This window comes from Lycium barbarum, chromosome 12 (genome assembly GCF_019175385.1).
Source record: "Lycium barbarum isolate Lr01 chromosome 12, ASM1917538v2, whole genome shotgun sequence".
In the NCBI taxonomy this organism is placed as follows: Eukaryota; Viridiplantae; Streptophyta; class Magnoliopsida; order Solanales; family Solanaceae; genus Lycium; species Lycium barbarum.
This window is the reverse complement of record NC_083348.1, coordinates 84,742,233-84,859,983: the sequence shown is the minus strand read 5'-3', so window position 1 is coordinate 84,859,983 and position 117,751 is coordinate 84,742,233. Positions and strand designations below refer to the sequence as shown.

At 34.9% G+C, this 117,751-nt stretch overlaps 8 protein-coding genes and 2 non-coding genes across 17 annotated transcripts; 3 read left to right on the top strand and 7 right to left on the bottom strand.

Annotated features, from left to right (window-relative positions):
• The first annotated feature begins 8,318 nt into the window (after positions 1–8,318).
• Positions 8,319–9,891, top strand: LOC132622912 (CASP-like protein 1C2). Its single transcript, XM_060337598.1, has 3 exons — positions 8,319–8,872; positions 9,316–9,418; positions 9,522–9,891. The coding sequence occupies exons 1-3, from the start codon at positions 8,718–8,720 to the stop codon at positions 9,750–9,752; spliced, it is 489 nt and encodes a 162-aa protein (XP_060193581.1). The 5' UTR covers positions 8,319–8,717; the 3' UTR covers positions 9,753–9,891.
• A 786-nt stretch (positions 9,892–10,677) lies between these two features.
• Positions 10,678–15,079, bottom strand: LOC132622392 (probable 2-carboxy-D-arabinitol-1-phosphatase). The gene is made up of 7 exons (XM_060337000.1): positions 14,730–15,079; positions 13,634–13,785; positions 12,093–12,212; positions 11,913–12,012; positions 11,607–11,746; positions 11,457–11,536; positions 10,678–11,136 (listed from the first exon to the last, which is right to left on the bottom strand). The coding sequence occupies exons 1-7, from the start codon at positions 14,881–14,883 to the stop codon at positions 11,010–11,012; spliced, it is 873 nt and encodes a 290-aa protein (XP_060192983.1). The 5' UTR covers positions 14,884–15,079; the 3' UTR covers positions 10,678–11,009.
• Positions 15,080–31,801: 16,722 nt separating this feature from the next.
• On the top strand, positions 31,802–47,744 carry LOC132621274 (callose synthase 11-like). Of its 8 annotated transcripts, none has more exons than XM_060335481.1 (6): positions 31,802–37,576; positions 37,966–38,075; positions 45,237–45,410; positions 46,382–47,037; positions 47,248–47,329; positions 47,453–47,744. In XM_060335481.1, exon 1 carries the CDS (start codon positions 32,272–32,274, stop codon positions 37,573–37,575), a length of 5,304 nt encoding a protein of 1,767 aa, XP_060191464.1. In that variant the 5' UTR covers positions 31,802–32,271; the 3' UTR covers position 37,576; positions 37,966–38,075; positions 45,237–45,410; positions 46,382–47,037; positions 47,248–47,329; positions 47,453–47,744. The 8 variants fall into 8 exon arrangements, with proteins under 8 accessions (XP_060191464.1, XP_060191460.1, XP_060191463.1 ...); XM_060335477.1 differs by lacking the exon at positions 37,966–38,075 and adding an exon at positions 46,100–46,286 and having other exon boundaries at positions 31,802–37,581; XM_060335480.1 differs by having other exon boundaries at positions 31,802–37,581.
• Positions 35,219–35,298, top strand: LOC132625370 (small nucleolar RNA J33). Its single transcript, XR_009576805.1, has one exon. It is a non-coding gene; the product is annotated as a small nucleolar RNA J33 (small nucleolar RNA).
• A 443-nt stretch (positions 47,745–48,187) lies between the features above and the next one.
• Positions 48,188–51,894, bottom strand: LOC132624571 (uncharacterized). Its single transcript, XM_060339332.1, has 5 exons — positions 51,696–51,894; positions 50,144–51,588; positions 48,893–50,071; positions 48,663–48,827; positions 48,188–48,586 (listed from the first exon to the last, which is right to left on the bottom strand). Exons 1-5 carry the CDS (start codon positions 51,892–51,894, stop codon positions 48,359–48,361), a joined length of 3,216 nt encoding a protein of 1,071 aa, XP_060195315.1. The 3' UTR covers positions 48,188–48,358.
• A 2,178-nt stretch (positions 51,895–54,072) lies between these two features.
• On the bottom strand, positions 54,073–57,334 carry LOC132621068 (uncharacterized). The gene has a single exon (XM_060335200.1). The coding sequence runs from the start codon at positions 57,069–57,071 to the stop codon at positions 54,258–54,260; it is 2,814 nt and encodes a 937-aa protein (XP_060191183.1). The 5' UTR covers positions 57,072–57,334; the 3' UTR covers positions 54,073–54,257.
• A 2,431-nt stretch (positions 57,335–59,765) lies between these two features.
• Positions 59,766–68,783, bottom strand: LOC132621261 (probable ubiquitin-conjugating enzyme E2 24). Its single transcript, XM_060335451.1, has 9 exons — positions 68,323–68,783; positions 64,945–65,827; positions 63,075–64,555; positions 62,514–62,651; positions 61,903–62,337; positions 61,738–61,801; positions 61,028–61,167; positions 60,480–60,791; positions 59,766–60,270 (listed from the first exon to the last, which is right to left on the bottom strand). The coding sequence occupies exons 3-9, from the start codon at positions 64,521–64,523 to the stop codon at positions 60,034–60,036; spliced, it is 2,775 nt and encodes a 924-aa protein (XP_060191434.1). The 5' UTR covers positions 64,524–64,555; positions 64,945–65,827; positions 68,323–68,783; the 3' UTR covers positions 59,766–60,033.
• Positions 68,784–91,645: 22,862 nt separating this feature from the next.
• Positions 91,646–96,836, bottom strand: LOC132622796 (large ribosomal subunit protein bL21m). The gene is made up of 5 exons (XM_060337470.1): positions 96,237–96,836; positions 95,944–96,024; positions 93,596–93,697; positions 92,306–92,380; positions 91,646–92,222 (listed from the first exon to the last, which is right to left on the bottom strand). The coding sequence occupies exons 1-5, from the start codon at positions 96,630–96,632 to the stop codon at positions 92,112–92,114; spliced, it is 765 nt and encodes a 254-aa protein (XP_060193453.1). The 5' UTR covers positions 96,633–96,836; the 3' UTR covers positions 91,646–92,111.
• Positions 92,791–92,898, bottom strand: LOC132625299 (U6 spliceosomal RNA). Its single transcript, XR_009576734.1, has one exon. It is a non-coding gene; the product is annotated as a U6 spliceosomal RNA (small nuclear RNA).
• A 6,407-nt stretch (positions 96,837–103,243) lies between the features above and the next one.
• Positions 103,244–110,069, bottom strand: LOC132621664 (probable hexosyltransferase MUCI70). Its single transcript, XM_060336003.1, has 9 exons — positions 109,052–110,069; positions 108,286–108,525; positions 107,974–108,184; positions 107,555–107,664; positions 107,272–107,471; positions 105,355–105,458; positions 104,369–104,556; positions 104,083–104,282; positions 103,244–103,707 (listed from the first exon to the last, which is right to left on the bottom strand). Exons 1-9 carry the CDS (start codon positions 109,284–109,286, stop codon positions 103,471–103,473), a joined length of 1,725 nt encoding a protein of 574 aa, XP_060191986.1. The 5' UTR covers positions 109,287–110,069; the 3' UTR covers positions 103,244–103,470.
• Between the last annotated feature and the right edge of the window lie 7,682 nt (positions 110,070–117,751).

Below are 117,751 nucleotides of genomic sequence, written 5' to 3'. Positions count from 1 at the left end.
GATGAGATGAGGGGGGGCAAGAAGCAGTTATTCAATCGCAAAATTAGTGGGTGCGAAGTTGGGATTTCAAAATTTAGTTGCTATTGTTCATTAATTAGTTAGTCAAATTAGTTCACAAGTATAGGATTGGTGGTTCATTCTAGTTCAAAACACTCATTTGAATTGTGTATAATAATAAGTATAGATTGTAATTGTATATTTGAGCTAATTTAATGAAATAAAAAATTCTTTCCCTCTTTTTTCTTACTCAACTAACATCTCAGCTTTAGTTAGTTCTCCTCTTCCTCGAGATTTTCCTCTCCTGGGTTAACTTAGCGAGTTAGCCCACTTAATATCTTTTTGTTGCATTAATTGATATCAGAGTCATTGAATCTTGACTTAGTTATCGTGACACTTGATAAGAATCAAGATAAACCCTCTGACGAAATGGAAGGCAAACTCTCACAGATCCAAGAGCAGTTGTAGAGGCCGACAAAAGGGATAGTCCTTACGAATGACAAAAATGTTCAAGTAGATAAAGAATTAATCAAGATTAGAAGCGATTGGATGTATAATGCGGAAGTAAAAGTACATTGAACAATGCAAAATTTAATCGTATGTAGATGGTGTTTGTTCTAGGGATTCAAGGCAGATGAATCAAACAAAACAATTCCAAACGGGGTTTTATATGTACTTTTAGGTCTTAAAGGAGAAATAGGTCAAATCGTCACACGAGAAACTGTTCTTTTTTTTTTTTTTTTTTTTTTTGTAAAACCAAAATCTTATAGAACTATAATCAATCGGGAAAGGAAGCAAGAATTACCCATTTCGCAACTAATTGGGGAGAAAATAAGGCTTTGTAGATTTCATAAAGAAATATTCTTGGCCTTTGGACAACTTTTAAAAAAGAAATTTTGAAGATAGATAATTTATTGTAAAAATTGTATTACAGACCACTTTTCAGTCATATTCTTTTAAAATAGTCATTGTAATGGAGTTTCAAATTCAACAACATGTTAAAGTTTTCATCTGTGAAATTTGACAATGATGATTTTTCAATTAAAAAGACTTAAAGTAACTGTTTGTGTTTTTTTACTCGATATCTTCATCTAAATTTAATCCGATTAAAAACGTATGTGGATACTTGTATTATTTTTATTTTATATTGTTTATGGAGTAAGGATTAAGAAATTTCTATATAACAAATGAAAGCAATAATAGGATGCACAATATATTTAATCTTGTCTACATAATGTGCATGCTTATATCATATTAATTTTACTATATATACCTAAAGGTTAATGGCAATTTTGACCTTGAGAAAAAAAAAACCTATATTAGAAGTTGTGTTTATCTCTTTTCAATTCCCAAACAATAATAAAATCATATCCACAAGTAATGTGTAGCAACCCCCGGGGAGGATGCCACTAATCAAAATTATCCATACTAACTAATTTAAATATTCGTCCCGACAGTTTTTTTTTTTTTTTTTTTTTTTGCAAAATAGACTAATAACTAAATTTAAGGATAAGATTTATTTGACAACATGTTCACGAGCAGAACAAAATAATAAACACATATGTATTCGAGCGTACCACAAAATGTAGAAGAAACAAATTTAAAATAATGACTTTATCATGTGATAGCAGAAATAGGCCCATATGAACAAGTTTTCAAATACGACATCCCAACATAGTAGGACCTAAAAGAAACCTCCTAAAAAATAGAAATATCCAATCATAAAAATGGACAACGCCTATTTTGAGTTAAATCAACACTTTAGAATTCATCAAACACGTAGTAGATAAATATTTTTCATGCTGCAACATCCAAGGCTCATACCAAGCATGAAATTCAACTCTCAATCTCAAATACAAACTAGTTAAGTTTTCCAAGGTCAACACAAGTACTAAATTTAAAATATTACAAGACTTGGGCATGGACACTCCCAAAATAGTCAAGTCATTCATCAAAACCAAGTTCCAAAATATTAGCACATGACCAAATTTCATTCTAAAGTGCATATCTAAGTGTATCACATGGATCACGTACAAGTCCCCAAAAGTATACCAAATGAACATGCTCATGCAAATGTGATCTTCATCTAAGCATCCAAAGAGTCTACTTCAAATGGCCATCCTCAAGTTTCTTTCGGAACATCACCTACGATAGTAACAAACTATCACTAACATAAAGCTTAGTGGCACATAAACTTAACTAACACTTAGTATAAAAAATAAGGAGTACAAAAATAAATTCTGGGAATAAGTTTGTCAAAATCACCATCAAGAACTAAATGAAGGTACAATCCTTTCAAGAAAATAAAATATCAAATATTAAAATAGTTCAAAATATCAATATTCAAAATCTCAAATATCAAGAAGCTTTCCAAAGCAAATCCAAGAAAGTTCACCATTTGGTTAATTTCGCCCAACACATACATCATGCAATCACATCAAAGCATAATCGAATAACAAGAAGGACTGGAGTCCCAAAATCAAGTAGGGTCGTCACCCAACGATCAAGAGAATCAAGAACCATGTTGAAAGTGGCTTCCCCATTCATACTTAAGATGGACCAAGATCCATAATTAAGATGAAATGTGAATCCAAAGTCAAGATGGGACAAAATCCGAATAATCTCAAGAGGCATGCCAATATAAGTGACAAAGTCACTATCACAAGAAGGACAAAGTCCCAACGAGAATGCAATAATGCTCAAGCAATCCGTATATGTGGGCGAGTTAGTTTGTCTTACAAAAACATTCCACATGATACCAAATGATATTCAAAGTTGTCGAGTGACTCAAAGTATTCATACTCAATTAAACATAGCGAAATAAGAATTTAACTAGCAACAACCGAATAGGATAGCAAATTAAAGTAAATACAAGTTTTACCCAAGCTTAAGATATTCAAAATACTTCAACTAAATAAAATGTGAAATTCAAGAATATGTGCAAACCTTGGAGTTTTAGTGCCTCTAAAGCTCAAAGAAAAACACCAAGAAGTTATAAATCCCCAAAGCAACGATCAAGCAATTATATCGACTTCCTTAGCTTTTACAAGAGCCTCTTATACCTTAAATACACAATGGAATACTCACTTAAGGTCTAGAGTTTAACGATATAGAAGCTAAATCATGATGAACAAAACGGGGCTAAATGGTTCGCTATTATTGCAAATTTTTAAGTCAAAAAATTTCTAGACAACAGCTATGTGCTTCCTTGCAGCCCATTGTTGACATAGTAAATAGAGGAATTAGAATTTTTACAAAACACAAAAGTTGTGGGTAATTTTCTTATCTTTTCACATCATTTTGAATCACCTAATTCCGACTTCTACGTAAAAAATTATGATCAAAATACTAACTGCTGCCAGTTTAGAAACGAGATTTAATTTCCTTATTTCAAGGTTTCAAAATCTCTAACAAAAACTTGAATATTTCACCCAAAATATGTGGAATAACAAGCTTACCACAAGATTGATTGAACTTCTTCACAAACCCAAAATCTAGGATTTTCTAAACAAGGCTTAACCCATCTTAATTCTCGGTGGCAACTTTCCAAAATATATTCAAAGCATGACAACTAGAAAGATCTTAATGATAGGTGGAGAGTAACTTAGGTGGATTGGAATTTCTAATGGAGGGTTAGGACTTAGGAGAAGAACAAATAGAGAGTGGGGGTGAAAGAAATGGTCTTTTCAGGTAGAAGGGTAGTACCCCTTTTTATCAAATGGATCCAACTAATAGGCTTCAAGATCCAATAAAATATGACAAGTCTAAATTTTTATTTTTTTTCAAACAAAAACTAAAATTTTAAACTCAAGCAAAATAATAAAAAATATTTACTACACGAACAAGATTATTTAAATGCCAATAATAAATTTAGGGTGTTACATAATGACTCATAATTAATAGTTTCTTGATATTGGGTTTGTAAGTTAGGCATAAAAAATAAAAAAAAACGACTTCTCTTACCTAAGAAATAAAATTAAAGTTCATTCTTTCTCATTTGCTAGCTGAATGTCTTTTGAGTTAGATACAAAGAATAATAATAAGTAACCGTTTGAATTCTTGTCCAAGAAATATTACACGTAGAATTATCTTATCGAGTGCGTTAATTTTGGAATAGATTTGAAAAACAAAGTCCAATTTCAAATGGGTACGGGATTGGTTCACTTAACTAGAAAAAAATAGCTTAAAACTATAATAATTTTAAAATACTTTTTCCATTTAAATGATATCTCACTACAAATTTAAAAAATAGTATGAATCCAAAACGAATCATCAAGGGTTGATGGATGGTTGGAACTCACAATTCTAGCCAAAGACATCCACTTCGAGCTTTGAGAATAGAGAATTTCTTGATAAATAATGATCTACTCTCGTAGGAAACCTTTTTCAATGCGAATATCGCATGATTAAACAAAACGAGAAGGCCTCATGGGCAAATTGAAAATATTAAAACAATAGTGAAATACTAGTCCTTGCCAGAGACTTGACCAATGCTTGATTGAGATAAGCTCCTGGAACTCGCTGTAGCTTTAGCAACTGGGAAGACGGGCTTGATGGGCCTTGCCAGCTTACATTTGTTTCCAGTTGGGCTTTTTGCCTACATCAAATTGGGCTAAGGGTCCAAATTCAATCAAATGTCATGCAAGAAATGTGATGTTCCCAAAAGTGTTTGGTCCTGAAGTTTTGTCACTGCTTTAACATTTTTTTTTAAGAGGACCTTAATCAGAAAAAATTTGGTGGGAAGAACTTTTGTTGTCCATCCGAAATAAATTCTAACTTTTGTGTATAAGACAGAACTTGTGGTCAATTAAGTAGGTTTAATGTCTTGAAATATCCTGAATTTCTGTGTTATAAGCAAAACTAATTTATGTCCACAACTTGTGATCGATCTGTTGCCCATCAGGCATAAGTTCTAGCTTTTGCATATAAGGCAAAGCTTGTGATCAATTGAACAGGTTCGTTGTCTTGAAATATCCTAACCTTCTACTTATAGGCAAAATTAATTTATGTCCGATGAGAAACAAAAGCTTTACCTATCTAATTTTCTGAAGTGAAGGCTATTTTTTAAAACTTTTATTAAGCGGGGCCAAACAAATTTAAGACTCCGCCTTATAGAGGCTATTTGTAAACTTAACACAATATGTCCATGTAATAAAAATGTACAATATCTTCTCAAACACATGGAGTCGCTGCCGGGGCGGACGTAGCATAATAAATACGGTTCAGTTGAACCCATAACTTTTGACGCCGAACATAAATTTATCTGTAAAAATTTACTAAAATGCATATATATATATATATATATATGAGTTAAATGCTAAAAGTCTTAAAAGATAGAACCCATAGGTAGGGGTGCTTATTGGTCAGTTCAGTTTGGTTTTGTGAATTACTGGTTCGGTTTATCGATTTTCGGTTTGTAAATATGCTAAAACAAAATCAAACCGATAAGATATTCGTTATCGATTTTTGGTCCTTAACGGTTAGGTTTTCGGTTTAACTAATAAGAAAATGCTCCGCTAATTTTTTTGCTGTCACTTGTTTTAATTTGCCTTCATGCATAAAGTCTACACAAATTACAAGACAAAAACTATAAAATGCACTTTAGCAATCTTTTAAAAACAAAATAAGGGCAGTTCCAGTTCATTTGTTCATAAAACAAGGCCAACGCCAACTTCTTCAGAAAGAAAACACCAACAACAAGTCAAAAACTATAAAACGTGAAACAAAAACTATAAAATGCAAAAGAAAGCAGAGTTAATTCCTTGGATGGTCATCCAAGTTTAGGGAATTTCCTACAAAAGTCACTTTTGTTTCATTTAGGACAATAAAGTCACTCAAGTATCACTATTTTCCTCAAAAATACCTAAACACCTCAAATGTCTTCTTCTCTCCCAGTTAGCATGCCATGTCATTAAAGCCCCATTTTTTATTTTAATAATAGACATATTTAACTCAGCAAAATTATTTAACCAAATTCATATTTTATACACAATTAAATATCACATGGTTAAAAGACGGCAAAAGAATCAAACCATACTTTTTATTAAGCCACTGTTTCAAATCTAAATTCTTTTATCTCGATTCAAATATATTATCTTTCAATTTAAATTAATGTTCAAGTAATTTAATCTTTCTATTCAAATTCATGTTTTTTTAAACAACATATTTTTTACCACATTAAACAACATATTCTTTCCACATTAAAATATGATTACACATATAACACAAAAATTACATTCGTATTGGTTTAACTTTTAAAAAATCTAACAACAACAACAACATACCCAGTGAATCCCACAACGTGGGGTCTGGGGAGGGTAGAGTGTACGCAGACCTTACCCCTACCTTAGGTAGGGAGGCTGTTTCCGGAAGACCCCCGGCTCAAGAAAAAGCAAAGGAAAGGTCAGATACGGGCAAACAAATCAAAGCAATTATGAAAATGAAAACAATGAAAGTAAATAAGTCATTATAAACCAGCAGATACTCGCAAAAATCAAGAGACAAGAAGCTATAGAGTAATACAACTACTCATAAGAAAGGATAAACACGACTACCTTCTAGCGATTTAAAAAATCTAATTAAATCGTATATTTAAAAAATAAAGTTAGTGTAATTTTTTTTCTCTCTATTTTTAGTTATCTATTCTTATATATGTAGTGTGCAATTTTTGGCATTTCCATTTTCATACCATCGAGGTCTTTTTATTTCTCATGCAAAAGGTATAGAATTTTCATTACTATAATACTTATTTTAAAATATTATATTATAACTCTTATTTTTTATTTTAAAATATTATATTATTAGTCTTAGATGAAATATAATATATTCTTAATTTATTTCATGTTATGATATAGATATTTCAACTTGTCATGTTAATCATGTTAATACCTAGCAATATATTAAACTAAAGCTCTATTTTTTTATATATATTTTAATTTTAGATTTTAATACTTATCTATAAATTTAAAAAAATTCTCTCTTTTAATTCTAATTCATTTAGATTACATGCTAGGTTGTTCCTTTGATGCTTTTTAACCAGGTCATATTTGATTAGATATAAAATATGAATTTTATTAAATGATTTTGATGAGTTAAATAAGTCTATTATTAAAAAATATGGGGCTCTAATGACGTGGCATGCCAATCAGGAGAGAATGAAGCTTTTGAGGTGTTTAATATTTTTTGAGGAAAATAGTGATATTTGAATGACTTTATTATCTTAAATAAAACAAAAGTGACTTTTGTAGAAAATTCTCTAAACTTGGGTGACCATCCAAGGAATTAACTCAAAGAAAGCAGTAATCAACAGCACCACCAAGCCAGCAACTTCAAAGATCCAAAAGGTTAGTATTTAAAAATTAAAATTTAAAGCCACCAATATATAATTAGGGATAAAAAGGTAATTATAATATAAGTTTATTGGGTTAACAGTTTAACCATTAACTAAATCTTTAAAACCGAAAACCGAACTAATAACACAATAAAAAGTTTTACAAAACCGTTTATAAACCGTTAACCCAATAATCCGATATCGATAAACCAATAGTGTTTTTATTGATTCGGTTTATCGGTTAAATCGATTTTTGCACACCCCTACTCATAGGAGTAAATCTTGGATCCGCCTCTGGAAATCAGTCTGATGAGCTGGAAAATCAGGGAATATATGAAACATTTGAGTATTGACAAGGTCGTTTCTAAGCAAATTTTACCGAAGGGTATGACTAATTTATTTTGGAAAGTTTAGCAACATATTTGAAATATTTTACGTACATATATTCTAGTTCTCATAGTTTGTAATGACGTAAAAACTTAATAACTTATTGTTGGTGATATTACGACATCGCATCATGAAGCGGCTATGGCCATTTCCTATATTGCAATGGGCATTTCATTGTTTTAAATAATTGTGGTGTTCGAATCAACTTGCACGCACCTTAATTAATTTTACAGTTTATCTGTTACTTTTCATCAGCGTAGACTGAAAGAAATCATCTAGTGTCTTTGCGTCTAAACTTGAGATCTCATGATTCTCAACTCACTTCATTAGCTATTAGATAACACCCTTAAATGCGATGGACATTTCAAATTTATAATGTCCACATTATAACTTTTTTTTTTCATAGGAAAAAGCCAAAGAAATGTTAAACTCAATTGTCCACGTTAGAGACAAATGTGGGAGGCGCCGTGCATATATAGAGTTAACTAATGGGTAGTTCAACCGACCATTACTCTCCAAGTTGTTACCTTTTTTATATGCTAAGACATGATACAAACTCATATCAAACTTTGCTTATTAAGATTTTAAATAGTCTTCTTCCTGCCTACAATGAACACTTATTGGTAGATTGAGTCAATGATTTTTTTGGCCAAGTGTGCCACTAGATGCACAAATCTTCGATGAAATTAAAGGGTCCGCTCTCAAGAGGTGTAATTCATTGGATCTTTGTTAATTACTGGCACTATAAATAAATGGCACAAGTTTATTTGTACACTCATTAGGTAACCAAGAACATGACCCTTTGTCCCTAAAGAAGACAAGTTTACCACCCACTTATCTGCCTTTTCCTAACACAACAAAATATCCCTCTTTATTATTCTATCTCTCTTGATCACTTCTTTAATTCCACACACAAATTTTATGCCCTTTCACTTGCATTTCTTTTGACATTAAAAACTAGTGTTAGATTTTGTTAATTGACCTCATCACTTTCCTATTCCTAATGACTTTGGCAAACAGGATCACCGTATTTCTGCTTAGGCTTTTAGCCTTGGGGGCTAGTGTTGCAGCCATCATTATCATGGTCACTAGCCATGACTCTGCTCAAGTCTTGGGCATGACCTTTGAAGCCAAATTTTCCAATACGCCAACGTTCAAGTAAGTTGATCATACATAATCTTCAATGTTTTTAACATGAGTACTCTTTCTACTTGCAACGGAACTAGAATTTTCACTAAAGAAATTCAAACAGAAGTAAACACACGAAGAAGTGATGCGGTATAATTTTCCAGCAAAGGGAATTCGAATGAACCCTCTTGCGCCCCGTAATGCCACCCCTGCTTTCTACGTTCTGTCGATCACATGCATGCAGTACACCTGTGGATAATAAGGACAACTGATCAGTAGCGAGTCCAACCATGAGTTCATCGGTTCGACAGAACCCAGTGCTTCAGAGTCGAACTACATTTATATGTGCAAATTATATATATATATATATATAACTTAGAACCAACTCCATTAACTTAATATTCATAACGTCTAAATTTTGAATCAGCCACCTCACATGACCGGCTGGCTAAACTAAGTTATTGATGTTTCAGGTACTTTGTTGGAGCGAATATACTAGCAAGTGCCTATTCCCTCATAGTTCTCTTTTTCCCTACCAAGAAATTGCTGGGACGCATTCTGCTTATTTCAGATATAGTATGTACTATCTTTTCTTGATGATAATTTTAGTTACATGGATTTTTTTGGCTTAGGCTGATTCAATTTTTTTTTTTTTTTTTTTTCATTGATGTCAAATTAGCTTATGACATTGCTTCTGGACTCAAGCATATCAGCATGTTTGGCAATAGCTCAAGTGGGGAAAAAGGGAAACAGTCATGCAGGTTGGCTACCAATTTGTGGGCAAGTTCCAAAGTTCTGTGACCGTGTTTCTGGATCTCTTATTGCTGGATTTGCAGCTGCTATACTATATTTCCTTCTTCTTCTTTTCTCTTTTCACAGTGTTCTTAATCTTTACACACTAAAAGCTTAGACTCCTCTTTCATGGAGATTTTACTTTTTGCTCTTCTCTTAAAAAACATCGTTTACCCTATTTTTGTACTAATTTATGTGTTTACAGATGAATGCTATATGTAGTTGAAATATTATAGTATGAAAAGAGGATTTGAAGACATCTTTTTCGTGTTTCGTATGCTTAATTATCTACACAAAATATAATTAATACCTCAATCTTTTGTTGGTCAATGAGTAGTTCAACGTCGTAATCTTTTCTGGTTGATAGCAGTAAGAATCTGTAATTGTAAGATACGAGTAGGTTATCTTATTCTCGTTGATATTGTCACTCTCACTATCAACAAAGATTTAACCAAACTATAAATAATATGATCTAACCATGATCTGGTTGGTACCCACTCCAACTTTTTGTTGTATAAGAGTTGATAAGTGGAAGATATCTTTTTGTTTTATATATGGTATCATTTATAGTTTTATAAATTTTTTACACCATCCGGTCGCATCAAAAGTAACTTTTTATACCAAGTCTAATATAATAACCTCGAAAAAGAAAAATAACAGAATGCTAGGCATATTTAATTTGCATTGGTAGATTAAATTTTTGACAATGTCAGTATAAGTAACTTAACCTCTTTGTTAATTCTGGATAGTTCAAATCAACGACCCTTCAAAAAAAAATTCCATGAATATTTTTCTTTTACAATAAACGAGATTTGTACTAAAAAGTTGTTACTTGGATTCATATTTTGTACGATGTACTTATACATCACATTAGCCCAAAAATCGTACCTGATGTTTACACCAAACCACTAAAAATAGCTGAAGCGCGAAGTTTCTACCTGAGATTCCTCCATTTTCATTATGTCTAAGAAAAACCTATTTGTCCATTTAATTTTTGCGAAAAACTTTATGCTTGCATGCATTATAGTATTTAAAGATTAAAATGAATTCAAATAAAAGAGTCTCAGTTTCATTGACTTTGATTTTCTGAGAACTGTTACCAGAGAACATAAATCTGTAACAGAGGCAAAAATTTCATTCTGGAAGAAATGCTGAACTCTGCATTTCAATCAACTTCGTAACGGTCACAAGAACATGCTACAACTTTTTCAGCTGTTCTTGAACTAATGAAGTTCTAACTAAACTAATATTCAAAAGTTCAATGATTCGTAACTCACATGCTACACAGACAACTATTCAGGTCTGATGCGGTTCTCTATTGTTTCAATTGCAAATGTAATCTTCATTGTCCGTCCAGTCCTTGTACCAGTTGATCTTAATAGTGGTAGATGTGGTCAGTGTACATATGTGCTGTCATGTTCAGGGAATGAAGCATGGCTTCTCCTTCTTTGTTGAATTTGAATACACATAATCCTCCATTATTTATATCCACTGAACGAAACCTGAATCGGTACAAAATTAGACCTGTCAAGAATAGTGGCTGAAGAACCCAAATTTTATATGTAGTAGTTGAAGTATAGGACTCGATAAAAGATTACATACATGTAATTTTCATAGTGATGAAAGAAAGTTGTATTAAATTTCATGGTGATGAAAGCAAGTTTACTATACCCCAGCAATGTTTAACATCCTTACATTTGTCTTAGTCAGCTGTCATATCTAAAGGGTTATTTTAATTTTATGTGCCTGAAATATCTTAGGTTTAACTTAATCTAATGAAAGATTTTGGAGACAAAGTATGCTGTGAAATATTATGACATACCGTTCTGGTCCTAGTCCAAGAGCTGTGCAGACCAATGCTCGTAAAATAGATTTGTGTGTCACAACCAAAAAGTGCTCTCCCTGATGAAGAACGAGCTAATCAGTATATTGTGTTGCAAAAAAGATCAATTGAGCAGTGTAAAGAACTTACTGGTGTCAATAAAATTTCTTTCCATGCTTCATGTGCTGTTCCCCATATTTCCTCAAGAGGGAATACACCATCTACACAAAAATTAGATGGATCTTCTCTCCAAGTTGTATACTCCTTTGGATATATGCGCTTGGCATCCTCTGCCTCCAAATACTAAACATCATTTAGAAAACTACTAATGCTGTTGAGTTATCTAAATGGATGCAAAATCTAAAACTGATTATGCCTTCCTGTTGTTACAATATTTAGGTTATAGTGACTCAGATGTAATAGTAAAATAATGATTTCAGAGTGAACGAGGCAGACCATTTTTCATGCCTTCAAGAAAATATAGATGGGCCTCCTTCAAGGAATTAAGAAAAACCAGAGGCTCTTCCTTTCCTTGCCATATGATTTCAGCGGTCGTCTGCAGAAGACATTGCCGTTATTACTTAATAACTGCATATTTAGTAAGCAAAAGATAATTACACAACACCATGATCCAACCTTGGCGCGTGATATTGGACTAGCGAAACATTGGTCAAAGTGCATATCAGCCAAGGCCATCTTACACCTTTCTGCTTGCATTGCTCCTTTTTCAGAAAGTATAGATAAGTTTGAGCTTCCCTACATGTACGACTAATTAGGTTAGTAGCCATAGAACAGCCAAGCCACATATGAAAAGGAGTAAGTTATAAGATGTGAGTTCCTTACTACAACAATTAGCATCAACTTGAGTCATGCTAGGACCCGACTCCATTGGGAGGAAAGAATGAAAATAAATTCTTGGGCAAGCAGTCATAATAAATGGTATTAGAGCTGGGAGAAACTAGCTGGAGTTATGGGAGTCAAGTCCCATGTAGGAGTTACCTCTAGAATCTTGGATCAGGTCTGAGAGGACGTCAAGGCCTCAAGGGGGAGAATGTTATACCCTGTCTCACCAGATAAGTGGACTTACTGGAATTATAAGCCTTAAAAAGCTCCACTCCTAGCACTTTGGTTCTAATTTCTAGATTAAGGGAGGAGCAGCTCCAAGTAGGTGTGTGAAGACAAAATTCAATCAATTGTTCCGCCGGTGATTGGATTTAGTCATTTAGATCATTACAAGGCTAATAATGAAAGTAACAGGGTCTTAAAGCATTAATTGAGTGTCAATTTATCAATCAGGATGGCACTCGACAAGTTTGAAACAGAATCTCATATTATAGATTATATCGTTTTTGATGTACCAAAAAGAGGAGGTTACTTGTGACAAGAATAAATGTTGAACTGACAACAGGATCTGAGATGAACTAGTGATAGGATACCATGCCGTGGCAGAGCTAAAGGTAAGGAAGGGGGTTAAATTGAATCCCCTTCGTCCGAAAATTACACTGCGCAAGTAGGTAAAATTTTATTTTTCTGTAATATATATACACGGTTGAACCCCTTTATATAAGGAAAACTTCTAGATAGTAGCATTTTTATATTTTTCTGAATCCCTTTGTTTAAGGATTTTTGGCTCCACCACTGATACCACAGTTTGCTCAAATGTAGTTTGAAGTTTGTCAGCCTGGAGGAAAGACTCTGTCAACTAACATATCTTATCATTTATCATGGAAGTTATGTTAGAGTTAGGGACGCAGAATTCAGATAACTCTTGTCTTTGCAACAAGAAAAATGTAACGCTCCATAAGACTCGCATCAGTAACAAAAGATGACTTTGAAGTCCTTAACAAGACAAGCGTTCTTAAGACAAAGCTAATTAAAACTTCACGTGTTTGTAGCTCAAACTAGCGACACCACTTGTATTCCAGAGCCTGGAGCTTTAGACATAACACCACTCTTTTTCAGTAATTCACTGACCTTTAATATCAAGGTCTCAAACAGAGACCTTGGCATGAATAACTTTTCTTGCAAGAACTCAGTAACTTAGAAGTAGGAAATTTAGCATTCTTTCTTGTACTTCCATTATAAACTTGGGTGTAAAGGGAAGTGACTGTCAAGGAATTAAACTCTCTCGTAATAACAGAACGTGGAGGAACATGAAAAGAGAAGGTGAAACGAACCTGAATTCTACCTTCTTCATTCCAAGAGCTGAGACCATGTCGTACAAGAGTAACTTTCTTCGGTGTAGCTAACACTTTTTTAGTTAGAGAGGTTGTGGCTCTTTCAAAATCAAATGCTCCACCAGTCAAAGGAGTATCATTCCTAAGTCTTTCTGTAAGATCCATGTTAAAACTCAATTGCAGCTAGCAATAGGATTCAATGTTAATGTCATAAACAATCACAAGACCATGTACATAATAAAGAGCATAGCCGGAAGTAAATAGAAAGGATCCAGCTCCTCTGTATTGAACATGCACTATTTAAATATCAAAGGTCCAGATTATATTAAGTAAATAAGCATGATAATCATTTTGACACCCAAAAAAGGAAGTCTCCAGCTATGATTAGAAATTATAATCTTTCTGACACCAATTAACAGATTAACTGGAGAATGTTTCTTTTTTTGGGTAGCAGAATGATGGTAAAAATTGTCATCTTAACTATTGCTAGAATGCTTTGAATCTTTCAGGTAACTTGGACCTCTAAAATTTGTATAGGACATATGTGACACATCCAAATAGGCAGGAAATAGAGAGAATGCCCAACCGGGAGAGGAGCCAGATACAACAATCATATGGAGTTCGTTAACTAGAACTTAAACTTTTCCACTCATGTATCTAACACAAATCAACAAATTATTCTTTTAGATAAATAATCAGTAAGATATCAAGGATACAAGCTAATCCAACATAACAACATGTGATCTTTACACAAATAGATGGCGGGATTCACTGTTAACTTTTCCTAGCCGGTATACATAAATTATACACTAATTATAGATGGTTATAGACATCATATACATGGATTATACATATACTGTATATCCGCCAGCTATTTTTAGTTTAAGCGGTGGGGTGAACGCCTATTTATGTAATTCTTTTAATAATAACTATAGCCTAATTAGCATAGATTATCAATGAGCAAGATGCAAACCCCTACAACACATTTCATTGTTATCAAGAACCTTCTATTTTTTTCCTTCAGAAAACTAGAGGATTCTTGTTTCCTAAGTAGTACACAATAACAAACCGAGTACAGTAGAACTTTAAAGACTACCTGTTGTATCTGGCAAACCAGGACTTGAAGTTGAGCAACGAATAGCATAGTTAATGCCAGAGCTAGTGCCAAGTTTAGGATATGTGAATTTCTTGGAATAGGAAATTGAAGTGAAAGATAAATAAGGGGTGGTAAGAATAGCTCCAGAACTCATTTTGTAAAGCTCTTTTTGCTATTTCAAGATTGTTTCCACTTCTGCTTTTTTTTGGCATGAATTTCAAGGGCCTTGTACAAAAGGAGAAAGAGCTAAATAAGAGGAAAATGACAGTTGTAACTTGTGGTGGGAATTCAATTGGATTTGGGCATTTGGCTTTTGCTACAATATATGGAATTGAGGATATACCACATAGAGTGAATTGAAGATTCTCCCTTCTTGTATGGTCCAGCCCAAAAGACTATTTGTTCCTTCTTCTTTTTTGGGCAACTTAGGTAAATGTATCCTTCTGCCAACTAGTTTAGATCAAAGCATACACCATCTACAGACTTCGATTGTATATAGTTATGTGTATTGTATGTATAATATTTGTATATTTTATATAAAGTACTATATTAGCTGTAAACTGGGTATATATTTTGTAGTTTAGTAAAAAAATGCGACTTTTTTTCATCCAAAAGTGGACATTTGGGCTTGTTGAACTAATCATAAGGCTTTTGTTCATATGTAATTCTTCTGTTGTTATTAGTTCATTTTTGGTACCGCTAATTTGGGTTTAATTCAATTCATAATGAAATTGCAAAATGCAAGGAAGAATTTGGCTACAAGTAGGGGTGGCAAACGGGCGGGTCGAGTCGGATATGGGTCGGGTCGAAAATGGGTTGACAAAAAACGAATCAATTACCCGACCCGCCCATATTTAACACGGTTAAAAAGTGGGTTACCCGACGGATAATATAGATATTCATATTATCCAAAGCTACTTCAAAGATGGACTTCATGTAGCCAATATGGAGAAGATTAGTTTACCATTTTGTCCACAAATCCAATCCCTAGTATATAGTTGCGCCTCAACATTTGTGGGAAGAGTAGAACTTCGAACCTTTCAATGATACGACCTCCAAGAAAATCTTTTTTGGAAACTATCCACCCAACCCCACCCCCTACCACCCACTCCCCAACCAAATCCCAGCCCCACCCAACGACCACCCTCAAACGCACTTCATCTTCACCTACCCATCCCAACTCCACCCCATCCCACACCACCGCTCCACCTAACCCTCACCCACGCCCCCCCCCCCCCTCCCAAAGCACCTGTTTCATATATGACTACTTTGCACTTTGAAGACAACCCCAAAAAGTGACTATGTTTGTAAACTAGCCATTTTTCAAAAGCGACACAAAATGGCTATTTTTGTAAATTGACCATTTTTGAAAAGTGACATAAAAATGGTTATTTTTCCAAAAAAATATTTCTTGCGAAACGACCGAAAATGCAAAAATAGCAACTTTTTTTTTGTCATTTTTCAAAAAATGGCCACTTTACAAAAGTAGCAATTTTTTTATCACTTTCAAAAATTAACTACTTTACAAAAGTGACCACTATCTTAGAAATGGCACATTGCAAAAATGGTTATTTTAATACTTTCACAAAGATGCTATTTTAAAAAATGGCTACTTTTGCAAAGTAGTTAGTTTTTAAAGTAACTACTTTCACAAAATGACTATTTATGAAATTGGCTACTTTCAAAAAGTGACTATTTTTAAAAAGTATCTACTTTCACAAAGTGGGTATTTTCTAAAAGTGACTACTTTTACAAAGTGATTATTTTCTTAAGTGACTACTTTTGCAAAATGACTACTTTTCGCAAGTAATATTTTGAAAAAGCGACTACTTTTGTAATATGATTACTTTTGTAAAGTTGCTATTTTTGAAAGTTCTACTTTCACAAATGTCTAGTTTTGCAAAGTTGAAAGATATAGGGTGGTGGTAGGGAGGTGAGAAGTAGGGGTTGGGGGTAGGTGGTTATAGGGGTGGGGAGGGAGGTAGTGGTGGGCGGTGGCCTGGGGGGGGGGGGGGTGGGGATGGTTAAGTGGTGGGGTCGGATGGGGGTAGTGAGGGTGTAGGGGTGGGGGGTGTAGGGGTGGGGGGTGTAGGAGGGGGTGCTTATTGAATTTGTTTTAGAGAAAATGTTTTCCAAAATATTTTGACCAACCAAACGTAGGAAAATTGAAAAACATTTCCTCCATACCAAACACACTCTATATGTTGTGGGTTTTATCCGTTTTACCCATATTTTAAGTGGATAGTATGGGTTGACTCATATTGGACCCATATTAAATGGGTTGGGTATCCAATCCATTTAAAATGGGTTAGATCGGGCGGATAACCATATTTTTTACCCATTTTGCCACCTCTAGTTACAAGTTTAGTTGAAATGGAAAAAAAAAAAAAAGGCTCAACTTATTTTAGAAAGAGAGGTTGGCACTTTCAGGAGTTCGTTTCATAAAGCAACCAACTATAGTAAAATATCTAAACGAAGGAACCTATCATTTGCCATTTCATCATTATTACAAAAATCCCTTTTGTTTAGAGTCCACCAAAGGTGATTAAAGATCTATATATAATATAAAACTAGACATAGACAATTTTACGTAATATCTCTTTATAATTTTCATTGACATTTATCTTTTTCTATTTTTCCTCATTTATGTGCTATGTTAGAAAAGCTCTAAAATTACTCCTTTAACTCTCTTAATTATATTAAATATGCAATATTAAAAGCTCATCTATGTAACTCTCTTAATTATGGTGAAAAACTTAAATGTCCCTAACCAACTAGAAAGGCACAGTGCAATAGCGGCATTGAATTCTGCTGCCCACGTTGTAAATGGAAATGAATAATTTTCTTTGTGGTTTCCCCAAAAAGCTTATAAAGATTCAAATTTACAAAGTTAATTTTTTCCCCTGAAAATGTAAAGAGTTGAAACTTTTAAAAATTTGATCTCCACGATCCATCCATCCCAGACAAAATAATACTTAGCTGCTCTAAACTCACCCATAAAATGGGGTACTTTAAAATTTCAGTTCTTTTACCTTTTGGTTACCGATAATGGTTACCTATAATTATTACCTACTTTTAAGACCTCCATTATCAATTATCAATATAATTACATACTTATGACAAATATATATGGACCCAATTTCTCTTCAAATTTTTTCTCATCCACCATGTGATACAGATTAATCCTACTTCCCCACAAACCGTGTTTGCCATTCTTATGATGAAAGGTGATTAGTTCATTTGAATTCTTTGTTTCTCTGTTCTTTTTCTTCTTGAAATATTTATATAATATTACATTGTTACTTTTGATAAATGTTTGTGATTTTGAAAATTAAAAATAGGTGACTAATGAGGTTATTATGGATGTAATTTCAACAATAATAAGTGAAGATATCATTTTAGAATAAGTTTAACCAAGTAATTTTACATATTTCCAGTAAAAAGGAATTAGTAAATGATAAATTTTTCACTTGTCCAAAGAAAGATTGTCAATGTAATTAAAGCTTGAAAATTCAGGTTTATTTTTTAAATTTTACGAATTTTCAATATAGCTTCAATAATTTTTAGAACGGAAAAAGAGTAGCTTTAGAGTGGAGTGGCTAAAAAAAAATAAAAAATTAGAGTGGAGTGGTCAATTATAAAATATATAATGTTCTAGCAAGAGAGAAGAAAATGAAAAAGAATGAATGAACAAGGAGGCAAGAGAAGAAGAAGAAGAAGAACGTTAAAGCAAAAATTAACCAAAGAGATTTCATTGGTTTGTTTTCGCCCTTTCATTACTGTTTATGTAGTAGATGTTGTTGTTGATGTATTTTCTAAGAATTTTGAAGGGGAAAAAAAAAACGAAGCACTAAAATGTAGCTCTTGAAAGGTAGAGAAGAAGAATTAAATAGATACTAATATATTAAATAAACAAAGAATACTTATGTGTAAATTGTATAGATTATTATTTAAAATATAAGCATTTGTGGATAATTAAAAATCCGTAATTTATAAAAAAATATAACAAAAAGAAAAATAAAGGAAAATAATAAAATATCTTAGAACTTGAAATCTAATTTATTTGAGTTTGAAGACTAAAGAAGAGTTAAATATTTTTAATATTTTGGCATTAAAAATTTATTTCAGAAATTGAATAAGATTTTTATGATCGCGTGAAGCGCGAACCAATTCACTAGTTTGTAAATATGGGAGGAACTTTTAACGTTCAAATTTACACATTTGTTTAGCATCTTTTATGTACCACTATATATAGGGAAACGGATGGAACCTTAATTATATCTAGTCCTACAGTAAGTAATTTAAAAAATTTGACACATTCATCAAAATCATATAATAACATTAATTGAGAGAATTATTTAACTATATTATCATTTATCCTCTTCAACATAAATTAAGGAGTAGTAAAAGACTTCTTAAAAACTGTTCAGAATATTTATTAGACTAAAAAATAAATAAATAAAATTAATACAGTTTTAGGTTTTTTTTTGGGGATAAAACCGCTTATTTTAAATCTTTGAAAGGTTAAAAATATCTCATTAATCAAAGGAGTATGCATTATCAACTTTTACAATATATATAAGTGCCATGGGGGGTACGAACACAGCTTCCAATAGCTGTACCATGAGCTTCACAATTTGTACACGCAATGAATATATATAAGTGCCATGGGGGTACGAACACAGCTTCCAATAGCTGTACCATGAGCTTCACAATTTGTACACGCAATGAATATATATAAGTGCCATGGGGGGTACGAACACAGCTTCCAATAGTTGTACCATGAGCTTCACAATTTGTACACGCAATGAATGCTTGTATTCTAAGCTATATAACTTGTACACTTTATCTAACTATTTTTATATCCCGCGTAGACATATATCATAGTACTTAATATTTATTTCTTTCTTGTGTATAGACGTATGCACTTAGATTTTAATTCTCCAACACATTTATTTTCTTTGTGCACTTTTACTTAGACGTATGCAGTTCAATTTTAATTCACCTACACAAATTTATTTTCTCCTTGCACTTTTACTTGTTTACTTTTGACTTTTCACATTCTTGCTGAATATTTATTCTCTTCTCAAGTATGAATGACCTCTTTCACATCTTGGCCCGAAGCATCTGGTGGAGGAGCTGGGGCTGAGGCTCCCTCATGCTCCTCTGAACCAGATAATGAGTGGGAGGATCTAGACGGAACCTCATTCTGGGATTCATCTCCCTCTATAACTGGTGGCGGTATTCTTTCAGCCTGCTTTTCCATCACTGTCTTGCCCTTTTGGGCTGCGGTAGCTTTCCTCCTCACAGGCATTTCTGACATACATAATACACGGTTAAGGAAAGAGAAATCCTTATATCATGGCTCTTGTCGCACGATCAAAGAAGAAAGAAGTTCACATTCTTTAAGAATTAATAAATGAAGTACTCCCTTCGTCCCATATTACGTGGTCACATTATTATACTTGACTTTTCACGTTCTTTAAGAATTAATAAAAATGAAGTACTCCCTTCGTTCCATATTACTTGGCCACATTACTAAAAATATATATTTTTCTATATTATATATAAGCGTGGAGCAGGGACGAACACCGCTCCTCCAGCTTGTACCATGAGCTTCACAAATTGTATACGCAATGAATGCTTGTACCATAAGCTATATAACTTGTACACTTTATCCAACTATTTTTATATCCCACGTAGACATATGTCATAGTACTTAATATTTATTCCCTTCTCATGTATAGACGTATGCACTTCAAATTTAATACTCCGACACATTTATTTCCTCCGTGCACTTTTACTTGTTCACTTTTGACTTTTCGTGTTCTAGCTGAATATTTATTCTCTTTTCATGTATAGATATATGCAGTTCAATTTTAATTTTCCTACGCAAATTTATTTCCTCCGTGCACTTTAATTTGTTCACTTTTGACTTTTCACATTCTTTAAGAATTAATAAATCTCACGTAGATATATGTTATAGTACTAAATATTTATTCTCTTTTCTATTTGACGAACACCGCTCCTCCAGCTTGTACCGTGAGCTTCACAAATTGTACACGCATGAATGCTTGTACCATAAGCTATATAACTTGTACACTTTATCCAACTATTTTTATATTCCACGTAGACATATGTCATAGTACTTAATATCTATTCCCTTCTCATGTATAGACGTATGCACTTCAAATTTAATTCTCCGACACATTTATTTCCTCCGTGTACTTTTATTTGTTCACTTTTGACTTTTCGCGTTCTAGCTGAATATTTATTCTTTTTCATGTATAGATATATGCAGTTCAATTTTAATTCTCCTACACAAATTTATTTCCTCCGGGCACTTTAATTTGTTCACTTTTGGCAGTACTGAATATTTATTTTCTTCTCATGTATACACGTATGCACTTCAATTTTAATTCTTCAACACATTTATTTCCTCCGTGCACTTTTACTTGTTTACTTTTGACTTTTACGTTTTTTGCTGAATATTTATTCTCTTCTCATGCATATATCCATAACTTTTGGTACAAATTTGCATTGCTATTGTTCGTTCTCTTTTCACGTTTAAAGTATTGAGAAAGAAGAAAAACGGGGATAAAAGTCACTCCCTCTTATCACATTCTTTAAGAATTAATAAATGAAATATATATTTTATCATAATATCCATATTTATTGGTGTAGAGTCTCGATAGCCTTAGAAAATGATTTGAAAATAAGTAATTAATGTAAAGAGTAAAATAAGCCGAAAATTCCTTTCTCTTGATATGTTAACGTAGGCAATTACTTTTATCTCAATTTTCCTTCTTTGTCAATACTTTACTTATCTCACTCTCCTTTGCATTCTCTGATTATTGTTCATTTACATTTATAAAATGTATTACTTTATATTTTCATTTCGGAATTAAAATTTGGTGATTTACGATATAACATATATCTTTCTAATTTTGATTTCTTTGTAACAGTTCTTTTTATCTATAATTTTTAATATAAAAAATTATAATATAACTAATTTACCCCTTATTAACATATTTTTTAGTTAATTTAATAAAAATATTTTATTGGTTTTGCTTTTAAAAAATCTAATATATACAACAATGGTTCTTATGTTTGAATCTGAATAGTTAATTGATTGAGATGGATATCAACTTGTCGGTATACATATAAGATATTAAACAATTCAAAAGAAAAAATCTAGAATCAAAATATTAATTTTCCCTCACGTTCTTATTAATTTTCTTTTTCACATTGATGAACACCTTTCATTGTCATGACTATGACAGATTTTTAAAAGTTATTTACAAAATACAAGTCTTAAAGACCGGCTAATTAAAATGAATAAACATGTTCGACCTAATAGGCATACTCCTAAACCTAGACACGTGATAATGTCTAAAGGTAAATGCTTACTCACATCCTATGTTTATACCAAACTAGTGAATTGATTCGCGTTTCGTGCGATCATAAATTGTTTTAATATCTTCTTCAGTCTTCAAATTCAAAATAGATTACATTTTAAGTTCTAAGCTAATTTATTATTGTCACTTATTTTCCCTTTTCTTTAATTTTTATCAATTACGAAATTTTACTTTTCAATCATTCAGAAATACTTAAATTTTATATAATAATAATAATAATAATAATAATAATCTATATAGATGAATTTTCTTTTTTATATAAAGTATTTATCTCACTCTTTTTATCTATCTTTGCATCAACAACAACATCAACTACAAAAATAATAAGGAAAGGGGGGTAAACACACAAATGAATTCTCTTTTGTTAATTCTTGCTTTAATATTTTCCTTTCTTTATCCTCCTCCTCCTCCTCCTCCTCCTCCTCCTTCTTCTTCTTCTTCTTTGCCCGTTCATTCTAAGAAAAAATCTCTATTTTTATGCTCTTTTCTCATTGGAAGATCACATTTTTGTAACTGACTACTCCACTCTAAAGCTACTCTTTTTTCGTCCTAAAAATATCGATGCTACACTAAAAATTATAAAATCTAAAAAGCTGATCATTTCTTTTTTAAAAAGTCCCTATGAATTCAATGCACGGCATCGTTAAAAGGGAGAGAGAAGTCAAAAAAAAAAAAACAATTGCATATTCAAGCTTCAATTTATTTGACAATCCTTCTTTCGACTACTGAGAAATTTTATCATTAACTGATTCTTTTTTTTATTGAAAATACGTAAAATTAATTGATAAAGATTATTCTAAAATAACATCTTCACTTACTATTGTTGATATCTTACTTAGCAGCTATCCAAAAAAGACATGCTTATATGATTTATAGAATAGAGGAATGAGAAGACAAATTGTTTTTAAAAAATAAATAGAAAACGATCGACACCAAAAACTGTAGTACCTGGAAAAACATACAAAATCATATTAATTTGCCAACAAAATCATACCGACAACTTACCAAATAAAAATAGGGTAAAATTACATCCACATATAAACCCCATTAGTCAATTGACACCAAAAGCTATATATGTACCTGAAAAAACCTACATTCGATTCAAGAAAGTTCATACACATTAGAGATCAAAATAGGAAGGAAAAGAGGAAAGTAGCATACGAAAATTACATCAATTCGTCAATAAAAACATATCGATAACCTACCAAACAAAAATAGGATAAAATTATATCCACATATAACCCCATTGGTCACCTATTTTCAACTTGCAAAAAATCACAAACATTTAAGAAGTAACAGTATGATATTATATAAATATTTCAAAAAGAAAAAAAAGAAAGCAGAAACACAAAATTAAAAAGAACTAATCAGCTAACATCAAAAGGAATGACTAACACGATTAGTGGGAAAGTAACGATAAAATGTGTTACTTATCACATGGTGGATAGAAAAAATTAATGAGAACTTTTGGGTGGTATATATATTTGATGCAAGTCTACAACTATTCTGATGATGGATAACAAATGTCTTAAAAAAAGGTTAATAATAATAGGTAACAGAAGGTTTAAAAACTGAAAATTTAAAGTGCCCATTTATGGGCTAGTATTTAAGAGCAACAATTAATTTTTATTCAATTGATGGATCGTGGGAGTAATATTAAGAGAGTTAAAGAGATTGTTCTTTTTAAAGTTTGAGATTGCATAATTAATTTAATTAAGAGGGTTAAAGGAATGACTTTGAGATTATTTAACATAGCACATAAATGATAAAAAAAAAAATAGAGAAAAGTCCAAAAAATGGAGAAAAAAGATAATTGTGTTTCTTGGCTAAAGAGAGGTGCCACATCACTTTTTCTATTTCTAGCTTTATTATATATATTGATTAATGTAACTTACCGTAGTTAAGCAATTTTATGGAGGAAATATATACATTAATTAATCATGATTAATTGATACTTGTTCATAGACATATCATGCATTTATTAGTCTGATATAAACATCGGATGCCGGACAAATTTTTACCATGTGGAAACTAATCAGGGGCAAATTTAGGTAGAAAATTTGGGACACGCGAACTCATGGTCTCTCCATAAGACTAGATATTTTATGTATATATTATTTAAAATTGGTATAATATTGCTTGTTGGAACCTATACTACAAAAAAATTAAATGGTGCACTTAGTTGATGGTTGAGTTATTTACCCATAGGACTAGAGATCAATTCTTTCTTAACACATTTTTCCTTCTTTTTTATGGTGAACCTATGTTCTAAAAATCCTAGATTCGCCTATGAAACTAGAGGGTGTCAGCAGGGCGGAGCCAAGAGGTTCCAAGGGGTTTCATCAGCGGAAAATTACATTGTATTTATAAGGTTAAAATTATTTTTAATGTGTATATAATAAGTGTTGAACCCCTAACTTCTTTTTGTGTTTACTTATTCATATTTTAAACCCCTTATTAAAAAGCCTAGCTCAGCCACCGGGTGTCTGGTCCTCGTGAGCCAAGCTCGGTTTTAACGGGAATAAAGCAACAAATCCGTCTGTTTCCCTCGTTAAGCCCAATTTTTTAAAACTTGTTAAAACTAATTGCGGTGGCCGTTACGTCGGAAAGAAACAAAAACAGATTCAACCAACGTACTTTCATGTTCCCCACGTTGCATGTTACTCCTACTATTCTTTTTATATTTATGTTTTCCTAAATAAATTATTCACCAACTGATATAGTAGTATTACATATTTTATTTGATCCATCTTCCCCTTGTTTTCAACAACTTTTAAGTTTACGTTGGGCAGTTGGCTGCCAACAATGAACTAAGATGAATCACAAGCAGAGGGGCAGCACTTCTTTTGTCCCTTTTAATTATCAAACTTGTACTTTAAAATAATTTAAGACAGGTGTCATTAGGAAATATATTTACTGACCCGAAAGTAGAACAATTAAGGTACCGCTGGAGTAAAAGTTCAAAATTACCAACGGATCTCTAGAAAATGGGAGTCTATGCTTTTCTGCTTATTTTCTTTTTTCGTGGAAGGCAATTTAAAACAAAGACAACGAGTTTATAACACAATTTTTTTTTATAAGTATTAGATTAATTCAAGATGGTTTTGGGTTTGGGGGAAAATCTTTTTATCTTGTAAAATCCTAGGCAGGTTAAATGTTGTTCTCAAACTAAATCATGGATTTGTTTGAAAGAATTTCATAGTTTTAGCTTGGACATGTTATTTTCACCTCAAATCTCAACTTCTAAAAATGAATTTTATTGTTACTTCTTAACCAATTTCTTGTGAGTACTACATAAATATTACTTCTAAACCAATTTCTGGCCATGCGTACGGGAAGTAAATCGAGTGACGGATATTCTAGCAAAGTACTACTATATTTTTTTACACCCCTTTTGTAAAAAATCACTCTTTCTGAATCATGTTCCTCGTAATAGTCTTGTTTTAGTCTCGTTTTATAATAGTGTAGGTCAAAACGTACTTTGGTGTAATGTACATTCCTCTATCTTGTTAAATCATTTACAAGACTTGCATTTGTTGTTCATGGGTGGTAAAATCTTTTGATGTGTCTTTTGAAAGGTTAAAGGCGATAGGAGGTTAAAAATTCTCGTACTGTAATTTATACCTTAAAAAATCATGTGAAAATACCACCTTATGTATATGTACTTATTTCGTCACTCTGTTGCGAAATGAAGCATATACAACACATTCATGTCATATTTTACATGAGATTGTTCTAGGCTTGAAAGTATTAGGTACTTCACCTTGCAGATCTCGTGTTTCATTTTGTCTATAGCTCATCCTGATATTCAAAGTTTGATCACATATATTTTCTTATTTAGATATTCATGTTCGCTCTAAAGTGCAATAATAAAGACATTGAAAGGAAATAGCTAGGGAAAATGAAGAGGAAAAAGTTTTGTCGCTTGACATATATTTGTAAAGATTTTAAAACTTAAGAATAAAAGTAAATTAGGCCCAGGGACACAACACAAACTCTTGGATTTACCCCTTTTATTACACAAGAGAACGACTAACGATATAAAATTTTCACACATGGGACTTTGTTACAACATAAAATGGTTAAATTTAATTTGCTTGAACTATGCAAAATAATCTAGATTTGTCTTGAACATAGCAAAGTAGAGTCCAAATACCATTTTCTTAGCCACAATTCTTCGTCCCTCTAAATCGATCACTACCATAACAATTGATTCTTTTCACACGCAAAAACGCTACTTAAAGACACTATTATTCCATCACTCCTTACTAGCACGACACTACAAAAATAACACAAAAATTTCTCAACCCCCCTCCTTCTCCTACTTGCATGATCTCTCTCGCACCTTCATATTTAAAATGTTCACTAATTACCATTTTACCTCCACCAAAATAATCGACCATCAATCACTATATGATCCCACCTTGATAGTGCAATTTATTACTGTTTGACCTTTGGATTGATGATGATTAGTATGAGCTTGGAAGATATAAAAGGGACATGACCGCTAGAGGTTCTAACTATTAAACAAGATGGCCAATGACGCCACAACTGGATAATAACCTTTTTGTTTAAAGTTCAGGTACATATTTGTGTATAACCTTGCTAGTTCAACGATAAATTTGACCTTTTCCATAGTAGAAAAAGCCCAAGCATTGGAAAGTTTATATAGAGCGTGTTTGGATTAGCTTATATTTTTAGTGATTTTTTGGCTTTTAAGCTCTTTTCTATTTTTGATGGTATTTGAGAAAGATAAAAAATATTTTTTAAACACTTATTTTAGGGTAAAAAGTACAAAAATAAGCTAAAAGTCAATCCAAACACCCTCATAGTAAGTTATTAAGGATAAATCTAAATTAATTTTATATATATATTTTTTTTACCCCTCCCTTGGGATTTTTTAGTTTTTCGCTACTTGCGCTACTTGGTGACTCAAATTCATTACCTTAACGTTGGAAGTGGGGGATTTTTATCACATGAGCAACCCGTCTTGTCAACTTAATTTCATAATGATATTGATAAGATACCAATTATTAACAAAAAACACAAATCTAAATTATTTTAAAAAGTTAAGAGCAAATTTGATCCTTTTCCGAAGTCTAAAGGGGAAAGGGAGGAGGAAGAGGAGAAAAGGTGCCTAAAAGCCTCTAACCTTATCATTAGATGTCTAGATTTATACCAACAGCTTTTCCAGCCTTCTTGTCTAATATTGATCACCATGATGCGTATAGTTTTAGATTCTTTTTCCAGTAGAAACACTTTATTCTTTGTAATTTGTTCCTTTCCTTTTGCGTTTTCAGATTCTCAATCGTTGATACGATGAGCTATAATTACTTGACGGAAAACACTACTCCACTAGTTCCTCACAAACAATATTTCACATCATAAAATATAGTAAAAAGTGCTACTGAAAGTTAATAATAGTAGAAATGGATTATGCAGGTGAAAAGGAAAAAGAAGTGGATTAATACCAAATTAATGATGTAAACATTCGGACTTATCGCCATAAAACATCACATACTTTTGATAGATACTGATGTTATCTACTAGGATCCACGTGGAAAGCAGCGACTTTCAACTTACGTACCACCCACGTCTCCCCCAGTCGCTGTTGCTGGCGCGTGGTGTACGTCACCCACATTCCCTGATTGTAACGTTCAACCAGGAAAACGCAAAGGACTGACACTTTACTCCAAGGTGATGGTTACCCTTTTAAAAGGAACAAAACTTATTTACACTCGAGGTCTGTATGAACATAGAGTGGTCGTTTAGTAAGTAGATAAAATTATCCCACAATTATAATTTTGGAATCAATTTATTCCATCTCTTGAGACTAATTTATTTCATCTAGGAGATGGAATAAAATAATTTCAGAATTAATGGGATAAGATGGGATATCTCATCTTTAAGTTTGGGATGCACTTTATACTTTGTTTGGTATAAGGTATAAATTTATTCCGGGATAAATTTATACTTTCTACTAAATATGGTATAAAATTAATCCACAATTAATGCTGGGATATCCCAGCTAATAATAGTTTAATAATGAGGTTAAAATAAAAATAACCGATTTCAGTTTGTTTGAAATTGAAAAATAGTTAGTATTATTTCATAGATATATTAATTCCAAGTTAACATATCACTTATGTATTTCACCTTTAACCATTTTTTTTTAAAATCCAATCAAACATCTAGAACATATATTCTTCATTCTCCACAATACCCATAGGTCATAATTTTCACTATTTTTTTTTGGCTGAAGTCATCGAAACTTGTCCGTGAAATTCACTTAGACCCCCCAACTGAACCTCGTAACGTCCGAACCTTTCGAAACCGCTTTTACCGTGCAGCTTGAACACAATTTGTTGGGGTGGCACAGTGCATGCATTACACTTGCACTTGAGTGTGTGAAACAATCTCAAATAATTTTTTTTCAGCTTGAAAATATGTAACTATAAATAAAATAATTAAGAAAGGAAAAAAATAACTTAAAAAATAATTCTACACCACCCACCCCACTCCTCAGCCATCCACCAACCCTTTCCCCTTTTTCTTCCTGTTCTGCATCCACCAACCAGCCACCGTCCTCGCAACCCCTAGACTTTCTTTTCCTAAGAACATCCACCAACCAGCCACCGTCCTCGCAACCCCTAGACTTTCTTTTCCTTCTTAACAATTGAGATTAGTTAATAAACAATGAACACATATGTAGATTAATTTAGTGATTGTCGTAATGTCAGTGAAAGTTAATCGACATCGACGAATCATCCGACATTGACAGCGAAAAGAGATATATGACACCCAGAGCGTACATTCATTTACAATTCTATCTATATTATTCCCTCTTCATTTTAATTAAGGTTAGTGGGTTTCTATTTTAGTTTGAGTTTAAGTGGAGCAATGTTGAGATGTAGGTGGTGGTGTTTGCTGCTTGGAAGTGGTCGGAAATGGTGGATGGACGGCCAGAGTTGAAAGAAAAATGAAGAGCTGAATGTCGACGTTGCCGACCAGACCCTCCTACGACGTCACTGATGTTGTGAGGGAAAGAAAAACGAGGGGAAGAAGGAATAGCTCCGATGAACGACATGATCAGAGCTTAGGTGTGGCGCAGTGAGAGAACTCCTTGAGAGCAAAAATGGGGGCGGCATTGATGAGCAAATGAAGAGGAGAAAACGTACGGTTCACTGGAGCTAGAAGCTTCTCGCCGGAGAAAGGGGGGGGGGGGTGTTTTGCTGGAGAAGGAGATTTTTAAGATCCATGTGTCATCGTATTATTTGTCATGTTGGCGTGTGAATTACACACACCTTTGTTGTTTGGTTGCATGTTACCTTTATGTTCAAGTGGCACAATAAAAGTAATTTTAGAGGGTTCAGATGTTACGGGACTCAATTTGAGGGTCTAAATGAATTTTACAAATAAATTCGAGAATCTGTCGATGACTTTAGCCTTTTTTTTTTTTTTCATAGCTGGTTTCTTCTTCTCTATGATGCCCTTTCTTATACTGTTATCATTTCATAGCACAAAGTAACAATCAAAACTGTCATACTCAATTATTATCTCTTATTCGATCCTTTGAGCTTATCTATTTACTTGCGTCCACCTTACACCGAACAGTAGTTTGGATTTCCATAGTTGTGTTGTTTGCTTTTGAACTTGTGTCGAATATAAATGAAATTAATAACATTTGCCTAAAATGTTAGAATATGTCGCACACAGGCATGCGTATATGCTTTAGGGATTTTAATTTTTAAGCATTGAAGACATACTAAATTAATTAAAAAAAAAAAAAGAGAGAGAGAGATGCTACAATTAAGACCCATTTCTAAGCCTCTTTTTTCTCCATCATAGACATGATAACCACTCGCTTTTTCCACCAAACACGAGTTCTTGCTAAAAAAAATTTCCCACCTTTCTGTCAAATTCAATATGTAGAATTTGTTAAATATTTGATAAGAATAAAAAAGTACTATGTATATTTGACAAATTTAAAGAACCAAAATTAATCAGGAGTAAAAGAGACTATTCTAAGTTCTAACCCAAACTATAAGATATTTTTTTCCCTCATTTATGGACATTCAAAATGGAAAGTGAAATTTCAATTCCTTCCAGTATGATAAAAAGTAGGTTAGCTTTATAAAGTGAATCGGTGATTTTCTATAAACAACAGTTCAATAGTATTATGAGAGTATCCTTTTGGACATGCCCTTTTACTTTTCAAAGAAATTATTCCCTAAATCATTTTTCTATGTCTTATTATTTGGCTAATTAAAAATCATCCAGGATCCGTTTGGCCATGAGAATTTTTCACTTTATTTGAAAATTAAAATTTGGCCATGAAGTTGTATTTAGAATTTTAAAAATACCTATAATATTATTTTCACTTTCAATACATTCAAACAATCAATTTTTTTTTTTTTTTTTTGCAAAAACTGTAACTAAACACAACTAATCTTCTATCTTAATTTAATATTCGGCAAAGGCTCAATATACCCCTAACCTTTGCGAAATTTTACACATTTTCCCGTCGTTAAAAGGTTTGTGCAAAAATGCCCCTAACGTTTTTTTTTTTGCCATACATGCCCTTGAGTTAACGAAAAATATTGGAGGGCATATTTGTTCAGTTTCGCAAACGTTAGGGGCATATTTGAGCCTTTAAAATTCCTGAATATTATGACACAAAATATCACTGCATTCCAAAACATAAAAAAACATTTGTAATTACAATCCATCCACCATTGTATTACATCAAAATTATACAACTAAAAGAGCAGATGCAATTACAAACATCTTTTAAAGACTGTTTTCACAACAAGAGCATCATTTTCCCTTTTCAAAAGATTTTTTTTACTAATGATAATACCATTTATTTTTCAATTTATTGTTCTTTCTGGATATTTTTTGTGTTCTCAGTCCCAATATCTACACAATAATGGATGCAACAATTACCGCAATAAAACATAAACATAAAAAAGGAGATAACTTATATTAGACTTATGACACATGAAAAAATGTCTCCCGCGGTGTTCAAAGTTTTGATAATAATAATAGAAAGAGTATCACATTTTAAGCATTTATACAGTTTCTTACATAACATTCAATGTGGTTTGGCTCTTTTGTGAATTTCACGCATAACCAAAATTTAGTAGAATTATTTGAAGTCCATAAGTGAGATGGAGTGCAGTAACTCCACGTCGACAAACCCTTCCACAACTCCACATCCATAAACCCTTCCACAGTTATTTGAAGAACTCGAAGCTTCCGACATTTCATAAACAAGTGAAAAAATAAAAGAGAAAAGTGAGGGGTTGTACGATAAGTGTGGAGTTTCAAAATGCAGTTGCAATAAATTATTGGCTAGCATAAAGTGCACTACAAAAAAATCTGAGAACTATTTGTGCCGTAATATTCAGGAATTTCAAAGGCTCAAATATGCCCCTAATGTTTGCGAAACTGAACAAATATGCCCTCCAATATTTTTCGTTAACTCAAAGGCATGTATGGCAAAAATAAAAAACGTTAGGGGCATTTTTGCACCAACCTTTTAATGACGGGCAAATGTGTATAATTTCGCAAAGGTTAAGGGCATATTTGGACTTTAAACCGTTTAATATTTAAGATGTGCCCGTATCCCAATAATGGACTTGTTTTGATTGGCCTTTCTCATGTTTTCTTGTAAGTTTCTCATAGGAAGCTGCAACTTTCACCTTGCATAATACAGACAACTTCCCCAGCCGCTGTTGTTGGCGCGTGGTTTACATCACTACATTCCTTGCTGTAATCCCCAAGAAATCCCATTATCTTTCCTCTCATTAAAATTCTCACCTTTTACTCCATTAAAGTTACACAGATTTTGCTGAGAAATAAAATAAAAATAAAATACAACGCAGTTGATTCCCATTAACCCCCGCACCCCCACGCCCACGCCACCCCATCCAAAAGTCGAATATACCCGTTACTTTATTTTATTGTAGTATAGTATAGTATATGCACACAGCACATACATGTGTCTGCTTATTTGCTATACTTGCTGCAAGTAACAACTTTGCTGTTTGAAATTTTTGAAGAGAAAAAAGATATTTGGAGAGTTACCCAATTAGTGTAAAGCTGCTGCAGAACTAAGTGCAATGAATCTCCGGCAACGGCCACCATTCACGCGCGGTCGTGGTGATCACGCGCGGCCCCGTATCGAGCCGTACAACATAATCCCCATCCATAACTTGCTGGCTGACCACCCTTCACTTCGTTACCCTGAAGTACGCGCCGCTTCAGCTGCTCTACGCGCCGTCGGGGATCTCCCGTTGCCACCATTCATGCCATGGGGTGACAACAAGGACTTAATGGACTGGCTTGGACAATTTTTCGGGTTTCAAGATGATAATGTAAAGAATCAAAGGGAAAACCTAGTTCTTCATTTGGCTAATGCTCAAATGCGCATTCATCCACCACTTGCCACACCTGACCGTCTTGATTATGGTGTTTTAAGGCAGTTCAGGCAGAAGTTGTTGAAGAATTACTCATCTTGGTGTTCATATCTTGGTAAAAAGTCACAAGTTAAGTTACCAAGAAGGCAAAGTCCAGAACTTTCAAGACGTGAGCTTTTGTATGTATGTCTTTATTTGTTGATTTGGGGTGAGGCTGCTAATCTACGTTTTGCTCCTGAGTGTTTATGTTATATATATCATCATATGGCTATGGAAATGAATTATATTGTTGATGGTCATATTGATGAGAATACTGGACAAGCTTATGTTCCTTTTACTTTTAAACAGTTTGGTTTCTTGGATAAAGTTGTAACTCCTATTTATAATACAATTAGAGATGAAGTCAAGAGGAGTAGAAATGGGACTGCCCCTCATTCAGCTTGGAGGAATTATGATGATATAAATGAGTATTTTTGGACTAGGAAGTGTTTTAGGAGGTTGAAATGGCCTCTTGACTTGTCGAGTGCTTTTCTGGATACTACTGTAGGTAGGAGAGTTGGTAAGACAGGGTTTGTTGAGCAGAGGACTTTCTGGAATATATTTAGGAGCTTTGATAGGTTGTGGGTGTTGTTGATATTGTTCTTTCAGGCTGCTGTTATTGTTGCTTGGCAAGGCACAGATTATCCGTGGCAGGCTTTGGAAAAGAGGGATGTGCAAGTGCAGTTGCTTACTATCTTCATAACTTGGGCTGGTTTGAGGTTTATACAGTCAATCCTTGATGCTGGAACTCAGTATAGTTTAGTTTCCAGGGATACGATGTGGATAGGTGTGAGAATGGTATTGAAAAGCATAGTTGCTGTGACATGGGCAGTTGTGTTTGGGGTGTTCTATGCCAGGATTTGGAGGCAGAGGAATTCTGATAGGAGGTGGTCATATGAGGCGAACCAAAGGATCTTCACATTTCTTGAGGCTGCTTTGGTGTTTGTCGCCCCAGAGTTGTTAGCTCTTGTCCTTTTCATTCTCCCATGGCTACGAAATGTGATTGAAAAAACAAACTGGCCAATTTTTTACTTACTAACATGGTGGTTCCACACCAGGATATTTGTGGGTCGTGGGCTCAGAGAAGGGCTTATTAATAACATAAAGTACACATTGTTCTGGATTGCAGTATTGGCTTCCAAATTTGTCTTCAGTTATGCCTTTCAAATAAGGCCACTGCTTGGTCCTACGCGAGCTCTTTTGAATATAAAAAATGCGAAGTACAAGTGGCGTGAATTTTTCGGTAGCACCAATGAGCTAGCGACTGTTTTGTTGTGGATTCCAGTTGTTCTAATTTATCTAGTTGACCTGCAGATTTGGTACACTATATATTCCGCTATTGTAGGAGGAACAGTTGGGTTGTTCTCACATATAGGTGAAATTAGGAACATTAAACAGCTCAGACTCAGATTCCAGTTCTTTGCAAGTGCAATGCAGTTCAATCTGATGCCCGAGATTCAGACTATAGATGATACGGCCACCCTGGTTCACAAGCTTCGGAATGCAATACATCGGATTAAGTTAAGATATGGACTTGGAAGCCCATACAAGAAGATTGAATCGAGCCAGGTGGATGCAACTAGGTTTGCCTTAATATGGAATGAGATCATCATAACTCTGAGGGAGGAAGACTTCGTGAGCGATCATGAGCTGGAGCTTATGGAGTTGCCACCAAACTGTTGGGATATTAAGGTTATTCGTTGGCCGTGTTTTCTCTTGTGCAACGAGTTGCTTCTTGCTCTCAGCCATGCAAGCGAGCTGGCAGATGCACCTGACGGATGGGTTTGGTTTAGGATATGCAAGAATGAGTATAGGAGGTGTGCAGTGATTGAGGCTTATGACAGCATCAAATACTTGCTACTAGAGATCATAAAATATGACACTGAAGAGCATTCAATAGTCACTGCACTTTTCCATGATATTGATGATTGCATTCACTTTGAAAAATTTACTAAAGCCTACAAGATGACCCTCTTGCCACGCATTCATGAAAAGTTGGTGTCTCTTATTGAGCTTTTGCTCAGGCCAGAGCCGGATTTGCGTGATATTGTCAATGTATTACAGGCCTTGTATGAGGTTTCCGTTAGGGAATTTCCAAGGGTGAAGAAGAGAACAGAACAACTGATGCAGGAAGGTCTTGCTCCTACAAATCCAGATACGGGGCTTCTTTTTGAAAACGTGATTGAGTTTCCTGATATTCAAGATGCTTTCTTCTACAGGCAGCTGCGCCGTTTGCAGACAATTCTTACTTCCAGAGATTCAATGCAGTATGTTCCAAGAAATAAGGAAGCAAGAAGGCGTATTGCTTTCTTCAGTAACTCTCTTTTTATGAATATGCCACGAGCTCCCCAGGTAGAGAAGATGATGGCCTTCAGCGTCTTGACCCCTTACTACGATGAGGAAGTTCTGTTTGGCAAAGAAAGTCTTAGGAGTCCTAATGAAGATGGAGTATCCACCATATTTTATCTGCAGAGGATTTATGATGATGAGTGGGAGAATTTCATGGAACGGATGCGTAAAGAAGGAATGCAGGATGAGGAGGAGATATGGAACACTAAATCAAGGGAGATCCGTCAATGGGCGTCGTACAGGGGCCAGACTCTGTCCCGTACTGTAAGAGGCATGATGTATTATTACAAGGCTCTCAAGATGCTTTCCTTCCTTGATTCTGCTTCAGAGGTCGATATAAGGCATGGCTCACAAGAAATTGCTTCACTAGGTTCATTGAACCAAAATAATCACCTGAACGGGTTAAGCTCTGGCATGTTACAAACTTCTCGAAATCTTCACAGATCAAGTAGCAGCGTCACCCTTCTTTTTAAAGGACACGAGCTTGGTGCTGCTCTTATGAAATTCACTTATGTGGTGACCTGCCAGGTGTATGGTTCTCAGAAGAAGAAGGGTGATCGACGTGCTGAGGAGATCCTAAATTTGATGAAGCATAATGAGGCCCTCCGAATTGCTTATGTAGATGAGGTTTACCTGGGAAGGAATGAAGTAGAGTACTATTCTGTTCTAGTGAAGTATGATCAACAACTGAAGGAAGAAGTGGAAATTTATCGCATAAAGTTGCCTGGTCCTCTGAAACTTGGGGAGGGTAAGCCGGAGAATCAGAACCATGCCATTATCTTCACCAGAGGTGAAGCAGTTCAGACCATAGACATGAATCAAGACAATTACTTTGAAGAGGCACTTAAGATGCGGAATCTATTGGAGGAATTCAAGGAGAATTATGGTATAAGGAAGCCCACCATTCTGGGAGTTCGTGAAAATATCTTTACTGGTTCTGTGTCATCTCTTGCTTGGTTCATGTCTGCCCAGGAGACAAGTTTTGTGACTCTGGGGCAACGCGTTCTTGCCGATCCTCTCAAGGTACGGATGCACTATGGTCATCCAGATGTCTTTGACAGGTTCTGGTTCTTGTCCAGGGGTGGCATCAGCAAGGCTTCCAAGGTGATTAATATAAGTGAGGATATATTTGCTGGATTCAATTGTACCTTGCGAGGTGGCAATGTTACCCACCATGAATACATACAAGTGGGTAAGGGAAGGGATGTTGGATTGAATCAGATCGCCATGTTTGAGGCTAAGGTTGCTAGTGGCAATGGTGAACAGGTTTTGAGCAGAGATGTATACAGGTTGGGTCATAGACTAGATTTCTTTCGCATGCTTTCATTCTTCTACACGACTGTTGGCTTCTTCTTCAACAACATGATAGTGGTAGTAATGGTCTTTACATTTTTGTGGGGGCGCCTTTATCTTGCACTCAGTGGTGTTGAGGAGTACGCCAGCAGAAATGCCAGCAACAACAAAGCACTTGGTTCAATTTTGAATCAGCAGTTTGTTATCCAGCTTGGTTTGTTCACTGCCCTCCCTATGATTGTGGAGAACTCTTTGGAGCATGGTTTCCTTCCGGCAGTCTGGGATTTTGTAACTATGCAACTGCAGCTTGCCTCACTATTTTTCACATACTCAATGGGAACCCGTGCACATTTCTTTGGTAGGACCATTCTGCATGGCGGAGCAAAGTACCGAGCAACTGGACGCGGTTTTGTTGTGGAGCGCAAGAGCTTTGGTGAGAACTATCGACTATATTCTCGCAGCCACTTTGTCAAAGCAATTGAACTTGGAGTTATCCTGGTTGTGTATGCGTCACATAGCCCCGTGACTAAAGATACCTTTGTGTATATAGCTATGACTATATCAAGTTGGTTCCTTGTCGTGTCATGGATAACATCTCCCTTTGTGTTCAATCCCTCTGGGTTTGACTGGTTAAAAACTGTGTATGACTTTGATGATTTCATGCATTGGATTTGGTACAATCGAGGAGTTTTTGAAAAAGCAGATCATAGTTGGGAGACATGGTGGTATGAAGAACAGGACCACTTGAGAACTACTGGCCTATGGGGAAAGTTGCTTGAGATTATTTTAGATCTTCGTTTCTTCTTCTTTCAATATGGAATTGTGTATCAATTACGCATTGCTGGTGGTAAAACCAGTATTGGTGTTTACTTGCTGTCTTGGATTATTATGGTTGCTGTTGTGGCAATTTACATTGCCATTGCTTATGCAAAGGACAAATATGCTATGAATAAGCACATATATTATCGAATGATGCAGTTGCTTGTCATTCTGCTCACGGTATTGGTGATTGCTATGTTGTTGAGGTTCACCCGGTTTACGTGGTTTGATTTGATCACAAGTTTGTTGGCATTTATTCCAACTGGATGGGGCTTAATCCAAATTGCCGTAGTGCTCCGGCCCTTTTTGCAGTCTACTTTGGTTTGGAGCACTGTTGTGTCCTTGGCTCGGCTATATGACATGATGCTTGGGCTAATTGTTATGGCTCCTCTGGCATTGTTATCATGGATGCCTGGTTTTCAATCCATGCAGACAAGGATATTATTTAATGAAGCTTTCAGCAGGGGCCTTCAGATATCTCGTATCCTCACGGGAAAAACTTCATAATGTGAGGTGATTCTCTAATTTCCATAGGTGGTTGTTTTTTCTACTTATCGTGTGATTGGAAGTGTAGGTTTTAATTCACATGCTACATATAGATGTTAGTACTTTTTAAGTAGTTAAATGACTTTTTTTGTTGTCCAAATTTATAGTGATCTGATTCAATTAACCTACCTTAAACTCAAAGTTGGCTAGAAAAAATCATAAAATCCAATTCAATTGACCATTTCTAAATTCAAAGGCGACAAAGCTTTGTTGCACTTTTGTTCATGCGCATGATGGAACTTAAAGAAAGAACCAACAAAAAAAAAAATGTGGACGTTCTTACTTTTGACATTTTGTCCATAGCTTCTTTGGCTGTTTTGGACCGATTAATCTGCGGTGCTTTCTTGGCAGAGATTTAATGGTTCTGGAAAGTGCTGTGTAGAAACAGATCAATTGAGAATATATTTGCAACCGGCTGAAATGCTTTTCTAGTGTAACTGACTAAGATGAATGCTAACGAGGTTAGCAAGTCTTTGCATGCAAGAGTGCAACATGTAGATAAAGTACTGCTTTGTTTCATCTTATGTGACACTATTTCCTTTTTAGTTTGTTCCAACTTCTAAAGAGAATGACCTATTTATATATTTGGAACCATTTAACTTTAAACTTTCAGTTTTATCCTTAATGACATGATTTATAGCTACTCAAATTTTAGACATGTTAAAGACCACAAGTTCCAAAAGTCTTTTTTTCTTTCTTTTTTAATTTCCTTGTCCAGTCAAACAGATTCACATAAATTGGAAAGGGTGGGGGAGGGAAAGAGGGGGGGGGGGTGTATATATGAGATACACTTTTCCACATTTTAGATTACCCTTCTTTTTCCCTCATTTTAATCACGTTTCTTTCTTAATGATTTGAATGACAAGGCCTGCCCTGACATGTTTTCTGCTGTAGATAGCAAAGCTAAATGTTGATGTGTATAACATCTATATCCTGTTACTGGAACTCCCCGCCTCCCTTCCCAACTCCCCAAACCACCCATCTTTCAAAGCTTTTGTGAGATGGCTTAAGATTATTACTTGCATTGAAAGGAGTGTTCAGTTGGAACATTTTTTTTTTGGATGAAGTAAGTGGTATTAATCAAAGGCATCAAGAAGATGCAATAATTACAAGATATAGCATTTGAGCTTACAAAAAGAAGACTGGCTGGCTGTACAACAAATATCTAAGCCAGAACTAATGAGCTAGTAAAATCCAAAAGTTGATCTGCATTACCTACAGGGACCAATTTGGCCCAACTAAACAAATTAGCAATACACCTTGCTTTCAAAAGACCTAAAGGTGTTGACACCCCCTGAAAACATCTCCTATTCCTTTCTAACCAGATACACCAAAATATACAAGCTGGTACCATGTTCCAGATTTTCTTGATGGCTTTGTCAACTTTCCATAGATTCCAGCTCTCATAAGCTTCCTTTATTGAGAGAGGAATGGTCCAATTAAGACCAAAGAGGCAAAAAAACAGATTCCAGATTTCTGAGGCCACTTCACAGTGGAGGAAAAGATGCCTGGTAGTTTCAACCTCCTTTCTGCACATATGGCATCTGCTTGGAAGCTGAGTGTTCCTTTTCATCAGGTTGTCTTGAGTAAGACAAGCCTCATATAGAGCTGTCCAAGTGAAACATATGACTTTAAGAGGTAGTTTTGTTCTCCAAATGAGTTTCCAGGGCCAATTGTCTATGAATGGATTTCTAGAGCACATTTGATGGTATCCTTCCTTGACTGTGTAGATTCCCCCCACTCTGTTGTCCCCATTTGAGATTGTCAGCTGCCTGGGGATTGATGAAACATTGTTGAAGTCTCGAGAAAAGATCTAGCAACTCATTCACTTCCCAATCGTACATGTTTCTTCTGAAAGACAGGTCCCAAATGTTCCCTTCTCTGTTAGCAGCAATTACAGAGTTGGGATCTTGAGCTATTCTGAACAAATTTGGAAAGTCATCCTGAAGGATGGTACTTCCAACCCATTTGTCCTTCCAGAATCTTAAGAGTGAGCCATTGCCCACTTCAAAATGAGTCTGTTGAACAAAGGTGTCCCACAATCTTCTAATACCCTTCCAGAGACCCACTCCATAAGGAAGAGTAGAGGCCTTTGTGCACCAGTGATCCAATATTCCATGTTTAGCTATCACAACATCTTTCCATAACCCTGCATCCTCCAGATTGAATCTCCAAAGCCACTTCATCATCATGCTTTTGTTATGAGCTGCAAGGTCCTTGATACCAAGACCTCCTTGAAATTTTGGTTGAGTCACCTTCTCCCACTTGACGAGATGGTATTTGTGGTCCTCACTGTTGCCTTCCCAGAGAAAATCTCTCCTTAACTTGTCAATTTGCTCTAGAACATCAGTTGGGATTTGAAACAGTGCCACATAGTAAGTAGGTAAGCTGTCGAGAACACTGTTGATTAGTGTCAGCCTGCCACCAAATGAAAGATATTGCATTTGCCATGTTGCCAATTTCTTTTCGAACTTTTCAATGATTCCTGTCCAGATTTCAGTAGATTTGTATTTAGCACCCAAAGGAAGACCCAAGTAAGTGGAAGGAAATGATCCAATCTTGCAACCCATGATATCTGCTAGCTCTTCCATATTTGGTACCTCATTGACAGGATAAATAGTGCTCTTAAGCATGTTCATATGCAGACCTGAAATAGCTTAAAAAATAAATAAGGTTCGGTTAAGCTTTGTCACTTGTGATCTCTCAGCACCACAAAAGATCAAAGTATCATCTGCATATAACAGGTGAGAGACATCAGTTTGAGGTCCTGGGTTCCTTCCTATCTTAAATGGCACAATCCATTGCAAATGGCTAGCTGTCTGCAACATTTTGCTAAGTCCTTCCATTGCCAAAATGAACAAAAAGGGTGAGATCGGATCACCTTGCCTGATGCCTCTCTGAGGGGAAAAGAACCCCACAGGTCCCCTGTTAATCAAAATGGAATATTTGACAGTAGAGATGCTATACTTTATCCACCTTATCCACCTGTTTCCAAAGCCCATATGACTCAGAATGTTAAGCACATATGACCAGGTCACTTTGTCGAAAGCCTTCTCTATGTCTAGCTTGAATAGCAACCCTGGTTCTCCACTCTTTAATCTCCAATCTAGAGCCTCATTGGCAATGAGTGATGCATCTGTGATTTGCCTTCCCCTAACAAAAGCATTCTGACTCCCCGACACCAATTTCCCGATCACTGTTTTGAGTCTTTCTGCAAGTAACTTTGAAGCAATTTTGTAGACACTACTAATTAGACTGATTGGTCTGTAATCCTTGAGTTCGATTGCCCCTTTCTTCTTAGGAATCAAGGAAATGAAGGAAGCATTGATGCATTTCACCATGTGACAGTGATGATGGAAGTGCTTCAAGGCATTGATAATCTCATTTTTGATGACCTCCCAAGCATGTTGAAAAAAGGCCATAGTAAAGCCATCCGGCCCTGGAGCCTTATCTGGAGCACAATTTTTAATGACTGAATGAATCTCATCTTCTTCAAACTCCCTTTCCAGCCAGATCTTTTCTTCTTGAGAGATTCTAGCTAGATTATCAAATCTAACCGATGGTCTCCAAGGTTCATTCTCTGTATACAACTGTTGATAGAAGCTCAAAATCTCCTCTTTGATTTCTTCTTTGTCTTCAGTAGTGGACCCCCTTACTTGCAGCTTATCAATACCTTCTATGTGCATTAGCCATGTTTTGGAAAAAAACTGTGTTTCTATCCCCATCCCTGAGCCATAGACATCTTGACTTTTGTCTCCAAGATATCTCTTCAATCCTTGCTACTTCTTCTATCTGAGCCTGCAAATTAAGCAATTGAATCTTTTCATCTTCCGTAAGGATTCTGCCTTTAGTAGATTGCTCCAGTCTTGAAAGTTCATTTAGAGCCTTGCTTCTTTGGTCTTCCAACTTCCCAAATACCTCTCTGTTCCAATTGGAGATATCCTTTTTCAAAAGTTTAAGCTTCTGTGTTAGAATGAAATCAGGACTACCCACAACCTCATAACTATTCCACCAAGCTTTTACACAATCAAGAAACCCCTCTGTCTGCAGCCACATATTTTCAAACTTGAAGTAAGATGTGCTAGAGTCCCAGTCCCCACACTCCAACATCAAAGGCTTATGATCAGATTCCACTCTAGGGAGAGCTATCTGTTTTATAGCCTTAAAACAATCATTCCAATCAGGAGAAATCAAGAATCTGTCTAATCGTGATGCCTGCAATTGTTCAGTTCCTCTAGACCAAGTGTATTGAGCTCCCAGAAGAGGCAAATCCATGAGACCCAAATCTAGTATAGTATCTGAGAAAGTTTTCATGGCACTTGTCCTTCTGTGACAATTAAATTTCTCATAATCAAATCTACACACATTAAAGTCTCCTCCCAACACCCAATAACCATCCCAGGTGCCCCTTATAGAAGCTAGTTCATACCAAAGATCCTCCCTTTCATTGTTGCTATGTGGACCATACACCCCAGTGAAACACCACCTGAATTGCTCTTGCAGACTCTCCAGAATTACGGAAACTGAATATGTTCCAGGCTCAATGATGATGCTTTTCCACAGCCTTTTGTCCCATATTATTATAATTCCCCCCCTCGTTCCACTAGCTTGTAAAACTGCCCAGCTAGCCCATCTATTACCCCAAAGAGAGCCTACAAGTTGATGTGACCAGTCCTCAATTTTAGTCTTTTGCAAACAAACTATATCAGCCTTCCAGTTCATCAATAGAGACTTAATGGTACTCCTTTTCTGACTTTCGTTCAAACCCCTGACATTCCAGCTTAAGATTTTTAATTTCATCTTGACTGAGCTTTGTGAGACCTACCCCTCAACCTTGATGGCTCGGCATCCTGAATTAAACTTGACGATAATCTTTTTAACTCAGTTGCCCCTTTCTTCTTTTTAGGCTTTGACCCACTCTCTGAAGATACCATCTGTTGCTGCTGCTGCCTCCTTTGTTCCATCCTTATGATCATGTCAAACAGTTCATGTTCGAATCCGGCGACATTAACCCCAAAAGCTTTGCAAGCCTTGACCATGATCAATTTAGTCCAATTAGAAGTAGAAATAACTGATGGGGTTTGGACCACCTGATGGTTATGTACATTGTCTTCATACCAAGGAAGTGATGGGAACCCGTTACATGCAATAGAAGACTGGTCAGAATCAGAAGCAATTGCAGGATTCAACTACGGAGGAATTCCAAGTGGTTGTTGAAATTCTCCGATTCCAGATGCAGTTGCAGGATTCATCATCTGCGAAGGGTTTCCAAGTGAACCAATTTGTTGAAATTCTCCAATTCCAGGGGGTACCAATTGTTGATACTCTTCTCCATCTTCTCCTTCATCATCAGCTTCACAAATGCTTGGACAAGCATCGTCCTCTTTCTCTGAAACCATGCGTTTAAGTTCGAGAGCCTGAAGTTCAGTAGAAAGAGGATCAAGAAAATCACGAGGGGGCGATAATCGAGTGTTAAAAATACATGGGTCTTGGGCCCTTGGCTTCCAGATACTTCTACCCTTATTTCTCCTCTGATATGGGCCTTTGTAGAGAGAGGCCTTGTTTGCTGATTTTAATTTCGTGGGCCCAACTATAGAGGAAGATCCAACCTCAAATGTTTTAGCATTAGGTTTAAGTGTTGGGCCCAATCTGATATTACGTGGCAAATTTGAATTAACGTCAGAGACCACATGCTGAACCAGTGGTCTGCCTGCAGTTCTGTCCTTTTCTTTTCTTGAAATCTCTGCATCGGCTTCTCCTACCAATTTTTTTCCTTTGCCACCATGCTCATCTCCGGCGACCCAAATTTTTGTGTGGCCATCTGGAATCACCCAAATTTCGTAACTCAAATCAGCCACTTTGAGTTCCAATTTGCAGGGGAGATCTCTAGAGGTCTCCTTGATGCATATTCTTGCCCATTGCAGATTAGATCTTTTCTTTGTGTCCTCGTCGATGTCCACAAAGCCTCCACATAAATCTCCGATCCTTTGGAATGAGTTGTTAGACCATGCATGAAGTGGAATACCAAAAGCTTTGATCCAAAGCTCAGCAGGCGAACTCAGATCAAAGACCGGCGACCACCATTCCAGGGTAAGTCTCCGGCCATTCCAGAACCAGTCACCGGCCTTAACTCTGACTGCTTCTTGTCGAGAAGGCATTTCGAAGAGAAAATGGAGAAACCTTCAACCCTGCTGTCATCTTCCACCTATTATAGAACCACTTTTGAATCGTATCATGGTCTGGGGAGGTGTTGAAGGTGTCGTTGAATCTTCCGACAACGCATTTGGCAAGGTAGCTGGAACTGTTGGGGATGCTACTGGTATGGACTGATCAGCATTGTTTGACTCTAGAGATGGCCAATTCTCTATCTTGGAAACATCACAGTAAGACCTTGCTTGGGAATGGGGGCTCCATCTCTCCGACTGAATAGGGGGTTTCCATAGAAATCTCAAAATTTTGTTGGCAATTTCTTCCCATCCACCATTATTGATAATCTCTGGGATGATAACTGAGGACTTCCTATTTCCCAACCAAGCTTCTATGCGAACAAATCTACCATAACTATTAAAATTCTGATGAACCCTGTAAGTATATGCTTCGATCTTTCTTCCCCACCTCCGGCAAAGCTTACCTTGGCCCTTTGAAGCCTCTTTCATAGCACCACAAACCCATCTTAAGTTGTTCTCATCAATCCAATCTTCCCTACGAACCTCCTGCTGCGTTCGTAGAGCATGAACCATCTGATCCGATCTTCGCTAATGTCTAACAGTTCGAAAGACTTTTCCCCAGCAACAAAAAAGGTTCTCCCCTCCATTGAAGAAGGGAGAAAGGAGAAAGAAAGAGGGAGAAAAGCTTTGGGGGCAGAAAGAAAAGTGACAGAGAAGAGATTTTCTGGAAAAGAGAGAGAGAGAGAAGAAAGGAAGAAGAGAAAAGATGAGTGTATTTCCGGCGATCAGAAGGATCACCGGAGTTGAAAGAGCTGACCAGAAGCCCTTTAGGTCATATTCTCGATAATTGTGCCTGGGAGCGTTTTCAACTTTTTCTTGCTGTTCTAAGACTGTCAGTTGGAACATTTACGATACGGTGTCGGTATACTCCTTTAGTAATTATCATCGCTTGTTCGAAAACAACTCTAGAATCTTTTTTAATACAACAACTTACTTCATCAAAAAAAAAAACAACTCTAGAATCTTCACCCTTCTCACCAAAAAAAAGAAAAAAAGACGTGAGATAGAGGAAATGGAGGGAAGGTCTGGGGATAATGGGGAATGGTTAGGGGCCTAAGAGATTTTATTCCATGAACATGATTTGAGGTCAAAGAATTATGCATATTAAGCTTTGTGGTGCCAAATAGATGATACACCCACCGGAGAAAAGGTTAGAATTTGTCAGATTCTTACAGTTTAGGAGCTATGTTTTTCCTTTTTGTAAATTTCCAGATGCAGCATAACCTCAGTGTTGGTGGCTAAGTACATCAATAAAATCTTTGGTACATCTGAATAGGTCATACTTTCAAAGATAATGCATGTGCTGTTTCTCTAATCAATATATTTTAATGCTTGAGATTATGATTTTCAATGATCATGCATGTTTTGGTTACTTAACCTTTCTGTTAATTACAGGAACGAGTTAATTAACTTCAGAGGCACGCGCTTCTCTTTTCTAGGTAGATTCTATAGGATGTGTTTCCTGATAAGCTCCTTCATTTTTCGTGGGCTCTTGGACGGGTAATTTGATTTTGTGCAATCTACTCAGCCTGGGTACCCTATCATCCTTCAGTCTACCAAGTCAACGAGGTTAATACTACTCTTTTGGTGTATTCTCGCTGCTACTTACAACCGTGTGGTTATTGCTTTATTTATTTTTGGGTTTTACATATATATATATATATTTTTTTTTTTTTTTTCTTGGTTGGCTGGGAGGGAGGATGTAAACATTTTTACATTAATGTTCAAGTCATTATTTGCTTGGTGATAATGTCATGACCAGTTAGCAACATTGACGTCATGATACTCAATAACCTCTCAGTTAGCTAGAAAGTTTGAGGATACTACTTGATAATTTATTGTTCTATCCTCTTTTCTAGGCTTGTAATCCAAACACATTTGTAAGAACATGATACATTTTTGTTTCAGAGAATATCTGCCCACCCTTAGTTCTGATTGCTAATCTTGCCATTCCTGAACCTATCTTTCATATTGTCTCCAATTCGATGGAGAATATCTCAGCTCTTACAAATTGCAATTCCAGGTTCCTTAGCTTATAATATGATTAAAAAGTTGAGTCTTGAATGTAGACAGTCTCACCCTGCACTATATTCTCTTAGGCAAAAAATCAGAATCAACATAGACTCAAAAGCTTCGAGTAGATGATTCAAAGTGTTGAAAGCTGACAATGAAACAGATGTCTTACCAATAGTTACACACTCATTGGTTGCTATAGGTTCTAGACAGTAACTCATTTAGTTTTCTGGTTTCCCTTGCAGTCCTGCGTAATTTTGGAAGTTGAGACATCTGCGGACCTAACTTTTCCCAATTTCTCTCTTAATAAACTCTGCTATACTACCTTCTTTCTTCTTCAACCAGCTGATCTACATGCAAAAAACACAGCACTTTCCTGAAAAATTTCGCTGCTGTTTCTTCTCAGCAACTGGACACCGATAACCGTGAATGGTCTCTCTTAGTGTGCACTATATTTACCATTTTGTTTAGGTAAATTGCAAGTAGTGAAGCCTGATGCAATTCAGTTACCACTTGTGACATTGCAGGTTTGTGCCAAGTTAAACTAAAGCGGACGTGGAGCAGTTGGGGCGTTTCTTCTTAATTTTAGTCTTAGTATGGATAGGTTCAGGAATCATCGCTAGATGGTACCATGTTTCCAATTTTGTAGTTCTGTACATATGGCCGCGTGTAAATGACATATTAGCTTCTGATAATAACACAATAATGCTTATTTTTGATGGGCTAGTCGACTACACTGGACCGTTCACCAACTATGGCTTGGCTACTGAGCTTGCAAATGGAAATTGCTCTCTTCTAACTCCTACTTGCTTTTTTTGTTCTTGAGGGTTGGGGGGTTAATTAACAAGGACTGATGTAATTCTATCCACTCAATGAGCCAGACTAGTTGCTTCGTCGTCTTAAATTGTAATGGAACTTAGCTCTCTGGAAAACATCAATTTTGAGATGTTACCTAGTTCAGCAGGAAAAGATAGATTTATTCAATCTTTTTAGGCTTAAGTAACTAAAACGCCTCCGAACTTGGCACAAATTGCAACTTTCGTCCCCAAACTATTGCTGCACTTCAAGACACCTCTGGACTTGGCAAAATGGGTTTTAATTAATCCCCGAGCTGCCACATGGCATAGTGAGTGTAGTCACACGCCAAGAGGCGCGTGAGAGGTGCCACATCAGCATAAAAACGGTAACAAATTCAATTTTCACATTTCCCTTTACTTTTCTTTCACTTCCAACAGCTAAACATCAGCCCCTTCTTCTTATTTAACCCCTCCCCCATTAAAATACACCACAACTTGAATTTCAAGCTTTTTGTTCTCCTTCTTTTCTAGTTGTTAAATTTTCTCTCTCAATTGTAAGTTTCTCTCTCAATTGTACTCATGACTAGAGTTTGTAGATGTGGATTTCCGGCGGTGGTAAGGGTTTCATGGTCCGATAACAATCCGGGAAGGAGATTTTGGGGTTGTCAAAATTACAAGGTATGTAATTTATGTTTTTAGTATCTCAATTTTAGTATGATTTTGTTGGGTTTGTTTAATTTAGTCACTGATTTACATCTAATTTTACCGGGTTTGTCATTAATTTTCATTCACTTTTTATAGGTGAAAGGTCGAAGTTCTTGCAAATTTTTCGATTGGTATGAACCACCATTTCCGGAGCAAGCTAATGTTGTTATTTGGGGTTCGTTGAAGAAGAAAAACAAATATGAGCAAGAGTTGAAGTGGTCAAAAACATTGAAGATTTGTCTATGTATTAGTGTCCTATGTAATTTGATGTTTTATCTTGGTTCTGGTAGCAGTACTAATTAGGTTGAAGTGAAGTTGTACTTAGATGATTAACAACGGTTGTAGTACTAATTAGGTTGAAGTGAAGTTCTATTTACATGATTAACAATGTAATCTAATTTTGGTTAGCATATTGAATATGATTATGATGACTTTGTGAAGCAATACATTATACCATCTGGTTAGTAATGGTTAGCCTATTCAACATGCTAACCAATAACATTTATACCATATGGACACTATCAAAATCTGGGATGAAAAATCTAGACAATTGACCATTTCAATGCAACCCTGGACAAAACACTAACTAACATTCAATGGAAAATCTAGACAGAAAATAGCAACTACCATTCAATGCAAATCTGGACAATAAGCATTGACCATTTCAATGCAAACCTGGACAAAACACTAACTAACATTCAATGGAAAATCTAGACAGAAAATAACAACTACCATTCAATGCAAATCTGGACAATAAGCATTGACCATTTCAATGCAAACCTGAACAAAACACCAACTAACATTCAATGCAAAATATGGACAATATAAACCAGTAACCAGTACCATTTCACATCAAAATCTGGTCAGAAATCAAGGTCATTATCATATGCAAAATAATTGGACAGTAGCACTAACTGTCAACAAAAACTACCAAGCTACATTGTTTGCTTACATATCCAAGTTTCACCAAAAAATAGCTAGCTTAAACATAGAAATATGAGACTACTTCATTGGAGATTTTCCTTTTCTTGATCTTGTTTGAACTCCAAGAGCCTTTGATCTTGTTTGGATTCTATGATTAGCACTTTGCACTTGGAGTTGTCTTTGTATAACTGCTTTTGTTCCTTTCCACTTAAATCCTTTGCTGGGTTTGTATCCAATATCACCTGTGACCAAGGCTGAATTCATTGCCTTAGGTGTGGACACCAACCTGCTGCTAGGCATTCCTTGCTGCAATTTAAATTGGTTAGTGTCATAAAGTGGCTAAAAATAATAACAATGACTTAGATGATTGAGAAACACTTACATTAACACATTTGTATCCAGACTCGGACACAAATACACCCTGTCCAACAACCCTTGGCCTCTTGTACTTAGTCCTGCCCCCTCCCATGCTTGTAGATGCATCTTGAGTGTCATGAACACTATTTTTTCTTGTACTTCCAGTTGATGACTGCTGGGAAGCATTAACCTAACAGATAATAAGTTAATATTTGACTAATTAATGGTAAGCAAAGTAATGTATATTACAGTTACCTTTGTAGTTGCTTTAGGCCTTGGAGGGACTGGTGGCTTTGTGTATTTCCTCTTGGAAGTTGCTGGTGTAGTTGGAGGAGCAGTTGCTCCTGCATTTGCTGCTCTTGTTGATCTTGCTGCTTTTGGTGGCCTTGAGTATTTCCTCTTGGAAGTTGCATCAACAGTTGGTGGCCTTGAGTATTTGCTCTTGGAAGTTGCTGATGCAGTTGGTGGCACTGAGTATTTCCTCCTAGAAGGGGCAAAAGTTGTTGCTGATGCAGTTGGAGGCCTTGAAGGACAACTTCTTATGTTATGTGTACTAGACTTGCAACCAGAGCATGTCATGGCTATCCCTCTTTTTGTCAACTTTCCAGCCCTTCTCACTTCTCCTATCTCCTTTCTTCTGCACTTTCTTGGCCTGCCAGGCATTTGTTTGACTTCCGGAGGCTCTATCTTTGGGTTTGTACTGTCTGGCCACATAATCATGCTTGGAACAGGCTGTATGAAGTGAGAATAAGCCCTTAAATAGGTCTCTTGTCTGTACCAATGTACAATATTCTCACTTGGATCAATTCTCCTATAGTGCATAGCTGTTATGGCATGTGCACAAGGGATACCTTTTAGTTGCCATGACCTGTAGCTGCAATATTCCCTTGCCAGTTGAACAATATGAGTACCTAACCCCTCTTTAATTTCAAAGCCACAGTCTCCATTCCAGTGAAGTGTACAGTTCATTGACTTCTCAACATTAACATTGAACACTTTCAATGCCATTGGTGATATCCCATCAACCCAAGTTTCAGAAAATGCCCTCATCTTAGCTATCTTATTCATCACCTTGATTCTAATTTCTTCTAACATTGACACAATTGTCTTGTGTCTAGCTGACAGTATCCAAGCATTAAAAGATTCTGACATATTGTTGTCCACACTATCACATTTTGAAAATTCTTTGAAATACACTTTGCACCACCTTTCTTTGTTGTATGAAATAAGGTCTTCAACAATACCCCTACCCAACTGATCTAACTCATTCAGCCTGGTTTTCAGTTCTGCCTCAAATGTTGACCTAACACACTTCCAGAATTTTTTCCTCCTCTTAATACCTCTCCAATTTTGGGCCCAGTTAGACAGAATGTGTCTAGCACACATTCTGTGCTCACAAGCAGGAAGTACTTCTTCAACAGCACTAACCAGACCCTGTAAAAACATAGCAGAATCAGAAAATAGAACATAATGCCTAAATAGAAAACAAATAATGAAAAAAGGTACCTTTTGCATGTCACTAATTATAGTGACCTCAGTCCCATCTCCAAGTTGCAAGTCATCCTGGAGGATTCTCATAAACCATCTCCATGTATCCTTTGTCTCAGTTCCAGTAACAGCCCATGCTATTGGAAACATTTGATTGTTTCCATCTTTAGCAACTGCTACAAGTAACTGGCCCTTGCAAATACCCTTCAGAAAACAACCATCTAGGCCTATACACCTCCTACAACCTCCCATGAACCCCAATTTCATTGCAGCGAAACAAATATAGAAATTTTTGAATTCTTTGTTACCATCTTCCTTGTCTATTACATTCACAACACATGTGCTGCCAGGATTAGTTTGTAGCAGCACATCCCTGTAGTCAAAGAGTCTACCAAACTCAGCAATATGATCTCCCATGACTTCTCTCAAAACAATCTTCCTTGTTTTCAAACAGACAGATTTCCCAACATATATACCAAAATCTTTCCTAACCAAGTCTTGTATTTCCCACCCTTTAATTGTAGGTTGGGAAGTGATTCTCTCCTTATAATGCTTGGACAGAAATTTAGAATTGCAAAGGAAGTTGATGTTGGTCCAATGGCATTTGTGTCTAGGATTGTAGGCCTTGACTGTGAAGTTTGTACTCCTACTTTCCTTGCTAGCATATATCATCCAAGGACAACCTTCTTTGCACTTCACCCTCACCCTTCTTGTGTCATTCTTCTTCTTATCCAGCTGGACACCTTTCTTTAGAGCATATTTGGTCAAAGCTTCTCTGAATTCTTTGACATTTTGAAATACTTGACCAACCTGCCAAATGACTTTCTCACAATCTGGATCATACACAACCCTATTTGTCTTCCTCCTTGCCCTCAATTCAGTCCCTCCTTCAACTTGTTCATCATCACTAACATCTTCACCCTCAGATTCAGAAGCAAAACTATCTACATCTGATGAGTCATAATATGGCTCATCATCATCACCTCCCAAATAACCCCTTAGATTTGTTCTCTCACTATCAATGTCTTCATAACCTTCATCCACTTCAGCCTCACCTAAAAACCCATCTGGTCTATCCTTAGCAGCCCTAGTAGCTTTGTTTTTTTTGTATTCTCTTAAATCTTCTCTCACCACCCTAAGTTCTTCATGAACATCACTCCCATAATCATCAGACAGTTCAGAATCAGACCCATTTACTGCATCTTCTTCCTCAGAATTGTCTACATCACCAGTGGGATTCTTAGCAGCAAAATCACTACTAGCAAAAGCACCACTGGTATTTGCTTCAGCCCCTTCAACACAGTTTGGAGAAGAAGGATTTTCTAGATCTAGACTTGTAGTTGGTGTTGTATTAACTAGTGGTGGATAGGGAATAAATAAACTGGCAGATTCCCTATCCCCATTTGGCTTTGATAAATTATCACCAGCCCCACCAATCACATGCTGGCTGACAGGCCCACATCCTCAAAAGAAGAGTCATTGCACACATAAATTTCAATTGTATCCCCATCATTCAACAGTACTCCTAGGTCTAATAAATCCCTGTCTGATGTTAATTTTACCAAAGCACCCCCCTTAGGTGCAATATAAGTGGTCCCTAAATTAATCACCCCAAATTCTTTAGCAAGATGTACTAGCTCAGGAATAGACAAATGATCAAAATCAATGTTAAAAGAATGTTCTGTCCTACCCCCAACAAAAGTAGGCCCCACTTCACTCACCAATATACCACCAATTTTCCATCTAAAATGAAAGTACTTAGTAGCCATTCCTCAACCTACAGAGGTTTTAACAATTCAAAAACTCAGCCAAACAATGAATTACATCTATAACTTATACTAATTACCATAAACATTAGGCTAGCCTAAACATTAACAATAAATCACAGAAAATGAAAAGTAACAGAAAACAGCAAATAACAAAAAAAAATAAAAAATGCTTGCATACAGAAAAAGACATCACCTTTACATAGAATAATCCTTCACCTAACTTCAGTATAACCAAAACACCCTAAAATTTTCAATTATTACAGAAAGACCTAAACATACCAATCAGAAAAGCCCTAAAAGATTTCAGTTTTTACAAGAATACATAAGCACGTGCTATCATAGGACAAATAAAATAAAAAGAAGAGCCCCTAATTTTTCAGGTAATTACAAAAATACCAAAAGACATGCATGCACAAAATCAAGTCTTTAACGATGAATTTCAATAGCCATAAACTCATGTTCTTTATAACTAGAAGCATTATCAAGCATTTCAGAAGACAAACATGTTTGAAGAAACCCTAATCGGAACCCTAATAGACTTTAAGAAACCTTAATCGGAAAACAGAGGTTGAAATCACTAACCTTTGAAGAAGACAACTGAAACCACGATCGATCGGAGCAGATAAAATGATTGACCAAAAGAAACCCACCAAAACAGCTGCAACGAACACTAATCAATGAACTTGAACCCACCCACCCACACTTAATACACCCAAGAATCGACAGAATGTGACCCTAACAACTAGTGTTTAGCGAGATTTGTAGACTAGAACCCTAAAATTTCCATAGAAATCAAAGGGAGACAGAGAGTTTTTTGGGGTGTTGGTTCAAATGGAGGCTTCTAGAGACTAAGAGGGGGTTTAATTAAACGTGGGTCGGGTCGGGTAGGGTCGGTTCGGGTTATTTACCCGGTTCTAATTGCCATTTATTATGTGGCATAAATATATTACACGTGGATGGCCACATAAGCGTTTTAATGCAGCTGGACCGGCGAGTGACTACACTCACTCCGGGTCATGAGCTCGGGGATTAATTAAAACCCATTTTGCCAAGTCCAGGGGTGTCTTGAAGTGCAGCAATAGTTTGGGGACGAAAGTTGCAATTTGTGCCAAGTTCGGGGGCGTTTTAGTTACTTCAGCCATCTTTTTACTACAATTGATCAAATTTATGTAGTAAGGAGACATTGAATGTACCATATAGACCATTCTGGAGCAAAACTTGTGACGGCAAGAGGTGGCTAGCAAAATCACAGGAGAATAAGAGCACTATACTCGGAGAAATATAAGAAAGCCAAGTGAGATGTTGAAACTCACATTTGGTGTCTTTATAGAAGTTAATGGTGACAAATTTTGTATGCTTAGCTTCTCAAATTTTAATAAAGTTTGGGCATTGGGCTACCGTATCCCACCTCAGCAAGGATCTCTTGAACTTTTATGGTACTTGGCACGGATTTGCAGTCCTAACCCCATTATGAGGTATCAACATGTTCACAACTTTCAGGAGTATGGACTCGCGCCTCTTCTCTCCTTCCAACTTAAATATCATGTTTATTTGTCCATGACAGGGTTCAAGCATGTGATGTGCGTCTAACTCATACTTCATGTGTAGTGTCTTTACCGTTGAACCAAAGCCCACGACAGCAAAGATCTCGTTTTCCAACTTAAAAAAGAAACTTCCCTTCCCTACACATCTGCATATCTATCTAGCCTTAACACAATCTTTGTGGCTTTGGCCTTTTTGTGGAGTATGGGATTTGTCTGTCCGCCATAACTTGACTCTTGCATATCTAGGCCCTTATTGCATGCTAAGAATTAAAAGCTAATATCTTACAAAAATGACTGACTCGTTCAGTTTATTCCTGTTTAGTGGGAACCTGTCTGGACAGTGTACTGCATAAACCTGTGGATGCATCTACAGGTGAAACAGCTACAAGGTTAGAGAATGCCATGATTATCTCAATAAGGCCTAGACAGCAAAACGAGCCCACTAGAGAAGGAAACTGATAATTTTGCTAGAGGGAAGAAGATATTAATGATAATATGGTGGCCAAATCCGAAAGGTGTAAAGAGATTCCACAGGATCAGTATTCTATATGAACAAGTCCCACTTAGATTCAAAATATTCATAGCAATAGGTACAGAATTCTTTGCATAGTGTCTGAAAGAAGAGTTAACTACCAATATATAGAAACTTTAGTCTTTACCAGACGTATCATTCTTTAGCAGGCTTGAAGTAACTACTTCATCTATACAATCTTGAATCTTTGACATATAAATGTAAGTGTTGGAAGCAAACGAAGCTAGTAACAGGAGAAATGAAAGTTTCTTCAAATTAAAAAAATAAAACAAAAATCTACTGACAGTTTATTCTTCTGTAATTGACTCAGTGCTGACTACAGGTACTTTCTCATACGTAGAGCTATCTCTATATATTCTGGGAAGAAAACAACGACCACCAAATCTCTGCTGCAAGAAAACGAGAACAGCAAGCAGCAGACCCCCGCAACAGATAATGATGTCCCAAGCAGTGGAATAGTAATCCATTTTTGGGTTTCCATAAATATAATCATACGACCACGCATTGCTGTGAGCTCTGTAAAGATCATATACATGTGGCATTAGGCGCACAAGGGTGGTTCCAATATAGAAACCAGGTGTGAGAGCCCTCTCAGTTGTATTACAGAATAAATTGAACAGAATCTGAGGAAGTAAAAAGCCATCCAAGATCAAACCGGCATATGATTTGATCTCCCCCCAGAAAGTTTGCTGTTGGTAATGAAAATGTGGCGACAATACAAGCTTCATCTGGTGAGGGTGATTTCTCGACAGATGGATAAAATAAGCAATCAATCCACCACAGATATACACTGGCAACGACAAATACAGAACCTTTTTATCAGATATCCAATAATTTTTGGGAGTCTGATCACCTGCTCTTGCAGACCATGTGAGCTGGAGAAGACGGAATTCCAACAAGAATGCTATCATTGTCATGATTCTAATTAAAACCTCATTAACTTCAAGCCATCCATCACTACCAAAGTAAACATTCTGCTTTTTCCGGTTGACCAAGAATAGAGCTTCAAAGTTCAGCAACAGAGGGATCATGTGTGCAAGTGTGAGTACAACTAGCATGACAACAGAGATAAACGGAAGCACACTTGGGTTCTTTTTCACATAAAAGAGCTGCAGACCCACAAAGATGCATGCAAGTGTATTGGTAATTAGAACCATGGTCATTTCCAGATCCATTCTCCACATGGAATATCTGGCTTGGTCAATGTAGACGGAATTTGATATAAGCTCCAAGGGTTCAAAGTAAAAAGAATCAGACTTTTTTCTCATGCTCTCAATGGTACCTCTAACACCACGGGCAACTTTAGTATTCAAAGGTGGATACTGAATATTAACTAGAATTTCACAGTCTAGCGAAGAATTTCTCTGTAAAATCCCATGACGTGATGAAAAATACATACAGCCAACCATGCAAAGATGTCCACTCTTCGAATCATATAAACCTTCAGCAGAGATTTCAATTGCCATAGGAGTATGTTCATCACTGTACAAGAACTGAGATGGAGCAACAAAGTGCAGCACATAGCTTATATTGACCACAGCACTTTGATTGTCATTTACTTGAACAGAAGAACCAGATGCACCCCGGTAAAACTTATCCCCTACAGACAATGGAGATGAATAACTGAAAATATCTATTTTTTTCCTGTTCCTCACTGTCATATCAAATCTCATATCAGATGAATGTACATCGGGATACTTCCCTCCCTTCCCTTTATAAGCCAGTGCCTTGGCACAAGACCTAGTCACATTATCAATCACAGTATACTCATATGTCAATCCATCAATCCTGTTAACCAGATTTCTTACACTGTGCAAAGCCACTTTACCATAATTACTTGACTCATTCGAGTCTTTTCTTTTCCAAATCTCCCCAACAACAACACTCCTCTCCTTCAAAGTCCATTGCTTAGGCAACCTCAAACTCAGCCTCACAACACAATCCCCAACAAAACCCTTTTCAGCTGCATCACTTCCATTAAAAATCCGGCAACCAATCATATCAACTGTTTTCGTCTTCTCATCCCACTTCCCTTCAGCAACCAATGTTTGATTAATCAAATAACTCGGTCTAGTCCGCACGCCATCACCAAAACTTAACAAGAACCTCCCTCTTCCATTATCTCCACACTCAATCTCATTAAACCACATCAACGTCGGCCTAAAACTCGACACATCACCACCAAGAAAATCACAATTCCCATCACCACAATCACCCAAATACATCATTTCCATAGTCCCAGCACGACTTATAACTTCACACAAACTCCTATCCGTTTCCATTCCCAACGAAACGTTAGACCAATCACCATATTCACTAAACCCATGATTCTCAACCTCTTTATCAATCAAAGTATAAACATAATTCCTCAAAGACAAACCAACTATCTCAACAGGCTTACTATACACATTCTTATCATTCACATCAATTCTTTCCAATGTACCATTAACTACACTATGCAAAATATCAGATGAATTCAAATAACTCAACTTAAGTACAACATCAATAGAACTTAACCTCTTTAAACCTGACCCCACCATACATACCTTTCCATTACCCGAATCCCAAAAACCCGAAACCCGAAACTCATTCGAATACCCGAAACCTCTTGTCGGAAACCTAGGTGGTCGGTTATAAACTAACCGGAGTTGTCTCCGGCGAATAAAATTACCAAAAAAGTCCTCACCAATTTTACCTGCAAACCTTAAACCACCTTCAAGTTTAAAGATTTTACCATTTTGGGTCGGATAAACATTCTCTGTATAGAAATTTAGGATTTTGGGCTTGAATTTACCGGCAGTATCAACCGGCGCGTGTATGTACGCGTTGCGAAGAGTGAGGAATTTTGATGTAGCGTTAAAAGGGGTTGAAATTTGGGCTAAAGGGGTGTTGGAAACGACGTCGTTACAGTATTGTGTGTATGAGATCTGAGAGAATTCAGGTGAGTATGATGAAGCTTTAATGGAAAAGATGAAAAGGAAGAGAATAATAGTAATAAGATTGGGATATTGGAATTTGAGAAATTGGGTATGTTTGAATGTTGTAGTAGTAGTAGTACTAGGGTTTTGTAATGAAGATGGAGCTGATGAATTCTTCTCCATTGTTATGGAGCATACTGTAGAGACTCTTAATGGTTAGATCAATGTATATATATTGCAGACAAGTACGTATTACACGTAATTTATTAGCCTTTTTGGATTCTTTCTATATACTTTAATTGTCGATTTGCTTCTTTTTTTTGTTTTCTGTTTCGGCATTAAATTCTAAAATTGTGACGTGAAAGTAATCTGTGTGGCGGACAAGACGAGAAAAGGGAGGCTCGATGGTTCGGACACGTGAAGACGAGGTGTGTGGATGCACCAGTAAGGAGGTGTGCGAGATTGGGTATAACAGATTTTAGGAGAGACAGAGGCAGGGCAAAGAAGAAATAGGGGAGGTAATCAGACAAAACACGACTCATATTCAGCTTAATGAAAACATGACCTCAAACAAGAAGGTTCGTAGGTCGAGGATTAGAATAGAAGGGTAGGAGGTAGGAGGTAGCTGTGTGTTAATAGCACTTTTATGAGGGAGAGGCCAAAGCTAATCCCCTCTTTTCATTTTTCCTTTTATTTAATAGTCTTACTTAGTATTCGCATAGTATCTTATTCTTCAATTTTACTACTATCTGCGTTGTTTATTTTGCTATTTTTTTTTTATCATAATTCTCATTTCTATCATTCTATCATGCTTTGATTATATTTCTTTTAACCCCACAAAGATTGGGGTGAGGTTATGCGTACATCTTCTATTCCCCAAACTTTACTTATCGGATTACGCTGGGTATGTTGTTCTTGTTGTTGGCACCTAACTGTGTCGTACAATGAAATCATGAGATACTAAGATTTGATTTGGGAGTAAATAAAAACCGATTTAGTTATTTTTTTCGTATATACTATAAGTACTCAAGTCGTCAAATTATTCAGTATTTACAATAGTGGAAGGATCCAGTTCCCAGTAAAATAGCCATGGAATTGGAACACTGTTGTCCCCAAAAAAGGGAAAAAAGAAAGAAAAAGAAAGACGGAAAGAGCTTACAATTTCATCGTCGTGCTTATATTAGGCATGTTATTTTGTCATAAGTCTTTTGTATTATTATAAGACACCTATACGTTTTTTTTTTAGAGAGAAGTGTGAGATCCAGAGAACTTCAATTCCTAATTTATTCAAAAAGATAAGTAATTTAATATTTGAATGAAATAGACCTGGACAAGACATAATAGATAGATAACGGATTTGTATTAGTGATCCAAACCAATTGTTATTGAGGCATAGTCTGTTAATAGATGAGGTAAATTATAAACAGTTTTTAGGGAAAAATATTTTGTGATTCCTCACCTCAATTGACGAGTATTTATTATGGTTAATTTCTAGTTATGATTTTATACTAGTGGAAATGGAAATAAGAAGGTTCAATATAGTTGAAAAATTAAAAGAGATGAAGAATAACTTGCTTTATTTGCATTTCAATGATAACGTAACATATTTGAAAGCTTTTCACCAAATTCTGAAGTCAATTAGCATGCAATAAACGTTCTTTACAGTTCCATTTATTTTTACTTTAATACCAACGGTTTCTTTGATTTGATTCATGGGAAACCCTCCTAACCTTAATTTACCTCTTATTTTTTTCAAGTGAAATATCTTTGTCAGATAAACACATGCAACATTTGTTAACATTTTCTTTTCTTTTTTAAAAAAAAATAGTATATCTGTGTTTTGAAGAATGATCTCAGCTATTCATTGGCGAGATTAGCGAAGATATCTAAGTCGATCAGGGGCGGATCTACTAAGGGCCGGGGGAGTGCCACGCCACCCGCAAGCTTCGGTGAAACCGTTATGTGTATATGTATATATCCATATGAAATTATATCAATAATTATATTGGCACCCTGAATAATAAGTGGTGAGATAGTGCCAGTGGCAAGGAGTGGGAGTTGCCTCCCAGGAGATGAGGGTTCGAGCCTTCATTCAAGGCACTATTGTTACTTTTTAGCTTGCTGCACCTAAGTCAAATACACACGCTTGATATTCTTTTCCTTAGTTCCTCCTCTTAACTTGCTTTTAGTTATTAGTATTATTATCTTTGTTTACTTAATATTGACTTTATTTATATATATATATATATGTAGAGAGAGACAGAGAGAGTATTTGCTAAAATATATAAAGTTAAATTATCATAAGTTTTCTAGTCTAAAAATCTTCTCTCTCCCATAGGAACAAAATCTCTATTATACTGAGTTATCATAGTTATATATTTTTCCGTTCAATCAATTTGTCTAATATAAATTGAAAGGCGAATAATCTGATTCAAAGTTCTACGTCGATCAAACCGATCAAGAATTTTCTTTATTTGGATTCAAAGACGGCACCCCGAACCTTCAAATCCTGGATCCGCCTCTGAAGTCGATGCATGTCACTATTGCCAACACGTATTTTAATTTAACAAGATGGAGAAGTATTTAAATATAACCATTTACTTACAAGTGGGAAAAAAAAAAAGAGAGTAGTGAGACAAATGCTTAGGAGTATCACTCTTGTAACAAGGAGTAAGAACATAAAATGAATCCACCTGTAGAAAAAAGTGATTTTTAGAAGAAAAAATCTACCTATTGATGGAGAATTGATATAACCTTTCCTTACAACACACAGTTGAACCAGCCATTGGAAAGTTGGTGTACTTTGCTATCTGCTATAGTGTACACCTTTATGCAATTTGGACACAAGCGGTAAACAAAACATGTTGAGACCAGAAGTTCCAAGACAACTGGATAACATAGTAAACATACAATCACAAGGTTCAACCATTTATTCAAGCTACAATATATTACAATTACAATGCATATATACACAAATATGGTTCAAATACTCATTACTCACAAACCCCTCCCCCTCCCCAAACAAGCCCACAACACACATCTGCACGCTTTAAATTAACATAGCAAAACCACATCAGGGCCAGTCCAAATACTGAAATTGTAAACATATTGGTAAGGTTTTTATTACACAGGTTCATAGCTGCTCTTAATCGGACAACTGAGTGCAATCGATACCTTTGTCAGAAAATGCCTCCACGAGTTTAGGGTGAAGCTTGCCAAGCATAATCTTGAACCCTGTAGAGCTTCCTTTTATTGGTTCTTCGTCCTCATTTTTGGGTTGAAACGCAGAACCAACGGGTGCACCATCCATGTACGCCTTACAAGCCAACAAAATGTGTTTCCATCTTTTACCGAAGTGCTCTCCCATGAGTGCCTCAAAATGCTGCAGCATAATTGACCAAGCAATTCAGAAACTTTCAGATTAAAAGGGAAGTGCCTCTATTGTTAGAATATAAATATTCTTGGTGGTAATTAGAGATTTATGTTGCCAGAGTCCAAATTCCAGTTCTTAACAAATATGCCTCTTCTGTACGTGCTTTTTATCTGAAATTTAAACATGCCATGACGAAAATCGGAATGTAAATCATTTACCTTTGGTGGCTTGTGGAGTAGGTATAACATGGACTTGCAGGTGACAAGGAAAGCATTCTCGTTATAGCTAGCTGAGTTCTTTTCACCATCAGCTTTTCCAATCTGCGCATCATATCCAGCCTCATTGAAATAAGGCTTTTCATTGAGCACAAGAGCTTGAAGAGAGAGGAGAACTTGTAGAATCGTGGAACTTTTGGGGTTCCACACTTCATTTCCAGAGCCCGTCCATGTATTTAAGAGACTAAGACAGACCTTTCCTGACTCATACAAGTTGGGATTGACACGAAGCCCGCCAGAGTGATAGTAGACCATCTGCACAATTTCATTTTTGCAAAATCTCATTAAGCTTTATCTAGAAAGTGTATGCTCGATCTTATAAATCACAAAACAGATGGATTTCACAATTGGATGGCGGAGTTAGATAACTGGACGCCTAACTATGTAAGATCTTATAATACATATAATATGGATTCAGCATATTGTGGAAATAAGCAACAACTTGTGCATCATGTTACAGATTATCATACAAGCTATAGAGATTTACTTACAGGTGGCTCATGAGGATAGTCCGGAGGTAGGTAAATATCAAAGAAGAACAGTCCATCATGATACGGAGTCCCAGGTGCACCAATAATGGCTGCTCGAATCAAATCAGTTCTGTCCTCATAGACGCGTACATAGATAGACTCTGTTTAAAGTTTTGATAAAGTCAGTGTGGATAAATAGACAAAGACATGCACTATAAACCATATATTCAATGATAAAGAGGCTTCTTGTTGATACAATCAGCTATTGTGCAGCTTAATCCCAGAAAAGAAAAAGATATAGTACGTCGAGTTATGGTAAACTTAGGTTCTATATCTCAGCCCCTCTCCCCCAAAAGCTACAGACAAAACACAAAACTTGAGGACTGCCCTATCAAAGGAATTAACATTTGCCTTTAGTACATGAACTACAGAACAACTGATATTTCTCATATTCCATAAGCTACAGAAGAACAATATTTCAGGTATTAAAATTCTAGTTGCACATTTTGTAAATTCTCATTGAACGACTGACTTATTGCTCTTCAAAATTTTCCCTCGTTTTAGTACATTTGAATAGCTTCACCAGTGTCAATGTTATGATATTCTATTCCCCATTCAACCATCTTTTAGCTCAACAAGCATGACTTATACTTGCCAAAAACATAGGTAGACAGAGTAAGCTATGTCATCATTCGACATACTTGAACAGAAAAATAGGTTGAAATCCTCACCAGGAAGATCATGTTCCAAAATGCTCCACTCTTGCTGGACCTTCTTCAGCCAACCTCTTCTCACCTGCGAAGTAATAGAAAGATTAAAGAACAGAAATGAGAACAGTAAAAAGAACACTAAGCAGACATGTTCACTTGGGAAAAAACTACAAAAATATATTGTACCTGGGATAACTGGGCCTTTCCAGCACCATCTGCAAAATGGTGGTCTGAGAAACCAGTGACCACATCAAACTGTTGAAAATGTTCAGGCAGCTTGCTGGAAGACGGCAAAGCATCATCTTTTTGGCCCTCAGTTGTTTCCTGTCCTTGCTTTAGCTCCATTTCAGGTGAAGCCTTCAAGCCTCCTACCTCAAATGCAGGAATTCCTGCGTTCACATTGCTAACTTCTATGACTTCCTCCTCATCAACAATCCTTGATTTCTGCCCTTCTTCTGATATAGTTTGGTATGTACCAAATAGTGATGTGCTCAAGAAGCCAAAAAGACTTGAGGTGATACTAGAGAAAAAGCCAACAGCAGTTCGAGAAAGCAAACAGGAACCAGAGTCCCACAAGCTCTCATTGCAACTTTCACTGTTGCCACCAAACTTCAACAAGTCCTGAATTTCAAAAATTTAATTCTGTCAAACTTTCACACGAGAAGTTGAAGATTATGAAGTAAGGATACTAATAACTAATGAAAATCCATGCAATATTAAGCTGCCTTTAATGTAGACGCCAAATGATCTTGCAATCACACCTAAGGCACAACACACGGTGAGGCAATTAGACTGACCTTTTCCTCATCCTTTGAAAGTTGACTTTCATTTGAATTCATCTCCACACCTGATGGCTCAGCATTTTCAGCATGGGGTGCAGTGATGGAAACAGAAGCCTCACATTTATCTATCCGGTAGATCTCAAAGGGTGCAACCTGATGAGTATATATGAATAAAGACAAGATTTGAGCCAGCTCAAGACATAAATAAAAAATTAGGAAGAGGTTTCTCAAAGCATTTTACCCCTTGGTACATTATTTGTTACTTTCAATACTTATCACATGAACAATATTCCTTCAAAAAACTAAACCCTTTTGGTTGCAAATTTCAAGCTCTTTCCTCTTATCAACTTTAAACCAAAAAAAGTCAAATTTGATAAACAACGTGAAAAGGAACAGTAGTGAAATGATTGTAGGAAATCAGCAAAACATAAGTGCTAATGTCAATAAATAGTAAGTATCCTTTTGAATTTCCAATCAAGTTAAATGGCATACTCACTTTTAGCTACGGGAAACAAAGAGACAGAAACAGGGTTTAACCCCCCAAAAATAAAAGAATAGAAAGAAGAGCACCCTTACCATGCTTGTAAAACCAGTAGCCCATTTTACTTCAATATCGCCATCTTTGAAGCCAACAATAATACCAATGCAAGATAAGTGATCATAACTAGGGATATCCAAATTATCTTTTCCAGTATCAACATTCTTAAGATCAGAGTTGCAGTCCATGCCAGTCTCAGAAAACATATGTGTACTTAAACTCTTTCCATCAAGACTGAAAAGCTGATCCTCACAAAACTTGCAAACCGCATCACCCAAACAGTATGAGTAGTCTGGATGGTCCATCAATTCATATGCACTCACAATTTCTTCACTTTGCTCTACCCTAAAGTTATTTGGTTCATTCAAGGAAAATGTTGTCCATTTTACCTTCACAGTTCGCTCCTTTGCGTCAACACATCTCACCACACCCCACCTTTTTGGACTGGGAACAGACGATTCATCACCCATTCCCTTCTCAAGCACAAACTGCTCTGGCCAAAACTCATGAGCGTCCACAATATTGACAGGAAAAACAGAATCTGAGTCCAATCCAATAGCCACGCTTCCATCCTGCCATAAAACATCAACTTTTGTCCTTGTCCTTGAAATTACAGCAACTTGCGGAACAGTTAAGCTCTTATTACTTTTCTGAGATGCCTTGTTTAGCTGCCTATCCTCTTCCATTGTTCCACAGGAAAGTGAGCTTTGAATACTTTGTCGCAAAGAGTCAGCAACTGGAAGTACACAGCAATCTCCAAGCTGCCACTTTGCATGGGAGAAGCAAGACAACAAGGTCAACTTTTCTGAGTCCTGCAAATTTGGAGGGCTGGGCATCTTTTCACAACCAAGACTGCCACAGCCAATCCAATCTACATGCACGACTCCGGCCTCCACAGTGTAAATGGTACCTTGCTCTCCTTTGCCACTTTTCACACCGCATAACCAGTTGGTTGACCTGGAGGCAGATACAGACTGAACTTGAACCCTTTGTCCCGGGTAGAAAGGATATTGTGGGTCTTCAACTAAATCAGGGGAAATAGGTGTGAGTCTTTCTGAACCTTCTGCTGAGAAATCAGACTTTGCACCATCATCAAAGAGAACTGTAATTTTATCGACAATCTTTTCCACTTTCCCAAGCCATGGGCCCATCACTACATAATCCCCAACTGAAATGGAACGTATTTTCAGAAGATCTTTTGAGTTAACATCTCGTATTTTGCTTCCATAAATATTTTCCAGGTCAACAGTCATCTCGACGTTGACCACTTTTCCCATCTGTCCAGATGGGTCTTTTTCTGAGCATACAATGTCCCCATACATGAACACTCTCTCAAAGGAGAGGAAATCATCGATTTTACCGATGCTTTCCTCAAGACTTGAAAGAATAGAACAGGCATGCCCACCATACAGATACTCAACATAATCCTGATCATCATAACTGCTGCTCTCGCTGAAACTATCGAAGTCACTTAGAGATGTATCCATAATGTGGAAACTAGGGAAATATATTCTGCAATCTGAGAAATAACAATTTATAAGTCAAGAAATGAGGGTTAAATAAACATAGTATTGGAATAAAAGTTGCAATCAATGATTCTTGGTGCTGAAGTAGCTCAATTAAATTGTAGAGATACAAACAACTGAGTGAAACTTTGATTTGAAGGATTAACACACACTTAACTAAATTATGATGCATTATATTTATTCAGTAGCTCATATACTGTACTGCACTATTCTTATCCAGAACTGAGTACAATTGATGGGATGACTTGAATAGGAACAAATGGAAACCATGATCAGCTTAACTAAATTAACTAAGCCGCCCAATCCCTATTGGTTTTAGTCTTTTAGATGATATAACTAAACATAAAATACATGGAAACATAAATGATGAGTAAAGACATACCACAAAAGTCACTTGCAAATCCTTGCTGCTTGATCCAAACTTACAAAATTATATGGATCCCTGCTGATGACGAGTGCCAATCTTCCTACTTCCTACGACGACTGATGTAATTCTAAAGATAATTAGATCTAGGTCAATCTGTTTTTTAAACAGAGACCAAGATAGTATCTCCAAAAGGAGATGAATGCCAAAGGAGATTTGCCCTAAAGACAAATTGTGTTGTTGGAGTCTACCAACTCCGAAATGCCAAAGGAGATTTGCCCAAAGAATTGAACGGAAGTTCAATAGAAGGGTTGTGCCGAGAAGAGAGTTCCAATCAATTGTGGTTGTAGTAGAAGTGCCGCTTCAGCTCTTCCTCACAGGTTGAAGATGAAGTCCAACTTGCCAGATATATGGAACAACCTTTTGCCAACAAAGGAAGATGACACCTAGATTATAACCACGGCAAAGAACCACCAAACCACGGAACTTTACGATTTGCCAAAGGAGATTTGCCCAGCAGAGCCAATGGAGAGACACATATAAATATATGCCCTTGCTTTAAAAGAATTTGCTCCTCTCAAAGGCCAAGGGAATTTTTCCAAAGAAGATTTGACCCTTAAGTGGAATCAGCTACACTATCAAGTCTACTTCCTGCCCAAAGAGACGTCTTCAATAGTTGAACCAACCAGAAATAGACAGATGTGTCAGATCAAGTGTTCAAAGTGCCAAAAAGATATCCTTTCTTAAGTAATGCTCAGAGGAAGCTGCTTAGAAAATGTAAGTTGATCTGACCCACTGAACAACATCAGGAAATTCTTGCAAGATATGTAGTAGCTTGACCATGGAACCAACTTTCTTCTGAATCAGATCAAACTTAGCTGTTTCAATATATTCGTGAAACCTGAGAGCAGAATAGATATTAATTTCAACACAATTGCTATGTAAGTAGCAAGAAGACCAGTTCTCCAGTTTCTTCTGGCCAACAGATACATAGTCTACATTGCAATAGAGACACGGCAAGAAATTATAAGATGACAAGTTCTTGAGACGACCTACAGGATAATGAATCAGCAATTCCTCACAACATGGTCACTTTCTGGAAGTTCTTTAGATTATGACTTCCGATTCTCCCAAAAAGAATTTCCAAAATAATTAATTTTCCGTGGTCAATCAGTGTTGTTAATTGGCAGCATGTGGATAGTTAGACAAAAGACCAATTTCTAAGTGAAACTTGATATTCAAAGATTAATCGAGTGATGGCCGAACTTGTATGTACAGATTTTCATTTAAGCTGTTGTTTAAACCTACAATAAAATCAATTAAAGCTCTATAGTTAATTGCTTAAGCATGCTTTTGTCCAACCACAAAATAATTATCTTTAGCTAATTTTAAAACCCAAATCCATGACCCTTCAACACCTTGAAATGAATTGAAGACCATATAAGGATCACATAGTTCTCCGGCTAACAACACTAGTAAAGTCAACCACTTTAATGAGCAGGACAGAAATGCCTCTAAACGTCATGGTATTGGGAAAATGATCATCTCATGTTTATACTCACAATGATTAAAAGATGTTCCACAGCAATTAACAAGAATAGACCTATTATTATTCCCATCAATAAAAGGCCTCAAAGTGATGAGTTCCAAGTTGAAATTCGTTGAGAAGTTTAAGTCTTCGAATTATTACATCAATGACATATATCTCTATACTAGGCTTTCATTTGAAATCTATTTATAAAACATTCATTTTTCTTTCTGAGTGAACACTTAGTTTGACACTTCCCAAAAGAGGAGACTCATACCGAATGTTTATACCCTGGAAAATAAAAAGACTTCTTAGAAAGTGATGACATTCACTATATTCTCATAGAAGATATTGGAGTTTTTCGTTATAAATTGAATCTCTTAAGACCTAAGATCTTAATAGTGGAATAAGACTCCAAGGGTTTTTTCAATCATCAGTCACTGTACTATCTGTGTTTGTGTCCAGAGTCAAACCTCTTTGACATTGAGTATCTACTCTAAGTGAGAGCAATAAGTTCCCTGTTAAGCTTTAACTTTGCTTTTTTCACAATTTAATTCAATGTATTAGCCTAACTTTTATTAACCTCATACCGCACCCTTACCCTTAAGTTTCTTATTATCGATGATTTTGCTTCCTTGGGATCAGGTGTTAAGCTTTCACATGTATTAATACATGAGAAGTGTCTAAAAATCTATTATCTTCTGATTCCAGTTCTCACTTCAGAAGTAGGCCGAGCTACACGATAATAAACAACATTTGCTCCTAGATAGAGAGTATATGGTGCATCTAGTTCCAACAGAGATTTTCACTGGTTTGACAATAGCTTGTATAGTTGTATTACACATATCCTTGAAGACCTCAACCTGAAGACCCTCTATTGTTTTTCTTTTTGACAATATCCACTATTATTTTTCTTATTTATCCTCTCTTGACTATATAGACAATATTCTAGATGTAATTCCATGTGAGCCAGTGTGTTCGGAAACCAAGTTAAAGGCTGCAGTCAAACTCTATCATGTGACTCCTTTTCCAGTTTTATCCCAAAGCATATCAAAACTCAAACCTAATCTTATCCTTGCATTTCCCTAAGCACAAACTAGAATTATCAGCCATCTAAAGAGGAAGAGAGAAGTAGGAAACTAGTAAAAAAGATTCTCCCAATAACTTATCAGGAAAAAAGAATCTCCCAACAAATACAGAAACACAGAATAACTAATAAGAGATATGTGTAATTACATTCTGTCTTTCTTCTTTTTGATAGCGATCGTGTGCACCTTGACTAAATCTGTTATTATTATTCTTGATTGTTATTATTATTCTTGATCAATCTTGAGGCAGTGACTAAAAAATTGCCAAATCTTGAAACAATATTTTCCCATTTTCTCTTTCGCTATCAATTTTCCTTTTCTGATGGTCATATAGAACTAGGCACAGTGAATAAAGCATTTTGCATCTTAGAATTTCATTTGGTGTTCTACTCATTTTTGTTTGTCCTAACATTTCAACAAAAACAACTTGTTAGACAAACTTTTTCATCTTTGAATCAAAGCTCCAAAAATTATCCTTTTGAATTGAATGAAGCTGCAAACATGCTTAAGAAGTTCAATAAAATTCAAGCACAAAACACACCTTCACATAAAGAACACAAACAAGAAGGAGAGTCCCTTTATTTTTTCACTGCAAATCATACACATACTTCCCACAAAGAGAAGACTCAGAAGCATTTTGATCAAGGTGAACAAATACAGATACTAGATAATTCAAACAACTAAAGGCTTAAAAGCAAAAAAAAAAAAAGAAAAAAAGTAGTAAGACAGTATTAGGAGGAAAAATGAAACAAGATTATAAGTAGAAGTTGAAAAAGTTACCATCTTTTACCCTCTTATGCTCATGTGAACCAAATTGAAGCAACCCCAGAAGAGAGCCTTTGACAAACACAGTAAGCCCACTTCAACCAATCTTTTTCTCTTCAAGTTCTTCACTTTCTAGCAGTTTCCTTCACTTTCCAGAGAAGAGTTCTTACTTTTCCTTCTAAACAAACAATGATCACCTCAACCAACACACCCCCCACAAGAAAAAGAACAATTAAGGGAATTCAGAGAGGCAAATCACCTCCCTAAATTCCCATAATCCACTCATATTCAAACATGGCAGCAAGAAAGTTGCAAAATAACCAACTCCTGTTTTTTTCCCAATCAACTCTCTTATTTCTCTTCCACTATGTGTGTGTGTGTGCGCTGTGTCTCTGTGAAATAAGTGAGTTCTTGAACGTTAAATGGAGGTTTTTAAGTAGTGTTTGTTGTACTATTTTTCATGGCCAAATAGGTACACGGGTATTAATAAAACCCATATTTACTTTCTAAGAAGAATATACCCATAGTATCTCCTGCTCTTTTGTATGTATTTGACTATTTTCTGCCGTATACAACCTGACAGTAAGCATTACAAATTTCCAACTGTGGCTGTAAATAGTTAATTGCCAGACTGATCCAACTTGAGTTCTATTAATTATTAATTAATTTATCACTTTTGTTCTTTTGAAAAAGATAGTGGTGTTTTAATATATTATAAGTTTAATTTCTATATGTGATGATTCCATTATTTCCTACTATATGTGAGTGTGCGTGTACTGGTATTTATTTAAAGTGTTCTCATAAATCTAAGATATCGATATTATAACACGTCCAAGTATATCTTTTTTGAAAAAGAAAAAAAGAAGAAGTTATACGGCCGATCAAATTAACATATATATTAAGCATATTGATGTTCGATTCAATCTCTAATCATATGTATATTTATAATTTATACGAATCTATATGGAGTATAATCTATATATTATTAAAAAGAGGATAGTTTTAGGACAAAAGTTAGTTAGTTAAGTAATAATTAGTTACTTTAGTTATTATTTTGAATTTGAATTTAAAAATAATTGGGAAGTAACCAAGTGAATAAAGTTAATAACTGCAAAAAGAAAATAAAAAATGACAAACGCAGGGAAAATTGGTTCCACCAGATCAGGATAATGGTCTGGAAATTCCAAACAGTTACTTAATTAGGATTTTATAAGTTTGCATTTTATTTTTATTTGTATTTGCTTTAAGAAAAGGAAGAAAAAAAGGTAAAGAAAAGAGAAAGGAAAAAAGACAAAAAAGCAAGGGAAAAAAAAAACTAACCTTAGTGCATGTCTTTCACAAACACACATGCACGGTTAAAAATTTTAAACTTTAAAATTTTTAACTAACGGACGTCTATAACTTCCCCATTTCCCTCATCAATATCTTTGTAAATAAATAAATAAATAATGAAATAATATTGTACAATTATCGTAGATAACTGTCCAGAACCTCCACTACCCAACCAATAGCCTTCCTCAAACAATGTGGAGCCTCCTCACTTTCATCACATACTAATAAACCAACGAATTAAACTTCCCTTCAATCTCATGTAATACAACCATCTACTTTTATCTACTCATCATGGCTTCTTCAACAATGTCTTTCACAGCAAATGTTATTTTCTATCCTCTCTTTCTCTTTTGTTTCCGAGTTTTCACGTCTTTATTTTATATCCTAGATCACTTTTATATACCTTAAGGATCTGCATGTTAAAATTTGCATAATTTTTCTCTTTCATATTGGTTTTCGTGGTGATCCTCCATCACCGTCCTCTTTGGTTTCAATTTTCATTGATGATTTAGAAGTTAATGAGAAAGGTATTACCACATCATATTAGTGAAACAAAAAAACCTGGGGAATTTAGTACAAGTTAATTTTAAAAGTAGTGGAAGAGGAGTACTGATCATTCACTCTGTGCTAGGTTTTTGTTTGTGGAGTATAGCACATATTGTATGCAACTACGTACTAATTGGAGAAAAAGGAGAATGCAAAAAGAGCCTTCAATTATGCGACCTTTGGTATTTAAAGTGCTGTTTTGTGTCTTTTTAAATGTGACAATTTAGTCCATTTATTTCCTTTGCAGGTAATCAAGAAAGAGTCTCTTTATTAGCAACACAAGTGAGCACATTTTTTGTCCCAATTTCTTCTTTTTCAATTTGTTATTAGTGTCTGAGATGTGAATCATTTCTATACAGAATGAGTTGTTTCAATCATTTCTACAATTCTTTTATGTATATTAGATATCACATAAAGTGTCTGTTATTTAAATCATGATTTTGGGAAAATTATTACCTAGAAAATAAATACTTATGAAGATATTGTCTATTATTTGCAAGATATAGAAGTATTTTGATTTGATTTGATTTAAATTCATCCAAATAATATCTTCAACATAATTTGCATAATTGAATAAATTGATTAATATTCATATATACTTCTAGAATTATGGTTTATTACTAGATGAATGTAGATAAAAAAAAAAGTAAGATATTATCTTAAGTCAAAATATATCAAGTGTTCTATGTATATAAATTGCGATAAATCCGGCAGCACTCCTTGGTTGTTAATAAATTTACAATTTGAATTTGAATAGTCAAGTATGAAATATTTATTAGTCTTATCATGTTTATTCTATTTGCTAAAACATATTTGCTATCTAAATTTGAGTTGTGAATCATTATTGTTTGTACTTAGCTGCAATTTGAATTTGATTTAAAAGTAAAACTTTCTTCTTTTTAAAATTGAAGATAAATGTATTTTCTTAATTCTTTATCGTACTAATTTGCAATTTAAATTTGAGTTGGAAAATGTATCTTTTATGAATTTAAATTCAAGATGATTATCTTTTAATTTTTTTTTATCATTATCGTACTTATTTGTAATTTGAATTTGAATTTGAATTTTGAATTGAAAAGTAAATCTTTTATGGATAAACCTACTCTTTCTTCAGTCCACTATTTAATATGGAATTACATCATCAATTTTGAATATTTTTTCCTTTTTGAAGACTTGCTGGAAATCTCATTTGGCCAAATTCATGCTTGCTTTTGTGATTGTACAGTATGTTTTGGCAAAATGAGTTTAACATGTCGTCATCCTCCATTCTTTTATTTGTTGACTTCTCAGGTGGTTACTCAACTAATACTTACTATCACAAAGAGTCACCTTTCTCTTTTATTTCAATTTTCTATAATAAAGAAAGTGACTTATTAAGAAATTAAGTATCAGTTGAGTGACCATCTGAGAAATCAACTCATTCTTTTGTTGATATTTGTCTATCATTTGATTTAGTTCAGTTCGTTTTGTGAATAGCCTACAATCTTCTTCCTTTCGAAATCCCCATTTCTGATGCAAAGTTTAATATAGTGCGTGAATTGTAACACACTATTTGTAACAGTTACAATAAATTATATGAATTGTGTTTGGTTGCAGGAATAGTAAGATTATGATGACTGCTCTAATGTGGCTGTTATGCAAAGTTATATATTACAGTATGCCACATAATTTTAAATATTCTTTTTTTCTTCATCCAGAAATTGTGTTTGTATAAGTCAACTGCTTAGCATGAAAGTGTAAAATTAAAGAACAAGGGTCCAATAAGGATCTCTAATTACCTTTCCTTTTATTTTTTGCTTTAAATCTCTAATTACCTAATGATGCGGGAACAAGCGCTAACAAGGTGTTTATGAAGAGAAGAGCGTTGAAGAAGCCTTTTACAAATTATAAAGTAAGCAACTTCCTATTGGTTGTCTTTAATCTTTATTTTCTAATTTACTGAATTAATGCCAATATTAAAAAATAAATGTTATCATCGATAGAAAATATTTAATATCGACAAATACTATTAGTTTGCTCATATGCAACTTAAATGGGACCTATTGTAAATATCCCAACTTGGTGGATATCCATTAATTTGGAAATATCCCAAAATATCCCAAATATCCCAAATATCCCAAAATATCCCAAAATATCTCCTTTGTATGTTGCTCCTATAAATAGGATGCACAGATGCAATGTTGAAAGAGCAGAAGTAATAGAATCTGATATCTCTCTACATATTCTCTCTACATATTTCTTCTGTGTATTTACTTTATAGTTTTATTTCATATCACGTTATCAGCACGAGACTCTGTCATCTAGAGCAAATACTTTACAAGCCTCGAAGGTATTGATTTCTTTGTTTTCCATTACTAATGGCAAATCTTTCTAGACGTGAATTTGTAGCCTTAGATATATCCGGCAATAGCTATATGTCTTGGATTCTTGATGCCGAGATTCACCTTAATGCGATGGGTCTGGAAGACACCATCAAAGATAAAAATGAGGCATCAAACCAAAACCGTGCTAAGGCAATGATATTCCTCCGCCATCATCTTGATGAGAATTTAAAAATGGAATATCTCACGGTTAAAGATCCTCTTACGCTGTGGAATGATCTGAAAGATAGATATGATCACCTGAAGATGGTCATACTTCCACAAGCACGTTTTGATTGGCTCCATTTAAGGTTCCAAGATTTTAAATTTGTTAAGGCATACAATTCTACTATGTTTAAAATTATTTCTCAATTGAAATTATGTGGTGAAAATATTACTGATCTTGATATGCTGGAGAAAACATTCTCCACTTTTCCTGCCTCGAGTATGCTCCTGCAGCAGCAATACCGAGAGATGAAGTTCAAAAAAATATTCTGATCTAATCTCACATCTTCTAGTGGCTGAACAACATAATGAATTACTGATGAAAAATCATGAAAGCCGACCCACTGGTACTGCCCCATTCCCTGAAGTGAATGAGGCAAATTTTCGCCATTCTAGGCGTGGAAGAGGTCGTGGCCCCAGTCGTGGTCATGGTCGTGGTCGAGGAATGAATTTTAATCATGATTCTCGTTTTGCACCATATAATACCCTTCACCACCAGCAGTGTAAAAGGAAGGATGAAAAACCTGAAGTTGTGCAAAAGAAAAATTCAGAAAATAATTGCTTCCGATGTGGAGGAAAAGGGCACTGGTCACGTACCTGTCGTACACCAAAGCACCTTGTTGAGCTATATCAAGCCTCTCTCAAAAAGGCAGAAAAGGATGCCGAAGCAAATTTTATTTGTGAAGATAATGTTGAGCCCATGCATCTAGATGTGGCAGATTTCTTTGAACTCCCTGAAGGAAAAATAGATCATCTAATCGGTGATGGATCTGTATTAACTTAGATATTTCATATATGTCGTTTGTATTAGCTATTGTGGTTATGTTTCCATATATATGTAATAAAGTGTGTGTAATACTTTGTCTAATCAAAATATCTACTTCGATGTTTACTTTGCCTATTCTTTCGTTTTGAAGAATATATGGAAAATCCTCAAATATTATTTGGATCAATGACCAATCATGAAGATATTTGTGTGATTGATAGTGGAACAACGCATGCTATATTCAAAGATGATAAATACTTTTCTCACTTGCGTAGAAAAAGGGGAAATATTAATACAATTTCTGGCAATTCGAAATTAATTGAAGGCTCCGGAAGAGCTACTATATTTCTACCTAAGGGGACGAAACTTGTTATAGAAGATGCATTATTAGCTTCTAGATCCCCAAGAAACTTGTTGAGTTTCAAAGATATCCGCCGTAATGGGTATCACGTTGAGACATTAAATGAAACAAATGATGAATATCTTATCATTACAAAGAATATCTCCGGCCAGAAATATGTTTTGGAGAAATTACCAACTTTGTCTTCTGGCCTGTACTATGCAGAAATTAGTACAATGGAAGCACACTCAATCGTAAACCAGAAGTTTAACGATTCAGGAACTTTTGTGCTTTGGCATGACCAAATGGGTCATCCTGGATCAATAATGATGAGACGAATTATTGAAAATTCAAAAGGGCATCCACTTAAGAACCTGAAGATTCTTGAAAGTAGTGAATTTTCATGTGTCGCTTGTCATCAGGGCAAATTGATAACCAGGCCATCACCAATGAAAGTTGACACTGAATCCCCTGCATTTCTAGATCGTATACATGGGGATATATGTGGACCTATTCACCCATCTTGTGGGTCATTCAGATATTTTATGGTTCTAATAGATGCGTCTTCGAGATGGTCTCATGTGTGCCTCATATCGTCTCGCAACCTGGCGTTTGCGAAATTATTGGCACAAATAATACGCTTAAGGGCACACTTCCCAGATTATCCTATAAAGGTTATACGTCTTGATAATGCTGGAGAATTTACATCCCAATCTTTTGATGATTATTGTTTATCAGTTGGGATAAAGGTTGAACATCCTGTAGCACATGTTCATACCCAAAATGGCCTTGCTGAATCATTTATTAAGCGTGTGCAATTGATAGCAAGACCATTACTTATGAAAACACGGTTGCCTACAACCGTCTGGGGTCATGCTATTTTACATGCAGCATCTCTTGTTCGTCTTAGACCGACTCATTATAATAAATATTCCCCGTCACAATTAGTATTTGGTCATGAACCAAATATTGCTCATCTCCGAATCTTTGGCTGTGCTGTATATGTGCCTGTAGCACCACCACAGCGCACTAAGATGGGCCCCCAAAGAAGGTTAGGAATATATATTGGGTTTGAATCACCCTCCATTATTCGCTATCTTGAGCCATTGACGGGAGATTTATTCACTGTCCGATTTGCAGATTGTCGATTTGATGAAACAAATTTTCCACAATTAGGGGGAGAGAGAAAAGAAATCAAAAGAGAAATTGCGTGGAGAGTTCCATCACTATCTCATTTTGATCCACGTACCCCTATATGTGAGCAGGAGATCCAGAAGATCATCCACTTACAGAAAATAGCAAATCAAATGCCAGACGGATTTACTGATTTGAAAAGAATAACTAAGTCGCATATCCCTGCAGAGAATGTGCCTATTCGAATTGATGTTCCAAAGGGACAATCTACTAGTGTCATAGCCTCTGAATCTCATCCACGCCTGAAGCGTGGTAGGCCATTGGGCTCCAAGGATAAAAATCCAAGAAAAAGAAATACAAACAAAGATCAGAATGACACTATGCAAGGATCTCATGAAGAGATTCAAGATCTGATTAATTCTGATATTCCTGAAGAAATCAGCAAACCCGAGACTTCAGTGAGTGAAGAACTATATCGTTCGAAAATTGTGGTGAATAGTGTTTTTGCATATAATGTTGCACTAAATATTATAAAAGGCAGTGAGGATCAGGAACCTCAATCTGTCGGAGAATGTCGACGAAGATATGATTGGCCAAAATGGCAAGAAGCAATTCAATCAGAATTGAATTCACTTGCTAAACGTGAGGTTTTTGGACCTGTAGTCCAAACGCCTAATGGTGTAAAACCAGTTGGTCACAAATGGGTCTTTGTACGGAAGAGAAATGAGAGAAATGAAATTGTGCGATACAAAGCACGCCTTGTTGCACAAGGATTCTCTCAAAAACCCGGCGTCGACTATGAAGAAACATATTCACCAGTTATGGATGCTATAACATTTCGATACCTCATGGGTTTAGCTGTCTATGAAACCCTTGAAATACATCTTATGGATGTGGTTACAGCTTATCTTTATGGTTCACTTGATAATGAAATTTATATGAAAATTCCTGAAGGATATAAAATGCCTGAAGCATTTGGTTTAAAGTCTCGGGAAATGTATTCAATCAGATTACAAAGATCATTATATGGTTTAAAACAATCAGGGCGTATGTGGTATAATCGCCTAAGTGAGTACTTGATAAATGAAGGATATATAAATGATGCCATTTGTCCATGTGTTTTTATTAAGAAAACAAAATCAGGGTTCATAATACTTGCTGTTTATGTTGATGACATAAACCTCATTGGAACTCCAGAAGAGCTCCAAAAGGCGATTGAATATTTGAAGAAAGAATTTGAGATGAAAGATCTCGGAAAGACAAAACTCTGTCTTGGTCTGCAAATTGAACATTTCGCAAAAGGGATCTTTATCCATCAATCTGCCTATACTGAGAAAGTTTTAAATCGGTTTTACATGGACAATTCGCATCCTTTAAGTACTCCTATGGCTGTTCGCTCACTTGAAGTGAGCAAAGATCCGTTCCGACCTCAGGAAGAAAACGAAGAGCTACTTGGTCCTGAAGTACCATATCTTAGTGCAATAGGTGCACTTATGTATCTTGCTAATGCTACAAGACCTAACATAGCATTTTCTGTTAATTTGCTAGCAAGATATAGCTCTTCTCCTACACGGAGGCATTGGAACGGGATTAAGCATATATTCCGATATCTGAAGGGAACTAGCGATATGGGTCTGTTTTATACTAACAAAGGTAGTACAGATCTTGTTGGTTATGCAGATGCAGGTTATTTATCTGATCCACATAAAGCTCGATCTCAAACGGGATATCTGTTTACATGCGGAGGTACTGCTATATCATGGCGATCGACCAAGCAGTCCATTGTTGCTACTTCTTCAAATCATGCTGAGATAATCACTATTCATGAAGCAAGTAGAGAATGTGTGTGGTTGAGATCAGTGATATATTTCATCAGAGAAAGATGTGGCTTGAAGTGTGATACAAAAATACCCACAGTATTATATGAAGATAATGCTGCATGCATAACTCAATTAAAAGGAGGTTTCATAAAAGGAGATAGAACAAAGCACATTTCACCAAAGTTATTTTTCACACATGATCTCCAGAAGAATGGTGATATTGATGTGCAACAAATCCGTTCAAGTGACAATCCTGCAGATTTGTTCACTAAATCTTTGCCAACTTCAACTCTTGAGAAGATGATATTCAAGATTGGAATGCGAAGACTCCGACATCTGAATCTTGGTCTTCGTCAGGGGGAGTGAAATACGCGTTGTACTCTTTTTTCCTGAACCAAGTTTTGTCCCATTGGGTTTTCTTGGTAAGGTTTTTAATGAGACAGCTCTCAAAGCGTATTTCTAGATATGTACACTCTTTTCCCTTCATTAGGACTTTTTCCCACAGGGTTTTTTTTTTAATAAGGTTTTAACGAGGTACATCATCTATTAATGGACATCCAAGGGGGAGTGTTGTAAATATCCCAACTTGGTGGCTATCCATTAATTTGGAAATATCCCAAAATATCCAAAATATCCAAAATATCCCAAATATCCCAAAATATCCCAAAATATCTCCTTTGTATGTTGCTCCTATAAATAGGATGCACAGATGCAATGTTGAAAGAGCAGAAGTAATAGAATCTGATATCTCTCTACATATTTCTTCTGTGTATTTACTTCATAGTTTTATTTCATATCAGGACCCTAATTTTTGCTTTAATATTTATTTGTGCCCTTAATTAGACTTAGCTGGTTTTATTTGGGTAGTGATTTCAACAACCAACTTAACTTGAGTCTCTTATTTATTGAAGAGAAGAATCAATATTAGAAAGTTAAGAAAATATCGATGGGAAAAAACAAATTTAAATGCTAAAGATTAATTCTCAAAGTCTATTTGTGGGTTCATCAGGAATTTGTTTGATGTTTCGTGATTGAATACTAACATATTTATGAGTACAAACTACTCGAACGGTTAATATAATTTTGGTATATTAATAATTACTTCTTATAAAATATGAATATTTTAAAAAATATACAACTTTTGAAAATATATATATCATAAAAAATACTGATATTATAGAAGAGGTTGTGAGGCGTGGTGATGTTCAATTGCATAAATATAAAGACACTCTTTTTGAATCTATAGATAATGTCTTCAAATTGAAATATAATTTTTTCTTAATTTAAATTGAAAAGTTAAATATTTATAACTACATCCACATATCTCCATTATATTATAAAAAAGGTATAATGATATAAAAATGACCAGCCAGCTTGCATTTTGCTTATCACATCTACGTGTTTTGCTAGCAATCATTGTGAAGATAATTATCAAATTGGAATATAAAGTTAAAATTTGAATTGGAATGCACTTTTAAGGATAACAATATGCTACTATTAATGTGGATAAGGATGTTGAGATAAATAAGCATATCAAAATTTTCAATTTGAATTTGAATTTGTTATCATGTAATTTTATAAATTGAAGATCACACAAGGTATTTTAATAATGAAAATTTAAGATCAAAAGTTACTTTTAGCTGTTGATTCTTTTTTCCTTCCGTAACATATAATCAATAATGAGTTTTGGCACCATATAAAATTTCTTTAGAGATTATTCTTTTAATATCTTCATTCTGCCTCTACAATTCTCTTTGTAGTTGTGCTTTATTTTTCTTTTGTAATTTTTAAAATAGTGTTGATGATATTAAATATTTACATATGATTTTTTCTTCATCCTTTCTCGGTGGATTTTGTGGGATGATTTACTCAAAGTCTTCGTAATTTTTTTGTTTTTGTTTTTCATAATGTATGTATCACTTGACTTTAAGTTGCATATGCATGTAGAAGGACTGGTATTGACATGAAACAAGTTTGCCTTATACTTTTGCTTATATTGATCACGTGAAGTATCAATATAATCATACGAACAATATGATGCTTTTATCCATTGCCTCAAATCTGTGTATATTACATAATGTTACAAGGCTAATTGATAAGATTTACCATTATTAATTCTCTTTATAATGCTTCTATTGTTTACCAATATATGTTTTTTGTTTTGTTATAGTGCATTCATGTTAAAGAAATAGTAAACAAGCAACTTCTATAACTTGAATATAAGTAAATGGATAAGCTTTGACCCTTATATTTGCATTTGCATGTTGAGAATTGCAGAAATGGAGCATTATTAACAAAGTAGATATATAATCGTAGAAGTCAAATTAAGATGTGTTGAACCTAAATGTCTAGAAATAAGGTGGAGATGTTACATTAAGCTAAAAAAATTGAGGTGATGAAAAATATATAGAATAACGGGAAACTATGAAATATCATAGTCATACACTGCATTAATATTCTTTGATTATTTAAGCACTTGAATGAAAAATATGTTAACAGCACTACAAAAGAGCACAAAAATTACATGAATTTAAGAGGTGGGGGAGGTGGGGGGGGGGGGGGGGGGGGAGTGACGTGACTTATAAAAACTCTACAGGAATAATTTATTTTCATATTTCACTTAATATTTGACCTATTTTCTCTCTAAATTAGTTGCAAGATGGCTTCTATTTCTTAACTTTTATATTTAACAGTAGTTCTCATAATGTGCGTATTTGTTTAAATTTTATTTTTCATTATATGCGCAAGTATAGATTTATATATCTCTTCAAACCATTATATCGGTTACAGTAATGAATGAGTGATTTTCTTAAAAAAAAAATAGTAATACAAAAAACGTGGCACTACTTATAGATTCTAGGTAAAAATATTAAATATAGAAAATTAATTAAAATAAAATAGAAAAGAATGTACAACCAGAGTGGAAGTGGAGGAGTGCGGGTAGAGATAGATGATTCTATTTATCTTTTAAATTAATTTTCAGAATGCAATACAATAATTAAACAATACACAAAATGTTATTCATAAATATAAAAATTTAATATTTGTAAACAATAGAATACAAATTCAAAAATTAAAATTCATGAGTAAGAAAAATTATATTAATAAGCGTAACGCTCGATAAGTATACTTAGCCACATGATAAGCTAATACAAATTCATATTAATAATTTAAATAAGAACAATGTAATAAAGTAAAATATGAAACATAAAAGTTATCTGATAATTATATAATTCGTTGTCTTCATTGTCTTGTAGGTTTGGTTCCAGCGATGGGGGGGGGGGGGGGGGGGGGTTGTGTTGGAAATTGTTGAACTTTTTTAAGGCAATATGATTCATTATACGCAAACAAAACATATCAAATTGTGATATGATATCTCAATTTGAAATGATTAGAATTTTTATTTTTTTTAAATATTGCCCGCGCATCGCGCGGGTACGGATACTAGTATAAAGTTAAACATAGACAAGGTGATGTGACACCTCTCTATGGCCTAGAAAACCATTTATCTTTTTTCTCCTTTTTTTGAATTTTTTTCTCTATTTTTAAATTACTAATGTGCTATCTATTAAGAAAATCCAACCGTCACCCTCATAAATTTCTTAACAATACCTCTTTATTCTCTTAATCACACCTCTTTATTATCTTAATTACACCTTTCCCTTTCCTCTGAAACAGTTTCATATAGAAATCCTTATAGATCTCACAAAATGAGAACAAATTGAACGTAGGCCTAGTTATTTAATATATGACTTGAAGGAATTTAGCACATGAAAAAGGTACCTCATTTGTCTTACAATTTAGGTATTGAAATGGCTTAATTCCATTCCATGCATTGTATATGTGTTATGTTCCTTTTGCTTTTGGTTTTTATTTCTTCCTTGTTCATTAGTATTTTATATTAGAAATGCCTTTTCTTTGTTTCTCTGTCTTTATTTTTCCGGAGGAAATTTTATTGTGATTTTTCATAAGTTTTGTGGTGAACTGAGGTTTCTGAAAATGGCGTTTGACTTTGGGCCGCTGCTCACAAATTTGAATAAGTTATCAACTTCTGATCGCCGATTGGTGGTGTCAATAAACTTATTTGTTGCAGTCGTCTGCACATATCGTAAGTGATCGGTAATCTACCGGAGGAAAATAGATGGATGAATGATTCCATAACCTCCCTTGTGATCGTGAGTTCATTTCGTTACTATCAATACTTTGTGCTTCAAATTAAGATTTTTGTGATAGATAATAAATTAATATCGGTATATGTGTTTGTGGTTCCACCTCTGGATGATAGTCTTCGCACTGGAGTTGTCATTCTACTAATAAGTGCAGGAAAGAACCCACGTATTTTAGTGTTTAGCAGATCTTTTCATCGTTTACCTTCTTCCAAAATTTTAAATGTTGGGTAGGATTTGCATTTAAGAGATATGATATTTCCTGAGAACAAAATGTTACTTATGTCATGTCGTACATAATACTTCTATAAGCATTCTAGAATATTGCAATAAACAACAATATCTTGGGAATATCTGATGCATTATCTTGAAAGATTAGACGTTAAATTGATTTTGCAAGCTTTCATTTGCCCTCCTTTAATTATTTTCTTTTCCTTCTTATTATGATTTTCAAAATAGAATGTTGAAAAGAAAATTCTATTATCGTGCAGATATTAGTTAATTATTGCTTTCTTTGCTATTATTTTTAGAGCATTTAAATACCAAAAGATTTGGTCTTAATTTTTGAAATATAATGTGAATGTAATTATACTTTCTTCTAGAAAGAATTGATTGATTGAGTAAAAAAATTTCAAATATTTAATTTTATTACAATTCAAGTACTAAGATTATAAGTTTCATTGAAAAAGTGTAAGTTGTGTTCAAATAGCTGGCTTTTAGTTCGAATAAACTCATTTTATTGTGTGTTCCACCTGTATTTTATATGGGTATGTAGTTTGATTATGAATATAATTTAAATAGTTTTGACAGATCAAAAAATTCTGGGTTGAATTACCACTACATAATTTTGATTTTATCAAAGTATATGGGAGCTTTTGAAATCAAAATATATGTTGAAATGCTTAGATTTCTTTTTAAGACATGGACAACTTTATAATGCTTTCAAAAGCAACTACTCTTTGTGAGCAATGTGAGGAAATTGAGAAAGCGAGAACATATAGTAGTATTTTCTAAATATCTGACCAATTTTGTTGCTAAAAGGACTTTTGTTGCTAATTAAATTTATCCTCTCAATGTACAACTAATAATAATTTAATAGTTTTTATTTAAATGGCAATCAGTAGTTTCAAGATGAAATTTATACAATTTTTAAATTTAATTTTACTTTTACTTTTACTTTTTTTCTTTAGTACTCCTCGAATAGTCCTTAATTACCTAAAACTTAAATAAATTGGTCATTTATAATAGGTAATACTATGTCAAAATTTTATATGATTAATTATACTTTACATAAAAATATACGTTCTAAATAACTCAAATGTATATATTAGCGTATGTACCAACTTCAATTGCATGTTTCTTTCTCATAAAAAGAATAATAGTATTTGAATTAATCCATAAATTAAGATGCTTTTTATAATACACAATGAAATAGATGAAATGGAAACAATCGGTCACGAGGAGTATATACCTTTTTTTTTTTTTTTTTTTTTTGGTTCATTGCTTAAAATTACATTATCTTTTAATTTGTTCAGTGTTTTCATTTATTGTCAATTTTGAGAATATAATTAGAACAATTGACATTGCTATGACTCAAGAGTAGAGAAGAAAAATTGATGGAAGAGTAAAAAATATGTTTTAAAATTATAAAAATTAAAACAATAATTATTTATCCTTATTTGATTTATTGTAACGTCCACGCGAAGCGCGGGTGAATTTACTAGTTAGAGAAAAAGCAAAGAAACTTATGAAGTTTTCCCTTTTACCAAAAAAACAAAAAAACTCATTGAAGTTATTAAGAAGATCTGGACATAAATGCACTAGTCATATTCGGTTTAGATTTTATCCAAATAACATGAAAATTGTCCCACCTATATCTGGTTTCTCTATATCCATGATTTTCATCCTTGACTCTGTCATTGAGAATGAGTGTAGTGAAAAGGACCGACTGTTAATGTCTGTTTGTTTTCTATAATTATCATTCTTCAACTTATTATACTCCACATTCACTAAGATCTTGTACCATCTTATAAAAGAAACATTTTAAATGGACATCAAAGAGGATTGCTTTGGTAACAGAGTGGGAAATCTGTCTTCATATGCAAAAGGTTTGACAAATGGCACTACAAGAAAGGGTTTTCGTGATTAATAAAGTCTACAATAATATAATTCTTCATAGAGACTACAAAAATAGTCGCCATTAAAGTAGCACACTCAATATTTCCGAGTATTCCAGAATAGGTTAAGTAATAATCTAAAGTTTATTTCCGAATATTCCAATAAATCTAACAAAATTAGGTTTTCTAAAGCAAGGTGTGATAAATGGCAAGGAAAATCGCGCCGTTTGAAAGTCTTTGGAAAAGCTATAGAAATTGAGAATAACTATTCTTAATTTTGAATTTCTTCATAAAAAATAAAATGTCTTTACGAGACAAAAAAAAAAAAATATTGTTAAGTGTTCACAACATTAAAATTAATACGTAATTTCTCAAAAGATAATCTTTACACACAATTCCTCAATTTCATTTTTCAGAAACTTATAAGCCAAAGCCAAAATCAAATCCAAATGTCACGTGATGAGAAGTTTTCAAGAGTTTAAGTAATATATACTATCAGTGTAAAATTTATTAACACTAATAGTGTATACTACTATTTAAACTCTTTCTTCCATATGGCAATTTGTTATAATCACCAGTGGATAAACTTGTGAGTCGTCATAGTTCTTTTGGTATTGAATTAAATTAAATGTACTACTAGCTAGTGAGATCCAAGTCCACAGAGAAAAATGCTTTATTTTTGTTTCTTTCGTTTTCGAGAATTTTTTTTGCGTTAATAATAGCTAATACTAGCCTTTTCTTCTTGAATATTCTCCTAGAATATCATCCATATGTGTTAACTCAGCAAGCACAAAAGGGTGTTGGGTGGACAACGGTCAACAACTTTTCCTGGAGGACACGAGTCAATGGAAGTGTGGGATTTTAATAATGGATGTGATGACATGTTATAGTTATGTTAATTAAATTTCATCTATACTATTCAAAGTGTGTGTATTGACAAAAAAAAAATTGACGCATCAAACAGAGCTTAATTGCATATTCAAGTACTATCACAATTTTATCAATATCTTGATTTTTCTCAAGTGTTCCTTCAACAAAAATTAGAGAAAAATAAAGAAAATACTTAAATGATACTTTGAATATGAACTTCAGAGGGGCCACATAATCACACTCAGTGGAGCAGTAGAATTTAAAAACTTAAGTTATTACCTCTTTTTATTTTTGTTAGTTTCAAATTCTAACTCCAAAATGTTAAAAGTTTCAATTAGTTAACTATACTTACATAAGCATATCGTAATTTGTATCCAAAACATATATCGTAATTTGTAACATACTAAATTTTATAGATTATCGTTTGATACCTAGTAACAAATGGTCATTCTCTTCAAGTGTCTCTTTTGAGTACCTAATGACAAGTTCATGCAGAGTAAATATTACGTATAAATAATTATGTGTTTATTATGTGCATATATTGATTGCTAAATTCCGCTAATACAATGAAAACTTCCAATATACTATAAATGAGTTCGAAATATGTTTTAGATCATTCAACTCTCAGTCAATCATGCCTCCGCTCGTAGGTACATGAACATGCGCGAATTTATAATATAACGAGCGGATTTAACTAAATTCAATAATTCTGACTCATACATATATATATATGTATGTGTTATAAGCACGATAGATAGGTACAAATAATATGTTCAAAATAAAAAAAGTCAAATGAACTGTGGGTTCAAAAAAATTCCTAATCCATAAAATTAAGATTCTACATTCATTTCTATTCATATTTCAACCTTCATCTATCCTTCATTGAAAGTACGTATTATAATTTATAAGCTTAGATAAATGATTATTTTTCATCCAGCTTATCTGGTCTTATCAACTAATGGAAAATCAACTCTCCGTTCAAGACTACCAAGAGACAATATTGTAAAAACTAAAAGCAATCGGGCCCCTTTTCTTTTGCCTTTTTGCCTAGTAATTTGCATGGTTAACTTAATCACACTTGAAGAAATTTGGTGATGAGAGCTACTTATGACTTAGTGTTGGATTACAACACTTTCCATTACATGATCAACCAGAACAAGAGTTGTCTTTATATACTATGTAGGAACTAAAAAAACATCCTAGGTTTTTTCCCTCAAGCTTCTAACAACTACATGTGTCGATGTCAGAAGAATCTTCCAAGAATATTCTTTTACGGAACTTTTGTTTAATTCGTAAAGAAACAAATTTAGCATGCCTCCTTTGTCTAGCTTAATAAGTGCATTCCTTCCTATCTATCATGCAAAAGGGACAATTCATGATCTACAATCTCTTATTTGACTCATATTAATCGATAAGACTAGGCTGCTCCAATTCTTAGAATTGCGCTTCTAAATCTCACAAGTCACGATATAGCTTACTTTTAGGTTAAGTATGTTAGACCGATATTCAAGACCCAGTTGCGAGCAATAGCGTCTTACACTTTTTCAATTTTAATCTTCAATTATATAAAAAGAATGAACTTAATCCTTTTAAACTGCCTTAAACGCATCATTCACCTACCACATACTTCACATATTATAACAGGTGTTTTTGAACTCTTGGCCTCACTTAAAACATAGCCTTTGTTGTTCATCCAATATATAAGTTATGGGCATAAATCAGCTTTGCATATGAAGTAGTAATTCGGGATACAAGAAGTTATGCATCATAGGCAACACATTACACTATATATCTTCACTATTTGTAACTTCTTGAAATATCCCGATCTCCTACCTCAAAGACAACACTTATTTAACTTATGCACACACTATAACTAGAACTTACGTTTGATAGGCAATAAGTCATTTTAAATTTTTTAGTAACCGATGACAAAAGTTCAAGACACCCCTTATGATGTCCTATTTGTGCAATTTTTTCATGGTTAAGTGTGACGTACAAAGTCCATAGTAAAGTTGATTTGTTTCAAAAAAAAAAAAAAAAGAATTGGACGAGTAATGTATCTCGTGGTTATGTGAAGATCACAAGTTAAAGAAAAAATTGTAGGAGTAACTCATCCTGTGGCCATGTGAAGATCTAAATTAAAGAGGAAAGTATAACTTGAGTATGTAACTATTGCAATGTGTGAGCACATGCAAATTAGAATCTTTGGTTTATTGAATATGCGAGAGAAATTTCAGACACACAATACATTGTATATCTATAGGAATATTCTATTGATAGATTCAAGATATATATATATATATATATATGATGAATCCATAGAGGCCAACGAATTCTTTAACTTTTACAAGTCATTTATTCACTATTGTTTGCTTTCTCGACTCTTTCCAAATACGAAATGATTAGGAAGTTGGTTGATTTAGGGTTTTGCATTGTTTATATATTATGTTGAAGTAAGATATTAGGTTATTCTTTTTGAAGGTGCAATCTTGGAATTAGGTCCAAAGGTAACAGTATTATGCACTAATCTTTGTCGGAAAGACATTTCAACAAAGTGGAACGTTTTTGGGGAGTGAAAATGACATTATCCTAACTTTGGATGTCTTTCCTCTTCAGTAACTCTAGCCAAGTCATATCTATCTTTTCATAATTCTTTATTTACTTATTTTTTATTTTATTTTTTTGGGTTTTTGGTGGGTTTCAAAGGTCCAGCACTTTATATGATTGTGTTTTTTTCCCTTGAATTAATCCACATTTTTTTTATGTATGTGTATTTTGCATTAGGTTTGTACTTAGTTCTCATGCGCAGGGACCACCAATCACGAATTAGATCTTAGAGGAATTGACAGTCATTTTCAAGAAGACAGGAATCTGAATTGCAGGCATAATTAAACACCTTATTTTTTGTTAGATGGAGTACAACGTATCAATCCGTTGTGCAATTATAAAATTACAACATCTTGCACATCAATAGTGCAAGGGGTTTCAAGAAAGTGTGTAATCTGATTTACTCCATCCATTATTCTAGAGTTTTTTATGTTATTTGTTCAAATTCTTCCACCAACCAAAAAGCCTAAATAAAAAGATAGATAGATTTAACATAATTTTCATGTTTGTAAGAAAATGAATTTAGCTCTAGCTCAACTCTAAAATTCGCTTATGAGATGAGAAGATAAATAGTCATATTATTCACCACTGATGGGGATAGTAACACTCTCTGGAAGCTCAAGCCTAGCAATTGGAGGGTGGAGAACATAATATGAGTCGCAACATGGGGAAAATAACAAATATAATCAGCAAGAGTCTAGCTTCGATACCATAATAAAAAGATGAACATTGAGCATAATTCAATTCAAAGGTGCAAATTGTCCCCGATTATATAAGAAGGCAAATCTCCACAACCACCGATGTGGGATACGAATACGTACTATTATTTCGTCGCCTTGGTTGTTGAATAGGAAATGTCAAAAGAGTACACAAGAGTGGAGAAAATGCATCATATATAATTCTCGGAATATGATGCTTAATTTAATTTAGGTAATGAATTTGTGAAGAGGGAGTCTTTATAACCTTATTCCTTGGTATATAGTTCGACTTATGGCCTCATCACTCATTATTCATTAGTCATTACAAGAACATTTTGTCTTCAAATTCCAATCGAGCACTCGACTATTGCACTTTTTTTTAGGCGGTGTGTGCGCTTTGAACTAATCAAACACTTTTTGAATTTCAGAAAAGATGTCGTTCAAATAAAAAATATTTGAATTATATGCACTAATCGTGTAAAATTTTATTATATTATTACGCTAATTAATCGGTTGTAGCAGATTATTTTTTGTTTTAAAATCATCATAGGATCAAGTTGTTACGAAAAGATCTATAATTGTAAGTGAACTTAACATGATGTAAAAAATCTATACACTAATAATGCACATAAAAGAATCCAAGTGAAACGCATCCACTATATTCTGCATATATTTGGATTAGTCAAGTCAGTTATAATATGAAGTAGAAGATGAGACACTTGCATGGAAGATTGACTTGGTTCAAATTAAAGACGCAGCAGGAAAGATATTTTCTACAATCATTGGCATGTCAAACCCCAAAAGTAGATCTTGTGAAACAAACTACTTTCAATAACACCAAAATAAGCGTATACTACTTGCCTTTGAACACCTTTTTCCAACCTAAATTAAAGTTACTTAAGTGCATAATGTATCCACACAACAGAGAATAATGGTTAGCATAAATAGGCAACTTTACATCAATTAATAATAGACCTAGAAAAGCATAAATTAACTAGTTTATTATCAACCTTTACATTTTCTTATTTAGTGAAAGAATACGCCAGAAATGAAAAGAGGAAAATAAAGGCCGTGGAGTAGGAATCTTACTTCCTCTACTAATTGGCAAGAAGAAAAGACCTAAAAAGACTAACTTAGTTCGAGAAATGAGAATATATATATATATATACCTAAATCTAGGATTAGTTTGTGACCATTAATTAAACACTGCTAATTAATACCATTTGGACCTTGAGATTAAATAGGAGGACAAATATGGTGGAACAAGAACAATTTGATCCTAGCTATAGTGGGAAGTCATGTTGTAGAATTTAAAAAGTTCATTCTTACTATTTCAGAAAGAAAAGGCACAAAGTGCTCATGCTATGTGCTCTATATATTTGTAATTAAGCTGGTCAATTTATCAAGATTTTTGCTTCTTCAGTTCTTCTACAATCTTCAGTCACTTCAATGAACAGTACTAATAGAACTAAATACAGTGAAGTCACAACTCAAAAGGACACTCACAAATATATATATATCATAATAAAATACAAATCTTGTTAGGACTCGAGTTGGAAACCTCAAGGAAGGAAGGAATAAAAATAAAGTGGAACAAATTAATATAAAATGTTATTGCTACAAATTAAAGCAATGAATTAGTGAAGGGGGCGGCGGGGGAAGGGGGGAATATCCCCCACTTAGAAATTGTGCATGCTTGTTATTTTCATTGTGTTTCGTTTAGTTTTGGTCTTTTGGGCAATAAAAAAAATTAAATGTCGTTCATTGATTTGTTGCTGTATGTTTATATTTGTGCTATAAGTCTATAACACGTCCTTTGCAAACTCTCATCATAAAGATATACTACTATATAACATCAGGGGAAAATTCAAAATCTAAATGTATGTGCTTTGAGTATAGAGTTCGATTTTAAAACACCACGGGGTCGGTTGGTTGTAAACAAGTTATCCCAGGATTATTAGTTATTCGGGATTATTTATTCCACCCAGCTCCCACAGGGATAAAAAATACGACAATTCCGGGATAACTAATCCCGGGATTAGTTATATCACAATTTTATCCGAACCAAACGTGGAATAAACTCATCTCAAATTTAATTCCGGGATTATTTATCCTTTATCCCTCGTACCAAACGAGCCCTAAGTTTTGCAGAACCAATTGAAATAATTGGAAATTTTTGTTAGCCATTATTGGATGAAGGAATCCTCGATCCCTTTATGATTAGCTATAATAACTGTAAATTATTCATCGAATCTAGACATGCAAGTCAATCTTATTCTGAGAGGACAAGACTAAATTTTATACTCCGGAGTCCGGACAGATCTATCCAACTATATAGAAAATTAATATCCTTTGCAATTTTAGAAGAAAAAAGTTACAAGACAAGTTGGATACTTTTTAGATTTTTTACGTCCCTCGGCCCTTTAGAATAGCTATGCATAATTTTGAAAAGTGTTACATTTACTTTTAAGGACAAAAATAACTATAACGTCATAGAGTATTTTTATGTTTAAAGCATCAGAACACTTTAATTTACCTATGCATGTTTGATATGGATTAAGGGAGTTGAGTTCTATCTTTCTATCTAGTGGTTGTGAAAATTTGAGAATATAAAAATAAAGTTTTCATTACGTATTCATTGTTAATGAACAAGAGTTTTTCTGACTCCTTTTTACCCCATAGAGATATTGGATAAAAAGGGGTGAACTTCATGGCCACAGAGTAAGTATTATTCTAAATTTGATGCACTAAGTTATTAACTTTTTCTTATAACCATCTTGTTCGACACTCGCTGATCCGACTAATTCAGATTTGTACCATATAGGCTCCATTAAAAGGGAAGCAGTCCCCAACCATATTATTGTCATACATTGTACATGCCAACTAAGATATTCATTGTTCTATATTCTGTAAAATACATGTACACTTCTACTCTTTATTGTGAGATAATAATAAAACCAGGGGGAAAAGTAGAAGCACTCCACATGTTAATGAAAATGAAAGTATTGTGAGTGGGGTGGTAGGCTAACAGAGTCGTCGTGAGTGGGAGGGACTATTTTATATGACACAAATGATTCCATTATTAGCTTCTTCTTTTTAAAATTTAAATACAAGTTGGGGCACTGAGAGAGGTCCTCTTATTTCTTTTCCCAGCTTTAATTTGTTCATCAATAATACTTGGGTTAATAGGTGCGCAATTCTAGTGATATCCACTTGTTTCTGTTTTTTTTAAAGGAAGAAAAGGGTTAAAAAAGCAAATAAACAAAGCAATGTCCACTTTCAAGTACTTTTGTTTTTTAAGGGGGGAGCTATATACCAAAGCTTAATCATCAGCTCCAAAAGAAACACAACTCAACATGAGCAAAGAGAGAGGTGTAGAGAGATGTTATAGAGGAGCTTGAGTGTCTAAAGAGGAATATGATAACAAAGATTAGAAGGATGTTCTTTAGCGAGTTCGCACAAAAAATCTTATCGTATCATGCATCTTAGTAGTTAAAAAAAAAATGCAAGGTGATTTTCTTTTCGTCTGTGTAAGTTTTGATGGACAATGTTCCTTGATACCTAAGCTAATTGAAAGTAGCAAGTGCCCGATATAATAATCGAGACGTGGACAAACAAGCTTGAATACCCCCATTATCCAAACAAAAAAAAAAATGAAAAATCGCATGGCATAAAATTAGATGCTTTTGAAAAAATGGTAGGGCAAAGCGAATAAGTGGGGTAAAAGAAAAATGAAAATGAACTACTATAACACGGTGGTGACAGAAAGTGGAGAGAAAGGGAGTTCATCCTAATCTCAAGTTTTGTTTTGGAGTCAACTCAAACCTGTGTTTTTGCTATCAAGAAGTGGGACAGTGTGTGGTGACTACTGTTTTAATTTGTGTTTATCCAAGTTGTTCAATCAGAAATTAGATTATGCGACATCTGTTTGACAAATATAGTCTGGAACTTGAAAGATTAAAGCAATCTACTCGATACTTTATGTCTCAAATGCAACTATTATATGGAAAATTCTCTCTCAAGGGTGAGGGTGAGGAAGGTTTTGCAATTAATAAATTTTTGTTTAACCAACAAAAACTGCAAATCTAAAATATATCTCTGTAACATACTTCGAGTTCTTGCTAGTAAATTTAGCTCGATCAGGTCACACCCCTGGCAATTTAACTGTTAATTCCACTATAGACCTATTCTGATTTTTGTTACCATATTCATTAAGCTGCAGTGGTAAAAAGCTTTTCAAGTTGCAATAAAATAAATCTATACTATAACAATTTTCATTCTTTCTTCCTCACCCACACAGGTACTTTAGATAATAGCGTTTCAACAACTTTGTCCAAGAAGCAGAATCTAGCCGATATCCAGGACCCGAACCTAATATTGGACATGTATTTAAGTAATTTTGTAGCTAAATAATGCTAATGTATTATACAAGGCAATGCAGAAAACAAAGATCCAGTCAAAGCTGATTATATTTCGCCATAGCCTGACTACTGCATAGGGAAAGGACAAACCAGCAAAGAGATGAAAGGAAGTCAACACTGCATTAAGAGTAGGAAATACTCCTATGCAAGAAAAGATTATTTTCCTTATGAGCTATGTGCTCTCATAACCAAATACACATCCTCAAGATTTTGACTATGTTAAGCCTACAACAGATTCGTTCCCTTCCATCTCACGCCTGATTACCATCTGACCACATGTGGCATCTGAGTTCTAACATCAAATTTTATAAGAGAAAATGAGAATAAAAACGCTGAGCTGTGTCAGCTGTATATGCCAAAAATCCCCTACTCAAGCATCTTTCTTTGATCTTCTTACCATCTTTAAGCTGCTACTGCGACCTTCTTTGCACCCTTCTTCTCTGTCTTGAGAATTGGTACCACTTCAGGTTTTTCAACCCCTTGTATATCCGTAATCCTCAACTTTGTTAATTCCTAAAAATCAAGGAAAAGAGGATGACAAGTTAAAGTAATAAACATATTTCTTTAACCTTCTTATCGATGAACAGATGAATAACCTGCCGATGCCCTCGTGTTCGTCGATAGTTCTTTCGTCTCTTCTTCTTGAATATCAGTACTTTGGCATCTAACGCCTGGACCAAGATAAGGACAGATCAAACTTCTTAATCTATCTGAATTGAGATAAAGTTGTACATATACATATTTTATTTTAACGGAACTAAGTTATCCAAACATCCAAACATCCAAGCTCAGAGCCTGAAGATCTTTGTTAATCACAGAAACCACTTCGGATGTATTGAATATTACAAAAACCATCGCAGTTAACCATAAATGGCGGAAGTTAGTGCAACTTATGCAATTTACCCAAAGCATATCAATACCTGTCAACAAATCAAAAACAAAATAAAGCAAGCAAAATATGCAAGATTGCTTAGTCAAGGACTCCAGGTGAAATTTTTCGCTGCTTGCTTAATATTTTTAATACTCAAGGGACAGAAAGCTGATGGATTGGCAGAGGTCTTTCCTCCCAATCACAGGTACTAAAACTGTGAGTTGGACCATTTCTTGATTTGTAGTATCATCCATTCGTAGGCTCATGCTAATCTTCTCTGGATCGTTACAACTATTTTGGATGTTCCCCAAGGGGCAATAACGAAACTAGAACTAACTGAGCTATAAGTTTAAGATCTAGACCGTGGTTCTTCAGTCGAATTGCAGGTCATATAGTTATTTCATGTTAACAATTGCCTCTATTATTAGTTCCTTTAACATAGCAACAATCCAACTACTGAAGACCTACTGCAAATTTTGTATGTTCTTGCTGTTCATAAACTTAGATGGTAGAGCAGTATAAATTCGACACTGAAGTCAATCTTGCAACCAGTAAAGACGAAGTGCACTCGTTACCAGAAAAGTACACATTTCAAGGTCCTGTGTCTAGTCTATCCTCCTTCACTAGATACCTTTGCAACAGAAATGAAAAATAGATACGAATAAGTTGGAGAAAATAGAATCATTCCTCTCCATGAACCTCCACCTGATCCTAAAGTAATCTTTTGAGAATTCATTCAAATAAGAATTTCTTCTATCCAAAATTTAAAGCATTAAAGAGTGGTTTTGAGGAATTTCTATATCCAAGTTCTCAAAGTTCATGAGAATGACAATATACTTTTTTAAAAATGACAACGGTATCCAGGCCCGCTTGCGTGCAATTCGACTATTCTATTAGGTACCCGTTACCGGGTAAGTGTGTCCACCAAGACTTAGGCAGATGAGAATGACAGTATAAACACAAATCAATATGCAAACAAGCTGAAAAAAGGTAAGAGTCATGACAACTATCTTACATGCTCCTCAACAACAGCATGAACAGCTGCATCGGGCAATATAGGCCTGCCAATGATTGTCTGAGTCTTTGAGCCCAACAGCATAACCTTGTTTAGAATCAACTGCACACAGAACAATGACAGGATTAATTATGTATTCAAAAAACAGTTTTTTTTTTTTTTTTTAAACTGGTAAGTGGTAACTGTATCTTTTATATTTCAAATGTAGTAAAACAGTACTTAGGTAGTACTGAAACCATATTTACCAACAGTTTTTTTTTTTTGGACAAGATGTATTCACCCAACAGAGATTCCAATTTACAAGCATTTTCTCACAAGTAGAAGGCAGGCATAAACTAAAGAATTAGATAAGGAAAAGTACAGAGCAAGCTTCACCAGGGTCAACGTAGCATAGGCAATATGATCCTACATTGTGGAGCTTATACCTTTACTTCAGCTTGAACTAAAACCAGTATACTCTCAAGAAAACATGAATCATATACTTTTTTTTTTGATTAAGCACCGGGTGTCCGGGTCTCTTTGAGCCCCGACTAATCCCGGGGGTGCACAGGCCCTCGGCAAGGAGTTTCCCGCAAGTGCACCACGGGTAATTCAGGGTTTTACCCCAGTCCGATGGCCCTCAGAAATTGTTTGCACCCAGTGGGTTTCGAACTTGAGACCTTGAAAGGGAGCAAACCCCAAGGCTCAAGCCAATTACCACCGGGCCAACCCCTGAGGGTTAACATGAATCATATACTTATTTGTGATAAGGTAGTTTTTGACTTCTTTTTGTTAATACTGAGTCATAAGATTTGTTTGTGAAGCATGAATATGTAAGCAGTTTATTTCTAATAGAATTGGAAAACCAAAAAAATTGGCTTTACTATAGAATGATATCAGAAGAATTAGTTTCAAAGAGAAACCAAGAATTAGTCTCAAAAGATGTTCATTTTCAACAATAGAATGCAAGTCTCCTTTTTCTTTCTGTACTTTAGAACAAAATGCACATTACCCTCTTTTGATAATAAAAACTTCTTAATTCTTCTTCATCATAACAAATAGTCACATGAACCCTCCCATCATGTAGAGTCTTCTTTTAAAGAATCTAATTAGCTGATATTGGTATACTGAACTTCTGGCTTGGCACAGAATAGAACATGAATCTTCGGAATTGCAGGAAAGGTTACAAGACTTTGTAATCAGTATAATAAATATGGAAAACTCTAACATGCATTTATCTTTTACCTTTAAAAGAAAGCTAAAGATTTAAAGAATAAGTCAACGATAGTGAATAATTTGCTAGGTTTCCAAGATCTTTTTCTTAGTTGCATTTTTTTATATAACCAAAGAATTGCACAGTTTTTTCTTCTTTTTTTGTATAAGGAAGAAAGCCGCATTGTTTTATGGAAAAGATTTCTTTAATAAGCAAAATTCTAGACAAATTACGGGGAATATATTAATTATCGAACAAACAAATTGGAATGTGCCGTTACTCCTTTTTTTCAAGCATCAGATATGATAAAAATAGAATTATGAAATTCTGAACATTTAAAAATAAATATCTTAATTTTTTTCCTGCAGATATCACCACTTCATTGATGTTGTTAGATATACTTTTCCATCGAATTTCCCTTCAAAATTGAACAAGAGCCTTTCTTTTAGTAAATACTCTTTGTAGAAGAGCAAAAGACTAAAGGTAGCAGACTAAGATACCAAACAAAAAAATAGTGACTGAGATCTAGCACATTTGCTCAAGAGTAGAATCAAGGAGGTCATGCATATTGTATTCTACTGTTATGGTCGCTAAGAGGTCATACTGTTTATCACTCTTGCCAAAGGGTCTGTAAGAAAACAACTTCTTTTTTTTTTTGACGACATGGGAACCCGCAGCCGCTACCCTTGAGGTGCACACAAGGTAAACCCAACTTCTGTGCAATAGCTCGCACACCACACAGGAGAAAATAACCATTTTATACTACATCAATTCTGAATCATCTAAGATATCCCCAGGATGAGGCCCATAAAGCTATAATTATTAGTTCACATATGCATCTTCCCTTACTTGAACAAATAAGAGAGATTAGATGAACAGGATCAAAATTCAGCCAGACCTTTGACAGCCTTAACCCGCAACTGATCCTCTGGTTTTTGTTTTCAAATGTTTAGCAGTTAGGGATGGATGTAGTATGATGAAGAGGGATCCTCCACTTGAACTATATATGCAGTTAAACCAACTCTTTGTAAGAATAACTATACTTACAGTTGTACTACGCGGACTGACTTAAAATCCTACATCTGCCTCAGCAGCATTTATTAGAAAAAGATATCAACTTTGTACACAACATTCAGGGAGTGAATACCAAACTGACCTTGTCATTGACTTCACAGAACTTCAGTTTCTCTGTAAAAATGGAATCACCATTGCTCACTTTAAACTGGTAGGAACCAATCTACATTCACAAAGAAAACTTGTTCAATCCTCATACAGACAAAAGTAAAGTTAATTCATTTAATCACAATAAGTATAGCATCCTCAATATCCATTTTCACAACATTTGTACTTGACCGTGCCATTTAAACAGGCTAATGTGAGACCAATGTTACATAATTAGTCAGAAAAATGTAGAGAAGCATCATTGAACATTGGATTAAAATAAGAAACCTGAATAACAGCAAAAACGGGTTCGTATGGTTTGAAAACGCGGTCGGATCGCTGAAGTGGACCCATCACCTTATACCCAATTTCAGCTGCCTCTTGTTCTTTCTCCTCTTGAGTATACTCTCTTCTGGGCTCACTATTCGACTCCACGTCATCGTCATCAAAATCAGTTTCATCGTCGTCATCATCACCATCGCTAATGTTCGGCGGTTTCGAGCAGAAATGGCGGCGGAAAGATGAGATTTTAGTGCTAGTTTGGGGGCATTTTGGAGATGAAGTTAATGTGTTGAGTAGTTTTGGGGTTAGGATTTGAGGGGGAATGGAATTGAGAGATGGGTTTGGAGAAAGAAGGTATGATAAATGACGGGTTAGGGTTTGAAGGCATCTCCGATTCGCCATTGTTGGCTTTTGGGGAGGTTTTTGAGTGATGGTGAAAATCTAGGGTTTAAGAGTGAGCTCTGTCTCAGTTCGTTCTGATTCACTCACGTACAGCTCGGTAACATGACTCACATTTACTGGTTCATGATTTTACACTTTATTGACTGCTAAATTTACCTGATAATTTATTTGAGTTTATTGTTGTCCCGCCGTTATAAATCTACCTTATGGAGTACCTTGTAATTTTCACTCTTTACACTGACTTATGTACCATTTTGCCATGAAAAATAGTATAACTATTCTGTGTTTGTCAAAAATATCTCAAATAGTGGATATCCAAAATATCCCAAAATATCCCAAAATATCTCAAAATATCTCATGTCCTGTTTCTCTATAAATAGGATGCACAGATGCAATGTTGAAAGAGCAGAAGTAATATAAACTGATATCTCTCTACATATTCTCTCTACATATTTCTTCTGTGTATTTACTTCATAGCTTTATTTTATAACACGTTATCAGCACGAGACTCTGTTATCTCGAGCAAATACTTCAAAACCTCGAAGGTATTGATTTCTTCGTTTTCCTTTACTAATGGCAAATCTTACTAAATGTGAATTTGTAGCCTTAGATATATCCGGTAATAGATATATGTCTTGGATTCTTGATGCCGAGATTCACCTTAATGCGATGGGTCTGGAAGACACCATCAAAGATAAAAATGAGGCATCAAACCAAAACCGTGCTAAGGCAATGATATTCCTCCGCCGTCATCTTGATGAGAATTTGAAAATGGAATATCTCACAGTTAAAGATCCTCTTACGCTGTGGAATGATCTGAAAGATAGATATGATCACCTGAAGATGGTCATACTTCCACAAGCACGTTTTGATTGGCTCCATTTAAGGTTCCAAGACTTTAAATCTGTTAAGGCATATAATTCTGCAATGTTTAAAATTATTTCTCAATTGAAATTATGTGGTGAAAATATTACTGATGATGATATGCTGGAGAAAACATTCTCCACTTTTCCTGCCTCGAGTATGCTCCTGCAGCAGCAATACCGAGAGATGAAGTTCAAGAAATATGCTGAACTAATCTCACATCTTTTAGTGGCTGAACAACATAATGAATTACTGATGAAAAATCATGAAAGCCGACCCACTGGTACTGCCCCATTCCCTGAAGTGAATGAGGCAAATTTTCGCCATTCTAGGCGTGGAAGAGGTCGTGGCCCCAGTCGTGGTCATGGTCGTGGTCGAGGAAGGAATTTTAATCATGATTCTCGTTATGCACCATATAATACCCTTCACCACCATCAGTGTAAAAGGAAGGATGAAAAGCATGATGTTGTGCAAAAGAAAAATTCAGAAAATAATTGCTTTCGATGTGGAGGAAAAGGGCACTGGGCACGTACCTGTCGTACGCCAAAGCACCTTGTTGATCTATATCAAGCCTCCCTCAAAAGGGCAGAAAATGATGCCGAAGCAAATTTTATTTCTGAAGATAATGTTGAGCCTATGCATTTAGATGTGGCAGATTTCTTTGAAATCCCTGAAGGAAAAATAGATCATCTGATCGGTGATGGATCTGTATTAACTTAGATATTTCATACATGTCATTTGTATTAGCTAATGTGGTTATGTTTCCATATATAAGTAATAAAGTGTGTGTAATACTTTATCTAATCAAAATATCTACTTCGATGTTTACTTTGCCTATTTTTTCGTTTTGAAGAATATATGGAAAATCCTCAAATATTATTTGGATCAATGACAAATCATGAAGATATTTGTGTGATTGATAGTGGAACAACGCATGCTATATTCAAAGATGAGAAATACTTTTCTCAATTGCGTAGAAAAAGGGGAAATATTAATACAATTTCTGGCAATTCGAAATTAATTGAAGGCTCCGGAAGAGCTACTATATTTCTACCTAAGGGGACGAAACTTGTTATAGAAGATGCACTATTCTCTTCTAGATCCCCAAGAAACTTGTTGAGTTTCAAAGATATCCGCCGTAATGGGTATCACGTTGAGACATTAAATGAAACAAATGATGAATATCTTATCATTACAAAGAATGTCTCCGGCCAGAAATGTGTTTTGGAGAAATTACCAACTTTGTCTTCTGGCCTGTACTATGCAGAAATTAGTACAATGGAAGCACACTCAATCGTAAACCAGAAGTTTAACGATTCAGGAACTTTTGTGCTTTGGCATGACCGAATGGGTCATCCTGGATCAATAATGATGAGACGAATTATTGAAAATTCAAAAGGGCATCCACTTAAGAACCTGAAGATTCTTGAAAGTAGTGAGTTTTCATGTGTCGCTTGTCATCAGGGCAAATTGATAACCAGGCCATCACCAATGAAAGTTGACATTGAATCCCCTGCTTTTCTAGATCGTATACATGGGGATATATGTGGACCTATTCACCCATCTTGTGGGTCATTCAGATATTTTATGGTTATAATAGATGCGTCTTCGAGATGGTCTCATGTGTGCCTCATATCGTCTCGTAACCTGGCGTTTGCGAAATTATTGGCACAAATAATACGCTTAAGGGCACACTTCCCAGATTATCCTATAAAGGCTATACGTCTTGATAATGCTGGAGAATTTACATCCCAAGCTTTTGATGATTATTGTTTATCAGTTGGGATAAAGGTTGAACATCCTGTAGCACATGTTCATACCCAAAATGGCCTTGCTGAGTCATTTATTAAGCGTGTGCAATTGATAGCAAGACCATTACTTATGAAAACACGGTTGCCTACAACCGTCTGGGGTCATGCTATTTTACATGCAGCATCTCTTGTTCGTCTTAGACCGACTCATTATAATAAATACTCCCCGTCACAATTAGTGTTTGGTCATGAACCAAATATTGCTCATCTTCGAATCTTTGGCTGTGCTGTATATGTGCCTGTAGCACCACCACAACGCACTAAGATGGGCCCCCAAAGAAGGTTAGGAATATATGTTGGGTTTGAATCACCCTCCATTATTCGCTATCTTGAGCCATTGACGGGAGATTTATTCACTGCCCGATTTGCAGATTGTCGATTTGATGAAACAAATTTTCCACAATTAGGGGGAGAGAGAAAAGAAATCAAAAGAGAAATTGCGTGGAGAGTTCCATCACTATCTCATTTTGATCCACGTACCCCTATATGTGAGCAGGAGATCCAGAAGATCATCCACTTACAGAAAATAGCAAATCAAATGCCAGACGGATTTACTGATTTGAAAAGAATAACTAAGTCGCATATCCCTGCAGAGAATGTGCCTATTCGAATTGATGTTCCAAAGGGACAATCTACTAGTGTCATAGCCTCTGAATCTCATCCACGCCTGAAGCGTGGTAGGCCATTGGGCTCCAAGGATAAAAATCCAAGAAAAAGAAATACAAACAATGATCAGAATGACACTATGAAAGGATCTCATGAAGAGATTCAAGATCTGATTAATTCTGATATTCCTGAAGAAATCAGCAAACCCGAGACTTCAGTGAGTGAAGAACTATATCGTTCGAAAATTGTGGTGAATAGTGTTTTTGCATATAATGTTGCACTAAATATTATAAAGGGCAGTGAGGATCAGGAACCTCAATCTGTCGGAGAATGTCGACGAAGATATGATTGGCCAAAATGGCAAGAAGCAATTCAATCAGAATTGAATTCACTTGCTAAACGTGAGGTTTTTGGACCTGTAGTCCAAACGCCTAATGGTGTAAAACCAGTTGGTCACAAATGGGTCTTTGTACGGAAAAGAAATGAGAGAAATGAAATTGTGCGATACAAAGCACGCCTTGTTGCACAAGGATTCTCTCAAAGACCCGGCGTCGACTATGAAGAAACATATTCACCAGTTATGGATGCTATAACATTTCGATACCTCATGGGTTTAGCTGTCTATGAAACCCTTGAAATACATCTTATGGATATGGTTACAGCTTATCTTTATGGTTCACTTGATAATGAAATTTATATGAAAATTCCTGAAGGATATAAAATGCCTGAAGCATTTGGTTTAAAGTCTCGGGAAATGTATTCAATCAGATTACAAAGATCATTATATGGTTTAAAACAATCAGGGCGTATGTGGTATAATCGCCTAAGTGAATACTTGATAAATGAAGGATATATAAATGATGCCATTTGTCCATGTGTTTTTATTAAGAAAGCAAAATCAGGATTCATTATACTTGCTGTTTATGTTGATGACATAAACCTCATTGGAACTCCAGAAGAGCTCCAAAAGGCGATTGAATATTTGAAGAAAGAATTTGAGATGAAAGATCTCGGAAAGACAAAACTCTGTCTTGGTCTGCAAATTGAACATTTCGCAAAAGGGATCTTTATCCATCAATCTGCCTATACTGAGAAAGTTTTAAATCGGTTTTACATGGACAATTCGCATTATCTTGCTAATGCTACAAGACCTGACATAGCATTTTCTGTTAATTTGCTAGCAAGATATAGCTCTTCTCCTACACGGAGGCATTGGAACGGGATTAAGCATATATTGCGATATCTGAAGGGAACTAGCGATATGGGTCTGTTTTATACTAACAAAGGTAGTACAGATCTTGTTGGTTATGCAGATGCAGGTTATTTATCTGATCCACATAAAGCTCGATCTCAAACGGGCTATCTGTTTACATGCGGAGGTACTGCTATATCATGGCGATCGACCAAGCAGTCCATTGTTGCTACTTCTTCAAATCATGCTGAGATAATCGCTATTCATGAAGCAAGTAGAGAATGTGTGTGGTTGAGATCAGTAATACATTTCATTAGAGAAAGATGTGGCTTGAAGTGTGATACAAAAATACCCACAGTATTATATGAAGATAATGCTGCATGCATAGCTCAATTAAAAGGAGGTTTCATAAAAGGAGATAGAACAAAGCACATTTCACCAAAGTTATTTTTCACACATGATCTCCAGAAGAATGGTGATATTGATGTGCAACAAATCCGTTCAAGTGACAATCCTGCAGATTTGTTCACTAAATCTTTGCCAACTTCAACTCTTGAGAAGATGATATTCAAGATTGGAATGCGAAGACTCCGACATCTGAATCTTGGTCTTCGTCAGGGGGAGTGAAATACGTGTTGTACTCTTTTTCCCTTAACCAAGTTTTGTCCCATTGGGTTTTCTTGGTAAGGTTTTTAATGAGGCAACTCTCAAAGCGTATTATTAGATATGCGCACTCTTTTTCCTTCATTAGGACTTTTCCCACAGGGTTTTTCCTAATAAGGTTTTAACGAGACACATCATCTATTAATGGATATCCAAGGGGGAGTGTCAAAAATATCCCAAATAGTGGATATCCAAAATATCCCAAAATATCCCAAAATATCTCAAAATATCTCATGTCCTGTTTCTCTATAAATAGGATGCACAGATGCAATGTTGAAAGAGCAGAAGTAATATAAACTGATATCTCTCTACATATTCTCTCTACATATTTCTTCTGTGTATTTACTTCATAGCTTTATTTTATAACAGTGTTAGCATTTAATTAATGGCTATGTTTAGCTTTAACTTGATGTAGAATTAATCAATTCACCCTTTTTAGTCTGCGGTGACGGAGTCAGAAATTTTATCAAGAGTGTTTGAAATTTAAAGAAATAATATTTAATATATGTTAATTGTTAAGGATGTTCAATATGCTATAATACATATCTGGAATACCTAAAAATTAATTTGTCCACGAGGGAGTATAATTTTTCGCGTTCGGCACTAGTAGTCTGTATCTTTTCATGTTATTATAATAGTCTGTTGAAACTTGTGGCGTGTTAAGATTATATTTTTAATGATACTCGTGTGCATATATCTCACGCACAAACTTGCAGCATTTTTGTGCATGCAAGTGCAACCCTTTTTGAGACATTATTCACTTTCTTTCCAACAATTTCCCATATAATGAGAAAATAATAGTATAATGCATTAAATGTAGTGTTTTCCGGACCATGAACTATACCTTAAAATTTGATTTACAAAATAATTGGCGAAGTTTTTCAACTTCTATGAAGCAAAAATTCTTAAGATAAATTAAGTTTCTCATTTATCATGTTATACTTCACTGATTCCTCATGAGTATACAGGAAATTCTTGTCTCAAATTTCACATGAACGGCCGCTCACTCCACATCAAGTGTATTTAGCAAATACTGCCTTTGGTACTAGTAGAATGAAGAAAATGCCTAGCGATCTAACAGCATAGCCATGTGAAGCTCCTAACTGTTACCTTCATATGATCACCAACAATGGGATTTTGAAAAATACTTATCCGCCCTCGATATTTACACCCAACCAAGCAATTTAACCACAGATTAAAGTGAGAATATAGATCACATAACCATGGTTAAGTAATTAAAGCTTTTATGCACGACAAATGTCTCGCATTGAATTGCTTGGTGCAAACATCACTTGCAATGAACTAAACCACGACCTCATCTCAGTTAAACAACAACAACAACAACAACATACCCAGTGTCGTTACACAAGTGGAACCTAGGGAGGGTAAAATGTACGCCGACCTCACCGTAAAAGTGAATTTCTTCTTTCCTCAGACCAATAGTGTGATGGGCAGAAAGTACATGAAGCTTGCGATTTATGTCCAGTATATGATGGGCTGTGATTTCATAATGTTTTAAGACTTAATTATATACAACAAAAAATAATAAATTGATCACCTCCTAAAAAAATTGATGGAAAATTTTGATACCGCCTTTCTTGTAAACATCATCTATAAGACTCATCTTGCACAGTTCCTAACCCCACAATCCATATTCTTGAATTAAGGGAAGGAAAGAATAAGAATTTTCCTAAACAAAAAATTATCTGAAGTTGAGATCTTTACTACCCGGAATAACTTTTCTATGACGTCTGGATTTCCTTTCTCTCCCACGCTTTGTGGGTATCTTTTTGACTGGACTAGTAAGGAAACTTGATGCTGAAACATTGGGCAGGATCCTCAGAGTTTCATCAATTACAGGCGGCAGAGGATGAACAACCGCAACAGCACTAGGAGGAGGTGGGGGAGGCCAGTGCTCAAGAACGTCTCTATGGTAACCCTGCAGATAGCAGAAAATATGGCAGATAGTTAAACTATCATACTTGATCGGTTAGTCAAACTATCATAAGTCACCATTTCAGAAAGAAAGAGCAAAGAAGGGGATTTGAAGAACTAAAGGCCAGCTTGACAACAGCAAACTTTAACAGAGATGTGGACCAGCAAATAGCAACTGCATATTGCATTTGCTCCCACTAATACCACACAGCACAATCCAGATGCGCATAGCAGTAATACTAACCAGGCACCCACATTAACCTTTTATGACCGTTTTCATGAATTTCTCAAGTGACCAAGTACAGGAATGGAAGCAGGTCTTTTGTTTTCAGATTCTATCAAATCAACTCAATCCAAAGGGTAAAGATATAAAGATCACCTGAACCACAAAGTTTCGCCGTTCACAGTCTAAGAACATATTCAAAGTCCAATTTGTCTTTTCCCTGATCTTGTCTCTCACGATAGCAAAGCTAATTTGGTCTCTTGGAGTAAAGCGGTCCACTTCATTAAACCAAAGACAAGTAAAGAGATTGGAGATCGGAATATGCTCTTTTACAATTACACACCCCTCAGGAACATCTGCAAACATATAATAGCATGCTCAGCGGAGAGGAATTATTCATTACAAGTAAAGAAAGATGAGGTCATAAGCATCACACACTAACCACTCGTGATAGGAAGTTTAGCTCTGGTATATGGAGTTAGACCTTCCTTTTTATAGAAGTCAACCTGGAAATCGATGGAAGCATTGTCAAACTTAGAAGCAGCCTTATTAGCCTCTGCTTCTACAAACACATCAAAGCGCCTGTAGTGTCTTGATATTGCAAAGCTTGCATTTTTTCTCCACAAGAATCTGACATAGAAATGAGAAAACTTCAATTAAGCAAGTTGGGCAGAACACAAACGGATATCTGAATCAGAAAGCTAGGATTTAATAATCGCATGGTTCTATAACCATTTATCTTCAAAGCAAGATACTTTCCTCTGATAACAAATGCTAATCGGCCCTTCCACGTGCTTAGTTTTACACTTAAGTCATGCACCAATGAGCAGTATGACTTTTTTATCTCTGTAAGGTGTCAAACATATAAAAAGCCTTGTTGGAGAGTTGCAAAATGTTTTAGGCTATCATGGCAAAATCCTGAGCATATCTCATACTAGCATAAGTGACATGTCACAGTAAGGACCATTTTGACATGGACAGGCTCAGACTAAAAATTCGAAGAGGTGACTGAATTTAGGGCAACACACATCTCCCATGACGTATACTTTGCGAACAACTATTGTCTCCTATCCTGACGAGTATTATTTACCTTATCAAAAAAAAAAAAAAAATTGACGAGTTGATTAAGGATGTGCAAGATACTATGAATGAGAGCAGCAGCCGCCCCAGACCAAAATGTCTGTAAGCTCACTATAGTTAACTCAGGTTGGGGAACATTATGCAAATCCATGTCCAGTATCAAATTTGCAGGAAGCATAACTTGTACCTCTTAGAAAACCACCTGGGTGGCCCTTAATGCTATAACTCTCAAGGAGAAACCTGGTGCTTTAGTTAGGACATGAAATTAAACCCATAGGAGACCATACGGTAGCTAAGCATGAGATTTGATAATGTACATATGAAATGTGGGTTGAGCTTTAGATATACCTTTCAAGTATTTGATATGGATCCACAACAAGCTCAAGTTTTGCGTCAACCCATAGAGAATAACGAGCATTTGGGAAAAGCCTGTGCAGCAAAAGCTTTGGGACCTGCAACGGCAACAAATTCTCACTTATACAAAATCTGTTTACAACACTCCTTAATAGAAGAAGCACTCGCCTAACCATGCGACAATTTGGCTATCAATTGGAAAGCAGCTTTCTCAAATCATTCAGTTAATACTGACAGGACACACAAATGCCAAGTGGACCAGATGGCTAATAGAAATAGAAACATGATAACTGCAAGGAATGCAAAACATAAAAGAGAAAAACTGCATATGGGTGTCACTCTAATCCAGTAAGAAAAGCACAAAGCTTCCTACATGAAGTCGCTAAACATATGTAATAGGGCCTAATCAAAAAAAAAAAAAAACACACACTAAACATATGTAATAGGGGAGAGAAGTTTCCTATCATAAGAAGATTTACTATAACAAAACTTGTGGACATCATGAAATGTGAATAAATCTCAACAGCAACTCCGGTTTTGGGAATATCCTGTTCCTCCTACTTTCATAAGATATGATAATATTTCTAATGCCACCAGCAATGAAGAAAAAAGTAATAATACAGACTTCTCTTTAGGTCGGAGTGGATATAAGGAATTTATATAGCCAACCCAGCTAATTTTGGGATTAAGGCCTAGTTTATTGATTAGCTAAAGGCTTTTCTTTCGCTACACTTTCAGTTAGAAAAATTCAGGAAATGAAACTTACTGTTAACAGCTGCTAGTTAAATAATGAAAGGAGACCACTCCATGAACTCAAATTGCTAAGGAAACCATCAACGAAGTATTTCTAGTCTCTTTGTCTGGAAAAAGACCATCCATGTAAAGTGACAGCTAAAGCCAAAAGCCTACTCGTGTCTCAAAGATGTAACTACCTCCGGAGGAAGATATCGTAAGATGGTAGTGCATCAAAAAAGAAAAATTCCACCAAAACTAGGAGCATTTTTCAATGCATCTTATGCTAGCTCTCAGCCTTCTGATTTTTTTTTTTTTCAAAAAGAGAATCCACTATACTGGTGGGAGGTAGCAGTACCCGGTGGAATATTCGAGGTGCACAAGCTGGCCCAGACACTATCGTAATTAAAAAAAAAACATCCAGCAGCTTCTTTCAAGAGTTCACTCTTAGCATAGAGATAATGGCTTGTTACATTTGTAGACTTCAAGATACACAACTACTACTATACCTCAATCCCAAGCTAGTTGGGGTTGGCTATATAAGTAAAATATTCAAGTCCCAATACAGACTCAAAGTTTGGGAAAGGATCCAAACTATAAATAGAAAAAGGAAAAAAAAAAAAAAGTTCACTTATCATGTAAATTTTTTCATTGTTATTAAAAAAATCAAAGGCTTTCTCATCAATTATGAATATGCAGTTCCAATAGCTAAACCATAGCTGCAGTTCTCCACTGACTGTCTTTCGTCATTTGCAATTTTGATCAATCTAAGACATTTCCATAAAGCTCACTCTCAACTGATTCATTTTCTTCAAACATTCAGTAGAAATGAACAGACTAACAGGTTACTTATATTGATTGGGCAATAAGGCTTCATAAACGACTACATAACTCTGAGAATTGCTATTCTTATATCTAAAAAGTAGAATTAGTGAAAAAAGAAAATGCAGAAATCACCAAGTATCCCTTTAAGTCATTCATGTACTACATTATCAAAAAGTCATTCATGTACTACTCTTGCATCAATTTCCCAATATTTTTTTCCAATGCATCAATGCTCTCTCACATACAGCATGAAAAGTAGCAAAAACCATCATAAATAGCCATTGTTTCTATTGATAATGTCTGCAAAGTCCAATATTATTCAATATAGGCAATGTACAACTAGGCATTAGTTACCTTTCCATTTCGTCTTGGATCATCATAAGGTAGGTTATGAACAACGACGATTCTCCATAAACCAATTCTCATGCTACTATCCAGTTCACTTGAATTTCTCAGAAAATTTTCGGTTTCCTCATCCACAAACATGTAGAAGCAGACATTCCCTTTAGCATATTCACTTACATTTTGTGGTTGACGAATCAAATCAAAAGCACCTGGTCACAAATGGACTTGTTACAACAACAGTCAGCAAGTTCAGCGACTCAATGTGACTTTACAATAATTGAAAGATCAATACCAAATATTGCCGATGCCACAACAACACCTCGACAAGATTCCATCGCAAGAAGGTTAGAGTCATCAATGTCAAAACCTGTCTGATACCCAGGCCTGGCTCCCCTGACAAATCTGTGCAGTAGAATAGCGCAAAACACAAAAACTCAGTAATTTGGCAATAATGTAAAACATCATCATTAATATCTAAAATATGAAGTTACAAATAGCAAGGATTATTTAAAAATAAAAAACCTGTAACTGAAAGCTTTATAATATTTTCGAACAGATAAAAAATCATAGCTGCAGTCACTCTCTTGTGTTCATAGAATTGCCAAAGTAGAAACAAAAGGAAAAATATTTAAAGATAACCCCAGTCATGGACTCTCTTGTCTACATAAATTGTCAAAGTGGAATAAATTGTCAAAGTGGAAAAAGGCATACCCGCAGTGCACACTCATGGACTCTCTTATATCATATGAATCATTCCTCTGCTTCAGGGAAGGATACCCACCAAATTCTGAACCTCCAAACTCGGATTTACTCAAATTTTCTTCATGAATGTAAGCCAAACTGCTAACTCCAGGAGAAAAGGACGGTGCATCTGGCATTAATGCAATAGCTTGTTCGACAGGAAGATAGCATACTGGACATGCTGAAAGAACGAAAATAATCGGTTAAGAACTTAAAGCTTATATTTTCTCCATCCCAACCAATACAAAAATATTTAAGAGTAGAATATCGTGAACAAATTACGCCTTGGTCCAGTCCTCTTCTTATCTGCTGGGGGAGGTGGCAGTGTGAAGCCTTCACATGGATTCCCAGGAGGAAGAGTGTACCCTTTAAAATATGCAGGAGGTGGAGGCGGGGGAGATTCAATTGATGCAATTTGTCCAAGATTATTTTGCTCTATCGAATCGATATGCCTAATCTGTCCGGTCTCTGGAGGAAACACCTGACTATTCATGGAGGTGGTAAGTTCCTGTGTATCTTCACCTGATACCAAGTTGAAAATTGCACAGGTCATGAAAGGCAAAAATAAAGACAAAGGGATGTATGTGCTAGTTCCCATATATGGATATGGAACTGTCAGATCGAAGACCATTTCCTTAGCCATGAGACAGAAGAACAAGATTGGACAATGTAAGAGTGTAAACTAGACATAATCAGGAAATTTCCTAATCAAGACATATGAAGAACCCAAGCAAAGTTCCACCAAATCCAAAGCCTTCCGGGCTTTGAATTGATAAACACTAGGCATCAACCGTATCAAGACATAATCATTCTGAAAATCCCACAGTAACATATCAGTAAATGAGATTTTCAATGTCATATTAATTAATTATAACCAAAATGTGCCACATTAAAATTTCCAAAGGTGCATGAACAACTGCAACTCAGCATTAAATTCAAGACAGAATCTTGTAACATCTATCTAAACTAGAATATTAGTGCTCCAATATGCAACAATGTGACTAATTTCAGATATATGCTAGGCAATGGGCAAGATTAAAGATCAAACCTTTGGCAACATACAAGACCCACAAAAACACTGCAGCAGACACAGCACAAAGTAGCAACATCCCAACCTTTTTTCTAGGTGCAAATTTGCAGATCCAAAGAAACAATCCCTCTTTCTCCTTAAACATTTTTGGGGGCTTTCTTGTCTGGAAAGGAGAGCCACTGTTCTGTAATTGGTGTTGTTGTAATGATCCATAACTCCCTGAAGAACGAAGACCCAATGACCCTGTAGTCATTGTTCTCCTCTCAACCTTTCAACTTCACCTCTCATCACTGATCCACATCCAATTGTTAATAAAGTTTGGATCTTTACACTAAAATTATCTTTTTTTGGCATAAAATCACCAAGAAAAACTAGACCATGTTCACCAAATGATCTCAAGAATCAAAATCGATTGTCCTTTTCCAGTATTTCGATCCAATAATGACACCCCACTTAGCCAAAATCACTGCAGCACTGTCCTAAAATGTGATAATGCAACAAAGAGAGTTTGGTTTTTTTCACAGCAACTGAATATGAAGACTCAACTTCTTTTCACACACACAAATAACATATCCCAAAGCTAAAACAAGTACAAGCACACACACACAAAAAAAAAAAAAAAAAAAAGTAATACTTCCAAGAAAAATTGGAATGAAAAATACAATTTCTTGAATAATACAAATTTCTGTGTATAATGATTAATTTAGAAGATTGGAAAAAAAAGAGATGGAGAAATAAATGTCACTAAATTTAAGATTTGTCGGGTGGGGAGAAATAATACTAGCACTAACTTCTAGGGTTTTGTGGTACTATCAAATCTAAGATCACTCTTCACGAGTCTAATTAATTTAGTAGATTATTTTCCATTTTTATGGAGGATATACCTGCGAAATTTCCTATATTCAAGAAATAAATTATGAGAAATTAATAATATAGGAAATAAAACAAAAAATAATAATAATATGTTTCGAAAAAACAAAAGAGATGATGATTGAAGGTAGGTTGTTCCATGTGCGCGTGATGCGAGGCGGCGGGCTATATCACCAACGTAATTAGTTGGAGTTCCATTAGGGGACATTAAAAATGCACATCTTCTGTATAATGTGAATATTAAATTGATCAGTACAGAATTGTTGTAGCAGTTAAATATTTTTTATATTATATTTTTTCATCTTTTTTATAAGAAATATAAGTTGTATTCTTCTTTCTGGCATACTTATTAGTACTAGTATGTGTTGTATTCGGCAATGTTATGTAAATGTGATAATTGCGTTGTCAAGTAATGTTATTATAGACAAGCAATCAAAATTATCCTTAAATATATTTGATTTTTAACAAAGAAAAAGAATGTGCTTAATAACCCATACGCTCTGTGTATGCATATATCAGTATTTTTAACAAATAAAAGTTAATGCGTATAATCAAAGTAGATAACATATTTTATGTGATTAACTTAACTATCTAACATACGAATGAAAATACAAAAAAAAATCCAACATTTGAACAGAAAGTGTCTAATTATAAAATACTTTATTAGAAGTTGAGGTGTTCAATTGGTACTTGGCTTAATTAATTAGAGTGGGTAAATGAAATTTTCTTACAAATTTAAGAGTTTGCTATATGTTAAGCCTAAAACTTATGAGAACTATACTGTAAATCATAGAAGAGGTAAGAAAGCAACACAGATTTGACTACTTGCAAACCTTTAATTAAGCCTTGCTTCCTTGGACAAGAAAGAATGTAACGTTACGTAATTAGTCTAATTTATGTTTTATAAATAAGTACTTAATTTAGTTTTCAAACTAGTAAATGTTACTCCTTATTCTGCGTAGTCCACTTGATAATTAAAACAGATTTATACTATCAGTGTAAAAAATTAAATCCTTAAAAAATAGTATCTCGATTAAGTTTATCAATCATTATATGATTATATATTACTAGAAAAACAAATTTTCGTTTTAGAGTGCTAAACAAGTATCAGCATTCTATTAGGACATCATTTCATATGAACTATTGTGATATTGTTGGTATAAGTCAAAGCCATGCAAAAACAAAAGTACCTAGTTGTTTTCAGTACATTGTCAAAAAGCGAAATTTTGAACACTCTTAACTACTATGTCGATAAATGAATTAATATTGGCATTATGTAGCATTGTACATTTATGTGTTAAGGAATCTAATTTTGAAGTATCAAATATGACTTAGGACGTTTTGATGATTGACAAATGGTTTGGACTAAAAAAATTGGGCTGAATCAAATGAATAACATGGAATAACATGAAATTGTTGATAAAATAATTTTTGAGATCTCAAAAAGAAATAGTTCTATTCTTGTTTAGACCCATTCTCTTAATACAATACTAATAGGTCCTTGGTATATTAATTTCTAATGGCTGCAATTGGCATTTGTAACAACCATATGCCTTCTAACATTACTTTGTCAAAAATAATGAATCATATTCATTGGCCATTACTTTCCTTCTATTACTCTTCTTTATTGCCTACTCTTTATCGCCTTATTCTTCTTTTTATGGTCACTGACGAGGCCAATGTGTATAGATTTTTCTGCTCGTACTCTGTCAAATTATAGTAAAATTTAAGATATCGTCCCACGGAGATTGGAATCACCTATGCTACAGATTTGTATTATCTTTGTTACTATTTGAGAGAATTAAATTGATGAAAGGTGAGTTTTTGAAATTAAAATTACTTAAATTAAAAATAAATCACTTCCGGAAAAGTTATATATAAAAAGAGTTGGGAACTGCTGAATTCACTTGATATATTTTTGCAATAAAATCTCAGTTTCTACATGCATTTCTCTAAGGAATAATTGTCTATTGCTAATACAATTATATTTTCACACTAAGAAGTTAATTAACACTCCGTGAGGTTATGTCAATTAATTGCTTTAAAACTAGTGACGATTAAACTGAAATATTTTCTTACTTGAATTGTGCTACAAGAGTAAAGACCTCTTGCGATTAGCCTTTAAATCAATATAGTTATTTGAGTCAATCCCTCCGTGAGAATTAGGACTGAAAGAAATAAAATAAAGACCATTTAAATCAATAAACTTAGTTGAGTCAATCCCTCCATGAGAATTAGGACTGGAAGAAATAAGATAAAGATTTGGAATAATAATACTAAAAATTACTCTCACTCTGCTATTTTACTCATTGGGTATTATATATTAATTTTGCTCAACGAGAATTACAAAATTAATATAAGAATAACTTAGAGATAAAATATGAGAATAACTTAGATATAAAATATGTAGACGTGATAATAATGAATTGAAATAATCATTCCAGCACAGTTTGAAATATAAATAAAAGGTTTCAAGTCAAGAACATATAAAAACTGAGATAGTATTATGAATATATCAAGCTTCCTCAACTATCCCAACAGAAAGAAATTACTCCATTATGGAGTAAGAGAAACAAAAAATAGATAATGTTATCCTACAAAGACAAAAACAAGAGAAACGGACCAAGACTAATTCTTGTATCTTGCTAAAAATTGGATGCCCTTTGTCTTCAGAGTAGCTTGCTACTTATAGAAATGGATGCCTAACTTTTTCTCCATAGACGCATCTGTGGATGCCATAGATGCGACTGTGGTGACGGACGCGTCTACAGATGCCATAGATGTGACTTTAAATTTTCACGGATATGTCTACGGAGTTGTAGATGCATAAGTGGTTCTCTTCTTTTTCTTGGCAATTTGTTCCTTCTCTTTATTTCTCTTGTATTCTTTTTCCTGCAAGATTTGTTAGAAGATATGCGGGAATATGATAATATTATTCATGTTTTATTTATAAATTTTATTTTTTATACAAAATTACATGAATAATTTATATCCATCGGTCATCAATTTCCAGTGAACGTTTGATGATTAATTCATGTCATTAGATGGTTTCTGACAATATATAATTCTACACGTCTTCTTTCTTTTGCAAGAGAATGAGATCAATATAAATCTTTCTACCATATTATAGTGTGCTGGGTTTTATAACAAAATAAATCTTTGAGTATTTTCCGTAAGATTTCCAACAACCTTGAGGATATTTCGTACTTAGTTCTTACGAAAAATACTACTTACAAAATCGTTAGTACTTTTTTATATATACCTCTCCCAGAAAAAATATTTAGGAGATGTTTTAGTTTCTTTGATGGAGAACAACCAGAATTCAGTATTCGAGAGATCAAGGGATTTTCATATTGAAAGTACTAATTCATGCAACAAAGAATTAAACTCCATGATGGTTACTATCATGATTCACAAAGAAAATCAGGAAGAAGGAGAAGTCATAGTACAGTAAATTGGTCTTTGGAAAGGTTTCTGCATTGAGTGTAATGGAATATTTTGGTAAAAAGAGAGGCAGAGGATTCAAGTGTTAGAGATGACGGACCATAACACATATCATATGCGATCTTTCGTTACTCGCCTCTCGGCGGCAGCCACTTCTTCAAACTAGGTTCGTTTGTCCACTTCATCAACTTTGTCATGCTTACTGGAAAATTACAATAAAACAGGTATGTCGCCATGCTACCTTTGTTATTATTTTTAATGAAAAAAAAATATTGTTTTGTGTGGAGCAAATTAAGCCAACATACCCCTCAATGTGAAAGAAGATTCCGAGAAAGGATAATCCTGCTAAGTAAAATAAATTTGACTAAGCGGATGAATATTTGTTGTGGTCATCTCTCAAGCGAATCTTGTGTATAATGTGAGAGATTGGGTGTTAGACTTTGGTGCTACTAAGATATTTGTGCTAACATAATTTTGTGTTCTACACCCAAATTGAAGAAGAAGAAGAATGGTTTATTTATCTTGGTGATTCAAGAACTACTTAGGTTCTTGTAAGTGGAAAATTCTTCTTAAACACATATTTGAAAAAACATTGGCACTAACTGAGCTGGTACATGTTTCTAATATTTAACCACTTTAATTTCTATGAGATTATTAGGAAAAGTTGGGGTGAAATTTTCTTTTGAGTTTGATAAGGTTGTGTTAACCAAAAACGATATTTTTGTTGGCAAGGGTATTGTAATCATGATTTATTTATATTAAATGTTTCTCAAGTTATGAGCGAAAATGCTAGTACTTGATTTAATTTTTATGGCATGCTAAACTTGAAAACATATGAATCAAATAGGGAAAACTTTTATCTCTTAGTGTCTATTTATCTCTTAGTATGCGTTTTAACTTTTACTATGATAATTATTTTTTAATATATTATTTCTTTGACAAAAGTAATAAATCTGGAGATCTTATATCACATCGTATTAATAAGCTAATATTTAACTTGAAGATTGATCCAATATTTTCGTGTCTCTTATATCATGAAATTTAGAAGCAGAGTGAATATCCTGATTTAAATAAAGGATGATATGCATGTGATGTTTCAATTGTAACTGATCGTGTTTAAAACTAAGAGAGTTAGAAAATTAGAGAAGTTTGTTGGGTGCTTTCTCTCTGTACGTTTTATATTATTTTGTTTATTTATAAGTAAGAGATAGTATGACTAAATAATTATGGTGGTACTAGGAGGAGAAACAAATTGGAGGTAAAAAAATTCTTATGAATGGTGGAAAAGTTATTTATGTAGATTGAAATATTTGAAATTGTGGGGGTGTCTTGCTAATGTTATGCTATTTATTTTTTAAAAGAAAAAGAATATCCGAGAGGTATCACAATTATGGTATTAGACATAGTGAATTTTTGGAGTTGGTTGGTAATGAGACTGAGTGGTTAAGAAACCTCTTAATGAGTATCCAATTGGAATAAAACTAACATCTTTTGTGTATACATTAATTGTGGTTGACAAGCAGTAATAACTGTAGTGAAAAATAAAAAAAAATTATTGGCAAACATAGACACATTCATTTGATACATAACGTGAAAAAGCAGCTGCTGTGAGATAAAATTATTTATGTAAATTATGTGAAGTCAGAGGTGAACTTGGTCAATTCACAGATTATAAGAAACATCGAGGGGAATGGGATTTTTTAGTCAATTTGAGAAGATCAACAATGATAGTTACCCAACCTATGTGATTGGAGATCTCATGATTAGGTTCATATGGGTAATAACAAGTCATTAGTTGATTAAGTCTGCACTATTAAAATTATGTCCCTTCCTATGGTGTGAATATAGTGCAGTTCTGCAAGGCAAAGTGAGGCTGAGTTATAAACTCTTAATCCAATTCATATCCTTTATAGGTGGTATATTGCTCTACAGAACACACTTAATGATTGGACCTATATGCGTGTGAGTGGTGCCGCTTCTATGAAATTGTGACGGATTTCAAGAGCACTCATGTATACCAGGACACACACATGGCCTCTTAACGCAAAATCACGATAACGACAAAGATTGTGCAAGTATAATGTGATTAAATAAGACCCTGGACTTACAAAAGAATTTTTGGTTCATAGAAGTTCTAAACCTCACCAATTGTTCGGTAAGTTTATTCTTCTTTTATCTAGGTCTGTTTCATAGTCTACGAGATACCAGATTTGACGCATTATACTCATATGTGAATACCCAACATAAACTTCTTACTTCATTTTATTTCTTATTATTCTTTTTGAGATATGTGGGGGATTGTTGAGAAAATATAATATCTCAAAAAAAAAATAGTTTTATTCTTGTTTAGACCCATTCTCTTAATACAATATTAATAGGTCCTTGGTATATTAATTTCTAATGGCTGCAATTGGCATTTGTAACAGCCATATGCCTTGTAACGTTACTTTGTCAACAATAATGAATCATGCTCATTGGCCATTACTTTCCTTCTATTACTCTTCTTTATTGCCTACTCTTTATGGCCTTTATTCTTCTTTTTATGGTCATCAATTTCCAACGAACGTTTGATGATTAATTCATGTCCTTAGATGGTTTCTGACAGTATATAATTCAACACGTCTTCTTTCTTTTGCAAGAGAATGAGATCAATACAAATCTTTCTACCATATTATAGTGTGCTGGGTTTTATAACAAAATAAATCTTTGTTAAATTTTGGCTCCTAGTTTTGTACTAGAACAGCTTGTTGAATCCTGGGGGATACACCCACACCGGGTGAAATATCCTTAAGGACAGTGTCTTAATTGACATGTCTCAAGCTTTAAAGAATTCGCTACAGTGTTCATGATCGAGCATTTTCCGTAGATTTCCAACAGAAATTACAGATGTTAAACTAAATGAATCAGGTACTGCAGTTTCATGTTCCATTCAAGAGTTTGACTGCTAGTAAAACTCAGTGAATAGAGGAGTCTCAAATAAGAATAAAGGATCAGAGGAATATGGAAGTCTTTAGGAATATCTTAGATAATCTTTGCACCAAATAGAACTCCTAAATACTGCATAAGTCCAGCTATGAAGCAAGGAGTTTGCCTCTAACTCAGACATATACTTATCCTAAAAATATTTGTGTTTAACTAACTTGCTTCCACTTGTTATTATAAATATACAAGTCCTTTGTTGAAGAGATCCACACACCTATGTTGAAAGCAATAGCAGAAATCAAAGCATACAGTGAAGATCATTCTTAAATTTTCTGTCAAACCAGTCGAGTGTGTGGCTGATACATTGGACCAAATTAAAGGGCTTGTTTCATTTCTATATTTCACAGTGTCTTCAATTCTATTTTATTGTATTAGGATTGTTATTGAGTTGTACCTATTTTCAGCTTTCTTAGAAGCATTGTTTAGGTATTTTTCTAAAGAAAAATTAGCTTAAGTTAGTGGTAACTTGGAGGGGTCACAACTTTTTCCTTGATTGTTGTAAGAGGGATTAGAGTTAGTTCCTAGGTTGCAATTGTTTTGTAATATGAGTGTAGCTATAGTCAGGTAATTGTAGAGGTAAGGGATTAAGGGTAGTCTCTTAGGTTGCAAGTGTTTGTAATCTTAATTCGGTTGGAGCTCACAGTTTTAGTGAAGTTCGGGTTAAATTCTGCAAAGGTGTAGATCGTGATTTTTTCAACCTTGTGAGCCGGGTGTTTTCCACGTAAAAATTTTGTGTTGTTACTGTTCTGATTGTCCATCACATAGGCGAAAATCTGATATATATAACCCAATTCACCCCGCCCCCAACCAATCCCCCCCCCCCCCCCCCCCTCCTGTATTATTAGGATGTGCAAACTATCAGAATTGTTTTTTTCATTTTTATATCCATTTGTTGCCCTTAATTGTTATGCTCATATTTATTATGAGCCATGTGTCTAATGATTTCTTAATAGAAATTCATTCTCGTTAATTTACTTTTGAAAAATAAGGAGACGGGGAGCATACCTTAAATTGTTTGGATGAGTTATAGTAACACAAGTATTATGTGTCAATTTTTCTATATTATTTGTTCAATCAGAATATAAATATGTGTGTGCGAGTGAGTGAGAGAGGCGTATGTATTTGTGGATCCGAAAAGGAGCAAGGGTACCCTTAATGTATGAAAAACTAGTAAAACTATCCGCTTTGCGCGGTCATAAAAATATAGGGAAAAGGACACTGTATGTCCACTCAATCAAACTAATTCCACATTTAACCACTGTTTAGGCTTAATCCCACTAGGTGTCCGTTCGGCCCAAATTAATGCCAAAAAATGGTCGGTCGGCCCAAAATAATGCCAAGGCTAGCAAGCCCAACAGCCCAGGCTCTTAAAAAAAAAAGGTTTTTTGTGGCGACTAAGTCGCCACAAAAATGTCGTCACTA

Excerpts from the sequence above, each read along its gene's own strand:
- LOC132622912 (XM_060337598.1), top strand. The coding sequence starts at position 8,718 with ATGACTTTGGCAAACAGGATCACCGTATTTCTGCTTAGGCTTTTAGCC. Across the intron at positions 8,873-9,315 it reads TCCAATACGCCAACGTTCAA|GTACTTTGTTGGAGCGAATA; the intron begins GTAAGTTGATCA and ends TTGATGTTTCAG. Across the intron at positions 9,419-9,521 it reads TTCTGCTTATTTCAGATATA|CTTATGACATTGCTTCTGGA; the intron begins GTATGTACTATC and ends ATGTCAAATTAG.
- LOC132622392 (XM_060337000.1), bottom strand. The coding sequence starts at position 14,883 with ATGAGTTCTGGAGCTATTCTTACCACCCCTTATTTATCTTTCACTTCA. Across the intron at positions 13,786-14,729 it reads TGGTTTGCCAGATACAACAG|AAAGACTTAGGAATGATACT; the intron begins GTAGTCTTTAAA and ends TGGATCTTACAG. Across the intron at positions 11,747-11,912 it reads TCTTGAAGGCATGAAAAATG|AGGATGCCAAGCGCATATAT; the intron begins GTCTGCCTCGTT and ends ATTTGGAGGCAG.
- LOC132621274 (XM_060335483.1), top strand. The coding sequence starts at position 32,272 with ATGAATCTCCGGCAACGGCCACCATTCACGCGCGGTCGTGGTGATCAC.
- LOC132624571 (XM_060339332.1), bottom strand. The coding sequence starts at position 51,894 with ATGGCTACTAAGTACTTTCATTTTAGATGGAAAATTGGTGGTATATTG. Across the intron at positions 51,589-51,695 it reads TTATATTGCACCTAAGGGGG|GATGTGGGCCTGTCAGCCAG; the intron begins GTGCTTTGGTAA and ends TCTTCTTTTGAG. Across the intron at positions 48,828-48,892 it reads GGCCTAAAGCAACTACAAAG|GTTAATGCTTCCCAGCAGTC; the intron begins GTAACTGTAATA and ends ATTATCTGTTAG.
- LOC132621068 (XM_060335200.1), bottom strand. The coding sequence starts at position 57,071 with ATGGAGAAGAATTCATCAGCTCCATCTTCATTACAAAACCCTAGTACT.
- LOC132621261 (XM_060335451.1), bottom strand. The coding sequence starts at position 64,523 with ATGGATACATCTCTAAGTGACTTCGATAGTTTCAGCGAGAGCAGCAGT. Across the intron at positions 62,338-62,513 it reads TTTCAAAGGATGAGGAAAAG|GACTTGTTGAAGTTTGGTGG; the intron begins GTCAGTCTAATT and ends TTTGAAATTCAG. Across the intron at positions 60,792-61,027 it reads ACTATCCTCATGAGCCACCT|ATGGTCTACTATCACTCTGG; the intron begins GTAAGTAAATCT and ends GAAATTGTGCAG.
- LOC132622796 (XM_060337470.1), bottom strand. The coding sequence starts at position 96,632 with ATGGCGAATCGGAGATGCCTTCAAACCCTAACCCGTCATTTATCATAC. Across the intron at positions 96,025-96,236 it reads CCGTTTTTGCTGTTATTCAG|ATTGGTTCCTACCAGTTTAA; the intron begins GTTTCTTATTTT and ends TTGTGAATGTAG. Across the intron at positions 92,381-93,595 it reads ATGCTGTTGTTGAGGAGCAT|GCGTTAGATGCCAAAGTACT; the intron begins GTAAGATAGTTG and ends ATCTTGGTCCAG.
- LOC132621664 (XM_060336003.1), bottom strand. The coding sequence starts at position 109,286 with ATGACTACAGGGTCATTGGGTCTTCGTTCTTCAGGGAGTTATGGATCA. Across the intron at positions 108,526-109,051 it reads GGTCTTGTATGTTGCCAAAG|GTGAAGATACACAGGAACTT; the intron begins GTTTGATCTTTA and ends ACTTGGTATCAG. Across the intron at positions 104,557-105,354 it reads CCATATCAAATACTTGAAAG|ATTCTTGTGGAGAAAAAATG; the intron begins GTATATCTAAAG and ends TTTCTATGTCAG.